Below are 144,179 nucleotides of genomic sequence, written 5' to 3' on the forward strand. Positions count from 1 at the left end.
TTTCCTTTGGATATACATCCATAGGGATTGCTGGATCATATTCTAGTTCTATTTTTAATCCTCCATAATACTCTCCATAATGGCTGGAGCAATTCCCACCAACAGTGCACAAGGGTTTCCTTTTCTCCACACCCTCACCAACACTTGTTATCTCTTGTCTTTTTGATAATAGCCATCCAAACAGGTGTGAGGTGATATCCCACTGTGATTTTGATCTGCATTTTCTAATGATTAGTGATGTTGAGCACCTTTTCACATGCCTGTTGGCCATTTGTAAATCATCACATTGTACACTTTAAATATATACAATTTTTATTTGTCAATTATGCATCAATAAAGCTAAAAAAATATTATTTGGGCATTTACTATTTCCTAGGCAGTATTCTAGGTATCAGAAATACAGTAGCATACAAAACACACAAAAATATTTTCCCTCCTGGAACTTTTGTACCTGTTGGTAGGATTGACAATAAACATATGTAAATAAATATATAGTATGTTAGATGGGGGGAAGTGTTTGTAGATAAATAAAACAAGGAAAGGGGATAGGGAATACAGTGTATTCTCTCTCAAGACAAAGGAGCCCACTGTGGGGAGCAGAGTGGGGAGTGGGAAGAGAATGGAAGGAGATAACATGGTCAGAGAGATAACAGGTGGCAGATTCTGAAGAAGAGAGATGGAGGAGGCGCTTAAGGGTCTTACATAGAGCAGTTACATGACAAACCAATTGTGATTGTTATTTTTACTATTATTCCTCCATTCTTTTTAATGGACATAACTTTCTCTTTCACTCTGGGTTGAGGCTGATCAAGTTAGGATTCAGTAGAAAGGTGAAATGGGAAGTTTAAAAAATTATCTAAGCTATTAACTTTAACATCTAGTTTTAATAAATAATTAACACAATACACCAAAATGTGAGTTCCATGCGGGCAGAAATTTTGTCTGTTCTGTTCAGTGCTGTAGCCACCGTGCCTAGACCAGTGCCTGGCGCTAGTAGGGGCTCAACAGATTTTAATAGATAAATACTCAAATAGCATTAATACATAGTAAATTTAAAGTCACTAAATTTTAAAGTTACAAAAATATGAATACTACATGCCATTTCTATTATCAATTGTTCATCAAAGTAGATGTTCCAACACTCTTCTGTGCTTCACAACATCACAATGACTATGCAGGTAATACACTTCTTGCAAACAGAAAAAATAATACTTTGCTAGCTTTCTCACATATTCCAACTCTTCTAAATATATCCCCACTAATTCCTGCCCAAGCCCACTTCCAACTCTGGTTTTGTGACATTCCATTTGGCATTCAATTGAACCAACAAAAATATAGAACAACAACAAAAAAGAACAATCTTTTGCCACAAAAGGCGTTATCACTCCTTTTATCCCTGATGACAGAAACTTACTAATATAAATGCCTGTGACTTGTATGTAAGTAGAAAGAGAGGCGGCAAGAAGCAATAGGATTCTAGAACTTGATTCAAAATTTTAAGTGTTTTTTGCTAACCAAGTAAAACCTGGGAATAAATAAATATTTATTTCTCTAAAAGTAAACAGGAAAAATGAAAAATGCTAAACAAAAATATTCATAGTCAAGGACAAACCTCCATTAGACACATCTTCTCTCAAATTTAAATTATAGATGATGCTACAGCAAACTACAGGTTCATCTTTTCCTTATCTTTGAAAAATAAGCTTAATGAATTTTATTCAAATTAGTTTTGGTAATTTAAAAGTAAAACAATTAATGATCATCATAGATGATAAAATACTAAAACTTCCTTGCTTTTCAACTTCCTTTTCCGCTTAGATGATACCTTAGAGCTGTACTCAAAGCGTTTGAACTCCGTTTTATCAATTCCCTGTTCTGTTGTAGTGAAACTTTTTTTATGTCTTTATTCAGTGTAAAATATGAAAGATGATTTTAATATTATCCTTGAATATTTTGGGTCACCTTCAGAACATACTAATGTGTTAATACTAACTTTATTATGTCTCTTAACAAGGCATGTTTGACATATTTTAGATATATCCACATTTCCACTGGAAAATGCTCCCATTGGACATAATAGACAATACAATATGGTGCCATTCTGGCCTCCAATTACCAATGTGGAAATGTTTGTCACTGCTCCAGACAACCTGGGATATACTTACGAAGTTCAATGGCCAGGTGAGTATTGAAGATATTTTTACAGTGAAAATTTCCAAAAGCAAATTTGTTACCTTTAAAGAAAAGTAATCACAGCATTCCTGAGGTTTACATTTTCTGCTTGGATTTAGAAACTTTCACTCAGATTTTTATTTGGGGATAAAGAGAGTGAATTTAACATTTGTTGAGAGCCCATTCTGACCCAGTATTGAGCTAATTATATAGCACACCAGCTCATTTAATCCTTACAACCCTCTGAAGTGAGTATTATAATCCTCATTTTTATAAATAAGGAAGGTGAGGCTTAGAGAGGGTAATTATCAAAGATGACATTTCTAGTAAATAGAGAGAATGAGTTTTGAGCTTAAACCTGTTTAATATGTCCCAATTTTTCTACTACATAATGTTGCTTGCATTTATTTATCCTAAAAAAAATTAAAGATGTGGTGAGATTCTCTGAGCTGTTTTTCTTGAGATTTTGAAATTCAAAACTTTTTTGTTTAATTTGAAATCTCTTTTTCAACAAAGGCGGTAGGGTACAGTGGAAGAGCAGACTATTTGGATTCTGAAAGACCTAGGCCCCAAAACCAACGCTACAGCCTACTAACCAGTGACCTTGGGCAACTGACTCAAATTCTGAGCCATTATTTCCTTATTTTTAGAATGGAAATAATAATAACCATCCCAGTAGGGTCCACTCCTTATGAGGAATTAAAAAGTGCCCTTCATGATGACAGGTGCTATAACAGGCAATGTGGCCAATAAAATTAAATATGAGGATTTCTGTAAAGTGCCTGGAACAGTGCCTAAATTTAGGGTATCTAGTTTTTGGTGGAAACTCTTTTACTATTTATGTTTTGCTCTCATTTTATTTTTCTAACAGGTCGGAATTTCAGTATTTCTGAGATCGTTACCATAGCAGTAGTTGCTGCGTTATTAGTGGTTGCAGTCATTTTTGTGGGCGCTTCTTGTCTGATTCATGCCAGAAGCAACAGGGATGAAGCAAATCAGCCTCTCCTCACTGATCGTTATCAACACTACGCTGCAGAATATGAAAAACTCCCGGATCCTAATCAGTCTATGGTCTAACAATAAATGGCTTATTCTCTTAGGCATTAGTATCACAAAACCACTAGGTTGAAAAATAATAGAGTGAGTTACTAACTGTATTTTCTTTCACTCTCTTACTTTCTTCCTTATGCATGCACATGTTAAAATTTAAGCTCCAGGTATTATTTTCCAGAACTGAGAAGGGTCATAGTCTTTGCAAAAGGATCTATTTTTCAGCTCTTTTTAAACCAGTAGGTTGCACCAACTCCACAGTATTTAAGCAGATAGCATGAAGATTTTTGTCACGTTTTAAAGGTCAACTATATAACAAGGTACATAATCTGCTGTGCTTTGTCTATGTGTAAAGACAAATCATGATTGCTGGTAAATCCCTGATTAAAATACATGAGTAGGCACTTCTACAATGTTAAAATGTAAATACATTTCCATCCATTGACATTGACCAACAGACATAAAGTAAGCCACATCTATTAGTTAAAATAAATTATGTGGAGTTATAAATGGGATCCCAATTAACTTCTTCAAATTGGTCTTCCCCTTTGGTCATCAGCATATATTATTTTGTCTAAGGTTCAAGGTCACCACAAAAATCACAGTCTTTGTCACACTTTGGAGAGGTAAAAGCTTCACTTTGTTTGAGAGACAGTTAGTATTGCCTACATTTGCCATTGTGTTCTCCTCTCTCTCAATTCACTGAGAAAGGAACTACCCTTGCATACATTTCACCTCTCAATTCTTCTTCTCACATCTTAGAGGTCCATAAAGGTGAGAATATGCAGCCCAGTACTCCACAAATAGCATTCAATTCATTGTGTTTAATTTGAATAGCATTCTCTTATCATTTAGCAGCCTTTTATGTAATTTCAAAATAAAATAATAAAATATTATTTCATTGGTCCCCTTTTTCTATGCAATTCTGCAAGAATGTCATTCTTTTTTTTCTCCCTATCTTCTAACATAAAGTATTTTTCTCTCTTTTTGACCTTATGGTATTGAAACAATATTTCCAATGAAGAATTCTATAGGCTAGTCACAGTGAACAAACATTTTAATTAATTGATGAAAATAAATAATAACAATAGTAATCATACACTATAGAAAATGGGTAGTCTGATATTCCCAACTCAATAAACAGAAACAAGATTAAAATTATATACACCCAATTGGTTACTGGGTTTCCTTACATTAAGCAATCTTAAAGCTATGTACACAAGATAAACAGATAAAATGTGTTAGTGAAAGAGAATGCATCCAGCAATAGTATTTTTTTAGCTTTCGAAGAGCATTATTCAATTATCTTGGAATATATTTTGATTTATTAAAATATTATATACTCACAGCTTTTCAGGTAAATTATTGTATACTGTAAGATTTCTTTTTATATAAACATCAATGAAACTAAGTTCCCCACTTCATATTTTTAGAGATTTACTCATCACTCATTTCATAAACATTTATTAAGCACATACTGGATTTCAGACATAGTTCAAGGTACTGTGGATTTGGGGAAGGGAAAGTCAGGAATGTAAAACTGAGAAGGTCACATTTGACGTGGGCTTCTAGGAATGCCAATGGATTTACCAAAATTAAGAGTACAGAAGGGCATTCCACACACAAGTGACAGCATGAGCAAAGTCACAGTAGTAGGTCCGTGTGGTTAGAGCATCGTTTTCGTGGAGGGAAGTAGAAAGATAAATTGGGAATAAAATCAGTGTCCTATATGCAATCCTAAGAAATGTAGAATTTATTCCACAAATAAGAGGGAATACAGGAGAGTCACAAATAAAATGTGTTTTATAAAGATAACGGTGGTGATGATATTTGTAAATAATGTTAATTAAGAATGATTTGGAATGGTTAGAGTAGAAGAGCATAGTTAATATCAAATAATTCACAGGAGAAAGGAGGAGAGCCTGTCCCAAAACATAAGCATCAACTCTAAGAAATCCTAATTCTGAGAGAAAACTACACCCATTATCTTATCAATATAACTTTGATAATTTCTCCCGAAATGTGTTGCTTTATTTTTCTTTCATTCAAGGACTTCTTCCTAGTCATTTGACAGCTCTGTAAGATCTTATGAGTCATCTTAATTAGGTGACCATTACTCTCCCTATAATATGCCATATTAGTCACTGCTAATAAAACTCATTTGTAATCTTGGAGATTTTTCACTGTTCTCAGTCCTCTAGTTCTCTTATAAAACACAGTAAATGAAGTTTGTATGCACTCACTGGAAAGCACATTCCATACCACTTAAACCCATTCTTTCCCGCTACATAAGCACCCATTGCATGCCAATGCCACAAAGCGAGCTAAGCTGTATGGTCTAAAGAGAGTGATTAAAAATGCCCGATGGGACCTTCCTATACAATCAAAAATGAAAAGCTATTACTTTTGTGTCCCTCTGAAGTTATATCTTGTGTTCATTCCTAGAAACAGATTTCAGAGATAGTGCTCACTTACGGTTCCACGTAATCTTTAAAATTGAATGCAGGGAAAAAGATTTGGGCTATTAAAACTGTTGGAAGTTTGGTTATGAGACATTTGTTCTGAACTCAGTCTATGAATATTCAATAATGTTATGTATTTTGTCTTTTGCCATTTCCTAGTCAAAATTTTTATCAGCCAAGCAACCAATGGAATATAAAATTGGGCAGAGAGACCTAATATGTAACAGAAAAAAACCAAAAATTTTAAAAATATATTAATAAACCAAGAACAGAGCCTGAAATGAAAGAGAGGAGATTTAAAAGAAAAAATGCAAAATCTGGCACTTCAAAAGCATGACTGCAAAATTACAGGGTAGAGAAAGACAGGAACTAGCAAGATTCTTTACAAAATAACCAGGAGATTTTCGTGGATTTCAAGTTAAACATAAGCCAAGAGAGGAATGTGACCAGTAAAGGGAAAAAATGCTGTGTGATTGATAGAGGGGAAAAAAATACTGTGTGAATGCTAATGTATTGTGCTTCATTAATGCAGAAACAGAAATCTGTGGTGTTCGAGTCACACTCAGACTTTATTTTTCAACTTCAAGGTCACAGTTTAAGGGGAACGTTGACAAATAGGAACATGCCTCTTTATCTTTTAAGTGATACAATGATGCAATTACTATCCCAAGAAAGAAACTTGGAAGTCACTCTTGAATTCTACCATCTCTCTCAATCCTTGCAACCAGTTAATTAATAATTTTGTTAAAACAGTTAATATCTATTGACCACTATATCTTGAGCACTGAACCCATCATCTAAGCCAGTCGTTCTCAGTTGGAGGGCAATTTACCCCCAGGAGACATCTGCTACTGGCATCTAGCAGCTAGAGGCAGGGGTGCCGCTATATATCCTGCTATGCACAAAACAGCCCCACACATTGAAAACTTATCCAGCCCAAAATGTCAATAGTGCTGAGGTTAAGAAAACCTAATCTAAGGCTACAAGGATAAACAAGTTTCATAGTGCACATTAGTATCTAATAGGAGAGAACAACAAAAACCAATGGACTCTATTAAGAATGCATTATTTTCTCACAGAATAGGAAGTTTGAAAGGTAGAGAGCCCAGGGCAGCTAAGGCAGCCCGATGATACCTTCAAAGACTCAGGCTTTTTCTAACTTTTCTCCACCACCTTTAATGTGTGGTTTTTATCCTTTTATTTATACTGTCAGGGCTGCAAAATGGCTGCTATATCTCCAGAACTTGTATCCATCCCACACCAAAATTTCTCTTTTATTCAGAAACGGATATCCTCCCCAAATTTTCCCTATATCTCATGAGAAGCTTATCACAAGGCAAGGGAGCATAGAAAATTGAAGATGTTTTTGTTGGTGGTGGGTGCTTGGTTGGTTACTATCCTGAAGGATATCAGAATAGTAAGGGATAAGAGAGAATGAATTTGGGATTGTGGCAACTTGGAGTATTGCCATAACAATTAAACAAGCAAACAATCAAGATACTTCATAATTATAACAGAATGAAAGAAACACACAGTGTGCTTTCCTTAAAAAAAATCTGGGGGGGGTTATTTAATTTAGAAGAGTGAATAGAGAAGTTAAGCCCAAGAAGTGAAAATACCTGAAACCTAGAGGATGAGAAAATTGCTGAAAAAGTTAACTGAACAGGGCTATGATAAAAGCCAAGTCCTCATTATTCACAGCAGAATGTTTGAACATGCTACCTCTAAATTGTTTTAAAAGATAAGAAATAGAAGTTTAAATATACTATTTAAAAATAAGAAGGCAAAATCAGAAGAAGCAACTTGAAAAGCTGAAAATTATGGTATCCGGGAAGTGTGATTTGTGTGTGGGGAGGATGGAGGCAGAGGATCTTTTGAATTCTTCACGAACCTTGACATTTTGAAAGGAAATTTCAAAGAAGAGAGTGACTCTTCTGGAAATCTCAGGAAATAATGATTGATTTCAAAATTTGTATCACTAAGCAGAAGTTTATTCTTAATTTTTCCCCTGTGAAACAGGAAATTTTAGACTTTTAATTTGGGGGAGATGGAAAAAAAGGACAATGAATAAAATCTGTCATAGCTTTCAAATAGAAACTGTTAGCAAAATGAGTGAGACCAGTTATTAATCAATTAGATTAAGTAAATTACCATGGAAATATACTTTTGTATTTTTTTATGTAGGTTTCAAACTACAGGCTTCTGACATGTCCTAAAATTTTCTTTCCTTCCAGTCTTCAGATTTAAACCAGAGTTTTATCAATATATCTGCTAAGAATTGAATAGAATATTACCACAAGATGGCAGCTTTGAACATATTTCAAAAAATGATTATGAACATCCAACGGCTCCAACTGAAATGAACAGTGAAGACATCTGCTATTCCTCTTCTGGTTAAAAAAATGTTTATGTGATATCTGAAGGCAATTTTTCATTTTGGTTAAAAATGGCTTGTGAGATTAGTAATCTCCACATGGGTGAAATTCCCAACCAAATAATAGTGACACAAATGTGTCTTCTTATTGACTAGAACTCTCTTGTATACATTACCCTCCTCCATCATGCTCGCTTATCATCAGGCCCTTCCGGGCCACAAAATGAAGAGTGAGTGGCACATCACCCAAATGGTTTCACGAACAATAGATGATTATGCCAGCATCAAAGACACTGATAATTTGTGACAAGGGTGAAAAGGGCTAGCCAGCTATGGGAATCCACTCCATTGAGCCACTGAGACTACACATAATGAAATTCATTGTTAACTTTGTAAATATACACCAAAACTTTCAAAGAAAAACTGGCCTAATAGAAAGCTAAAAAAGTAATAGTTCATTTTTAACTTACTTTGAAAAAATCCAACTTATAGAATAGTTGTAATAATACAATGAACTCCCACATACATTGCACCTAAATTTACCAGTTGTCAATATTTTGCAAATTTGCTTTGTCTTTCTATTTCCACATATACCTATGCACATATTATTAGTAATATTTTTCCCAAACAAGATTGAAAGTAAGTAGTGGATATCATGACCCTTTGTTGCTATTTCCATGTGTCTCCTAAGAAGAATGACATTCTCCTACATAACCACAATGCAGCTGTAAATTCAGGAAATTTAACATGGATACAATACTGTTTTCTAATATACAGTCCATACAAATTGTTCCAATTGTCCCAACAGAGTTCTTTGAGAAGTCTTTTTAAAAAAATAACCAATTTGAAAATAAACACTTTGAAGAAGAAATAAAAATAGTATGACATAAAAATATCAAAAACATAAGAAAAACTTATTTAACTCAAGTTGAGTAAAGCCAAGTAAACCCAAAGAGTAGAAAAGGGAGGGGGGACCTTCTATCAAATTTCCTAAAAAGAAAAAAAAAGAGGTCAACATCTGCTTGTGATAGGACCAACTTTGTATCCAAAAAGCCCTTGATTGACTTCACATTTCTTCCATTTATTAGCAATGCGCCATTGGGCAAGTTGCATTACTTCTCAAAGCCTCAGTTTTCTTATTTGTAAAATAAGGGTAGTTCTTAAAAAATAGGGATTTTTAGACCATTAAAAATGACATTGTACGGCAAGTACATCTCCCAATGCCTGGAATGTAGTAAGTGCTTAATAAATTTTAACTTTCATTCCTGGAATCGTGAAAACTCCAACAACCTCCTTAAAAAGTGGTTTGGCAAAAAAGAATTTATGCTCCAAAGTTAAATCTCATGGTTCATGATGCCATGTTGCACACTGGTTTCCAACTGAACGCTCTCATCCCACCGCCATCGAGGGGCATGTCACAGCTAATTATCTGTCATCACGCCCTGTTGCATAGGCAGTACCTTGCCTGCTGCTGCTGGGACCTCGGTGCTGTCTGTTGATTCATTTGCATTGCCTCCTGAGTGTCTCTGCTGTGTATGGATCACACACAATGAAGCCCAGGGGCCAACTGGCAGGCCCATCTGAATTGTGGAACATATCTAAGGCCCCTCCTCATTACTTAGTGAGTAATGTGGGGGATGTTCGCTGGTTCACACACCCTGGCAATGTAAATGGTCATCTGCTGCCTCATCTGCTTTTCCGCGTCTGGGGTGCAGGACCAGATCGGCTGAGGAACTTTGCTAGCACTTATGCAAATAGCTATGGGAGCTCCTGGGTTTGGCAACATTTCCTTCAGAAGCCTCATTTGTGTCGGCACCGTCTGCCTCTTTTGTGCTTTCAGAGCTTTGTAAGGCGACCTCAAAACAGATCTCTCCCGTCGTCGTGTTGTGTTTATACGCCTTTACCATGGAAAGACTGAAACTCTTCCTAGTCCATTTAATATGCCCTGTTCAGTGACTGTGACGTTTGTGCTTAAACTCTGAAAGAATATATATTCAAGAAAGAATCAGACTATGCATATCTCGTTTTCCAAATTAAGGGGAAATGCATTTTCTTAACGGACTACATAATTTAGATTTAAAATACATAAATAAATTCTCAAAGCATGTGTAGACATGGAACTTCGAAACGTAAACTGTTAGGCATATATGTATGATATTGCAATTTTGTTCCAACACAAACTTTAATCTTCCAAATACACCACAAAATGCATACTTTAAAAAATAAAATAAATTCCACCAGTTTTTTTTTAATTATCCTCAAATTACTAACTCCACAAAGCAACCATGGAATCATTACTAAGTCACAAGGAGAGTTGAATCTTGGCATGAATTTTTATTCCATTAATGGATGGAGTTTCTTAATTCTTCCTTCTGTCTATATTATGCTATACTTTTTACTATCAGATTCTTCTATAGAAACTAAATTCAAAGTTTGCTTAGAAAAGAAGGAAAAAGATAAAGCCTTATAAATAAGCCCCAACCATGGGAAACTTATCTACAAAAGACTGAAAACTACCGGAAATAGGTGATGCTTAAAAATGATTTCCTCTAGGTGTCAGTATAGTCCCAGAACTTAGAAACCTTAGCGTTAATGAAAAAATAAGAGCACCGTAAAATAAATATGTTTATTGCCAGTCCACACTATTTATACATTTGAAAGATTTTTCTTTTGAAAACTGAGCTAAATTTGCAACTGTGAATGTTCATCTGCAGATGACAGAATGGATTTTGTACTAGAAAGAACAAAATGTGGCCATGATATATTTCTGCAAACACATATTGTTTTCCTTATCTTTGTTGGCATTGTAAGGCTCTATCATTCATTCTTGGATATCATAACTTACTCTCTCCTTTATAGAGATATTAACGTTTTAAAAACTCAATAAACTTTATGTTAGTTAATGATTGATACTCATTACGATAATAGGGACTCACTTCAACAGCCTAGTGGCATGAAGTCTTGAATTATACCTTTATCCCCAATGGTGTAGGTTTGCTAAATTAGACTAACATAGAATTTAGAAGTAATACAACAACAAAGATTTGAATGAGTGTGTAGTTGATAAGTATTACAACATGTACTCTATTAAATAAACACTGGAGGGCCGCACGGTGGCACAGCGGTTAAGTTCGCGCATTCTGCTTCTCAGCAGCCCAGGGTTTGCCGGTTCAGATCCCAGATGCAGACATGGCACCACTTGGCAAAAGCCATGCTGTGGTAGGGGTCCCACATATAAAGCAGAGGAAGATGGGCATGGATGTTAGCTCAGGGCCAGTCTTCCTCAGCAAAAAGAGGAGGATTGGCAGTAGTTAGCTCAGGGCTAATCTTCCTCAAAAATAAATAAATAAATAAATAAACACTGGAATCCTCATTCCTTCAGCCATAGAGAATTCTTCTCTTTCTTTTCTCCAAATTAAGTTCCCTGAATAGGCTATATACCACCTGGATGCTTCCCAATGATCAGACCAGACACGTAATAGTGACATTTCTATACCTATAGATTTAGTGTATTTCAGAAATTCATTACACCCTACCTCTCCATTTTTCTCCAAACTTTATTTTGAAAAAGTCAAACCCTAGAAAATTGAAAAAGCAAAACAATGAATATTGACATACACTTCATCTATTTCATTAATAGTTAACATTCTGTAACATGTTTTATATCTCTAAACAAAAACCTTGACATTCAGTTTTAAGTGGAACATATTTCTGAGGCATAGAAGATTGTTGTTAATCAGAAACTTCAGTAGTGTAAATTACCATGACAGTCTTCCATCCAATTCTTATACAATATGAAGGGTTGGTGTATGTATGTATGTGTTTAATTGTCTACTAGTATGATTTGTAGTCCCCAAAAAGGCTGGAGAGCTGGATCAGGCAGATAATCGCACAGCAATCAGGAAACAGCAAGATAATAGGATCTTTGCCATCCCTTCCAGGGTTCCTACTACAGAACCAGGACAACCTCTGTCTCCTCTGAACACCCAAGCCACTTTCTGTCTTACCTCACCAACGTTACTCTGTCATCTGAAGAGTGAGAAAATTACGGAGAAGGATAGACAGCCTAGGTTACCAATCTATAGGATCTGGAAGAAATCACTGGAAAATTCAGAAATATGCTTCTATTGACCTCACAGACAACTTTTTCCATTTATGGAAAAATATAAAGTAGTCCCTGTCTGATCAAAGAAGACAGACACTTAAGAAAAAAGAAAGAAAGAAACTAAACTAACCTCCATGACAGAAGTGGCCCTGCCACGGTTGAAAAATTATTAGCCTGTCCTGGGCACCAAATCTTAGTCTAAGTACTCAATTTGCTCCCGTAGCCCTATGGCCAACTCTGATGATGATGTCACTCTCACAGTTGAAGGTTAAAGTCTATTTATCAAAGTTCTCCAGAAAATAAGATTAGAACACCCACCTTTTTTTGAAGCTTTATTTTGCACTTTGTCAAAACAAAAAAAAAATATTTCTATCTTTGCTTAAGTAAAAGATGTTTTCTTTTTAAGAATATTTTGGGAAATCTCTAGAGCAATTATTTTATAAGTTTAAAATACTGTTTTAGTTTCCTACTTGCCTCTGTAACAAATTACTACTAATTTGATAGCTTAAAATAACACAAATTTGTTCTCCTACAGTTCTGGGACAAGATGTCCAAAATCAGTTTTAATGGGCTAAAATCAAGGTCTAGGCGGGACTGTGCTCCCTGAGGAGGCTCTGGAGGAGAATTCTTTTCTCTACCTTCTCCAGTTTCTAGGCTTCATTCCTTGGCTCATGGTCCCTTCTTCCATCACCAAAGCCAGCAGGTTACATCTTTTCTCTCTGATTCCGCTCTGTCACAAGGCCATCTTCTCTTCTGTTTGTCAAATCTCTCTCTGCTCTCTCTTAGAAGGATATTTGTGATTGCATTTAGGGTCCACTCAGATAATCCAGGATAATCTCCCCATCTCAAGATGCTTAACTTCATCATGACTGCAAAATCCATTTTGTCATATAAGGTAACATACACAGGTCCCAGAGATTAGGACCTGGATATCTTTGGGTACCATTTTTCAGCCTACCACAAATACTTTCTTTGTGTGCCCATTTTGAGAAATTGGCTCAGTTATTACCAACAGAGAAAAATGAAGCCAGTTCCAAATTCTTCATTTTTCTTCATTAAACTGCCACAAAAAGTTTATCCTCAGCCTCTCATCTGGCAATGCGAGAATTTGCTGAATCAAGACTGTAAAACTGACTGAGAGACTCTGCTATATCCTCATAAATCTTCCATGAAATTTCCTGCTCTCCATTTATTTTCTCTCCTTTCCACTTGGAATTCTTATTTTCTGCTATGTTTCTACCCAAACTACTTCTATGAGAAACATTTCGGTTTAACCATTTAGCAGAGAATTTCAAATTCTTCCTTTTAATCCTAGTTTTGTTTTGTTTTTCCTTTTCTTTAAACTTTCATGTAATCAGGATGGCGTTACGCGTCACAGCTTTCACAAAAAAGGTAATAATGCACTTGCCCCTGTAAAACTATCTTTAAGACTTGAGAAAGAGTCTCAAGGAGGCATCCTTAGTCCATCGCTCTTTGAAGACTACAAACTCCCCTTAGGTAATCTCAACCATTCCCATCACTTCAGTTACTCTGTTTATGCTAATAACTTCCAAATTTCTATATTTGTCCTTAATCACCACCATGAGCTTCAGTTTCACATATTTAACCGCAGGCTAAACAAATCCATTTGACTTGCTCTCAAGAACTTCAAATTCTATATATCCAAAATGGAACTATTTATTTTTCCTACATAAAAATGCCACATCCTCGTTTACCCTGTGCCTCAGTTAAAAGTGCCATCATCCATGAGTCTCTTAAGCAGAAACCTGGGAGTCGTTTTGGATTCCTCCCTTCTCCTTCATCTGCCAGTTGGCTACCCATCTTTATAATTAATCCACACCATCTCTCCTCATTTGTCCTCCAAAATATTTTTCAGTTCTCTTTTCTTTCTCTAATCCTTTTACCACTGCCTAGTTGGATTTTTCCAGAACTTAACAAAGGCTTTAGATATTTTCATTTTGTGACACTTTCAGTATATTAACAAGTGAAAAAAAGGGCCAAATCAGCTATAAAACATAAAGTACATATGAAATATTTAAATTGAATAAGGCTTTCAGTACACGGAAAACCATACTATCCATGAGACAATTATAGCACTTATAAAAAATTCAGACTGCATTACAAGAAATATGGTTAATATTGGAACACAAGTTTAAAATCATTTGATAACATATTCTTTCAAACCTGCCAGTGTTTATCTGAGTCTGAATACACAACCTCATTTGGAGATGATATCAAAAATCTGTATTTGGAGTTCTTTGTGAATGTGAGTCCAATACCACATGGCCTTCCGGTTAACCTCCCTGTCATTGCCTCTCCCTCATTGATAGGACCTGAAGCTTCATCAACCACAGTCTCCTTCCCCGTCTCAAATCTATTCTCCGGCCAACAGACTGACCTACTAAATCTTTATCCTCCTGTCGCCGCTAAAACAGCCAGTAAAGTGCAGTCTCCCTGGCAAGGCACCCAATGCCTCTGTGACCAGCCTGGGATAGCTTTGAAGGCTCATCTTTTGTCTCTTCCTCCTCCCAAATTTTAAGTTCTAGGACTACAAACTGCTTGCTTTTCTGAAAAATCAATGCTTTTTCTTCTGTGCTATTTTTTCATGTTCCGTCTGGTCCACCACTTCCGCACCTGACTGCTTCTCGGGAGTCCACTCAGGGAAGCGTCATGCACTCCAGGCAGCCTCCCTCGGAAGCAGGACGGGAGGACGCGCCTCCTCCAGGGCGCAGTTTGCCCAAGGCGTGTCCTTGGCTGTTTCCATGCCTGCTGCCTCGCGATGCTGCGTGTTCTTTGAGGGCGGGACCCATGTCTTACTTATTTTTATGACCAGATACCCTGGAGATTACCTAGCTCAGGGTAAAAGCAAATAGATTGTTTATCAAACTGAACAAAACGGAGTAGAGAGAACTTGAAGGTGCTGCTTTCATATCGTCTTACCTCCACCAGGTGGCACTATTTTATTTTCAAAAGAGACCAAATCTCAAAAATAGCAAGTGCAAGGAGGGTGTATTGGCATACACCCATGCACGTGTGTGTGCGTGTGCAGAGTGGAACTCTTCTCACTGCTACCCATTTATACTAACGCAAGATACAGACAGTCGGTTTTGATTTTGCTTTGCTGGGTTTTGTTTGGTCTTTACAAAAGCAGAGTTGAAAAAAACTAAATTACTGGGCAGTTATGATCAATGTTCCTAAACAAAAAGGACCCAGTGTCTTTTCCATTCTTAACGTTATCACGCAAAATTGTTCGAGAGTAGAGATGACAAGAGTGAATGTCCACTCTTGAGATGATTTCAAGTTATTCCCAACTAGAGAGATGAGAATGGAAAGATTGGGGAATTTATAAGCAAAGAGCCCTTGCTGGGTACAATTTACCCTCCGAGGTTCACAGTCTCAAGTATAAAAACTGGATAATAATGCTTATCTTTAAATTCTGATGTAAAAGACTAAACATTAAGCAACCTATAACACATTTAACGTAGCCAGCGCAGTGAAGAAACTGAGGATGTGATGATGATGATTAGAAAAAACGAGATGGATCAGGAAACTTATAAATTTCATCCGGGCGTAAAGTTTCTTAAAAGACAAACTGAGGCATATTAAAAATTTTAAGAGTTTATCTGAGCAAAAATCAACTGGAATTGGGCCGGCCAAACCACCAAACCTGAAGTGGTAGGGGGAGCCAGAGAGGAGCCAGGGGAAAGACAGAGAGAAAGTGCAGAGGCAAAGCAAGGAAAATACTTGGGGCTATAGCATAAAGCCTGGCTGGCTGTGTGTGATTGGTTGTCCTCACTGTTTTGATTTCACAACCTTGAGGCATTTACAGGCTTAGGTTTTGGTTTCTTTACCCAGGCCGCCATGGCATTAGAGCCCTCAGTCTAACAGCCTCCTTGTTTAATTAATTTAAAAAGTTCAAAAAATTCAAACTGCTTTTTGATTCAACAGACTCCCTGGGCTGGAATCTGTTTCAACCACTTTTTTGATATTTAACAAGTCACCTAAGCCTCATTTTTCTTGGCTGTGAAATGGGCCTTGCAGTAATCCCTGCCTCATTTGATTGCTAGGGGTGATGCGGGGTCGGTGAGCCGAGGAGTCGAAAGAAAGATTTCTTAGACTCTCAAGATCTGGCAGTAGTGCTCTTTTATTTAGAGAATAGTGTGGAATAGCATGGGGACAGGACCCATGGGCAGTCAGAGCTTCTGCTGCTGCCACTTCTGCTGCCCCCGCTGGCATGGGGACAGAGCCCATGGGCAGGCAGAGCCGCTGCTGCTGCCCCCGCTGGCATGGGGACAGGACCCATGGGCAGGCAGAGCTGGTGCGTGGGGACAGGACCCACGGGCAGTCAGAGCTCCTGCTGCTGCCCCGAGTTGAGGGTTAGGGCTAATTTTATAAGGCATAGGTATATGATTCATCTCTTTACAAGACAAAGGAAAGAACATGAAAAAAAGTTAAAATGGTATCAGTGCGGGTGGGGTCTGGTCATTGGGTGATCCCATGACTTTTAGACAAGAATCAAATCGGATTAAGTGAAGGTCAGAAGCCACCACCCTAAACCAGTTACATGAGATTGCCAGACAGCAACCAACTTAAGTTCTTGCCTTCCCCATTAAGAGCTTCTAGAGATAAGACCATTCCCCCTTCTTCCTGGCACAGAGAGGGAGGCATCTTCACAGATAGAGGTTTCCCTTAGAAATGTAAATGTTTCCCAACAAAGGGGCAAAACAAATTCCACTCCTTGGAGCCTGAATCTCATCTGTAGTTTTAAAACTAACCAGCCTAAAAATCCTCATCAGGGGGACTGACTGAAAAATTAGCTGTTGGTCTAATGGTCATCGAAGAGTAAGAGTGGCAGAAGTCTAAGATGTAGCAAATTGTTTGCCCAAGGCTTTGTCCATTAGTCCCAAACATGGTCCAAACCTGACATTTCAGTTCAAAATGCAGATCCCACCAATGTGCTGGGTTAGAGAAATTATGTTTAGATCTTTCAATGGGGTTCAAAAACTGAACTTAGTATTTTGTGACCTCTCTCTCCCGTAAGAAGGTGCTCTTTCTTTTTAAGGAAGCAAAACCTTTTTGCCTGATCTGTATAGTTACATGGCAAATGCAACCTTACAGGCGCTGCCTTAAATCCTATGCTGGTGCTTCCCCTAGTTGAGAGAAAAATGTTTGATAACAACATCATTGTTAGCAATAACATTCTATTTGGGAGTTCTGCCCTTCCTAAGTAGACATTAGGTACTTCTTTCTTAAATATCAGGCGGCTATAAAAGACACAGAAGAAAACTGGCATGTTTTTTACACAAAAACATAACCACCCAGAAAATTATCCTTGTTTAATATTCCTTATTAATCGCCAGCGCCCACTTGGGTGTTGGCTAGTCTAAATATGCAGACTGCCTACGGCTTCCATGGTGGAAAACAGAAGCATGGGGAAGTGAACAGCTGAGCAATGAATAACTCTCTCAATAAGTAGTTAATTCCTAAAATTCCACAGTTAAAGTTTCATTCTTTTGACTTAAAACCTTTGACCCCTGATAAACACGTAGAAGGGCAGGTGACTCTTGAAACCTTATCAGTTATTTGCATCTAAATATGAGTGATCTTATCGGAACCGCCCCCTTAGGCAGGTGTTGAAAAGGTAAGGATGGAGGAAGCATAAACTTACCAAAACCTGGAGGTCCTGGGAGGCTCTGGGGGAACGCTAATTCCATAACTTTAAATACTCCTGACCATTTTGTGAAGTTCATATTTTTAAGATATTTATTCACATTTCATAGATAATATGAATTCAGCTCAGGAAGCCATGTAACATCAAGTGGCAGAGCTTGTATTCAGATGAAAATCTGTATCTCCCACTTATATATATCCAAAGGTCAGACCATGAGACCAAAAGTAGACCAACTTTATCAACGCCACAGTTCTGCGTCGGATGCTGTGCCTCTCATTTCATTTTGCCACAAGACTGCCAGGTTATGGACAGGTAAAGGAAAAAGAACTCTCTAAATAAGGAGCCCTTAGTAAAATGGCAACTCCAACTTTACAGCTCTTATCCAAACATCTAGATTTTTCTCCCTTGTCATTCCACACGTTAATAAGTTTAAGTTAATATACGTAAGAAATGTGAAGAATGTATTTCAAATTCTGAGTTATCTTCCGGCAGCTACAAGTGTTCACAGAAAATAGCATAACTAGAAGTTAATTATTTTATGAACTGTTCTCCACAACCAAAAATTATTTCATTTGCTATCCAGCTTTTTATCCCCCTACCCCACCCAAAGCAACTACAATTATAAGAGATCTTTTAAGGGAACCTACAATCATACTATACTGCCTTCTTTCAACAAAATTAAATATAGAAGTCGCAAATGACCCCTGTTAAGATTCCTTCTGAAATTTCACCGTCACAGCTTGACATAACTAATAGCATTTTGCAAAAGTGATGGCTCTATCGTGAAGTTTTTAGCATTTCTGTCACTGTCTTGTCTGACAGGTGGTAAAACACATTTCTACCAGTAAAAGGACAAAAGTGAATTCATCCTTATTTGTAAGTAAATGTTGGTTAGTGCAGCGCTAGGCCAGATCTCATATATCACCCTTAAAAACAAACCACTTTGTTGAAATTCAGCAATGACACGGAGCCTGTTCAGTAATCATGATCCATGGTGCGATTTTCTTATTTGTTTACAAATGTGGCTTTCTAAAGTGCTTTCTTCAGTTGACTAATCAAAGTGATTATACAAAACTTTTTCAAGTAAAGAGTTTACAGGATGTAGCAAAGCTTTCATTTATTTGTTCATTGGGTCAATTCATTCAACAAATAATGTGTTACAAGCCTACTGTGCATAAGGCACTATGAGTTTACAAATACGTGTAAGGCATGGGCCTTGGCCCCAAGAAATTTATAATATAGGAAACCAACATATGAAAAACAGCCGTGCAAAATAGTGTATGATAAGTGAGTACCAAAATAAGCTTGGTGTGCTAAGAGTCTCACCAAGCTATAGTAGGAATCAAGTGTCTACAGGAGTCAGGAGGTAATATAAATAAACGAAATGCTTCAGGAAACATGTATACTTTAAAAGGGCAGCTGCCATCCACTCTAAGCTAACTGTTATCATGAAAGCATGCAACTGCAAGATTGTCAAATCTCATTATTTTTCAAAAGAAAATCTAGATTTTTATGTGGAACTCTTCCAATATTTAATTAATATCACCTACAGATTTTTTTAAATACTGGGCAAATTTTTTTTAAATGAGATAATGCTTTTATTTTTATTTATTTATTTATTTTTTTGAGGAAGATTAGCCCTGAGCTAACATCCGTGCCCATCTTCCTCTACTTTATATGTGGGACGCCTACCACAGCATGGCTTGCCAAGGAGTGCCATGTCCACACCCAGGATCCAAACTGATGAACCCCAGGCTGTTGAAGTGGAAAGTGTGAACTTAACCACTGAGCCACTGGGCCAGCCCCATGGGCAAATTTTTTTTAAAAAAACACACACACATACACAAAAAACAAAAGAGCAAAAAAAATTAGCTTGCAAATTCTGTTTGGTTTTCAAAAGAGCAAGGAACCACATCTGACCAGCATGACCTGGAAAGGCTGCAGGCAAAAGGCAGGATTTTAGTTATGTCTTCAAGAGGAAATAAAATTTTCAAAAGACGGTGAGAAAAATAACCATTTCAAATGGAGGTAAAGGTTTGAAGAATGGAAGGCAGCTAGAAAAGGTGTTTAGGAAGCACACAGGTGGGGTTTTTTTTTTTTTTTTAAACTGTATTTTTTTTTTTAATGATTTTATTTTTTTCCCCCAAAGCCCCCCGGTACATAGTTGTATATTCTTTGTTGTGGGTCCTTCTAGTTGTGGCATGTGGGATGCCGCCTCAGCGTGGCTTGATGAGCAGTGCCATGTCCACGCCCAGGATTCGAACCAACGAAACACTGGGCTGCCTGCAGCGGAGCGCGCAAACTTAACCACTCGGCCACGGGGCCAGCCCCCACAGGTGGGATTTTTTAAATACGTCTTCAGAATTCTTCGATGTGATCATAGAGCTCTAGTGATCTTTTAAAAAGTGTTGATGGCAATATAGTAGTACTTAAAATTAAAGTTATTTCAAAAGAGCTGTTTTTTCTTATTGTTACAAATGAAATGTGTTCAATTCAGAAAATACAGATAGGTGAAGATAAGAAAATAATGTCATCCTTGTCCTGTCACCTAAATATAATAACATTTTGTTAAATAAAAATAATAGCTAACATTTACTGTACATTTACTACATTGCAAGCACTGTGCTAAACATTCTTCAAGCCGTCACATCATTTTTCAGGTAAATGTAGACTTTACACCAAAATTGATTGCAGTATATATACTGTTTTTTAATTCATTTTTACGCAAAAATATTATGGATATCATTCTATGCCAGTATCTTCTTCTACAGGGTCACCTTTAATTTTTTCTTACTATTCCATTGTGTTTGCTACTATTTATTTAACCAGTTCTCTACTGGTGGTTATTTCGGATGTTTGTAGTTGTTCCCTCTATAAAGTATCAATTTTGATGGATTCAACCAAAAGAGAAGATCCAGTTTAAACCACTGAAGAAACATTCAGTGGGCTCTTAAAGCTCACATGACTGGGTAGAATCCAGAGTGAGGGCACTGGTCAGCTGGGGTTCAGTCAGAGCTCAGGCTCCATTTCTCTAAGATTGCCTTGGCCCTGCTCTTCTCAAAAGGTCTGCTTAGTCCCTTGCTTGGTGAAAAAATGGTAGCTTCAGTACTGGGCCTCACATCCAAATGCAGCAACATCCAGAAGAACAGAAATCACCTCTTCTAGCACCCTCAGCAAATTTCCTCTTGTGTCTCATATTCCCACTCATGAACCATTTCCTGTGATGGCCGAAAGCCATCAATAGGTTAGTTTAGGCCAGTGTTTCTGAATGAATCACTGGAAACAGAAAGTGGATTTACCCTAGGACCAACTAACAAGGCTCAACTTCAGGACTGGAGTCAGGAAACATTAGCCCTGAAGCAGTAGGGGTGAGATGGATAATTGAAGGCAAACCAAACACTGTTGGGAGGGGGAAAATAGATGAGGTAAGCAACCAATGATGTTCACTACAGTAAATAACAATACAACAAGCACCTTCGGAAAGGAAATGTAGAGAGATCATGAGGTTGTTTACAAGAATTATTTCCTTAGGAGTCATTCTGAGAAGAGGAATTGCTAGAGTAAAGACTTTTTTCTAATGTGGGTTTTTTGTTTTTGATGCAATGCCAAATTGTCAACCAGAATCGCTGTGCCAATATATACTCCTTCCAGTAGTGTTTGAGTTCTAAAAAGGAAGAGTCTATTTGGCTGGCACAAAAGTATAAGTGGCTGATACTTGATGAGACTAGAAACATAGATTGAGCTGAACTATGGATACCCTTAAATGTCAGAATGAGAAATTTGAACTTCAGTACAAATTTAAATATTTTTAACTATTTTTTTATTTGACACGCTACTTTTTCTTAAAAGGGTTTTGAAAAGGCTTAGAGTAGAGGACAAATGTACAATAATATCAATTAAATATAAATGAGAGAGACTGAGAAGACAAGACACAGACTGGAAGAAAATATTTGCAAAAGACACATCTGATAAAGGACTGTTATCCAAAATACACAAAGATCTCTTAAAACAATAATAAGAAAACAAACAACCTGATTACAAAATGGGAAAAAGTGCTTAACAGACACTGCAGCAAAGAAGATATACAGCTGGCAAGTAAGCATAGGAAAAGATGTTCAATATCATATGTCATTAGGGAATTGAAAATTAAAACAATGAGATGTCACTACATACCTACTAGAATGGCCAAATTCAAAACACTGACAATACCAAATGCTGACAAGGATGTGGAGCAACAGGAATTCACATTTATTTCTGATGGGAATGCAAAATGATACAGCCACTGTGGAAAACAGTTTGGCAGTTTCTTACACAACTAAGCATACTCCTACCAAACAATCTGGCAATCACACTCCTCATTATTTACCCAAATGAACCTGCACACAGACATTATATCAGCTTTATTCATAAATGCCAAATTTTGGAAGCAAGCAAGATGTCCTTCAGTAGGTGAATGGATAAATAAATTGTGGTACATCCAGACAATGCAATATTCTTTAGTGCCAAGAAGAAATGAGCTATTAGGGCATGAAAAAGACAGGGAGGGAATTTAAATGCATATTACTAAGTGAAAGAAGCCAATCTGAAAATGCTACATACTATGTGATTCCAACTATATTACATTCTGGAAGAGGAAAAACTATGGAGACAGTAAAAAGGTTAATGGTTAATGGTTGTCAGGGGTTGGGGGGGTGGAGGGGGATAACTAGGCAGAGCACAGAGGATTTTTAGGGCAGTGAAAATACTACATATGATACTACAATGGTAGATACATGTCATTGCATATTTGTCAAACCCATAGACAGTACAACACCAAGAGTGAACCCTAAGGCAAACTATGGACTTTGGATAATGCTGTGTCAAAGTAGGTTCAACAATTATAATGTGTACCACCCTGGTGGGTTGATAATGGAAGAGGTTGCCCATGTGTGGTCGAGTGGAAAGTACACTCGACTTTGTGGTAAACTTAAAACTGCTCTAGAAAATAAAGTTTATTAATTTAGTAATTTAATTTATTTATTATATATATGGCTTTCTTGCAAAAGGGAGTGGCACACGCTTTAGAAGATTAAACCTGCAGTATTGTTGAGGACGAACTAAGAGCAATGGAAGCTGGTGGAAAGAGACAGGTAGAAAGCTATTGTAATGGCCCAGACAAGGAGTCACAAAGTTTTCAAGCAGGATAGTGTTAGCAGACTACCATAGGATACATATGGGAAATAGCAGAAACAAGAAGATTTTCCAACTGATTGCCTACTGACCTGTTTTGAGCAAGCTCCCACTGAATATTCCTAGAACCTGAAGGAAATTGGATCCAACTCCTAAGTGTCTGCTGGTGAAGAGTCACCTGGAGCTAACCTTTGTCTGCCTTTTCAGTCTCATGTCTTGTAACTTGACCTTTACATTTTTACTCAAGCATACTGAATTCTTTAGCTGTTTCTGAACAACACCATGTTCTTTCATGCCTCTATGCCCTGCGCAATACTCCTCAAGACTGAAATATGCTGCTCTGACAGAGTAGGTTAAAATGTCAGCTCTGCCATTTATCGCCCGTGTGACCTTGGGCAAGTTAACCCCTTTTTGAGTCTCACTTTCTTCACCCATAAAACTGAGGTAATAAAATAAAAGTACACATCTCACAGGATTATTGAGGTAATTAGTTGAGGTAATATAAAACACCAAGCAGAGTACCAAGAATATCCTCGTTGTGCAATATTTTTCTTTCTTCTCCCTTTCCAGTGACCCCCTCAGCACACACACAGAGTCTCCGACTCTGGAAACCTCATTTACTGTCTACCCAGTTCCTTTTTCTTTTTCTTTTTCTCCCCAAAACCCCCCAGTGCATAGTTCTGTATTTTTAGTTGTGGGTCCTTCCACTTGCGGTATGTGCGATGCTGCCTCAGCATGGCTTGATGAGTGGTGCCATGTCCGTGCCCAGGATCCGAACCAGCGAAACCCTGGGCTGCCGAAGCGGAGTGCACGAACTTAACTACTCGGCCACGGGGCCAGCTCCCTACCCAGTTCCTTTTAAAACTTGCTCTGATGTAAAGACTTGATAAAGTGATTCCTATAAAAATGTAAATAATTAATAACTCAAAAACTGTTCCCTTGAGGTATTTACCAGGTTACATAGGCTTCACTGCGAAAGAAGAAGGAGAAGGAGGAGGAGGAGGAGGAGGAGGGGGAGGAGGGGCAGGAGGGAAGGAGACGGAGGAGGAAAGGAAAAATCTATAACTGTGAAATTTAAGCATCAAGTGTTCTCTTGGGCAGGGACTCTTTCCCAGTGTTGCTTACACGCTCTCCACCAACTCCAGCCCCACTCCTCCTCCTCCCAAAGTCCCCGCCAATCAGCGAATTCTTCCTTAATACCACCAAGCTTTCAAGCTTTCCTCTCCCTGTGCTCTCCCTGCCCTGCGTGCATAGCAGAGATCAGATTGCACTGCTGTTGTTTGTAAATATTTCTTTCCCACCAGCCTGTGAACCACCTGACAGAAGCAACTTTATTTTCTAAATCTGCAACCTAGGGCCTTGCAGGGAAAACAGAAAGCTGCAGATAATGAATCAATATTTATTGAATGAATGCTATAAAAATCATAGATAGCAAAACAGCAGCAACTTTATTAATTTAGTGCAAGAGAATTCTGACTCCTTCTTTTCTGACAGCCATGTCTGTGAACGTAAATAGTGGGGGACTACATTGGAATTGTTATGGATATGTTCTGAATTCTTTCGTGGCTGTTTTCAAGAGGAGGCATGGTCTTCTTTCTTTCCCCACCCATGTTATACTCGCACTTTGACCGTGATCTTCAAACATGAAGGTGAAGGGTGGTACAGCTTGAAGAGTACTGAGCAACACCTAACTTTCCCTTTTATTTCCCTGACGAACCATTACGGCAGAGGCAGGCCTCCTTCCGCGAAATGAGCTTTGTTGTAAACTCACATGCATAGTGTGGGGAGCTGATAATGACTCCAAAAGACATGTCTATATCCTAATCCCAGAATATGTGAATGTTACCTTATTTGGAAAAAAGCTTTTTCAGATGTATTAAGTTAAAGATCTTGAGATGAGGAGACTATCCCGGATTACCTGGGTGGGCTCTAAATGCCATGACAAGTGTTCCTGTAAGAGAGTGGCAGAGGGAGATTAGACACACAGAGAAGAGAAGGCCATGTGAAGAGGGACGCAGCAATCGGAGTGAATTGGGCACAAGCCACCAGAAGGTGAGAGAGGCATGGAAAGGATTCTCCCCAGAGCCTCCAGAGGGAGGATGGCCCTGCTGACACCTAGATTTCTGACTTCTGGCCTCCTTATTTGTGAGAAAATAAGCCACCAAGTTGGTGGTAATTTGTTACAGCAGCCACGGGAAACTAATACAAATAGGAATGGAAATGAAGCAGGTAAGCCATCAACATCTGGGCAGCTTCAGAAATGGCCAGCTTCCCCAGATTTCTCTGACTTCAAGTGCCCTGCTTTTTCTCTGTCCTGTTCTCCTCTTTTTTTCAAAGGGACTTTTTTTTTTTCTTCCGCTCCCTGTAGTTTTCTGTCTCATAGTTTCCACTTACTCTTAGTTTGTGTTACCTCGTAACTTTAGCTTGCCATTATCCCTCATGTAATTGATTCTACATCATGGAATCACTCTTTTCATCTTTTCTGTGTTAATTCCTATCTCCAGCTGCTAACTCATTTCATTTTTTTCCAGTTCAAAATCCTAAAAGGGTGAAAACAATTGGCCCAGCATGTCATAGATTACTTTGGATTTGTTTACCTTCGGTCAGATCTATAGCTCCAGTCCTATCAGCTACAGCTTGGATCTCACGGTACTAACATGGCTGCCTATGGCTGGTCCTTCAACAGGAATCCCATAAATATGTAATTCACCTTAAATAAGGCTGTGAGTGTGACACTCTGTGACAGACACCCACTATGCTTATGTTCAGATAGTTAAAACAGCCTGAAGGAAAACTAATCCAGCCATCGTCATGAACACAGTGACTTTACATGACCCTTCCCTTATGACTGCAAAAGTCAAATGGAAATTTTATGACCTCATGCTATCATAACGAGTTTCTTTTCCTAGACCTTTGGGCAAGAATTTTGCATGTGTATCACTGCCGTAGTTTTGACAATAAAATAACATTACTTTGGCTAATCTATTCTGAGCACATTTGAGTTTCCTTAAAAATGAAATGGACGTGTCTGGTTGGTTTACGAACAGACTTAAGTGTGTCTACGTGGAAGGCTCAAAGTTACTGTGAAAATGGAATTGCTGAACACCTATTACCAGCTACATATTTAATCACGGCTTTACATTGTTAGGCTTTCATGAGGTCATTTTATAAAGTGAACAAGCACCAAGCCTGTCTGGGTCAGGATAGGACAAGAGGGACTAAACATTTTCCTTTCTCATGATATCCTAAGTAAAATTACACTCAGGATGCAGGAAGTTACAAAAATACTTTTGCGGGATTTCCTGAAGGTGGTTATGGGGAACCAATTTTAATTTGAAAAGCAGCAGTATTTGGCACGGGAGGACAGTAGCCACAGGATATAATGCTATACACAAAAACACGTGCACATCCAACAGCAGTAAAGAAGGGCAATGGGACAAAGACCATTGTTCCACCTTCCCAATTCCATCCAATTGCACTCAAAAGGTCATCTGAAATCCTTTACATATGGTACGTGTCAGCATCAAAGACAATGAAATAAGGATGGAAAATTTAAGATTATTTAAAGTTTAATTGCCCCAATATTTTGGTTATATTTCCAAACTAGCACACTTAATCACCAATTTTTTAATATTTAATCACATCTTTCCCTGGGTCATTTTATTTATTGCTATTTAACTTTTTAATAAATTGTGTTTCAAAAAAACTATAAGCACCACAGTGAATTACATCTTTCCCCCTGTCAGTATAAGAATGAATGGTCAGAAATTAGGTACAAATGATCAGGTTATTTTGATGAAATATTAATGGATTGCTTTCAGGAAAACGTTAATTTTTCCTTTCTATATTCTGCTAAACTAAAAGGAAATAATTCAAACTGCTTTTTGTCTTTTTCTCCTGATGTGAGTATGAGTCCTCTCTGGATCTGTGTTTACCTGTAAGTAGGTGGTCTGGTTAGGTGGTTGAACTTTGATTTGATGTAAGCACGTCAGCCGCTCCAAGTGTAGAGACGTGCTCTGTGCAGCCCTGGAACTTCAGAATCACAGCAGCTGATCTGAGCTCCCAGCCTCCTCCTTAAGGGAATAAAATTAGATGCTCAAGTCCCAAGGAGCTTCCTTGGAGATATCTTGGAACCTCCAAGGTTAAGACTAAGAATTGGAGATTCCCCTAGGACTCCTACTAGAGCTTTCCATCGCATCTGTTTTTGCATCTGAATAAACCATTCCTACCACATGATTGGCTCTGCAATGACCTCATTTTGAAGGTTAGCCCTGAACTTGTTCATCTAGAGGCATTGTCTTATGATTCAGGCTCATCCTTATAATTACAGCTTAACTCAGCATACCTGTGGTTTCACTCGTGCGCATGGCAGAACACCTGAAAGTGATGGATGTTTTAACAATACTCCATAGAACAGTTATATATGATTAAAATAAACAAACGTATTGTTTTATTCTAAATGAGTTACAACCTCATACTGCATGTGAGGTGGCAGGTGTTAAGGGATTCAAAAAACTTATGGGAGAAAAGTTCAAAGTTATCTACACATTAATTAAATATATTATTTCCCTGAGTATGAGAAAAGGCTCCTGTGGTAGAATTTTATTTCAGACTTGGAAGGCAGGTATTGCATCCAAGCATAGTTTGAGAATGACCACAACCCAATAAACGCAGTGTAACACAGGTAGCAACGTAGGCAGAAGGTGTGGCATCTGTGAGATCAACTGAGAAATTACAGAAGGGAGAGCTGTCCTTTGTCCATAATGACACTGACTTTAGGGCTATGAGCTATTTTACAAAACAGTTTCCCGCCTCAAAGTTAGGCCAAAGATCCACTACTCAACAGAGTCTAATTCTGTTTAGCTTTAGTTGAATGAGGCTGTGTCACCCTGCTTACAGCCATTACACAATGGTACCAATGCAGAAAATGTGTGGTACTTTAGGCTGATAGGAACTTTTCATTATAAAGACAAAAAGCGTCTTCAGTTGAGCTCATCTTAAGCCATAGAGCTTGGCTGGGTTTTGAAGGAAACCTTTTTTTTTTAATTATTTTTTTTTCCTGCTTTGTCTTCCCAACCCCCCCGTACATAGTTGTATATCTTAGTTGCAGGTCTTTCTAGTTGTGGGATGTGGGACGCCGCCTCAACGTGGCCTGACGAGTGGTGCCATGTCCAGGCCCAGGATCCAAACCCTGGGCCACCGCAGCAGAGCCCGCGAACTTAACCACTCAGCCACGGAGCCAGCCCCTGAAGGAAACTTGTCCACAGGATGAATCAGTTTAATAGTTCTGACAATGTTTTTCTAGAACTGGTTTTACATTATTTTTATTATTATTAATGGGAGGAAGTGCATTCCTCTCCATTAATGAACTCATTTTTAAGTGAATCTAGCCTGTCTTTCCCTCAGAGATCCTTTCAGAATCTTAACCATCCTCAGCTCATTTTTAGACCTTCTTAATGGGGCTTTTCCAGCTCTTAACAATAGAAGCAGATCATTTCACGTGTAGCCTCAGTCTTCAAAAAGACTCTTTAAAAAGGATGCTTAGAAGTACTCGAACTATTTATTTCATTGTAAAAAGACTGTAGCTCTTCCTCATGTTTAGGTATGGGCTGAATGAGGAATGTCGTGAACCAAATTTGGGATAATGTTATCTTCTCATCAGGTTATAGCTTCATGCTTCATATTCTCACAAAATCTGGGAAGAAAGAGCAGAGCCCTTCTACTTCAGGACTGACATAGGTCTGTCTTTAATTATGGCTATCACAGGGAGAATTTCCTCAACCAAGCCCGACTTTTTGGAAGGCTGTGCTTCCCCCAGATCACTGCCCTGTCTCTGGCCACCCTGGCCTCACACACACCTGGATGAGGAAAGGCCGTGTGCCACATGATCATTATTGCTGGGCTTGCAATGTTTCCTCCGAGTGTGGTCCACAGACACCCGCAGCAGAATCACTTGCGGGTGCTTGCTGAAAATATAAAGTATTGGATCTCGACCCAGCTCTACTGAATCGGTCTCCAAGGGTGGTGCCCAGTAATCTACTTTTTGCAAGGTTACCAAGTGACTCTTATAAGCATTCATTTGAGAATAAAGAGAAAAAAGTAGAATGATAGTATTACAGCCCAGAGGTACGCTAGTTATCTAAATATGGTGTCGAGTTGTCCTCAGAAGACTAACTTGATCTGAAAATAAAATTAAGTGAAGAGGGTTTTAGATTTCTTTCTGTGGATTTAGAAACTCTCTAACTCAATGAAACCCCTGGCTTTGTAGTAGATTTAAGTCCAGCAGATGGAATTCTGTTCCATCTGAGTTTTAGAACTTTTATCCTCCTATTTAAAATTGACTTCAGTTTGACTGCAGCAGAAATATATGAAAGCACTTAATGTCCAACTAGATCATTAAATCTGCTATGTAACAGCATAGCCAACAGGAACATCTGGGACCCAAGCTTCATTACACGTCAAGTTTTAAGTTTGTTGCCATTGGCATCAAGGAACTAGTTTTATGCTGCTCTAGGAGGCTACGAGAAAAATGTGAGCTGAAAGGATGCTTTAGTGGTGATACTTGATTCTGTGCATGTTTTATAGCTCTCAGTACAATTACTTGATTATTTATGGGAAGTTACACTACCTTTGCTTAGCAACCATTTTTCTTGTGTGGTCATTTTCATGTTAATATGCAGCTGGTTAAATATTTCTTTAACTACCAGGAAAAAATAAACACTTGATACAGTGAGATTATAGCCCTGATAAATTAGAGGAGAGGGAAAGGGAATGAGAAAGAATAAATGGACTGGACCTCTCATTTGACATTTGGCTTCGGAATCTGGTCTCTGACCCCATTTTTGAAAGGGCAGTGTCAAAAGGAAGCTGAGGGAGATGGAAAGAGCACTGGGCTACAAGACAAAACGTCAGTCTGTTAATTCTTCCCTCCTACTATTTGTGTGATTGGATAAATATTTTAAATCTCTGAACTACCATTTCCTTTTCTATAATAAAAAGGAATTAAACGGAAGTATCTCAAGGATTCCTTTAATTTCTAACATTCTAGTACTAAGTATAGAAAATTTTATCAAACTTAGTAAAAAGTAAAATACATCATAAGAATGAATCAAATTGAATTTTTTATCTGCAATAACATGGAGCAGTGGTTCAGAATTTTTTATGGATGGGAAGCACTTTTGTTAAAGAAAACACTATGAATCTCATGTGATGGTATTTTTTATTTTGGTTATAGATTGATTAAAAAACAACATCAAATTCAACTAGAAATCCAGGAATACACTTACTAAATTTTTATTTTATTAATCATAGCAGCAGCTACATACTCTTATAAACTAGTATCTATGGATATAAAATAAAACTGATTCAACGTAAAAACAACTCTTAGTTTATATAAAGATTCTTGGATCCCTTGCAATAACTCCAAAAATAACTCCAAAATTATTTGGGGAACTATCAAAATAGAGCATGAAGAGATAAACTTGAGCATTCCTAAATAGAAGCTAGATCTTATTCATCTAAAGGAGATATCAAAAAGTGGGGGGACCGCTTAAACATAATGGTCAGGGAAGTCGTTCTGAGGAAGTAATATTTTATGCTAAGAATTAAAAGAACAGAAAGAGCTAGGCTCACAGAGCTGGGGGAAGAGTATTTCAGAGAGAAGACATGGGCTATGAAGGTCCTGCAAGGTAGAGCCTGCTGTGCTTGCAATGGTACGAGTGGAATGGCATGACTTTAGAGAGATTAGATGAGTCCTGTAGGGCAGATTCTTACAGTTTATCACGAAGAGTGTGGATTCAGACCAAGCACAGGGAGAAAACGATGAAAGATTTTAAGCAAGGTAGTAACAGAATGCAGCTACATTTTGAGAAAAATCACTTCTGCTGCTATAATGGGCAATGGATTGGAAGGAGGAGAGAGGAAACGAAAAGACCAGTAAAGAGACTCATGCAGTAGTCCAAGTAAAAGACGATGATGGTGCAGAATAAAGGCGAAGACAGTAAAGACAGAAAGAAATGGAAGACTGTGAGAACATATTAACAGACGATGATGGGCTGAATACTTGGGGTGAAGGAAATTGGGCAACCAGAAATTAGACCTCATTTTCTGGCTTGTATTACTGGGTGGTTGCTAATTCTTTGGAGATCCGGAAGACTGTGTATGAGGGAATAAGAGGAGTGGGGGAAAATACATGAATTATACTTAAGAATTTTCTAATAAATTGTCTATGCAACTTATTACTTGGGAAATAAGTAAGAGAACAAGTAGGAAACACAAGATGCTAAAGGAGAATTTAACTGCCTGCAGTTGTTTGATTTTTTCCTGGTGAAAAGCTTTCTAATAGATCTGTAAGATTTCTATTAACTTGGACACGTCAGTCTTCAGTGAAAATCCTCTTCCCACGGTTTGTTAGCCGAACCCTCAACCTTCACCGTCCATGCTGGTCTGATCCTTATCCTTCTACTTATAGCCTATGTTCCCAGTGGGGACTTGTGTTTTGGTTTCTGTTAGCCCTGAGCCCTGAGGCAGCCTGCTGGAATGGGGAGTGGCAAGAGGCTGCTTATTAACTAGTCATGACAATATCCACCCACCCTGTGACTTCATTTCTGCTTCAATGGAAGGGAGGGTAAGTGGGTGGATGTGGCTCTACTGTTGTCTGCCTAAGAAATATGAGACAATCATTATTCTAAACTAGCATATGTTGGGAAAATGCAAGAAGTAACATTTTCCATTTTTATTATGAAAATTTTCAATATACAGCAAAATTGAAAAACATTTACAGTGAACACCTGTATAGCCACCACCTAAATTCTATCAGTAATATTTTAGCAAAGATGCTTTATAATGTATCTATCATTTATCCCTCCCTCTAGCCATCCATTAATTCATCTTAATTTTTGATGCATTTCAAAGTAAATTATGAACAGTATACTTTCCACCATGCATACTTTGGCATGTGTATCAGTAAATAGAATCAATATTTATTTAATTTTTTATTTTGTTGAAAAAATTATATATGTAATACACAATTCTGAAGTGTACACTCACATTTGACAAAGCTATATATCTGTGAAATCCAGACTCATGTCGAAATATAGAATATTACCATCATCCCAGAAATATTTCTCATACTCTTTCCCATTCAATCTCTACTTCAGGGGCTGGCCCAGTGGCGCAGTGGTTAAGTTTGCACGTTCTGCTTCTTGGTGGCCCGGGCTTTGCTGGTTCTGATTCCAGGTGTGGACATGGCACCGCTTGGCAAAAGCCATGCTGTGCTAGGCATCCCACATGTAAAGTAGAGGAAGATGGGCATGGATGTTAGCTCAGGGCCAGTCTTCCTCAGCAAAAAGAGAGGAGGAGTGGCAGTCATTAGCTCAGGGCTAATCTTCCTCAAAAAACAAACAAATACACAGTCTCTACTTCCCCCTCCCCAGAGGCAACCCCTAATCTTATTTTTTCCATTCTAGAACTTAGTAGAAATGAATTCACACAGTATGTTCTTTTTTGTGTCTGTTTTTTTTAACTCAGTATAGTATTTTTGAAATTTATCCATGTTGTTATTCATATCAGCGTTTCATTCCTTTTTATAGATGAACAGTATTCTAACGTATGGATATACCATAGTTTTTTTATCCATTCTCTTATTGATGGATACCTGAACTGTCCCAGTTTTCACTATTATAAATAGAACTGCTATGAACATTCTTAAACAAGTCTTTTTGTGGACATGTATATTCATTCTCTTGGGTAATTACCTAAGATTAGAATTGCAGAGTCACAATGTAGGGGCATGTTTAGATTTATAAGTAACTTCCAGAACTTTTCCCAAATTAGTTGTACCATTTTACACTCTAACCAGTAAGAGCTCCAATTGCTCCACACTCTTACCAACATTTGGTTTACCTATTTTTAAAATTCCAGACATCTCAGTGAGTGTATAATGGTATTTCATGGCAGTTTCACTTTGAATTTCCCTGATGACTAATGATGTTGACCATTTTTTCTTGTGTTTGTTACCATTCCTGTGACTTCTTTTTATGAATTACTTTTTCAAATCTTTTGCCTATTTTTAATTGGGTTGTTTGTGTTTTTATTGTTGAGTTGTAAGAATTCTTTACACATCTTTAATATCAGTGTTTTGTCAGATATATGTCTTGTAAATATTTTTCCTCGCCTGTGACTATTTATTTTCCTAATGATGTCTGCTAATAATCAGAGGTTTTAAATTTCAATGAAGTCTAATTTATCATTTTTTTCTTTTATGGTTATTGCTTTCCATGACACAAGTAACCTTTGTTTACCACTGAACTCAAAAGATTCCTCCATGTTTTCCTCCAAAAGCTTTATAGTTTTAGCTATAGGATCATAAGTATGTGATCCATTTTGAATTTATTTTGGGGTAAGGGGTAAGACAAAGATCAAGGTTCTTTTTTTTTTTTTTTTTAATATGGATACCCAAGGCTTGCCTGTGGTGTAGTGGTTAAGTTTGGCACACTCCCTCCAGCGGCCCAGGTTCATGGGTTCGGATTCCGGGTGCAGACCTACACCATTTGTGAGCCATGCTGTGGCAGTGACCCACATACAAAATAGAGGAAGACTAGAACAGATGTTAGCTCAGGGCTAATCTTCCTGAGCAAAAAAAAAGAAAAGGGATATCTAGTTGCTTGATACCATTTGTTGGAAAGGCTTTTCATTTCCCAAGCAAGCAATTACCTTCCCACTATGCATTGCTTGCCTTGAATTGTACTTCTGTAAAATATTTTTTTTTGCAAATTTTTATGTGCTTACTTATTTAAGAGAAACGTAAACAGGCAGTTTTTACTTTGTGTCAGTACTATAAAATCTGCCTCATCCTCCTCAGCAAAAGTAATAGACCAGTTGAATGTGGCCCATGTTGTCATTTCTCTCCATAAACAAAGACTGTTCATTACACAGAATAGGGCAACAACTCTATATAATCTGATGATTCAGAGATCCAGGAAAATGATGAGCTATCTGATTCACACGGCACTTCCTTTAGTGCTGCTTACTAGCTATGGTTTGTGGCTCATCTCCTACCACTCCCTAACAGACACCTTGCCCTCAACAATTCTGAAATACTTATTTCCAGAAAGGTCCAGGCTTTTTCACTTCCAGGAATCTGCATGTACTATTATCTTTGCCCATAATGCCCGTATCCTGATGTCAAAAGAACTCTATTAATATCAGAGGGAGCTTTCCCCCATCTCCTCGTCAATATTAAATATTCTGTCCTAGATGCTCCCATGACATGTTGGTCATAAACGTATTATATCTCTTATCCATATTCCTCTAATTATTCATCCTATATTTCTCTCTCCTCCTCATATACAGCCTTCTTAACACGAGCCTCTGGAAAGCATAAATCTAGTCTATCTTCCTTTGCACCCCAGTAAATTAAGACAGCAAACACAACAATAGTAGATTTGCTGAATGAAAGAATTTGAATTTTCTGATGTAGTTTAATTTTCAAATCTCTTCTCCCTCACTCATAAGTATATTTATATTTATATTTACAAGATACCACAGCCTGATCATTTGGTTTGGAAACTTTAATCATCTTCCTATATCGTGGGCTGGAGAGAAACAACTCCCTTGAAAGAATAACAAACAACGTTTGTACTTTCACCTAGAATATATTCTGAAGTTTTCTAATACATGGAGATTGAAAAAATGAATGTAATACAACATTTGAGGTAAATCTTCTCAAAGAAGCATATTACACGTAGCCTACTGTTTTCCAAATTAAATTTATTCTAGCACAGTATTTAAGATTCTGAAAAGAAAGTAAACTAATAAGTAGGTAGAGTCCCAACTCTGCTATTTACTAGCTGTGTGAAGGTATCAGTGAGGATAGGCTGTGTTTTACTGCATTAACAGTGATCTTGAAAATCACAGTGATCTTACTCACATTACAAGACTCACCATGGAACAGCCACAACCCTACTTCCCATTGCCATCACTCTAGGGATCACCCGGCTGGAGAAGCCTGTTTTGAATATTGCCGGTCACTGAGCCAAAGAGAGAAGAGATGTGGTAAATCATACCCGGATTCTTGAAGCTTCTTTCTGGGAATATGACTCACATGACTAATGGCCACTTCTGAGTTCATCAGAGCATGATGCGCAATCTTCAATTAGGGAAGAAATTTGGAATACAGTGTTTGGCAAAAGTAGTTCAATCGACCAAATAAATAATCTTGGGGAAAACATATATCCCATCTGTATTTCAGTTTCCTCATCTATAAAATGATAATGCAATGATAATAGTAACTACTTCATAGTTATATGGAATAATGGAGAAGATACGAAATACAGCTCAGTACCTGGCATGTAATTACTACTCAGTAAATATTTGTTTAAAAGATTAAAAAGAAAGAACCTCAGTTTCTATATCTGTCAAATAAGAAATAGACTAAAAGAGCTCCACAATCTGCGGTTTTAGCAGGGTGGTTGGAACAGCTAGAGATGACTGGGATGGCTCAATTGTGGACATATGGCTAAGGTCTTGTTTCTTTTTCATTGGGCTGAAATATGCAGGATGATGCCATCACTCATGGGTTCCATGCCTGGGCTAGGATAGCTGTAATTTCTGGGGGCTGGCCAACATCACTCTCTAGCCACACACGGTGGACTCCAGGTAACCTTATAACTTACATGGCAACTGGCTTCCCCCAGAACAAACATTACAAGAGGCCCAGAAAAGAAGATGCAAGACTTCCACTGTAGCTTCAGAGGTCCGGAATACCACTTTCAGCATATTTTCTTAGTCAAGCAGATCACTGAGGCCACCAGTCTTCTTATACCTTTACTAAAATGTTAGTTGAAGACCTAGGGTGGGCATTGCTACAGGAAAAATACTGTAATAAGTGTGTAGTGGTTTATTTCTTTATTTTGCATTTCCCTAATGGCTAATGAGGTTAAATGTCTTTTCATGTGCTTATTTGCCATCTATAAATCTTCTTTAGCAAAGTGTCTATTCAGATTGTTGACTCATTTATAAATTGGGTTGGTTGTTTTCTTATTATTTTAAGTTTTGAGAAGGTTTTAAATATATATCCTAAATATAAGTCCTTTGTCAAATATGTGATTTATAACTATTTTTTCCCAGTCTATAGTTGTCTTTCTATTCTCTTTACAAGGCTTTTGTCTTTCTATTCTCTTTACAAGGCTTTTGTAGAACAAAGTTTTTTTAAGAAGTCCAATTTACCAAGACTTTTTTTTTTTTTTGAGGAAGATTAGCCCTGAGCTAACATCTGCCACCAGCCCTCCTCTTTTTGCTGAAGAAGACTGGCCCTGAGCTAACATTTGTGTCCATCTTCCTCTACTTTTTATATGTGGGATGCTTGCCACAGCATGGCGTGACAGGCAGTGCATAGGTCTTCACCTAGGATTCAAACCGGGGAACCCCAGGCCACCAAAGTGGAACGTGCAAACTTAACTGCTGTGCCACCAGGCCGGCCCGAGATTTTTTTTTTTATAGATTGTGCTTTTGGTGTCAGATCTAAGAAAACTTTGCTTAATTCAAGGTCACAAAGATTTTTTCCTGTTTTCTTCTAAAAGTTTTGAAGTTCTATATTTTAAAGTCAAATTTATAAACTATTTTAGGTTAATTTTGTATAGGGTAATAGTCTCATAATTTAGTAGAGAGGCATAGGTCATAGTTGTGTTTTGTTTTTGTTTTTGTGTTTTTTCCAGATGGATGCTCAGTTGTCCCAATACCATTTACTGAAAAGACTATCCTTTTTCCATTGGAGTACCTTTGCACCTTTGTCAAAAACAAATTGAGTATGTTTTTGGACTCTATTCCATTAATCTATGTGTCTATCCCTTTCCTAATATCACACTCTTTTGATTAGTGTGATTAATATTACATTATCTTGATAGCATTTTAACATAACATAGTTTGAATCCTCTAACTTTTGGTCATTCTAGTTCTTTTTGCTTTTCCACATATATTTTAGGATCAGCTTATCTAAATAAGCAAAAAATCATGTTGCTATTTTGATTTGTATTGCATTAAATCTATAAATTAGTCCTGGAAGAATTGTTACCTTGATTATGTTGAGTATTCCAATCCATGAGCCTGTACGTCTCTCCACTTATTGAGGTGTTCTTTTTTTCTTCTTTTCTTAAAATCAGCGTTTTGTAGTTTTTGGCATACAAATCCTGCACATTCGTTAGATTTATACTTAAGCTATTTCCCTACTTGGAGATAGCATCAAAGGTATTTTTATTGCCATTGTTAATTATTCTTTGGCAGTATAAAGGAATATTATTGATTTTTGTATGTTGACATTGGATACTGAGAATTTGTTAAACTCATTTATTAGTTCCAGGACCTTTATTGGGGATTCTTTGGGATTTTCTATGTAGACCATCACGTCAGCTGAAAATAGGGACAATTTCAATTTTCATTTCCTATGTGTATATGTTTTTAATTTTTTTTCTTGCCCTAAAGTACTAGCTATGACTTCTGGTACAACGCTAAATAAGCACAGAGAGAGTGGACATCTCGCCTTGTTCGAAATCTTAGGAATAAATAGCTTGGCATTTCATCACTAAGTATGATGTTAACTAAAGGCTTTTTTGTAGCTGTTCTTTACTAGCTTAAGGAAGTTCCTTTCTTTTCGTAGTTTCCTCAGAGTTTTTTTTTTTTTTTCCATGAATATATGTTAAATTTTGTCAAATGCCGTTTCTACATGAATAGTGATAAACATGTGGTTTATCTTTCTGGTCTATTAATACGGTGGATTACATAAACTGTTTTTCAAACTTTAAACTAGCCTTGCATTCCAGGATAAATCTCCCTTGGCTTTATATATTATTCTTTTTATATGTGGCTAGATTTGAATTGCTAATATTTTGTTGGGGACTTTTGTGGTTATGTTCACGAGGGAAATTGGTCTCTAGTGTTCTTTTCTTGAACTGTCTTTTAGCATCAGGGTAATTCTGCCCTCATAAAATGAGTTTGGAAATATTCTCTTTTCTTTAATTTCCTAGAAGATATTGTATAGAATTGTGCTATTCCTTCTTCAAAAGTTTGGTAGAATGTACCATTGAAATCATCTGGGACTAGAGATCTCTTTTTTGGAAAATTTTAAGCTAAAAATTCAATGTTTCTAACAGACATAGGTCTTTTCATGTTATCTACTTCTTCTTCGATGAGTTTTACTATTTTTGTGGCTTTCAAGGAGTTGATCCACTTCATCTACACTGTTGAATGTATATGCATAGAGTTGTGGAGCTGTTCTTCAAGTTCCTCATTAGTATTTTAATGCCTGTAAAGATATATCCTCTTTCATTGCCGAGAGTGATAATTCTGTCTTTTCTCTTTTTTTACTTGGTCATTCCAGCAAGAAGTTTATCAACTTTATTGATCTTTTCTATGAAACAGCTTTTAATTTCATTGATTTTTTTTCTCTATTTTGTTCTGTTTTCTATTATTTCTGACCTTATCTTCATTATTTAATTCTTTCTGCTTTCTTTGGGTTATTATTGCTCTTCTTTTTCTAGTTTCTTTAGGTAGAAACTTAAATTGTTGATTTGAGACTTTTCTCCTTTTTAATATAAGCGTTTAATGCTGTAAACTTCCCTTCAGAGCACTGATACAGCTTCATTCCATACATTTTCATGTACTGTATTTATATTTTAGTTCAGGTCAAAATATTTTCTAATTTCGCTTGAGGCTTCATCTTTGAACTCATGGATTATTTAGAAGAATGTTTTCATTTGGGGATTTTCCAGATATCTTTCGTTTATTGATTTCTAGTTTAATTACACTGCTGTCAGAGAATATACTTTTTATGAATTCAACTCTTACATCTGTTAAGGTTTGTTTTATGATACAGGCTTTGGTCTATCTTGATGAATGTGTCATGGACACTCAAAAAGAACGTATATTCTACTGCTGTTGGGTGGAGAGTCCTATGAATATCAGGTAGACCCAACTGGCTGATGGTGTTGTTCAGTTCTTCTTTATACTTGCTGACTTACTGTGAACTTGTTTCATCAAGTACTAAGAGAAAAGTATTGAAGTCTTCACAGCCATAATTGGGGATCTGTCCATTTCTTATTTCAGTTCTGTGACTTTTTGGTTCACATATTTTGACGTTTTCTTAAGACCATACACATTTAGAATCATTAGGTCTTGGTGAGATGAACCTTTTATCATTAAGTAATACCCTTCTTTATTCTTGGCAGTTTTCCTTGCTCTGAAGCCTATTTTGTTTATATGAATATATCCCCTCCAGCTTTCTTTTTTAGTTGTTGCTTGAATTGCATCTTTCTTCATCCTTTTGCTTTTAACCTATATAACCTGCTTAAAAGCAATGGAGAATGTTAACTTGTTACAGTTGTTTTTGCTGTTGCTGTTTCAGTAGACTGGTTATCTTCTCCAAACATTTTGAGTCACTTTCTGTGGACTGTGGTTCCAGTATCAGTTCACTATCCAAAGCCTTTGCCATGCTATTTACTTCTTTCCTGTGTGCCCACCACTGGGTGGCCAGTCTGGGGCCTGGGCTGTCGTCTACCCCGCAGTTCAGTTCTCAAAGCATTTGATATGTTGCTTAGCATCAGATCCACCCTCGGCTCAGGGGTGAGCCCAAGAGTTCATATGCATTTTTTAGGATCATTTTCTCAGGTTGTCTCCTCCATCCAATGTCTCTAGCACTCGCCAGCTCTGAGGCCCTCCTTGCTGGTCTTCTGCCTAGTGAGTCAAGGCTTGAGTTTCCCTGCTCTACTGCCTACTTCCCATGACTCAGTCAGCCTCTGGGGCCTGGTTCTTTCAAAGACGAGAAGAGTCATTGATAAGCTTCAGAGGGTATGAGTCTGCTGAAATTTTAGGCTAATTTTTGTATAAATATTCATATATACCTTTCTTTCTTTCTTTTTTGGATGAGTGTTCCCTTAGAATCATCAACTTCATGTCATTAGTGACCAGAGTATTAAGAATCTTTGCTCAGAGGCAACGCAGAATGGAAGAAGAAGCACAAAGAGACTACTTATTTTCCTGGCTCCAAATGTCCATGTGGCTTTTAACAAGTGACTTTTCTAGGCTTTCATTTTCTCTTCTGAAAGTCCTGAAAATCTCTGATTCTGTGGTTCTGGAATTTTACCTATTTTCAGTCTTCTCTTTCCAAATTAGGTCCTACCACCCATCCTTTCAACTCACTTTTGCCAATACTCCCAACTTCTTTGCTCATTTTTTTAATGTAATTCTACCAAACTAGCAAAACATCAAATTAACCATCCTTGTTCTTCATTCAAATTTTTTACTGATGCTGTTAGATAAAGTCACCCAAACTTTTATATCCATGCTTCCTGGTCTCCCACTCAACTCCACTCTCATTACCTCTTGAGGATTTATTAAATGTTTCCCTAGTCAGCTCCCTTTCCTTTTCTCCTACAGAAAAGTCCAACACAATAGACTGGACTTTTCTCTTCTGGCCCAGTGACTATTATCTACCTATTATCTATCCATCTCCTGGCAATAGTGACTATTGCCTATGTCTTAATCTCACTTTCTCACATCAAGTTCAGCACCCAACTGGATAGGCTCTTGCCTTTTTGTAAGCAGTGAAGTATGTTATTCTTTGTGCACTCTATAACTGAAGAACCCACCATCTGAATACCAGAACTGGTCCCAAATCAAAACGGAGATGAGGCTTCAGTTGCCTTTGTGCTCTCCTCTGCTTGCAGTTCCTTCTCCTGTCCTCTCAGCACTTAGCTCAAGCTATGGCCCTGGCCAGAATGCCCAGGCAGGCCTGCTCTCTTGTGTAAGATGGGAAATTATTAGGATAAACAAAGTCATACTAAACTGCTGGAGTCAAACCCCGTCAGGGAGCCTTTGCATTTAAATTAGCTTGTCAAGACAGGTTACTCCTTTCTCCTAATTCTAGATTTTCTAGCATGGTGATGCCTGAAAAAAGGGGCTAGTATGAGGCAGAGGCACCCCCAAAACAAAATATAAACCTTTTTGCTAATGTAGAGTATTGAAAGCGAGAAGCCTATTTTGTCTTGCTTGATTGGGGGCGGGGGTCTGTATGAGTGTAGGAGAAAGGTAATTTGTATGCTTTCTTGTCCACAACATTCTAAGCTTCAAAACACTTATAAAACCAGATGAGAAATAAGGGACACAAATTTATTAAATTTCCTTAAAATGCATCTCTGATTTACCTACTCAAACTGAATCCATAAGAACTCTTCGTAAGCTGTGTGTGGTGATAATATAATAATGATCTGCAACGATTTGTAAAACATTTCTGATTCTTCAGTCATATTAATAGTCTTACAAGTACAGGGGAAAACTCCATTTCATCCACAAATAGCTATTATAACTGATTACATATGAGTCCTCTACATTCTTACTTAAACTGTAGAAAACTATTCACAGTGTTTTCCGTAGAACACGAGTCTCACCAGAGTTTCTGAGGAAAAGGGAATCCATGGCTGTATGAGTTTAGGAAAAGCTATAAACTATATCCCCTCTTGGAGATTTAAAATGTATTTGACCACATAAAAGGCTCAGAGTGGCTCTGCAGTAAAGAATTCGAACTTGTTTTCGTCAAAACCTTCCCCAGATTGATTAGACTACTGAACTCGTCTTTTCACATAACGCCCGTTAACGTTGTGAGCCAGTATACTACAGCGTATTTTGGGAAACGTTCTAATAGACTCTTGTCAGTTGGGAGGGATATATTCTGAAGCTTTTATAAATCCCCAAATTCATAAATACCACTGTAGCATATCACTTCTATCATAAAATACGCAAATGTTGACCCTTATTGAAACAGGAACTGAAACAGTTTGTTGAATTGTTTTTCCTGCTCCCACGAGGAGTACATCGCAGATTCATTCATTTCATAAATCCCAACTACCTTCCACGGAATTAGGCATTAAAACCTGCATTTACCCCAAACTTCTTTGGTTAAAAACACTACTTTTCTTAACTTCTTTACTTTTTCTTCATTTCTATCACAAGGATTAGCAGAGGATAATTTGGGGGACAATTTCTGTCTCTGACACTCTCTCTCTCCCTTCTCCCTCCATACACACACATACATACAAACACTTTTTGTGTTTTTGTCTTATTTTGTATTCTGCGAAATAATAGAGTAAATTGTGGCCCAAGGCACTACATGCACAGAAGCAGAAAAATATGCAAATATATATAATCAGCCTCACCTTTGAACCCATAGTGACCTACACATAACACAGGAATTTGGGGGAACTGTTGGGTGTCATATTTGAGATGGTTTTGGAGTCAAACAGAAATGGGTGGACTCTAGGTGCCCTTCAGCAAGTTAGCTTATCTTTCTGGGATGTGCTGTCCTCATTTGTTAAATGGGATTATAATAGTTTTGAAGACTAAATGAGATAAGGTATGGAAATGCCTGGTACCTACGAAGTAATCCAAAGGGAGCAGTAATCATCTAAGGAACAGTCTCACAGAAGAAATGTCATTAAAATCAAAGTCTTTAAAAATCACGTTTGGGGCTGGCCCTGTGGCGGAGTGGTTAAGTTCGCCTGCTTCACTGCAGGCGGCCCAGTGTTTTTCGCTGGTTTGAATCCTGGGCGCGGACATGGCACTGCTCATCAAACCACACTGAGGCAGCATCCCACATGCCACAACTAGAGGGATCCACAATGAAGAATATACAATTATGTACTGGGGGGCTTTGGGGAGAAAAAGGAAAAAAACTAAAATCTTAAAAAAAAAAAAATCACGTTTGCCCATGTGTACAGAAATCAAGGTTCAGAGCATGCTTGATTTTATCAACACCTTTGCAAGCTAGTTCAGATTTATGCTACATTACAGATTCAATGAACATCTATTGGGACCCTCTTGTCTAGCTCTAAATAGAGAGGATGAGATTCTCTGATCCAAATTCTGCACCAGTCTACTTTTCTGAGTAGAGGCCCCTAGGACATAATTTTACATACTTCTCCATACCTTGTACTTCTTCGGGAATTAATCATCTTTTACTTTGCAAAAATACTTGGATGGCAACTTTCTACCTGTTCCTATATAGGTCAGCACCCAAGAAGTATTTTTGAGTAAAGAAATGAATATGAGATGACATTACTGATAGTATGAAGAGCAGGAATTTATACCAATGACTGACATGGAAAGAAAAAAATCCCACCCATATACCCATTTTCCTAAATATGCTATTCTTTTTTTCTTTTCTTGTCCTCTACTTGACCTCTCAAATACTCTCTATATGACCTGAAATAAAAGAAAGTGTGAATAAAACATAAGGGTAGAAACCCTTCATGTTTAATCTTCCTTAGTTCAACTTCCCTATCTTGTGGCAGTGAAATGGGACAGAATCTCTCTGATGCAGTGTGTCACAAATGGCAGAAATACGACACTTACCACTGTCATCTCTCTCTGTCTTGTGCGCGCACACACACACACACACAGATGGAAACCCATAGCACAGTAAATAGTGTTTTGTGTGAGTGAAACCAAACAAAACACAAACAATGGCTGGATTTCTATGACAATAGAGTCCATGTCATGGTTTCTGGGAACCTTTCGCAGCTATCTTTAATCTTAAGTATTTGGTCTGCTTCCTTATATCATGTCAGCAGTTCTGTGGGCCTCAAAACGTGTGCCTTGGCCATTTAAAGGCATTTCACTCCTTCTCTGTGCTCCTAAGTGTCTAGAAATAAGGCTGCAGCGTGAGCCTTGCTCAGGGCTGAGCCACTTCCCAAACCTCACTCAGAGAGAACCTGGAAGATCTTCTCATGGTCCTATAGGCGGTGGAAACACCAGTAGTGAGAACTGCACTAGTCATCCTTCTTTAAATTAATTCCCACAAATGTCCTAATTTTGGAGCCAGGCAGTGGGTTTTATGTGCTATTATCTTTTCTTTCATGTAGAAAAAAAAATCTCATTTTTTTCTGAAATAAGAGGTCACTTTTCTTAAACAAAATTGTTAGGTAAGATCAATTTAACTCTCCAAACAATCCTGTGATGTAGGTATTATTAGCTTTATTTTTTTATTATTATTCTTTTTTTGGAGGAAGATTAGCCCTGAGCTAACATCTGCCGCCAATCCTCCTCTTTTTGCTGAGGAAGACTGGCCCTGAGCTCACATCTGTGCCCATCTTCCTCTACTGTATATGTGGGATGCCTACTACAGCATGGCTTGCCAAGCAGTGCCATGTCCACACCCAGGATCCGAACCGGCGAACGCCAGACTGCCGAAGCGGGTGAACTTAACTGCTGTGCCACGAGGCCAGCCCCTAGCTTTATTTTATGAGTGATAAAAATTGGATTCAGAGATGTTAAGCAACTTGTACCAAACCCACAATTTGCAAACAAGAGGGCCTAGATTAAAACATAGTTACTTTGAAATCCTATTCAATTCCTTCCAATTTGGACCTTCCTATGCCTTTTACTGCATTCATGAGTGTGGTTCATAAAATAGTGTTTCAGGAACATCTTTGCCTAAGAAATATTTAATGAGGGCAAAGAGTACAACTAAGAATAGAGCTATTGTTGTCGCCTCCACTAGGTCTGTGTGTGTATATGAGAAGGTAAAAAATTTCAGTGTACACTTGTGAAAGCTGATAGATGCATTTAAAAAGAAAAGAACAATCTTCTCTCACAGACATGTCCAGAGAATCTTAATGGAAAATGGGAAGATGTGAGTGTTTTGATCCCAAATCACATTGGTGATTCTTCTAACATTACGGAAAGATACTCGACAGATTATTGAATCCATTTGTGTATTGGTTTTCCTGACTATAAAGTCAAAATTTTACAGTTTGGGTGAGTTATAAAAAGAATGAGTAACGTGATCGTGATAAACTTAAATCCACAATGTTATTGCCTGTATTGTTTAATGCTTACACACAATCAGCTGACCATCCTTTATTGCCTAGGTCAGTTCCATGTGCTCTAGGAGATAAAAACAAATGTGTGATACAAGCACCATCCTGGAGGGGCCTACCAGGAGGTTGGTGAAACAGAATTCACAGACGTAAAAGAAGTAGAATGCACTAGAAGACAATATTGAATCAAATAGTATGAATCATCTTGCCCCCATTTAGCAACTATTGTTAATCATACTTTTTCCCAAAACCAACTAAAACCCCATTTACTCTGTGAAGCCCTCCCTGAATTTTCTAGCTCTTAGTTTCTTCCCTTGATTACATTTTATTTGAGTCATATTTTTGTCAATTATCATATACATATTTGAATTTTAAAATTTGTTAACATATAACCTGCTTCCCCAACTAGATCATAAGTCTGTTGATCAGGAACCATATATGATTCTTTCTTGTATCTTCCAAGCCAGATGCTTTGCTTTGCACGTGGACGTACTACTGATTTTTTCCCCTGATTATCATAAAAATGATGACAATTCTTAGTGAAGTATGAGTTCAGGGAATGGGGCAACCACAAAGGCAACACTTCTATGAAGTTGCTATGTTGCAGGCACACTGGATGCACTTGGCTGTGAGTTCCTCAAGGACAAGGATTATGTCTTTTCACATTTCTCCCTTGTTTTTGTCCTTGTATGATGCCTGACACATGGCAGAAATGGCAATGTTTGACAAAGGAAGGAAAGTAGAAAGGGGAGGAGAGTGGAAAGGAGGGAAGAACAATTCTGGGTGTTGAAGAATGGATTTCAATATGAGAAAAAGCAGGGAATTCTAGACAAGAAGAACATTATCTACAAGGCAGAGTGGGTGAAATTGCAGTGTGTGAGTGTGTATGTGTGTGTGAAACTATGGAGAAACTATTCTAACCACAACAAGAAATTTACTGTATGATGGCATGGAACAACATGTTGAATAGGGAAGATACTTTTCGTGCTGTGGAGTCATATTGTAAAAGTTGGAACGAATAAATTTAGAATTGGAGCTAGAAGCAATGTAGCCATTACAGGTTCTTAAGATGACAAAAAGCATTTTTAAGAAAGCTACTTAGAGGGCCCGGCCCCGTGGTGCAGCGGTTAAGTTCACACGCTCCACTTCAGTGGCCCGGGGTTCGCCTGTTTGGATCCTGGGTGCGGACATACGTACAACTTATCAAGCTATGCTGTGGCAGGTGTCCCACATATAAAGTAGAGGAAGATGGGCATGGATGTTAGCTCAGGGCTAGTCTCCCTCAAGGAAAAATAAAAGAAAGCTACTTAGAAAGAACATCATACAAGGTAGATGAGAAAGGAAACATTAAAGGAGGAAAATCAGTTTAGATCCAATTGTGATAATGTAATCAGGGGGTGGTGAACCTAAACTATGGCAGGGTCACCAAAATAGAGAATCTCCTTATTGAGACAATCAGTGGGGTTTGATAATTAACTTGTTGTAAGATTAAAAGAGATAGAAACATAGTGAATATTCCTAAACTTCTAAATGGTGAGAGAGGTTGAGCTCACAAATTGTGGGGCCATAAATTAAAATAAGGACATACAGAAAATAGCTGGTTCAAGGAAAACGACAATTTAATTTTGGACATATGATTTTATGTAGCTTGAGGTAGTAGAAAGAACTTTATATTAAAGACAAAATAAGCAAAGCCTCTAATTCTGTGCAGAGTATGGAGAAGGCACTTAAGATGCTGAATTATTATTTTCATTAAGTCACTTAACATCTCTAGGTATTTATGTTTCCTAAAATATTAAAGGGGCACATAAATTCCTGCCATAATTACCACATTGTGATAATAAATAAGATGGTGATCATTAGAATCCCTGGTGTGGTCGAATCTTACATAAGCTATAAATCAGAGATCAGAGGCAGAGGTATAAATTTTACTCTGATCCATAACGAGCTGGGTTATCTGCCCTTTCTAGGATCTTACAGAGGAGTGCTACTCTCCCATGTCCACTTTCAAAGGGATAAAAGGCAACAAAATTGTAGAGAACACAGGATTTATTTTCTGAAAAAACAAATCCTTGAATTGGCTGGGCCTTCTTCTGTCAACCAAGTACCTCTATTTTCCTAACTATAAAATAAGAAGAAGACACCGCCTACCCAAGCTTCAGCAAACACAAAAACAGGAACTCTGAGTAGGTAGAAGAAGGAGAAAGTGGTGCTGGGTGATAAGGATATATGGCTTTCTGAATTATGGCAGATCTACAAAGAGCTAGAACCAAGTAGAAGGAAGGGACCTGATTACAGGGGATTTTGATTAAAAGGGGAGAAAGCATTCAATAATGATTAAGCACATGGACTCTGGAATCAGGCAGAAGAGTGTTTATCTTGAGATAAAACACAGCTCCTAGCTGTGTGGCCATGGGAAAATTGCTGAAGTTAGCTAAGCCACAGATTGCAACATGGGCACAATGAGAGCAGCTACTCCTAGAGCTGTAAAGATACAACGAAATATAGAGTACTCAATAAATACTAGCTAACATTGTTAAAAGGAAACAGGGTTATATCTCCTCTAATGAGCATGAAGACACCACTAATTTCTAACCTTAAATATAAGAACAAAAATAAAGACAGAGAAGATGGAAGAGAGAGAGGAGACAGCAGCAAGGATAGGTAAAGAAGAAATGGGATAAAAATGAGGGAGAAAAGTGACAGGAAAAAGTTGAAAAGAACAAAGGTAAAAGGAAACGGGGACTTATCATTTGAAACTACCATCTATAGTTCCTTTGTCATTGAAATAAAAGCAGAACCACTAAAATATAATTCTGGATGAAACTGGAAACAAATGTCAATGAAACATTCATTGGAAAGCTTAGGTGGAGAGCAGAAGGATAAAGGAGGAAAAGCCTTGGTGTTGGACATATGGGATTGATTAAAAGGCAGAGTGGAGGGCTGGCCAGGGGCACAGTGGTTAAGTTTGGTGTACTCCACTTCAGCAGCCCAGGGTTTATGGGTTCAGATCCTGGGAGCACACCTGCACCACTTGTCAGCCGTGCTGTGGTGGTGACCCACATACAAAATAGAGGAAGATTGGCACCGATGTTAGCTAAGGGCTAATCTTCCTCAAGCAAAAAAGAAAGATCAAGGTTGGCAATAGATGTTAGCTCAGGGTAAATCTTCCTCACCAAAAAAAAAAAAAAGACAGAGTGAAGGATGAGTTCATCTAATTCTTTCCTGGGTCTTCTTTTCCCATATTTCTGTAGCTATATAAAAATGCTTGTTTAAATAATGTGCATTGCAAACCTTCTTAGTTAAATATGGTTTGGCCTTTAGATGCTACTTTAAACAAAGTACACTTACATAATTAGGAATGGTTCTATAACACAAAGCAAAGATATTATATTACACCAGGAAACTTAAGTTCTATAAAACAGAGGCTACATTCCAGCAAACTACCAAATCTTTCTTTTATAATCCCTATTCATACATAAGTCAGAATGATGTAATGCCAGGTTATATATCAACTAAGCCATTCTTTTAATGAATCTCTGACCCAAATGCCTGAGGAATCTGTCTGGAGCTGATGGCATGCTGAAGAAATGAATAAACTCTGTGGTCTATCTATTATAGATTACTACAGTTCTCATACAAGAACCAAAAATAATTCAATTTAAGATGCTCACATTACGCTTAGGAAATGAATATTAATAAATGATGCAAGTTCATTGAGTTAGGACTTCATCCACTTTTCTTATGAGTTGAGAAATCCTTCACACGGACTGAGATTTACAGATTTAGTGACCACGGACTTCTACAAACTTTTAATGTGTAAGCCATGTACATTCAGGGTTGGCCACGGGGAAAATTGCATGGGACCTGCAGTTACAGTGGATGACCCATCACCTCTCAACCCTCTCCTCCTCCCACACACAGATACACAAACCCAGGGACTCATCCACCTCTCCCTCCCCACACAGGGCTGCCAACCAAGTCTCTCCACTCTAGTTTTGGCTTTGACCCCTTCTCATAATATTATCTTGTATCTCAATTCCCCCCACTCAGTTATTTGCTACCCAACATGGCATAACACAAACCAGGCCACAGGGTTCCTAAACACCCATGGATTGAATTCCTTTTTAGTTAACCTATTGATATTGAAAGTTAAAGTTAAAAAAAAGTTTAGGGACCAGCCTGGTGGCATAGTGGTTAAGTTCTCACACTCCCCTTTGGTAGCCTGGGGTTCACAGGTTTGGATCCCAGGCACGGACATACACACTACTCATCAAGTCAGGCTGTGGCAGCATCACACATGCAAAACAGAGGATGTTGGCTCAGCAACAATCTTCCTCAAGCAAAAAAAGAGGAAGATTGGCAACAGATGTTAGCTCAGGGCCAATCTTCCTCACCAGAAAAAAACAAAAATAAGTTTAATGTTAGTGCTGTGGGGAAGATAATTTTTCTAGATCGTTTATTAAAAATATAGAGAACTCATTATGTCACATGTAGTTTGCTTTTGACTATTTTATTGCACATTGTCTCAGGCAATAATCCTGACGAGTTTCTAGAGTTATCTTTTGCTCACTACTGACAGGAGTCATTCCAAAATCACACACTGTGCTAGAGAAGGCAGCCTACTTCACTGTGAGAGAGGTATAACAAAACTCTGCCATGAGATGGCCAGAGCACAATAATATTATTGGCACCATATAAAGCTAGGGCTTTAATATTCAGTATTAACCAAGGCTGCTTAGAAAATTCCTTATAACTAAGATAAACAGTTCTTGGGTAAATGACATTTTCCCTTGTTAAAACACTCAGGATTCCCCTTTAAAAATATTCCACTTGGGGCCGGCCTGATGGTGTGGTAGTTAAGTTCATGAGCTCCACTTTGGCAGCCTGGGGTTCATGGGTTTGGATCTCGGGCGTGGACCTAGCACTGCTCACCAAGCCACACTGTGGTGGCGTCCTACATAAAATAGAGGCAGATTGGCACAGATGTTAGCTCACAGACAATCTTCCTCAAAAAAAAAAGAACTCCACTTAATTTCTTTCTTTAGGGTTAAACAAAAACTGCACTTGTTATAAAAGCTATGCATAAACATGCAAGAGAAAATGGAAAGCACTAAAAAGAAATTTTAAAAGCAATATTCTGAGTTCTTTTTATAATTAAAGTTAATAAAAGTAGGAAAGCACAAAGATTAGATTAAAACCTCCCATAATCTCACCACACAATGATAGTTTCTTCATTATTTGATAAATCTGTATATATATTATATATGACTTTAGGTAACTATTATACACTTCTATGCATATGTGTGTATGTATGTGTATATGCATAGAGAGAGAAATACATATATATATATATATATTTAAACATGTTGCTGACACCTGCATTTTTTATCCTTTTCTTTTTCAATTAACAACATACTGGCAATATTTCCCATGTCATTAAGTATTCTTCTATCACCTCCTTTTTATTGGTTGCAGCGTGGTCCAAGCTACGGCTATATATAAGTTAACTAATTCCTTATTGCCAGACTTCCGTAGCAGTTTTTGCTTGCTTGGTTGTTTTTCTTTGGGATTTTTACATTGAACATACTTATAAATAAACCTCTGCACATATTGCTAATTACCTTTTTAGAGATAAATTCTTAGCAAATGAATTGCTGAGTCTAATGATAGGCCTAATTTCAAAAGTTGATCACTGGCCTCTAAAAATGTTACAATTTACATGTACACCAACAGTATACTTAATTCACCCAGATATGGTCACAACTCAGGTGTTTGGAAATTTGAGGTAGGTTAATGAATAAGTAAATAAATGCTTTACTTTCTGTTTTTCCTGCAAAGGAGTTGTTAACAAGCTACTTGCAAGTAACCAAAATTTGTCTTTCCAGAATTCCCTTATTTCCCTAAGTCGTCTCCAGCACAAAACCAAAACGGAGAAAGAGAGAGAGAGAAAGAAACTAAGAATGAGAGGTGTTTCTGCTGCAAATTTCTACACAGCTGTCAAACAAGATTGGTTACTAACGTAGCAGAGTGATCATATTTGTTGGCCGGAAACTGCGTGGTTTTTACCTGTCAGAACCTGCTCTCGCTCTCTCTGTCCACCGCTCCCCCCCAGCCCCCAGCCCCGTTTCTTTCCTGCCTCGTCCCCCTCTTTGTTTTTGTTTTTTCTTTTTTTTCTGCTTTATGTCCCCAAATCGCCCCTGGTACATAGTTGTATATCTTAGTTGCAGGTCCTTCTAGTTGTGGCATATGGGTCGCTGCCTCAACGTGGCCTGACGAGCGGTGCCATGTGTGCGCCCAGGACCCAAACCCTGGGCCGCCACAGCGGAGCACACGAACTCAACCACTCGGCCACGGGGCAGCCCCCCTCTCTTTGTTTTTAATTTAAGACAATTTCTTGCACTGATATCTCAGATATTTATGATCACATCTTTTCAACTGACCCCCTAAGAATCAGCATTGATTCATAAACTCAATCCAAATATGAAGTGTTTCTGATAAAGCACAATGAAATTTAAACACAATTTAGCAACGTTCTTAAAACATTGGAGTGTTTGAACTACCAAACTCTAGCCTAAGGTTATAAGCCAAAGTTTGTTATGGAATTGAGGGTCAGCCACCGAAAAATCAGCTACAACACATGGAGTGGGTATAGGAAGATCACAAAAAGAGGATAGGGCGAGCAATTGCACTCAGCTGTCTTTCATCTTCTGGAAGGGCAGGATGCCTCGGGCTTTTTATTTTCCCCTAAGAATTTGCCATGCTCTTGGCAATGGCCAAATCAGACTGGCAAAGAAAAGTTTCCCTGATCAAAAGGTCGTAAACCCTTCTGCCCAGCCCTGATTGTTGCACAAGCTTTCCGATAGCACCCTTTCATGATCGCTGTGCTCCCCCAGCTCCATCATTTCTTTCAGGGTCATCACCTTGTGAACCAAAGAATTAATTCCCACATCTGTTCAGATCTTGGCTCCACCAAGTGCAGGATTCAGTCTCAAATACTGGCTTGTGCTGGAGGAGAGAGTGATAAATGAATGGAATTGGCCTTCTAGAAGATCCTAAGTTCCCTTAAATGATTTATTGTAAATGAATCTTCCATGAATGCACTTACCTTCTGGGTTTTTTTAAATCTATTTTATTTTTTATCTCTACCTCACTTAAAATATGAATTCCCCAAAAACATCAGAAGCAGTAACTCAGTATTGGCTTCTTAAAAATATATGATCAGCAGTGCAACCCCCAATAGTTCTGAGAGAGCGCTAACGCCCATTTGTAGCTAAGGGAAACAACATGAGTTTGGGAGTAAAATATAGCTTGGGGCAAATCCCAGCTTCCCCACTTGATGCCAGTGGAACGCAGGGCAAGTGGTTTCACCTCTTGGAGATTCAAATTAATCTTATGAGAGCAGGGTTCATAACATTCGGTTCTCTGGGTTGTTAGAAGAGTAAATGATACAAAACATGTAAAGAGTCTGTCATAAAACAATGTTTAATACATAACAGCTCGCCTTATAGCCAGCATTTGTTCAGTTTCCCCCACTCTATTTTGTCCCTGTGATTTGTGCTGCTCTGATTTAAAAGTGCTCTCTCCTTCAAAAAAGGTTCTTGCTGATTCATCAAATGGATATAATAACCAGTAACTATCTGCTTTAATATTTTGAGGACATAATTACAGCATTTATCTGTTATAGAAGGTGCATATACTCAATATGTCTCATTATGGTCACAAAAGTATTCTCATTGAATCATACTTACTTCTCAAAGAAAATCACATTCTCTCTCTCCCTCCCTCTCTCTCTCTCTCTCTCTCTCTCCATGCAGCAAGGTTAGTTAGTAGCTTAAGAAGGCTAACTTTCAACTCTAGAGTAACACTCTTAAGTTGTAACACGAAGATCTGCAATTCTAACATGGGGAATTCTTGAGTTTTAATCCCAAATAATGCTAATCCATGTGTGTCTTTATGTAGAATCATTGTGATCTTTTTAAAATTAAAAAATGCATTTTATTCCTCATTCTCTTCCTCCCAAGACTTCTGAAAGGCAGTTTTATCTTTCCTTCTATAACACTGACCATAAGGAGAAGTTAGAAGCCTAAAATATGGACAGGAATGGCGATAGTCCTAAGACATTGCCCAGAAATGGGCACTGATCACGAAGCCATGACACTCAGGGGGGAATTCTTCGGCATGTGCCACATCTATAGGTCAAAACCCTTGTGGGCAAAGTTGTCGCCAAACTTCTTAGACACCATCCTCTCTGTTCGTGTTCATCATTGCTTTTCCCTACCCTCACTGTGCTTCTAGTTCAATATGCTTAGCATGTGTGTTGTATTAAATCAATACTTCAAATAAAATCTGTCAAGTCTTTTTCAAATCAAACTCATAAGATCGCCTCTAATCTAGGACATAGAAATAGGATATTTCTTTAGGCCTTTTATGTTTATTTTAATGTTTATACTATATATTGTTAGAACTCACCTCAAATTCAATTTTAGAAATCATCACGTATTTGTTGAAAGATATCAAAGCTGGACTATATGAATTATTTCCATGATTCTGCTACTGGATTGCAGGATAAGGATGTTTCTGTCATCAAAGTTTCCTAGCCTATAAAAGCTTGTTAAAAAGAAAAAAGCTAACAGCTATTATTAACTAACTCATAGGTGATTATAAGTAAAGGCTAAACTAATATTATTTTTAATAAATTTTTCCTGATTAGGAAAATCTCTTATCTATTTCTTCTCTGTAGCTTTAAGCCTACAAGCTGCCTCCCTACCTCACTGCCAAATATTAAAAAGTACCAAACAAAAAGAAGATTCCAGTCCTCTTGTATTATTCACGGTCTCGTGTCTGCAGTGCCCCGCTAAGACCAAACATCATTCCACAGTGTTATGAGTTGAATTATGTCAGCCAAAAAGATACGTTGAGATCCTAACCCTATGGTACCTCAGAATGTGGCCTTATTTGGGAATGAGGTAGTTGCAATTTTAATTTGCTAAGTTAAGATATACTGGAGTAGGGTGGGCTCTTAATCCATTATGACTGGTGTCCTTACAAGATGAGAGAAATTTGGACACAAACACAGAAGGAAGATATCCACATGACAATGGAGGCAGAGTTTGGAGGATTGCTGCCACAAGCCAAGGAACCCCTGGGGCTACTAGAAGCTAGAAGAGGCAAAGAAGGCTCTTTGCCTCAAGGCTTAGGAGGGAGCCTGGCCCTGTCAACATTTTGCTCCTGAACTTCTAGTCTCCAGAACTGTAAGACAATAAACTTCTGTTGGAAGGCACTCGGTCTGTGGTACTTTGTTATGGCAACCCCAGGAAACTAACACACGCAGTTTTATGAGCTCGCTAGACTTCCTGCTGCTGACTTCAGGACTCATTTCCCCGAATATCACTTTGCCTAACCCTTAGACTTAAAACTGTACCGCTTTTCCTGGCTTTAAGTTTTTATTTCCTTTCTTAACCATAATTAATGATCATCCTCCAATTCTTTATGAAACAGAGGTGTGCTGGAGCCAGCCCATACCAGTTTGCAGGAGTCAATTGTTAAATTTTTAGGAATTTTGCAAGACAATTGCTAAACACAGCCATTATTTTTAAAACTACATTGTATAAGATTTAAACTAGTTAAATTACACTAAAACAAAGGTAATAAATCAAAACTCATCACTTCCTAATTATTTGACTACACTTTACATTTTATCTATGCTCTTGAGGTTATTTATGTCTAATATGTCTATATGGTGGAAATGATATATGGTGCTGTGCTATATGATCTTGCCCATCTTTTCCCAACTCATGCTGGTGGCTTGAAGTCAGCCATCATGGGAGTATTTACACCATGAAAACTGTCAAAAGCTACAAATCAGTTATTTTTATATTTTCAGACAGCTAGTTGTAAACATTTACCAGCATGCCACTGACATAACCTATAAATCCATTCCATAAGCCAAATTAGGATGGCTATGGAGGAGCAGACCAAGATTGTCATCACTGAAGAGATCTCTTTTCTAGGCCCTGCACTGAACCTTTCAGCAGGAATTCAGAGCTTAGGAAAGCAAGAAAAAGCAAATAAGGGACTATTCCAAATAATGAAGGCAGAGAGATTTGACAGGGATTGTGAAGAGGGGATAAGGCAGCCTTAGATGCTGGTGACCTACTTTTAGTATTGTCTGCTAAATCTCTCAGGGAAGCCTTTAGCTCTGATTATAAATATTAATTAGATTCCAATCAGAGCATTACTTAAAGGATCTTGTGCTCCTAGGAAGAGACATTTTCAGATAGATAGACAGACATAGAGATATAGTGATATAAATGGCTATGCATATATACATAAATAACATGCATAAATTGTTCAAGTTGGAAATAAACTAGATAACTTTACTTGGTAAAACAGATCCAAGCCAGCTACAAAATTATAGATGAATTACATGAGTCTATAAACAGGCAGGATTAAATCTTCACAGCTTTAGGGGCCGGCCCCATGGCCTAGTGGTTAAGTTTGGTGCTCTCCATTTCAGTGGCCTGGGTTCGGTTCCTGAGTGTGGACCTACACCACTCATCAGTGGCCATGCTGTGGTAGTGACCCACATACAAAATAGAGGAAGACTGCCACAGATGTTAGCTCAGGGTGACTCTTCCTCAGCAAAAAAAAAAAAAATCCTTCACAGCTTGAGCAGATATGTAATTCCACTGTGTATGGAGAGGATCAACATTCTTTAGTTTTGCTGTGACATCTTCCTTAAGCCAATCGTCAGCTGAACAAAAATATTTATAGGAACAGCACCTTTGTGCATTTAAAACAAAGATTCAAAGAACGTGATACCAATTAAGTACTTCCTAAAATTCTTAAGGGCAATTTGAGGCTGTTAGCTGCTTGATATTCTCCCACACTGTGGGGAGTGGAGTCCCAGGTTAGACTCTGCCTGAGTCCTTGAACTCTGTGCCGGCAGGAGTTGTGAATGCTGCAAACTTTCAATCAGCACGAGAGAGAAGGTGGAAGGCCTTTTTTCTTGTAACCACAATGCCGGGAGCAGCTTAAGGAGTGGCATTACTCACACCGTCCGAAGTCCTGCTGAGTCTACTTTTGCTTTAAGTATGTGTCTCTTAACAGGAAGTGTTCTAAGCTTGGAATGTGTGGAGCCTGCATCACATCTCTGTTTTTGTGACTGAGGCATTCTTTTAAAACCTGTCATCTGAGTCCAAAAAGGTTCCTATTTAATTAGCTACTAGGGCTTTTTAAAATGATAAATAAGAAGCTCCCTTTCTTTCTTTGTGAACACAATCCAACTGGGGAAGAAACTCAGTCTCTTAAAGTTCTCCATAGTTTGACACCCATTCTTAGATTCCTTAGGCCTTCTAAACAGAAAAAAGGGCCCGTCCAGCTCATACATAACACAGACAGAAAAGAAAGCATATCACAAAGCAATATGGATCTAAAAAATTATATCACCAACACAAATAATATACTATTTCTTTAATTTTACTTTTCAATATATTAGGCTTGGGGAAACACTCTGAGTTTAGGTTGTTGCTGGCAGATGTTAGTAATTAAGGAAAGAAGAAGTGGTTGGAAGGGGACGGGAAAGGTAGGAACAGGAAGGGAGAGCTGCTAAGAGTGAGGGCGCAGTGAAATATACAAAGGTTGCTCTGAAGAGGTTTTCTCTATTTCTTTCTCAATTCTCCCTATTGCCCTCTTCTACTTGTTGAGGACCTCACAAGTTTACATTTGTTTTATACCACACTGGCACAAAGTATTACTTTACATATAGATTATATTTTTACCTTCAGAGAAATTTTCCCTGCAGACATTTAAAATGCAAAAAAAGATTTCTAGTTTTGAGTTACTGTCTTCAGGTATCAAATACTAATTTTTCTGCCTCACAGCAAAGGAGGTGTTCCTTTCCTGTACAGTACGTTGATGATAATTTGACAACACACTTTTTCATTGACCAAGTTCAAGTTAGATACGTAAGCTGCTCTTCTCAGCCAGCCCTGTGCTGAACTTTGTAATGGTTTTATTTATTTATTTATTTATTTATTTATTTATTTGAGGAAGATTAGCCCTGAGCTAACTACTGCCAGTTCTCCTCTTTTTTGCTGAGGAAGCCTGGCCCTGAGCTAACGTCTGTGCCCATCTTCCTCTACTTTATATGTGGGACGCCTACCACAGCATGGCATGCCAAGTGGTGCCATGTCCACACTGGGGACCGGAACCAGCGAATCCCAGGCCGCCCAGGCAGAACGTGCGCACTTAACCTACTGCACCACCGGGCCGGCCCCTGTAATGGTTTATAATAAAAAACTGTTCTTGACTGAAATACAAGGCTTCCGTAATTACGCGTCACAGGGCAAATCTTAACCAATGAGCTTGTGGTTTTCCAAATTTAGGACAAAGCACGTCATTTGATTAGCGAGTTGAGATTTAGTCTTGTTCTCCTTTGATTCCATAAATGCTTGTTCCGCCTTTAAAATGAGCCACTTAACTTACAACTATTTTCTCCATTTCTTTTAAGAGAGAAATAATATACAAATATCTGGTATGTTGACAAGAGAACTTCAGCAGTCTTCTCCCTGATGTGAAATATTTCAACCCGAAGGCCTGTGCTTCCTGTCTATAGATGGCCTAGGTGAGGCCATGCTAAACAGACTCAGATGCACCTGCCTGTGTGCCCACAAGTGTAAAACCTGAGTGATGTCTCGGGAATGGAGCTCAGGAAGGACCAAGAACACAAGTACTTCTCTGTCCCCAAAATAGAAGGGCCCATATATTGAAGAATTCTAATGGAAGCCCCAAATTAGACTTTACTGGGTAGAAAATAGTATCCTCTACTTGAGGATTATTAACACAAAGTCACTGTTGAATCAAACCTATAATCCACATAGCTCATAGTAACTTACTTGGCAGAAGTATCTCATCAATAGATTGCACGCTTTGAGTTTCTTCTAAATAGTTGAAAAATACAGAGAAATTATCACAGAGGATGACTTTTTCACTAGCTATGCTCAATATTTTTTCCTCCATAATTAAAGTATCTCAGCAACTTCCCCCCTTTCAAATCCATCTCAGTAGTCATATGAATTATTCTGGCTATTTAATTCTTCACTTCTTGCGGTGACACACTGTAACATTTGGTAAGACAATTAATTTTGGTTGTACATTCTCACTGAATTATTGGTGAAATAGTGTCGCTCATTTTATTAGTATAAAATTATCAGGAAAGGCTTCTAAAGCTAGATTTCTGCAGACTAGGAAAATGCAGGGATGGGAAATGACACTGCATTTAAAGTCATTCTTCTGCCTCTAATTTTTGTTAAGTGTTGTACAGGTTGTAGCTACCAAGCAATTTCGCCGGGAAACCTGAAAATCTAATACCCTGTATTAGGTACTCCCCACTAAAGCAGGACGCTGAACCTGCTACTAGCAGCGGGGTTGGGAAAATTTCTGCTGCTCTTCTTGCCTGTGATATACGGTACAAGGGTTGGCCCTGATTTGGTCCACCTGCCAGCGGAGTTTAAAGTTTCCGAGGCTCGGAAGAACACAATGACTTGGATCAAACAGCCCAAATGGGAAGAAGGGTATTTCTGCTGCATCAAGGAAGCCGTTAAACTGCTGCTAAGCTAACTGTCTCTTTTTTATGCGTCCATGCACACGACTGACCTCTATCACTGACCAGAGATTATTTCTGACAATCCAGGATATTCCGAAAGCTTGGAGACATATGGCTGGAAAATGAAACGACCCTGGAGTGTGGCCACATCATTATTTTGTGTCGCGCGGTACCAGATGGGCAGCCAGTGAACGGTGCAGGGATGTGAATGGACAGTTTTGTAATGTGAATTTTTCCCCCGTAAGACTAAAACAGACTTGATTTCCCCCTCTTTTCTTTTGGTCTGTAGTACTTGCATTTTCCCCCTCTGCAATATCAGTTAACTCAACTTTGCGGTGGGGTGGCTAAAAATGAAGAGGATGAAGCCATCTCTATAATCTTAGGAAGTGTCGGAGGAGCCGCAGCGCCCGGGAAACTGCGGCTGCGACCCGCCGCGTCCTGCGCGGATTTCAGGGTTGATACAACGCAGACGGTTATGGAGCGGACGGTGCGCTGGGTCCGCCGTGGATAGAGACCCGGGCGCCGGGAGGGGTCCGCTCATCTCGCGGCAGCCTTGGAGGCCGCTGCTGCCTCTCATCCTCTGCCTTTTATTAACATTGTCCTCTTTCTTCAAAAGTCATGGAAGACGGCCCGCTGCCAGACCTCAGAGACATCGAGCTGAAGCTGGGGCGCAAAGTACCCGAGAGCCTAGTGCGCTCGCTCCGTGGGGAGGAGCCGGTTCCCCTGGAAAGGGACAGGGACCCCTGCGGGGGGAGCGGCGGCGGCGGTGGCGGCGGCTGCAGTAGCAGCAGCAGCAGCTGCAGCTTCCCTCCCTCCTTGTCGTCCTCCTCTTCGTCCTCCCCAACCTCTGGCTCCCCGCGACGTAGCCACTCCAGCGCCCTGGAGAGGCTGGAAACCAAGCTTCACCTCCTCAGGCAAGAGATGGTGAGTGTGGTGCGCCAGTTGTGGGAGAAGGGGTCCGGGTCGAAAGAGGGGGCGGTGGGAAGTTGGGACTGGGGAAAGAGGGCGGCCGGGGCTGCAGAGCTGAGGGCTGGGCGCGTGGGAAATGCGGGGTGGAGGAGCGCGCAGCGGGCGCGCGTCTGGAGGCAGCCGCGGCGAGGCTTGTTTACCCCGGACTTTGCTCGTCCCGGGTCTGCTGACAGCAGAGCCTGCTCAGCTCTGTGTACTTTCTGATAGCACCCACTGGGTGCTTCGGCCTCCGACCATTTAGCTGCCAGTCCGCAGCCTCCCGGGCACTAGCCTGCGGAGGGTTTGCAGTTCCTGCACCCATCTGGGGCCTGCTGTGCGCCGTTCACACTTTCGGTTCAAGGGTGGCTCCGTCCGTTGCTCTTACTGCAAAAATACTTCCTGGTTTGCCGAGAGGTGGCGCGGCGGGGTCCCTGCAGCGCTCCTTCCTCAGGAGCCCCCTCCTCTTCCACCACTGCCGCCCCCGCCCCTTGGTGCAGCAGCTGGTCCAAGGCCACCGTTGAGCTGGTTTTCCACAGCTGGTTCAGAAAACAATGGCCCACTCGTCCTTGATGGCCTTTTGAATAGCTTGTTTCACTGTTTTGATCCGAGAGAGCAGGTGATCCCCAGGCCCAGGGATTTGCTAATGACCACTTCCTACCCTTCCCCCTCAATCCTTAATCTGCAATTGTTTTCGGTGCTGTTTGTAAACGTTAGCCTAAGAATAGGACAATGGGGCTAGTACCAGGTCTGAGAATACTTGCTATTCCGGATGTACTCAGACGGAGACACATTTACCTACCATGAGCTCTTGGCAAGTCACTTCGCCTCTGTGGACCTCAGTTTATTTGTACAATGAACTGGTTGGAGGAAATGATTCCTTCCTAAATCCTTTGAAGAAAATGACCACAAAACAACAACATTTTCTACCAGTCTGGAGAGGAGCAAAGTTGCAACAGAGGGTCTCAGTCACCCAGAGGATGGTGAGAAGAATTTTCTGTGTAAACAACCCTGTCTACTGGGGCTTTGCATTAAAAAGAAGTAACCAGAGGTGTTGCCCTAGGTTCTCTCTTTCTGCAGTTGGAACACTCCCGGGGGGAATAAATTCCACAGCAGAAAGTAATCTTGGCAAATATATTTGTGCAAAAAGCCAGTCTCCAGAGATCATGGCCTATGTTTAGGATTTTCACCACACTGTCTACACAAAGGCTGTAGGATTTCTCTCTGAAAACCTCTCTCAAGATCTTTAAAGCTGCTCCACCTAAGGACTTTAGGTTTTATGTCTCAAGTATCCATTTTCTTCCCTCTTGGAATGTTCCAGATGTTGAAAGCGAATATATATATATACAGGCACCTATATATGTATAGGTGTTTTTGTGTGCATATATATTCATATACAACATATAATGCAAATGATTTTATGATATTCATATTTCACTTTCTAAATACACACAGGTTATGCATCCTAGTTATTGGACAAGTATTTATTAAGCATTTACTATACCTGGTAATTAACTGGATGCTGGGAATACAAAATAAAAGTCAAGGAGCCTAGTCAGGGCTATCAGATCTCTTGCACTCATTTGCCACTTATTATTTGTAGGATATCAAGCCAAGTGTGTTGATGAACTCTGTAGCATAAAAATAATCTGGTTATTTTCAACTAGACTTGCCTATTTTTCTTAATGAAAATGTCATAGAGTTAATAAAAATCTGTTTCCCCAAACCAGATTTTGCTATGTATAGTAGTTATGGTATATTAATAAATACATTTTTTAAAAGCAAACAGAAAGAGCAACAACAGCAGCGGCGACTGCTAAGTTGATCATTCCTTGTATTTTCACTGTGAAGCGTCAGCATCTGTGGACCTAGGAGAACTTATGCCAGAACAGGTGTTTTGGGTTCAACTTTGTAGTCAACGAAAGGTCTCCACTGAGCAAATGATGACATTGGCTCTGGGAGTTTGGAGGGGAGGGACTGAAAACAGGTATATTCCCTTGCCAGTGAGACAGTTTTCCCCCATTTTACATAAGTCTTGTGGGTGCTAAAAAGCCCAGCTTCAGCATAATTGCAAAGCAACAGATTTGTTTTTATGTAGACTTGGCAGTTTTGTTATAAACACCAAACAGATGCAGTTCTGCAGTTCTTCCTGTCTCCTCCTCGCATCCCCATACAGAGAAGTTGGGCTATGATGTCTTAGTGGTGATTTTTATGTTCTTTTCCATCCTCTATTAGGAGCAGAGTTAACCTCCTTGCTATTATTCATGATCCCCACATGTCATGCTTATTATTTTGAGTTATTCACACATTTTTCTTCTGGATGGTCTGGAATTATCAGGCTTGGGTCCTGCCTTCAGAATTCCCTCCTAAGAAACACCTTAGCCATGCACAAGCCTTTCTAGAGACTTCCAGGAATTGAGCCTCCCTTCTTTTCCTATTAGAATGGATGTGTGTATACATTGACACAATATAGCACAGCCTTGCAGGGAAGTAATCATCTCAATGCTTAAAGTTCTTTACACATACGAGATGTTATCATTGTTTCTCTCATCTCCTTTTATGCTTTTATGAATAATTTCCTTAACTCTTATCTGTAAATGTTACAACCTATGCTCTTAGAGGTCTGAGATGCAGTTGTAAAGGAAGCAAGTTGAAAGAGGTTGAAGAGGGGGGAGAAAGTGTTTCTGTGACCAAACTTCTTAATGTTGAAACCCTTATTGACATAAATAGCATCATACATATAATAACGGGTGTTGGAAGGAAAATATTGGAAAAGAAAATCCGCAGGCATATATTTGGTACAATAGGTCAATTCAAGGTAACCATCAGGATGTTTTGGGGGGAGGGAGCAAATTTTCCCAATGTGTATTTTTATTTTGAATTTAGAGATGAGGAAATTTGACAATACAATAAGCAAATGCAGAGATATGCATAGGAAATTCATAATGCAATTGGAAAAAGAGGCCAGACCTCTTGGATGAAGTTTGCCCAATACCACTTGCTCACTACTTTTCAGTTCACAGTGTTTTAATATCTGTCACATCGTTTGAGCCTAAGGGCATGCTGGGAAAGAGGAAGTCATCCACATTTTACCAATAAGATCATTATGGTTTAGAGGTGGTTGAGAAAGCACGCCAAGGTCACACAGCTAATTCATGAACAGAATCACAACTTGACCTCATATCATCTGACTCCATGTACTGTGCTTTCCCCCCCATTCCGGTCTGCATCCCAATAATTTCTCTTCAAAATACAGTATAGTTTTTATAAATCTGTGATATTTCGGCACTCCCTAGGGTACTAAGGGACCAACAAAAAGAAGCCCTCAGGATGCACATCAGGGGTTCATTCAGATATGGGTTCATTTAATAATCAGCAAATATTTATTGAGTGCCTACTGTGTACCAGGGCTGCCTTGACAGCTTGGGAACGTAGAACAAAATGCCTACTTTAAAAAGTCAGTCTTCAGAGGTCCTGCCCTATGTTTGAGGTTTTCATCCTACTGTCTATGCAAAGACTCCTTCTGCAGAATTTTCTTAAGAATGGGACTTTAAGCATTACTTATCAAATATTATTCAGAGTTTTACTCAATCTCTGTCAATACCTGTGTTCTACCACTTATCGCACTTTTCTTTTACAAGATGTTCAAAGGGTTTTAGTGCTTTCTCAATACGTCCATATCATACCTCTAGTTTGCGAGTGAAACTTATTTTCATCAGTTTACTCTGTAAGAAATTTGAAATGCATAAGATTATAAGGGCAATGACTAAAGAATCGAAACCTGGAATTAGAAGGAGTCTAAAGCACTGCTTCCCCCCCCCCCCCGCCCCCACCCAGGTTTACCTTCCTAGATAATCCCTGTTCAGAAAATCAAAGTATAGTTTGGAATGAAGCTTATACTACCTGTCCATGCCACATTCTGGATTTTAGTCAATTCTGTATTAAGTTGGGATGGTTAATTCAGTGCCATTATGAGAACTAGTTTGAAAATATTGTGACCTGATTTCCATATTTTTGGAAATTATTTGCATAGCAGCTGTGTAATAGTAAGGTATAAACAATCTTGTTAGTTACTTATCTTTTCTTACCATTACAGCATTCAAATAACCCACCCAGTTCCTTAACTCTTGCTTTAATAATGTTGTCTAGGCAATACCCAGGACTAGACACACACACACAGACTTACAGACACATCCATGATGCTAGAAGAACAGAAATCAAAATGTCAAAATTTCTGAGAATGGTAGATTTATACTTGGTTTTTACTAATCCTTAGTCTTAGTGATCTTTTTCCTTGTTTTTCTCCCTATGTTAAATGGCTTGCTAATTTTGTAATAAAAAGAAAAATTATCTTATATTCCTTCAAAAAGATAATTTCATTAAATTAACTTCACCATTGCTTGGAACATGCTATAAAGCAGGCTAGGAGATTTCTATCATTTCTCCTATCATTTAGTTATTCTTAACAAAATAGTTTCAATAGTATTTTTACTATTTTACCATTTAGTTATTTTTGAAGTTGGACCAAAATTTAAGGAAAACCCTTAGGTATATAATTGAGAAGCTATAAAGTAGAAGGCACGTTCTTTGATGAGTTCACAAGGTAGCTGAAAAGATAAAATGGGGATATAATTTGGCCAGAGGAAGATTACAAACCAACACGTCAGCAAGGCGCATGATGCCACAGCAGAGCTCAGACATGAGTGCTGAGACCAACAGATAAGGCTGAGGAGATTTCTCCCAGCAAATGTGCCTCGTACCAGGAATTAAAAGTGCTGATAGCTATGCTAATTAAGGACTTAATATTAGGGATAAAGACATCAAGGAGATGAGAAAATCTGATTCCTAACAGTGGCTTCTTCTGTCATTTTGCACATGGAATGTTATTATACTTATTTAATCTAATAAATGAATCTTGTCGAAACATGTTTCCTGACACAGTGGCTCAAAATTGACAACAGTGCAGACAAAGGTAGTAATGTTAACTTTGCTAGAAATACATAGAATTTAGAGGATTTATACATAACTTGAAAACAGTGACATTTCTAAAAACTGATGAGCCCCGCCCTGTCCCTAGGAATGTATGTTGAATGATTGGTGCACACATGAGGAATATAATCTGACAAAAAAGAATTATCTTCCATTCCATTCAAGTTTCACAACCATACTGCCGTGATCTTGAGGGACCAGAAATTTTATGAAAATTTTTGAACTGATTATGTTCACTTCTGTGACAGCATAAAAACATATATTTTACTTTCCATTTTATAGTGATGAGTCACAATTAAAAGACTTTTTCGCACATTAAAACTTCAGTTTTTTAAGATACTACTTCTGAAACTGGAATTCATAGCTGGAGTCTCTAGGGTCGCTGAGAATTTGTTCCTTTTTTTGGTTTTTCTTTGAAGGGCGTTCCTTGTTGGTTTTCTTTAAAGCTTGTCCATTCACTGCCCAAGGGGTAGACCTCTGGTTTGGTGGGCCCTTCGTGGGTTTGGAATCAGATAAGCTGGGATTCCAGTCAAATCTAAAGCAAGTCAGTGCACAAACCAACAGGCCTCACAGGCTGCCAAGGCCCTACACCCTAATCCTGCAGGGACTTTCAGCTCATCGTCCCTCGAGGGAGGGCCTGTTTAGCTCTCAGTGGCCCTCATTCTAGTCTTGGCTCTTGCACTCACTGGTATGTGGCATTGAGCAAGTCATATGACCACTCTAGGACTCAGCTTTCTTGTTAACAAAGGGATAAATCATCTCTGTTAAGACATTGTAAGAATTCAGTGAAATAATATAAGATAATCAATGATTACATAGACATTCAAAAACAGTAAGGATCATGACAGTAATAGGTATTATGTCAATTGCATGCCTGTTCTGTCAATGTTACACAAGTAGCCTTGGGTGGGCAGTGTGGCTTTGGGACTGATGAAAGTATAAGCGCCTCCTCCACAAGACTATCATAGCACCTCCCATGTCATCAGCTCTTCCATAGAGACCATGCTTCTACACAAAAGCAAAAAAGAAATATGCATAGCCTTTCCCCAGCTTCAGTGCGAGCAGAGTACAGTAGCATAGATTAAGGAATTGTATATGGGGCTGGTCTGGTGGCGCAGTGGTTAAGTGTGCACGTCCGCTTCAGCGGCCTGGGCTTCGCCAGTTCGGATCCCGGGTGCAGACATGGCACCACTTGGCATGCCATGCTGTGGTAGGCGTCCCGCATATAAAGTAGAGGAAGATGGGCATGGATGTTAGCTCAGGGCCAGTCTTGCTCAGTAAAACGAGGAGGATTGGCAGCAGTTAGTTCAGGGCTAATCTTCCTCAAAAAAAAGAGAAAAAAGAATTGTACAACCTAATTTCCGGTAGCCTAGGAAGTCTAAGAAACAGAGACTGGTATATATTTACTTATAGTGAGAGCTTTCTATGTGCAAGGCACTGTATTAAACATTTTATATGTATTATCCCACTGAAACCTTACAATAATCTTAACTAAACATAATTTTCACAACTCTCTTATAGATAAAGCATTGAGGTTTATTGTTAATGCTCAAGACTACTGAGATAGTAAGGGGATGAGCTAGGCTGAGGTCACAATCTGAACTTTAAACCATGACTGTGCTATTACATGTCATGTTTGAGAGTACCTCAATGCTCATGTTGACACCCAGGATTAAATGGATATATCTGCTCTTCTTCCAAATTTCAAAACATTAAACATCTTAAACCGTATGCTTATTTACCATAAGCCCTCCTAGGAGGAACAAGAATTAAAGACAGTCTCTGTCTTAGAAAGACTCAAGATTTGGATGAACATATTCAAAAATCGCCTGGTGTCCAGCAATTATACCCTTTCTTTTTTTTCCACTATCACCAAGATCTTCACAAATACTTCTTCCTGTGCCACAAAAGCTGCTAGTGAAGAATTCCCTGCCCTGACCGGTTCCAGGCTCAGAGCTCAGTGGTGGAGCTCAATTATGTTCACGACTTAGAGTTTTAGTAGCTTACCCTTGGTAGCATTTTAGTTCCCTGAGAGATTCTGTTCAGGATAAAGCTTGGACCTTAGATAACTCACTAGAAGGAACTAGAAACTGAGAATCCTGACACCTCCCATGACTTCTTAAATGTATGTTTGCAACACATTGATCCAAACTGTGCTCTGTGTAAACTATATTTATAGAATTCACAAGGAAAAAAGAAGGTTATGTTTTCAAACATACATTTCAAAAGTCTCAGTCTTAGACTTCAAAATGAAACCTAAGTAATTCATCTATTTAAAAAGGGGCTACATATTATACTGGGTCTTTATATATGGCTATTATTATGTTCATTTTACAGATAAGGCAACTATGGCTTACAAGGGTTAAGGAATTTGACTAAGTCACTGTCAGTAGTTTCCCAGCCATTCATTCAAACAAGAACCACTGTGAGCTGGCTATGTGCTGGATCCAAATCACTCCCCAACCATGCTTTTTCTAAGCACCATGAAGTGTGCCCATTTGTTATTAATGAACATTTTTATAGTAATATCATCACACATCTACCGATGGCTCTTTTGGTATTCCTTTAAAAATATTGTTCCATTTTAAAAATTAAATGTATGCTTTCTCATCATAAAACTTCCAGAAATACAGACATATTGCAAACAGAAAAACAAAAGTTCCCCCATCACCCACCCCTGATACTACACCTCCCCCATATTACTCTAGACCCCAAAGGAAACCGCTGCTGACAGTTTGGTGTGAATCCCCTCAGGTCTTTTTCTGTGTCTTTGCCTGCATATATATGCACATATATCCTACATAATTTTGGTGTGTTTGGATTTCATTTTCCTTATTTTATGTAACAATATTTTACCGTGTTACCTGAGATTTACTGGATGATGACAACAAGCCAGTTAGTCCTGCAAACCATTCCCATGGATTATGTCATTTCATTCTCATGCTTCACCCACTTATGAGGTAGGCACTATGGGGTGTTAGGTACTGTAGACAGATTCCTGATAGAGCTCTAGAAATGTTTATCTAGTCCATTTTATCTTATTCTGTCACTTCTCTTACATGAAACTCAACTAGTCACTAATTAAAAAGCAGAGGTAATTACTTTGCTTTTTTGATGTGATTATCCAAATATTTAATAGTTCTTTTTTTTCCTGCTGTTTCTCCCCAAATCCTCCAAGTACACAATTGTATATCTTAGTTATGGGTCCTTCCAGCTGTGGCATGTGGGACTCCGCCTCAGCATGGCCTGATGAGCAGTGCCATGTCCTCGCCTAGGATCCGAACAAGCGAAGCCCTGGGCTGCCAAAGCAGAGCGTGCAAACTTAACCACTTGGCCACAGGGCTGGCCCCTAATAGTTCTTTTAGAAAGTAAATTCCATCCATAGAAATATGAACTAATCAGAACACCTCATTCTTCAATTGAAGAAATAACTAAGTCTTCAAATTGGAATGTAATTCTCAATGACTGACCATTTTAACCTAACCTTCTTGTTGAGTTTTCTTCTGGTAGTAATAATATTAATAAAACCTCTCAAACTTGGACCAAAAGGCTAACACGACACAAGGTGATCCATGCCACATGGAGAAGGCAGAATGGCCACCCAAGACTTGTGCGCCTTCAGTCCTCATGGCGCAAAAACATCTTAGGTTTGTTCAGACTTTGGAACACTTATGATGACAAAACAGATTCTGTTACTAGAGATCATACATAATCAGAACATTTGACTCTTCAATTGCAGAAATAATTAGTATCCTTCAAATTGGGTCTTACAAGAAAGGGATGTGTAAAACTAGAACTATAATATATTACTGAGGGATAAGCACTGTCTCTGAAGGTCCATGTCATGTGGAGAGCTGGAAAACTGGTGAAGCAAGGGATTAGGGTGAGAGCGAGGCAGGAATTTGATGGCGTCCTGGCACTGTTGGACCCAGGGCTTCATTTGGCCGCTTCACGGCAGCCATTTCCCTTAACTGTCTTGGTTGGGTCAGCCAGCCTCCACTGCAGTTCAGCCTATATTCTGACACATTTTATTCTTGACAATGTTAATCCCAGAAATCAGAAGTTGGTCATATTGAATGATCTCTGATGTCTTATAATTGATTTCAGACTTTTAGAGGCTAACCATTTCCCTGATTTCTAAGTTCTAGGGGTATATCACATTCACCTGCATGCCCCCCTCTACTATCAGCATCACGTTGCTTTTGTAGAATAATTTTTAAAAAACATTTGCTGGATAATCTGTCTTATTTTTATGTAAACCAGAAATGATCAGGATTATCTATTTGTAATTAAAATTGTGAAATGTTCTTTTTCTCTCTGTATTTTAAATTAGGATATCTGAAGTGAGCCAGATTTAAATCTTTAACTTTTCATATATTTATTGAGCAGAATAAAATTGGTGCTATATTAATAGCCACCTCAGTGAACTCATAAAAAAGGTTTTAACACCACCGTCCAAAACAGTGAGATAGGTCTGTTATAACTCAGTGATTGCTAGCCCAGGCTATTATCTAACAGTTTCCCTGATTTTTTTTAATTTTTCAAAAGACGTTTAACTAAACTTGTCTACACTGATATGTTGTTTTAGTGCCAACCAAAGGTTGAGACCAAAATTGAGATGGAAAGCCCCTCCTTATGGCCATAAGTCCAACTTTCAAAGCTACTCAATTCACAGGACTGCTTGTAGTTCCTTTACTGAGAATTTAAACATACATAGTTACTGTTGGCTTTTTATTAGTGTGAAGCGTACTTTGTTTCCAAGTTTTCTCTTAATTTCATAACATTTTACAAGCATTATTATTAAAATGATACATGCTGTTACTAAAACATGCAAACAGTATAAAAGGATCTAAAGTGGAAAATGAAAGTTCCCCACTTCCCTTTTCCCAATTTCCACTCCCTAGAGATAACTGCTATGAATATTTTATGTATCCTCCTAGAAATTTTCTGAATATTTGCAAGCACACCTTTAGTTTCTTATATAATTTTAGCTATAATTATAGACATGTATTTGTGAAAGTATTTGTGGATGTATATAGGTGTGTATAATTTTAAAGTTGAAACTCTTAGGAGCTCACGTTGCAGCTATTTTTCTAGCTTCAGCAAATTATATATTGCTTTCAAAGCACAACTTACAGTGCTGCCACTTTGGATGGATTATTGGCAAAGGACAGCGGTCAGAGAGAGCCCTTCTATTTGTATAAAAAATATTGCAGGGGCTGGCCCGGTGGCCGAATGGTTAAGTTCGCGCACTCTGCTACAGGCGGCCCAGTGTTTCCTTGGTTCGAATCCTGGGTGCGGACATGGCACTGCTCATCAAACCACACTGAGGCAGCGTCCCACATACCACAACTAGAAGGACCCACAACGAAGAATATACAACTATGTCCCCGGGGGGCTTTGGGGAGAAAAAGGAAAAAAAAATCTTAAAAAAAAAATACATTGCAGTTGATGAGGCAAAAACAGACTCAATAATCTCTAGAAGTGGAAAAGAGAACCAGAGAACCCTAGGGTGGGGAGAAACTTCAGAGGTCATTTAGACCAATTTCCCACTGGCATCCTCATCAATTGGCCAGTCATCTTTTGCTTGAACTTCTTGAGTGATGGGGACTTCACTGGCTCCCAAGCCAGACCTTTCCTTTTCAGACACCTCTATTCATAATATTGGTTAACTGGCAATTCCAGTGGTTCATCAAAAGACAAACTATAATCATTCACCCTGGGGGAAAGAAAATGCTCCAGCATGTGTGCCTACAAGCTATGGATTTATAACTGAAGATGGAAGTTATATCAGGTATAAAATACAATGAAAGCTCAATGAGTTTCTCCTAGTTTATATGTATATGACTAAAATAAAAGACTTTCTTGCTTTTTGTGCAAAATGGGAAAAGCATGGCAATGCCGTGTATTGGCAAGGATGGAGAGAAGTGGGCCCTTTCCTGTACTGTTGCTCGAAGTGCATGTTCAAAGCATCTTCAGAGGTAAACTTGACACTGTATTAAAAAAGATACTCCTTGATATAGCAATTCTGGTGCCAGTAATACTTAGGATAAACATAGAAATTTATCCTAAGGAAATAATAATGAATTTGTACAAAAATATAGTTTAAGTGTGTACCTTTGGTATTATATATGATTGCAAAAAATTAGAATAATCTAAATGACTAATAATGTAGGTTATGTGCATATGATAGAAATTTGTGCAGCTATTAAAATTATGCTGTAAAATTACTTATGGAAGAGAGAACATGGTGATGGATATTTACATGCTTAGAACAAAAGGCTGGAATAAAATACTATATAATGTTAACAGTGGTATCATTGGATGGTGGGGTTATGGGTGACTCTTTTTGTTTTTCTGTTGAGCTCTTTTGTTTTATCCAGTTTCTCTGCACTGAGTACATATTGTATTTTTATAAGAAAAAAATACATAGATATTTAAGAAATAAAAGTAAAAGAATAGGGACTGTAGAATAAGGTAGAGCTGAACTCAAGGAATCATGGTCCTGCCTTTTACCAGCTATATGTCTGTAAGCACATAATAGTTTAATATGTGTAAAGTAGCTGGGATTCTGCCTGTTAAATAATAAGCACTCATTAAGCATCTTTTTATTTTTTTGTCCTTCCCATTTGATGAATGGCCTAACTCTTTCATCCTTATAGGAAAAGATGAGACTGGATTTTTTTCCTCCTGTTTATCTTTCTCTTTCTTTCTTCTATTCTATTTCGGAGTTGCTAAATTTGGCATTGCGCATCCCTGCACAGAAGCAACTCCTGGCATGATTAGTGCCCAAGTAAGAACTGGCCACTTCAACTCTGGAATGTCCTCTCTGTAGAAAAAGGTGAATTAAAGGCCAACTGGCCCCTCAGGATTTTAGTCGTAGTGGCTGATGCTAATTATGAACAAGTTCACCACAAAAAGGGAATGGAGCTGACAACTCCTCTCAGAAATATTTACGAAGCATTCCACAGTCTCTTTACATGAGCCTTATGCTTCTTGACAGAAACTGAGTGAGTAGAAAATATTAGGATTCGGATAGATGTTCATATAGGTTTTTAGAGAGAAAGTCACTGCTCAGAATGCAGAAAAGGATAAAAAATAACTGACTCAGACAAAGCCCTTTTTAGGATTTCATGGGCAAGGATCTGAAACCATCCTCTAGTCTTCTACCATTTTAAAAGGTGATGATAAAATTGTATTGCAAAGAAATAATACGCAAGGAGCCACCAAGTATAACTTCATTTAAACACTTAGATCAGTGATTTTAGTTACACTATAACTTAACAATTTAATGGTGGATTAAATATTATTCATTGATAAAAATCTTTCTGCAATCGAAGCACATTATTATTTAAAATATATATATACATTTAAAATATATATATATTTTTTTTTTTTTGGAGGAAGACTAGCCCTGAGCTAACATCTGCCAATCTTCCTCTTTTTGCTGAGGAAGGCTGGCCCTGAGCTAACATCCGTGCCCATCTTCCTCCACTTTATATGTGGGATGCCTGCCACAGCATGGCTTGCCAAGCGGTGCCATGTCCGCACCTGGGATCCAAACTGGCGAACCCCAGGCCGCTGAAGCGGAACGTGCAAACTTAACCGCTGGGCCACCAGGCCGACCCCTATATTTAAAATATACTTATAAGTCTCTGAGGCTAAAGATTTCCACAGGGTGAAAGTCTGAGAAAATTCTATGTACATAACTTTATTTGTCACTTTCCTATTGTGCCAAATTTTAGGCTATTTCAACTCAGTTAATAATGTTGCTCACTGTTGTTTTCTCCCTCAAAGTAAACACCTTGAGGATAGGGGCTAGCACTAAGTAATGCTTGTATTCCCCTAATGCCCCACCAGTTATTTAGGGACTCAGCCACTGTTTACTGTGTAAATTAACGTACATCTTAGTCCTGCTTCTAACTTTTATGTTTGGAGTATGTTAGCAACATTCTCTTTTTGGACTGGAATATAGAGCCCCAGTCCCCCCTTTGCCTCCCACAAGCCGATCACCTGGAATTCAGGTTCTTAGTTAAAGAAAGAGTAGAACACCTTTGTAGTATCTGTTACTGTGACACTTGACTTAAAAAAAAAAAAGAAAGAAAGAAAAAAAGGAACTTTTCTGCCTGCTTTGAAGTCATAAAGCAGGATTTCTTCTTGGTGGCAGGACCCACTCTATCCTCAGATATTGTCAGCCTTGGGAACCACTGTTCTCAGGGGTACTGGCAGAACATAGAAACGAAAGAGTTGCTTTTCTTCTCTGATAGTGTACAAAGAAAATGCACATTTTAGTTTTTGCCATCCCTTTTTCTACTCTGGAATGAGGTTTTGAAATTTTAGAGTGAAAAGAAAGAATTTAGAAGGAAAAACGAGACATTTTTTATAGAGTTTTTTTTTTTGAGGAAGATTAGCCCTGAGCTAACATCTGCCATCAATCCTCCTCCTCCTCTTTTTGCTGAGGAAAATTGGCCATGAGCTAACATTGTGCCCATCTTCCTCTACTTTATATGTGGGACACCTGCCACAGCATGGCTTGACAAGTGGGGTGTAGGTCCACGCCCAGGATCCAAACTGGTGGACCCCGGGCAGCCGAAGCAGAATGTGAGAATGTAACTGCTGTGCCACTGGGACAGCCCCTATTTATAGTATTTTTATAGCATACATATGATAAATCGTCCAGTGAATGTGGTTTTGGTTGAAAATAAATAATCATTTCTTTTGGCAGCCTAATTTAGTACTTAGGTAGTGTTAATGGTAGGGCATCAATTCTCTGACTATCCTTGGCACGGCCCCTAGTATAGACTCGGGGACTTATGAGTGCAATGTGACTTGGGCACAAGCCCAGATGAGTAAGTTGGATGGACAGAATGAGAAAAGCTAGATTTCTTGAGTATTCATTATACGATATTAGAATTGGAAGGAGTTTCAAGGAATCAACCCATTTTTCTGTTTTTAATTTGGAACTAGATTCAAAAGATGAAAAATGCTACCAAATATTCTACTATTGCTACTAAACAAGCAACTGCGCGTGTTTCCTTCTGGATTTTTTTGTCCCTACATGAACTTTTAAAAATACTTTCCTGGACTGGCCCAGTGGTGTAATGGTTAAGTTCGCATGCTCTGCTTCGGCGGCCTGGGGTTCACAGGTTTGGATCTTGGGCGTGGATCTACACACCGCTTGTCAAGCCATGCTGTGGTGGCATCCCACATACAAAATGGAGGAGGACTGGCACAAATGTTAGCTCAGGAAAATCTTCCCCAAGCAAAAACAGGAAGATTGGCAATGGCTATTAGCTCAGGGCCAATCTTCCTCATCAAAAACAAACAAACAATAAAACCCCTTTCCCAAAGGTGTTAGTTTTACCACCTTCCAAGAAGCTACACTACATGGGCTTTTGCTGTTTTTAATCTCCATCTTTATTTGTATCATCCATAAGGGGAGGTCCACATATGTTGCAAAATTTTAAAAAACCTTTATTTTGGGGGCCAGCCCAGTGGCGTGATGCTTGGGTTCGCACACTGCACTTTGGCAGCCTGGGGTTTGCAAGTTTGGATCCCAGGCACGGACCTGCACACTGCTCATCAAGCCATGCAGTGGTGGCATCCCACATACAAAATGAACGCAGATTGGCACAGATGTTAGGTCAGGGACAATCTCCCTCAGGCAAAAAGAGGGAGATTGGCAACAGATGTTAGCTCAGGTCCAATCCTCCTCTCACACACCAAAAAATGAAACAAAAAACCCTTCATTTTAAAATAATTTTAGACTTTACATAAAACTACAAAAATAGTACGAAAAATCACTATATATCTCTCATCCAGGTTCTCCTACACGGTAACATTTTACATTTACCTTCTCATTCTCTCTGCCTCCCCCACCCCTCTTTTGCTCTGTCTCTCTTTCTCTGCACACACACATTTACTTATCCTTAAAACTTCTTCAAGTTAAAAGTTGCAGACATGGTATTACTTTATCTCTAAATACTTTAATGAGCATTTCTCAAAATCAAGAACAGTTATTGGGCATAAATGTTGTCCTTCCTTCCTCCCATCTACACTGCAGTCATAATTAATGACTTACATCACTTTTTCCTGCCGAGTTCAGACCTGCCCTAGGAATATCTTTCAACAGAGCACTACAAGTGGCCACCTTACCTCCATCAGAAACCTACCCGAGGCCGGCATTCCCACAGATAATACCAGTGGGTCCATGTGAAGCAGAGTAAAGGCAATAAGAACACGCCCTCAATTTCTCCCCTTCTGTGGACTTAGTGCCAGAAATTCTATACTCCCCAAATCATCTTTTCAGCCAGAGCTTGTGATCCGTATATGAAATAGTAACTGGAAGATTTTGGACCATAGGTAGTATTCAGTAAAGATATTTTGAATGTTGGATACACTAACGACACCATCGCCTTCTACTATTTAAACTGTATGGGAGCAAGGATTCTGAGAGCCAGTTTTGTTGAGTGAGGAAAAAGAGAGAAAGGACACAGGAAAAGGAAAGAATCTTTTAGAATCTTTGTCTAAGAAAAGATTTCTCCTGTAAGTCCTTATTTCACACTGTATAACATAGTTTACAAAGCATTTGCACATATGCTGTTTTCTTTCCTCAGTCCTGGGGTTATGAGGTTACGATGATTAGACAATGAATATACCATTTGCAGCATATGTTTCAATACACTGCAGCATGCACTTTCTAGAATATAGTATTTGTTTAATAAAGGTGACGATTAATACTAGCCTTCTGCCTGATATTATACTTGCTTGGCCAAGGAAGTAACAAATCAAGCTATACCATGACTATCACCATGTGCGATATTAAATTTAGTTTTTGGGGTTTATATTATTTAAAGTAATTAAATAATTGAAGTTCACTCTTGAAAAATAGCCACTTGTCTTTCTTCTAATCTGGCTATGTTCAGTTTGCCAGGAACTATGGCTCTGACAACTCTGATGAAATGAAATAGAATTTTAACTTTTATAATCTGCTTAACTTTGACTTTATTTCTTTATTTTTAAAATTTGTTTTTGTGTTTGTTTTGTGATGAATACTTATTCCAACTATTCCTTATTTGGAAGTTTTTAAAAATTAGTTTGGAAATGCCAGAATAAATACATGAAAAGAAAATCAGGATAATGAAGAGATTTATGGTCTCCATATGTGTGTTTTTGTCAGTGGGGAAAATGAACTAGAATATGACAAGGATTATTTTCATAGACATTGGACTCTGAGGGTGAACCCAGATTACATGTTTTTTTAATAGGGACCAAACTTATTTAAGGACTTAGAAATGGATCTTGAAATGTTCCCCACTCTGTCCACCACTCTGTCTCTCCCTCTGACCACCATCCTTAGTAGCCTGGAAAACTATCAAAATACCACCCTGTCTGCCAACATTTGTGCTGCCTCAAGGTAATCTGGTACCATAGGGAAATGAAATCTAGGTTCTCCACACCAGTATGCTTAATGTAAAATGGAACTGTTTCTTAGGTAACCATATTGGTATGATTTCTATGGGTTATCATTTAATCAAGTTGATTTTTATCAACAAAGATATTTGTTGTCCATGACCTTGATCTGTACTGGAGTAGAGTTAGACTGATGAGCATTCTGTATGTCCTGCTAAACATTATTTGGACTTGCTTGGTTACTCAATGGCAGTAATTTTTAATTGCCCACCTTTCCAACCACATTACAATTTGCATTTATAAGTGGGATTAAGAGACTGATTTCATAGAAAATGGGAAACTTATTCAGCGAAGCAATTGACTACCTCCATTCTGTTGAAGTTGAAATCTTAAATGGATTCATATATGACAAGATCAGAAATTTTGAGATCTTAATGGTTGTCATGTATTATGCTGATGTATACTATCTCTTTAAGGTTAAAAAGACACAGTGAAAAAGCTTCTTCAAACAATATTCCTTCCAGTCATGATACAAAGAATCTTTTTAGTGAACCATAACTTTACTTAGCAACAGACATGGAAAATCAACATGCTGTGAAGAACAGTGCCGGCACAAATGGAACTGCCCATTTTGATTTAATTAATAAACGAAATGAGTTCAGAATATGGCCATTAGCAGTCGATGAATAAATAAGGCTGAACTCTCAACTGGATGCTACTTTGTGTTTTGGATACTTTTAAATAATCATAGCACAACCATCTTGCCCTGTCGGCATTAACAAGCAAGTGGGTTGAAATGATTATTGTTAGAGCCTGTAATACTGTCAAAGCCACTAATCATTCATTAAGTATCCTAGGAGCACTATCAAATGCTCACATTGCTGAGCTGGAAATGGAGATGTGGAGACTGAGTGATTTACAGTAGATTAAGACAAGGCCAGACTTCCCACTTTCCAAACTGGTTGTTCAAAGTGCCATGGAGCGGCCAATATAAACAGAGGAAATGCGTTTCCATTTACACTTTAATTCCAAAAGTCCAGACATCATTACTGGGAATGCTCAGTAATTTCAAAACGTTAGCTGTTGTTTTATTTTTGTTTGCTTTCAGTCTTAAGATAAATTGATTCTCTTTGGATTTCACTCAAAATTCTTTAAAAAGAAATGCACTTTTACTTTTTTATTTTTTCACATTGAGTTGATTTCGTGTCAATAGGATCAGATAACTTGAGGAAACTTATCCTCTACATGAAAATAGCCCAGTGGCCTTTGTAAGCAGAATTTCGTGCTCCTCAAGTGCCCTAAATCCTCTGAGAACAAATAAATTAAGTACATACTAAGAACTTCAGGTTGATTCACACACTTAGAAATGAGTCTAACAAGAATCTATTTGCCATCTCTTAATCTTACACATGAAATCAATTTTGCCCCAGCCACAAATTTTGGTTGTTCCAGTTAAACACTGATGATGCATATCTGTAGTAAGTATACATATTTCCAATTCCTTACTATTTCTTAGGCCTTAGAGACAGATGGAAACTCTCAGTGGCACACTATTTAACTACGAAAATATTCACCCTGGACATTGTTCCCCATCTCTGTTTCTAAAAATGTTTCCATAATAGGAATCAAGTAAATACAACACATATTTTTAAGCATGTACTATATCGCACTCCTGTATAAGTCCCAGAAGAAATACAAATGAAGTTGAAGACCTGGATTTCATGTCACTTGCAAATCAATCAAATAGGTGAGGCATGTGGCAACTACTAAAACAATGGTAATATTTAATCTCCACGGTATTGAAAATTCCAGTCTAATCCCAAAGGTCCATGATCTGTAATAAAATGTAATTGTTTTTCAATCTCTTGTGTTGTTGTCTTTGCTGAGGAAGATTCACCCTGAGCTAACATCTGTGCCAATCTTTCTCTGTTTTGTGTGTGGGTCCCCAGCACAGCATGGCTGCTGCTGAGTGGTGTAGGTCCACTCTGGGAACTGAACCTGGGCCACCAAAGCTGCCCCCAAAAATGTAATTTTTATAAGAAACAAATTATATCATAGCCATTTAATACTTTGCCTAGGAACTGATCATTTACATCTTAATGTACAACTCCAGCCCTACCTCCGTTCCTCAGATATGCTGTCTGTACTCTTGTCTCTTGACATTTGTACATGCTGTTCTTTTTGCCTGGATCTTTCTTCCTCTCACCCTAATTCCTCACACCTCATCCAGTTAATTCTGGCTTCTGATGCTTCAAGTCTTACCACTGATAACATTGCATTTTGCTTTTATTTTCTGTTTTTTACTTGTTTATGTCCCTCATTAGACTGTAAGTTCTCTCACTGCTAGAACCATAACCAATTATTTCATCTCTACAACTTAAACAGAGAGTAAGAGCTCAGTATTGGAGGAATAAATTAATAAAGCTATCTATAGAGGGACCTTGAAAGAGAGGAGGGTAACGTAGGTAGAGGTAATAATTGAGCAAATTTGGGGGAAGTGTAAGCAGTGATTGCCTAGGAAATTATAATGAGAATGATTGAGATAGATGGGAAGGTTATGTTGAAATTAGTGAAAATAAGATTGAAAAGGTAAAATAATCCCAATTGATGACAATACTAAGCTAAGAAGTTTCAATATGATTTGATAGGCAGTAAGGACCAATTGTAGTTATTTTAGAGACGTTACATAATGAAACCTGTGTTATATATATATCTTTTTTTTCCTGCTTTATCTCCCCAAGTCCCCTTGGCACATAGTTGGATATCTTAGTTGTGGGTCCTTCTAGTTGTGGCATGTGGGATGCCTCCTCAACATGGCCTGACGAGGGGTGCCGTGTCCGCACCCAGGATCCAAACCCATGAAACCCTGGGCTGCTGCAGCAGAGCGCATGAATTTAACCACTCGGCCACAGGGCCGGCCCCTGTGTTATATTTTTTAATACTTTATTTTTTTCTTACAATTCTCTTCTTGAGGACTAAACATGTGTTTTATATTATGGGATCCTTAAAGTATGTTGTACTTTTGAAACACTCATAAACAAGAAACTACACTGTTGATTACTGAGGAATGAAAGTATGCAATAAAATAAAAACTGACAACAATATTTTTGGAACAAGGAAAGAGACGATTATACTTGTACAAGATATAAATATTTCAAAAATGTTTGTTTTCTTCCTATCAGATAAAATTCCATAATTACAAATTTTATGACTACACAATATGCCCTCAATAAATTTCACTTGCCTTTATTAGTATGTTAACGTTTTCTAAACAAAAAAGTTAAGTATGTTTTGATCATCCAAATGACATTTATCCATGAATAGCTATTTATATAATTCTCTGTATTTATGATTGTTTGATTTATTTTGTAATTAATTTTTCTGATTAAAATGTAATATGCATTCCTGATACATAATTTTTAAAGTACATAAAATATTAGGAAGGGAGAGAGGGCCCAAAAAACCATGATTACATTACTCTGAGTCTGTTATAACATTTTTGTCTTATTTTATTCAAATATTTTTCTTCTGTAATTTTCCCTTTGCATTGTTGAAGTTATACCTTATATCTTCTTGTAGAGCTTATTTTTTTGCTTGACCTTGAACTGTAAACCTTTTCCTCTATAATTTTCCTAAATCTAATTTGTATTGCCTGAAAAATATTCCACTGGATGTGCATTTCCCTAATATTGGATAGTTAACTTGTTTCTTAATTTTGTTATGATGATGTCACATTTCAGGTTATTTCCTGAATAGTTCCTGGGCAGGGAGAATAAATGTCGGTTTTTTTGCAACATGCTTTTCCAACTCTTGATTTCTTTTTCTTTTGTCAGACTAAATATCAAGCAGTTTGTTTTTGTAAAGGGGTGCATAAATGCTGTGTTTGCTGAGCTCTTGCATAGGGCAAAGGAAGCAGGTCAGCACATGGGCTTCAGAGCCAGATAGATCTAGGTTCTGAATGCTGGCTCCATCACTTTCTAGTTGTGTGATATTGGCAAGTTACAGATCCTCTCTGAGTTGTAATTTGAAGATAATAATAATTCCTACCAGTTAGAGATTTTATGAAGACTAGGCAAAATATATATATAATACTTAGCATAGCGCCTGGAACTAGTAGCTAGACTATTAAAGTCTAGCTATTATTGTTTATGCTGTTATTATTGTTGTTGAAATTCTTCTCTGTCACTATGGAAGTTAACTTGGGTTAGTTAAAAATTTCTGTGTGAGATTACAAAAACAGTAAGAAAAGAATCATAACAGCAAATACATTATCAAGAACGAAAACTTCCACTCCCTTTAAAAAGGATTGCTTTAGGACGCCTCCTATTTCTGCCGTCAACCATCAGAGGGCTTTACTTATGGGAACTATGCTTATTTCCCAGAATTCAGTACACCACCTCCAGTTGCTCCTTCCCCTACTTCTGAGCAGTGAATTCTGATCCTTGCAAAACCAGCCTAGAAAGATGCTATTGCTGTTACTGAAAGTCGTGATGGGAATCAACCTTTGATTAACTGATAAAAGCAAAAAATACAGAGTTTTAGGAGGGACCAATGCTGAGTTTTTATTGATTGCATGAATTACATCTCTGAATAGGAGATAGATAGTGGGGAAGAAAAATAGGCTTTATTTTTAGAGAAGCCTAGGTACAACACAGATTATATTTTTTAAGCTGCATCCCGCAGGATTTTAATCAGTAGAAAAGAATCTCAAATTCTACTGATAATTTAATTGAAAGTGCAAGCTTTTATTGTGGTAACTTTGTCTTTTTTCTGTATTATAATTTAGGATAAGCTTTTAAGTTTTGTTTTAACTTCAGAAAATTCTTTAAGGATTTTGAGTAGGAATTATATTTTCTTTAATAGAGAGATATCAAATCAACCCAAATAGAGCCTTTATTTGGAAAATTCACACACAAAGGAAAACATTTGATTTGGCATCATCTTTGCTAATTATATGGCAAAATCTTATCTAAAATCCAGCTATTATTTAGTATCACATGTGTGAATATAAACACTTTGGTTTCTTTTTTATCATCTGAGTTTATGAATTGTATTTATGGAACCAACTCCAAATGGATAATGGAATATTCCTTAAAAATGAACAGTAAATTCAGGTGCCAGTTCATTGGGCAAGCATCCCATGTTAGGGTATCTCTGTAGTGTTTTATGGGTATTGAGTCAAAGTTTTATCATAAGCATCATTCTTGTCTCTAATTTATTTTCAAAAAGCATGTGTAATTATAATATAAGATGGTAAATGCTTCATAGATGAAATTTTCAGTGTAATGTTAGGATAAGGCATCATCTGAGCAAAAATAATAAAACTTGGTATTATGATGAAGCTGGGTGTCTGGACATGTCCTGATGAATTCATCATGTGCCATCTGCTCCAAGAATTCTTGCCACCAGCAACCATGCTTTGCCAGTGGGCGTTGTAGGTTCCTACCTATATTTGCTTGACTCTATTATGGATTTTTCTACATGGTTATGGACAGAACCATGACACGAAACATACTAGCAAACTACAAGTCCTATATTTTAATAGGACACTTAAAAACTATCAAAAAACTAGGACCCAATCAAGTCTGCATTGTCTTGATTGTTTCCTTTTCCATGCTTTTCACCTTATGTGAGAAGAATTGAGAAAAGTGAGCCATCCTATTCCCAGTAGCTCTTTTTAAATGTGGTGACCCATCTGTTGCCATATGCCAGGCATCTGCTTTTATCACCCTCATTTGTGGTCCTTCAAAGCTAGAATTGATGAATTAACATTGAATTTATGCTAATTTTCACTGCAAGAGAACAGCTATTTGCAAACCATTTAATCTGCCAGCAGGGATTTTCAGATGTAAGGCTATACAAGAGGATAAGAATAGAAATCAGCAATGTATTTTTATTCCCAGCTACCCTTTCTGAAGAGATGAATAACTTTTAGGTAACTGTAATACCTCTGTGGTTCCATTTCTTTAACAGCATAACGTGAAGAGTGATTCTTGGTTATAAAATATTTACTGAATTTATATCAAAGTAAATATGACATCAAACATTATAGGGTAGAATTGCTCATAAATGCTCATGCAGGTCAGCACCTCTTTAATCCAAGTTGTGGAAATGTTTCTTTCTTTAAAACAGATGATTCATTTTTATCCAATCCTAAACTGTCATCAGAAAGTGTTAATGGAATAGTAAAGGCTAATACCACACCGATCAGACCATAATATAATAATTCTCAATTCTTTAGTATTGTGGATACATCAGTGAGTTTGCATGAGAAGATCACAATGTCAGTCCTGTTTCTACCACAAACTGTTGATACAATTTTGGGAAGGCATCTGTCTCTTGAGTCTGCATATGTCTTATAAAATGAGGAAGCCTGACTCGATTATTAACTATGGTTTCTATGAGCACCAGCAATATGAGGTGCTTAGGCATGTCTTTAGGGTATATTTTTTGTTGTTCTATGGAATTAATCACACATGCATTCATCAATCTAGTTTCTCAACGAATGCATGTAATTCTGAAGTGCAATAGATACGATATCAATATTAGATATTTAGATTGAAATAGCATTGTCTTTAAAACTGAAAATAAAAGTGACTTACCTAATGTGTATTGTGCAGATTTTCTATGCTGAAGCCAACATATAAATAATCTTTTTGACCAAGGGAACAACCAGATTTTTATTGGAAATAAATTCAGTCTGTTTCATTGATCTGCTTAATTACACTGAATTTCAGTATCCTCAAATTAGAAGGCATTCTTGGTTTAATTTAGGTCATTTTAAAAGTAAAACAGATAACTAATTTTTTTTATTCTGTATGGTAAAAAAACATAGGATTTACCATCTTAATCATTTTTAAGTGTAAAGCACAGTGTTGGTAACTATATGTACCTTGTTGTGCTCTAGAACTTTTTCATCTTGCAAAACTGAAACTCTATACTCATTGAACAACTCCCCTTTTCCCCCCTCCCCTCAGCCCCTGGCAACCACCATTCTACTTTCTGCTTCTAAGAGTTTGACTACTTTAAGTACCCCACGTAAGTGGAATTATGCAGTATTTGTATTTTTGTGCCTTGCGTGTTTTACTTAGGATAACGTCCTCAAGATTTATCCATGTTGTAGCAAATGACAGAATTTCCTTCTTTTTTTAAGGCTAAATAATATTCCATTGTATGTATATACCACATTCTTTATCCATTCATCCCTTGATGGACATGTAGGTTGCTTCCACCTCTTGGCTATTGTGAATAATGATGCAATGAACATGATTTTTCTTCGAGATTCTGTTTTCAATTCTTATGGGTATATACCCAGAAGTGGCATTGCTGGGTCATATGGTAACTCTATTTTTAATTTTTTAAGGAACCTCCATACTGTTTTCCATAGTGGCTGCACCATTTTACATTCCTACTAATAGCACACAAGGGTTACAGTTTCTCCACATCCTCATCAACAGTTGCTATTTTGTGCTTCTTTCAAATAGTGGCCATCCTAACAAGTGTGAGGTGATATTTCATTGTGGTTTTGATTAACATTTCCCTGAGGATTAATGACGTTGGGCATCTTTTCCTATGCCTGTTTGCCATTTGTATATTTTCTTTGGAAAAACGTCTGTTCAAATCCTTTATCCATTTTAAATCCGATTATTTGCTTTTTTGTTGTTAAGTTGGAGGAGTTCTTTATGGATATTACCCATTTTCAGATATCTAGTTTGCAAATATTTACTCCCACCCCATAGGTTTCCTTTTCATTCTGTTGATTGTTTCCTTTGCTGTGCGGAAGTTTCAAAGTTTGATGTGGCCCCATTTGTCTATTTTCTGCTTTTGTTGCCTGAGCTTTTGGTGTCATATCCCAAAATACACTGCCAAATCCAAAGCCATGAAGCTTTTCCCCTAGGTTTTCTTCTAGGAGTTTTATACTTGCAGGTCTTACATTTAAGTCTTTAATCTGTTTTGAGTTAATTTTTGTGTATAGTATAAGGTAAGAGTCCAGCTTCATTATTTTCATGCACATATCCTGTTTTACCAACAGCTTTGTTGAAGAGTTTATCCTTCCTGCAATGTGTAGCCTTGGTACCCTTGTCAAAGATAATTTGACCTATATGTAAGGGTTTATTTCTGGGCTCTCTATTCAATTCTGTTTGACTATATACCTGTCTTTATGCCAGTACCATACTATTTTGACTAGTGTAGCTTTGTAATATGTTTTGAAATCAGGAAAAGTGAGGACTTCAGCTTTGTTTTCCTTCCCAAGATTGTTTTGGCTCTTGGGGCCCTTTGAGATTCCCTAGGAATTTAAACATTTTTTTTCTATTTTTGCAAAAAATGCCATTAAAATTTTGATAGGGATTACATTGGATCTGTAGATTGCTTCGGGTCTGTATGGACATTTTAACCTTATTAAGTCTTTCAATCCATAAACACAGAATGTCTTTCCATTTATGTTTCCTCTTTCATTTCTTTTAGCAACACTTTTTAGTTTTCAGTGTACAAGTCTTTCACCTCCTTGGTTAAGTTTATTCCTAAGTATTTTATTCTTTTTGATGCTATTATTAATGGAGTTGTTTTCTTAATTTCCTTTTCAGATTGTTCATTGTTATTGTATAGAAATGAAACATTTTTGCATGTTTATTTTATATATTGTAACTTTGCTGAATTTTCTTATTAGTTCTAACAGGGCTTTTTTTGTGGAATATTTAGAGCTTTCTTCATGTGTGTTATCTGTGATCAGACATAGTTCTTCATTTACAGTTTAGATGCCTTTTCTTTCTTTTTCTTATCTAATTGCTCTGGCCGGTACTTCCTGTACTGTGTTGAATAGAAGTGGCGAGACAAGGCATCCTTGCCTTCTTGATCTTAAAGACAAAGTTTTCAGATTTTCACCACTAAGTATGATGTTAGCTGTGGGTTTTTCATGTATAGTCTTTCTTATATCAAGGTAATTTCTTTCTATTCCTAGTTTGTGTTTTTATCATGAAGGGGTGTTGAATTTTGTCAAATGCTTTTTCTGCATCAGTCCAGTGGATTTTGTTCTTCAGTCTGTTAATGTGGTGTATTTAATTGATTTTCCTATATTGAATCATGCTTGCATTCCAGGAATAAATCCTACTTGGTTATTGTGTATAATCCCTTTAATTTACTTTTGAATTCTATCTGCCAGTATATTACTGAGGATTTTTCCGTCAGTATTAATCAGCACTATTGGTCTATAGTTTTCTTATAGTAACTTTGATTTTGGTGTTAGAGTAATGCCACCTCATAAAATGACTTTGGAAGTGTTCCCTCCTCATCATTTTTTTTTTTTTATAGAGTTTAAGAAAGATTACTGTAAATTCCTCTTTGAATGTTTGGTAGAATTCTCCAGTGAAGCCATCTAGTCCTGGGATTTTCTTTGTAGAAAGGTTTCTGATTACAGAATCAGTCACCCTATTAGTTATAGGTGTAAGGGAGGAAAAATGTTTTCCTTGACCCTCTTAGGATCCCTGGCTTGGTCTGAAAATTAAGCTGAGAAAGACATATTAACAAGAGAAAAAGCATACAAATTTATTTAATATAAGTTTTGCATGACACAGGAGCCTGCATAAGGACATGAAGACCTTAAGAATGGTTAAAATTGATTATTTTCATGTTAGGTTTGATGAAGAGTAGACAGTCAGGGAGAAATATGATAGGTCAGTGGGGGAAACTTAGCAAGGCCTGTTTGTTCAGATTCTTTTCAGCAGCATCTTGTCTTTGGAGATAAGGATGTTTCTTTCCTCTGGGGCTGGGGAGGGCACCTGTCATGTAAGAGTTTTATGACCTGTTTCAGGAGAAGAGTAGGGGAAGGAAGGTGGTCAGAGTGACCTTCTTGCTTCTGCTGTTTTCTCATACTCTTTCAGCTTAAAATATTCAATATACCGACATACTATTTTTGGGGGGTAGCCTGTCCTGAGTGTCATCATAGGTGTGTTTAGACTTCTTATCTCTTTATGATTCAGTCTTGGTAGGTTTTATGTTTCTAGAAATTTACTCATTTCATCTAGGCTATCCAATTTGTTGGCATATAATTATCCATAGTAGTCTCATAATCCTTTTTATTTCTGTGGCATCCGTTTTCACATCTCCTCCTTCATTTCTGATTTTTGTTATTTAAGCCTTCTCTCCTTTTTTTCTTAGTCTAATTAAGGGTGTGTCAGTTTTGTTGATCTTTTCAAAAAACCAACTTGTAATTTCATTGCTTTTTTTTCTATTCTCTATTTTGTTTATTTCTGTTCTCTTTTTTTATTTCCTTCTTTCTGCTAATTTTGGATTTAGTTTGCTCTTCCTTTTCTAGTTCCTTAAGATGTAAAGTTAGGTTGTTGATTTGAGATTTTTTTGCCCTAATGTAGGTGTTTACTGCTATAAATTTTAGGAGTTAACTAAGTTTTGTTGAGCACCATTGGGCCAGGCTCTATGCTATATGTATACCTTATTTCATGTGGTTCTTCCAACCATGCTAACATAGTAATCGAGTTAGGTAATGTATATAATTTTATGGATTAGAACATTGGTGTAGAGAAAATATTAAGTAACATGTCCAACTGACCAAAGTCCAAGACGTAATTAGTGGAGGAATTGCATTTTATCCCTGGTCTTTCAAGATCAAAACCCATGTTCTTTCTAGGGTACCAATGTGTCTGGGATATCATTTTCCTACACTGTTTGCATTTGGAACTTCCTAAGGATATAGCAAAGAAATGCCCAAACATACTGAATCCAAAAGGAAAAAATAAAACACTAAATAAAAAACTATTGTTCCTTAATTGATTTAGAGAAAATGCTTAGGTGAACTCTTCCTGTAAAGTGATATGATCAGTGTGTGAGAAAAAAAATCTCTTCAGATCATCTGACTGTCTGATATCTTTGTAATTTTCACGATGGAAAATAATTAGTATCTGGAGGGTAGTCTGTCTTGACAAGCTCATGTAGAAACTGAAACTTCTTGTCTTAACTTTGACTAGGCATAGTTAATTGTGATACTTAACATGTAAAAGCAACTGAAAAATATTTAGGGCTTTTACATAACGATAAGTATCAAGCTCTTCTCCTTGGCACAAAAATATTTTCCCAGTGAGCTGCATAAGCTGAAAATATGATTGCCTAATTATAATAATCATATTGCAGTTGCACACAGCACCTTTCATCCAGGAACGTCTAACCACTTCACAAGCTATAACTGATTGAGTCTAGCAGCACCTCTTTGAAGTTACATCAGAATATAATTTTGAAGGTGGTTAAGTATATTAAAGATGGCTAAAGGTGTTAAAAAACTTGCTCATGGTGAAGAGAATTAGGAGTAACTGGAAGTGCAGTCATCTCTCAGTGTCTGCCAGGGATTGGTTCCAAGACCCCCGGAAGCCAAAATCCACGGATGCTTAAGTTCCGTATATAAAATGTTGTAATATTTGCATATAACCTATGCGTATGCTTTTATATACTTTAAATCATCTCCAGATTATTTCTAATACAATGTCGATGGTATGTAAAAAGTTGTTATACTGTATTGTTTAGGGAATGATGAGAAGAAAAGAAGTCTGTACACATTTATCACAGACCCAACCATTGTAGGCCTTTCAATCTGAGGTTGGTTGAATCCACAGACATGGAACCCGCAGATACAGAAGGCCACCTGTATATCTTAGGACTTTGTATCCTTGTTCCTTATAATAGAGCACCAGGACATTTTATTTTTTTCTAAAGGAAAACAAGGGAATCTTAAATCATCATTCATTTTGGGAAATTTTTACTACATTAACTTCATTAAACTGCTATAAGGATACAATTTAATAAGCAAATCTTGCTTTAAGAACATTTTTAAATTCACTCATAAAAAACATAAAGTGTGTTTAGCAATTAAGTTAGGAACAATTAATGTTACTGCATTTGAAAGGCATGTGACAAACTTCCTTTATGTCCTTTACAAAAAAGGCAGTATAAACACAGACTTCAGAGAAGTATGTCCCCAAAATGGGAGAAGTCAAAACCCAAGAGGAAGAAAATATTTGTCGTGAGAACTTTAAGAACAATAAGACTGGGTTTATGGGGAGGAAATGGGTGATCAGAATAAGAATTTGGAGTCAAGACCTCTGGGCCTTTCTATGTCATATACTTGAAAAGCACTTCCCCCTGTCTTTGCTTCTGATTGAAAAATGGAAAACAGCTTTGCTTCACATATGCAAATGGACTCTTTTTGAATTCTCAGCCTGATTCCTCCTAAGAGTGAATCTATCACTTTGGATTCAGGTTACTTACAGTTTAGCAAAATTAGTCCTGGAATGGGGGCCAGCCCCGTGGCTGAGTGGTTAAGTTTGTGCCATCCACTTCGGCAGCCTGAGGTTCACCAGTTTGGATCCTGGGAGCAGACCTGCGCACCACTCATCAAGTCATGCTGTGGCAGCATCCCACATGGAAGAACTAGAATGACCTACAACTAGGATATACAACTATGTACTGGGGCTTTGGGGAGAAAAAAAGAGGAAGAGTGACAACAGATGTTAGTTCAGGGCCAATCTTCCTCACCAAAAACAGAAAAGAAAAGAAAAGAAAAATTAGTCCTGAAAAAGAAAAATTAGCACCCATTCCAGAAAGAGATGTACATGACAAAGTTGGTGTCAATCTAAGCTGTAGTCCTTATCTAACTTCCTTTCACAGCAAAATTACTTTTTCTTTAATATCCTTTGTTGTTGCAATTAGCCCATATTTGCCCCTGCTAAAGAACAGGCCTGAGATGCTAATGAAACCCCCTTATGCTCCTTTGAAGGCAGCTCAAAGTCAGTAACCTACAGCCCAGCAGTGAGGAATAATCTGATGGAGAGCTTCTGTTTAAGACAATGTGGTTAGCTTTTATTTGGAATGGACTGTCACAGCATTTTCAGAGAAAGCCTTGCTCAACACTCCAGGGTTTCCATGCTGTGTCTCTAAAGTACCTCTCCACCTTCACCTTCCTCCACATTCTAGATCCTCGGCCCCTCTGGTGGCTTGCCTCTTCCTGAGCGTGAAATGAACTTTTACATCTATAGGCCTTTACCTATTTTCCTTATTCCACGATAAAATTATAATGTGCTTCTTAGGATAGGCCACACATACCCATTTCTCTCTGTCCAAAACTATCTTATTCTTCACTATTCAAGTGACATATATCTTCTTTTCCCAAAGAAAATTAATCCATATTTATTCTCTGCTACATTGCCACATATATATGGACCTGTATTTTCCTCTCCCATCCGTTTCTTCTTTCATCATGTTTCTTGATTTGCCATGCACTAATAATCTTAGTTAGGATAGGATTAATGGATAGGATAGACCCACAGCACTAGAGGAATTCATGCTTACCACTTCTTTGTCATTTGTCTCTGTATTTGATTGTCACCAGTATGCTTATTTCTCCCATATCTTGAAAAATTCTATCTCGAAAAACCCCCTTGTTCACATGTAAACTCCTTCTACCAATGCAGTCATCTCCCAGAATCAAACTCCGAAGTAATTCCAACATGCTCTGTCGGACTCATGGAGGAACCTTCACCTTTCTTTGCAAACTGTACACTGATCATACTCTGTTCATGTGCAGTCTCGGAGATTCAAGACACTGTAGGGCTGGAAGGAATTTTGAAAATGATCTCTAATATTCTTATCTAACAGACGGGAAAATAGAGGCATGGGAAGATTGGGTGACTTGTTACAAGTCACAGGTTAAGTTACTAATGGAACTAAGACTGGAATCAAAATTTCAGGTTTCCTTTCCATTCTCACTCTACTACACCATCGATAGGTAGTTAGGTCACAGGGCATCACTGGTGTAAATAAATAAAAAATCAGCCATCACCTCTGTTTTAAATTTTTTGTATACTATTTCTTCTGGAAATCAATTAAATCATATTCAATGGAGGGCAAACTCTCACACATCTAGGTGAAATCACCATCTACATTAATTAGAGTGAAATTCCAGGAGAATACTAAATGGGGAAAATGAACCTAATATTTTAGGCAATATTATTTCAATAACTGTAACTAATTTCATTTAAAATAAACACAATAATTTTTCAGAACAGTATCATGCCAAGGGACAGTTTAAACACTTTAATTTCTAAAAGACTTTAGTGTTTTAGAAGCACGTGAGTTGAGTCATGGATAATCTGTGGTGCCGGAGATGTCATGCAGCTATTTGTGGGAAATAAAATGTAAGCAGCTCAGTGACATTATGAGCACTGAGTCATCACAATGCTTGGTATATGCTGAATCACAGATAATCAGAGAGACAAATCCATTAGAAATAAAGAGCAAAGCCATTCCTTCCTCATGGACCTCACCTTGGTTCACATTGAAAAGACAAAATTTATTTAGTCTTATTTGAAGTATTAATTCATGGTATGAATGTTCTCTTATGCAATAAGGGTAACTTTTTTCTAATAAATAGGAAATAAGCAGTGATTAAATAAAGGTAAAAAGGAGTTAAAGATCTAGGGACAAAGAATTAACGAAACTTTCATCACAGCAGAGTCCCACTTTTAAGTTCCTTGGTCTCATTTGCATTATCTGGGCTGTTCCGGGCCCATCTGCATTTGCACCAGTTCTAACAAGATTTCTGTCTGTGGCTCTATTATTTGATTCTATCAAAGTACATTTTCCAAAAAACATGACTCATACAAATTTAAAACAAGCGTATGCTAAAGATTTATTTAACTCTTTAATGGGGTGAACTGTCAGGATGGAAAAGGTGGATAAGGAAGAAACAGAGGAGCAGAGGTCACATAGTCCCTTAGGAAAGGTATACTGAGTGAAATTCACCAGGGAGTGTCTTGTTTTTTTTCGCTTTTTTAAATACCTGTAAGATTGAGACCCTGGCAACCCAATGCCTAAATCCAGCTAGCCTGTTTTCGTAAATACTCTTATTGGAACCCAGGCAGGCCCAGTCATTTACTGTGGCTGCTGTGGTTGCTGTCTAGCAGGCTTCATCTAAGGTAATTGCCCAGGGCCCCTTGCAGTGACCTCGAAGAATAGTTGGGTGTAAAAGACATTTTAAAATTTTTCCCCCTGAATTTAGGGTCTTAGCTTGGGAAGGCAGAATTAAAAGGGTTACAGTATTATTAGAGTAGATCTACTTATTTGATTAAAACACTATCATATGTGCCTGGAAACAATAGTTATAGTTTGGAGTGAGAATGCAACACAATTTTAAGTAACCTTTTTTTTGGTAATCAAGGATGGCGAAGTCAGCACAAAGTGCAGAAAGTTATCAGGTTAGATAAGGAATCTCTGCTATCTGGGCACTTTACACAGAAGAATAACCTTTTACTATCTCTTGTTAACAACAATCTAAATTTTTCTATACCAATTTTTCATTCCAACAAAGGAAAAAAAAAACTAGTTCTAGTTTTGCATTAATATATTTAGCAGTAATTTATTCACAAGCTCCTTCAAAAATTTATCTCCTAGTTAATCCCTCAAAACAGCAAATTTTACCAACATTTTTACACATTTTATTGCTTTTTTTTTCAGAATCAATCTTTGGAGATATTATAATTCAAAGCAAATAAAGTTTCTTTTTTTTGTATCTTTACTCAGTTTTCAATATCAAGTCAGTTCTATCCATAACTGTCTTCTTTCACATTCTGGAACAATTTTAATTGAGAACAAAAATACTCTCCTCTTTGATAAACAAAACACATTTTACTTATAGTTCTTTGCCATGATTATTCCTAGTGTAGTCTCAACCATGTATATAAGCCGTAATTTTTAATCAAATTTACTAATCTTTCAGAGAGACACTGAAAAGAGAGTAATTATTGTCTGTCACATCCAAGCATTTTAGCAAACCAGCAAAGCTTACACAACTATAAGATCTCCACAGCCAAATACACACCTTTCACACCTTTGTAGATGGCAAAATTACTATGTTCATTAAAATGACCCAAAGATGCAGCCACTTTATTACTATTAAAGAGATCCATAACACTGGTGATCAGTGTTTCAATATTCTATCTTCCTTAGAAGTTGAAGATTTTTATTTATTAACTTGACTTAATATGTCTAAGTTCTAAAATTAATAAATATCTTACAAATTATGTTTAAGCTGCCACAGTACAGAACATAATTAGTTGAGTTAAAAAAATTAAGAATTATAATTCAGTGTAGTTGAATACATAATTGTATATTTTCTTAAATATTAAATATATGGAAGAAACATTAGCTTATATCATCAGTAAATCAGTATAAAAAATTTATGAAGTTAATATTAACTAGTCTTTTCATTAGAAAATAAATCCAAATCTTAAAAAATAAAATTAAATTTTATGTTTATTCTCTATCCTGGAAAAAAGCAATGAAAAGATACATAGCTATTCATAACCTAAAACTACCAAACCAATATATGTCTAAAGATTCCCTTTTATTCTTCTATAGAAATGCTTCTGAGCTAGCATTGACTGTGAAGAATGGCTTTTTTTTTTTTTCCTTAAAAAAGTCAGTACATTCAGTGTATGAGAGTTCAGTTTATTTTCTTGAAATTCTGGGATTGTTAAATTTTTACAAGTATTTTTACAAGTAGCCTCTATTATTAGAAAAGTTTCCTTTTCCTTAAAAGACTTTATAATTTAATTTATTAAGACATTCGAAGTAGGAAAATATTTCATTTTCTTATCAATGAGCAGTAAAAGTTTTTTCTCAATTAAATGCACAACCACCAACAGGACATGCAAGTTGAATTCTACCATCTCAGGCACAGAGCATTAGAAAACACAGAACACACATTCTCGAAGGGTTATTCTCTTACTCAGTGGAAATAGAATATTTTCCACCTGGATTTGAGCACACTAAAGGAGAAACAATACAGACCAACTAACCATATTCTGTGTCATCTCTCACCCAATAGAGAATAGGTTTCCATCATTCTAATAGAGATCACCAAGTGATCATATCATGAAACCAGATTGCCAACTACTGCTACCCCAAATGGGGAGTAACTCATAGGGTATGTGAATTTGACTGGCCTAGTGATTCAGTACCCACAAGCCCCCAGAGTTGGCTGTTTTACACACGTTTCATACATGAAGGTTCAGTATTCAGCTGTGGAAATGGACATGACCTAAACAATGAGTTAAACAAAACATGTAACTATTGGCCAAGAATCTGAAACAATGATGTAGGGGAGGAAGACATTTCCTCTGCCCACTGTGGGTTCTTCTGGCCGGAGAATGAATTAAATTCACATGAGACAGAATAACAGGAGAAAATCAAACAAAGCTTTATCACATGTATACATGGGAGAGGCTCAGGCAGCCTGAGCAACTTGCCAAAATGGCTGAATCCCCCACCTTAAATATCCTCCTCACCTAAAGACAAAGGAGGATGTTGGCAGTGGGGGGAGTCAGTTACAGGAGGTTACCAGACAAGCACAGTAAACAGGAATAAGATTATAATGCAGATTTAAGTCCTTGCCTTCTGCATTGATAAGAATTTCTAGAGATAAGGTCATCCCCCATTCTTCCTGGTACAGAGAGGGAGACACCTTTACAGATGGAGATTTCCCTTACAGATGTAAATGTCTCTTAACAAAGGGTAAGTAAATCTACTTTTCAGTTGCTTTCCTGTCTGCAGTTTATTAAAAGTAACCAGCCCCAAACAATCCCCGTGCCAAAGAGACATATCTTGAGGTGGCCAATTCCAGGCCCCCACAACGACAAAGCAGACAAACCAGAACAAAAAGCACTGGATCAGAAGAAGAAAATTGAGAGTCAGAAAAGGTAAAGTTCGCTTGCTATTTGTGATCCACTCTGGAAGCCATTCCTTGGGCAACTTGGTTTAACTAGTTCTAGCAGGTGAGCACACTGGGCATCTTGAGGGCAACCTCCAAATTGATCAAAGCATAATTTTCAAGAAGCTGAAAACATGACTCTCATACAAACAAAGGGAGCACATGTTCAAGATTTGTTAACTCATTTAATGAGGGAACCAGCAAGATGGCATAGCTGGTTCAAAAGAGAATTAGAGGGATGCTTTGTATATTTTCTCAGGAAAGACATACGAAATCATTTTAAGTTAGAGGCAAAATTGTTTAATGTCCAGCAGGACAATACAACCATAACCTTTGAGATTATTGTTTTTTAACTGGACAGAAGTCATTTTCATGTCTTCCAGATACAAATCTGCAAGTCAACTTATAACTTCATAAGTCTGGGCCAAATTACTAGTAAAGAGCAGGTCACACGAAAGTATATCCCCATAGATAATTAATTAGTGCTTTGATGGGCCTCTCAGGCTATGCTTCAGCATATCATTGAAGAGACATTCAAACTATTTACACATCTTTAAGCTCACTGATCCTTTCCTTGGCTGTGTCCAGTCTACTGATGTATTTATCAAAGGCATTCTTCATTTATATGACAGTGTTTTGATGTACAGCATTTTCTTTTGATTCTTTCTTCAAATCTGCATATCTCTGCTCGTGACCCACCTGTTCTTGCATGTTGTCCATTTTTCATTAGATTCTTTAGCACATTCATCATAGTTATTTTAAATTCCCAGTCTAATAATTCCAAAATCTGTGCCCTATCTGAGCCTGGTTCTGATGCTTGCTTTGTTTCTTCAGACTTTGGTTTTGCTCTTTAGCGTGACTTGTCATTCTTTGTTGAAAGCTGGATATGATGTAAACGGAACTAGGATAGATAAGCCTCTAGCATGAGGTTTTGTATTTATCTGACTAGGACTTAGATTACGTTTACTGTTTGCTGTAGCTGTAGGTGTCAGAGACTAAAATTTCCTGTAGTATCCTTGTTTTTGTCTATTCTGTTATCTTTGGGCTTTCCTAGAGACTCCTTAAACAGAGTCTGAGGCCTGTAGTACTTTTAGGTGTAATCCCCTGTTATTACACAGGAGCCCCATTGGCGTGGTGCTAAGGTACAGAGAAAGAGAAGCGTTCAATAGTCCATGAACAGGTCTCAGTCTTTTATTGAGCCTGAGTTGTGTATTTCCCTTCCTCCCCAGTTTGGTTAGGCGCTGGTGAAATAGTTTCCCTTGATGGCAAGCCTTGTTAGTAGAACAGAGAGCTCTGGGAGATTTGACAATGGTTACTTTTCTATCCTCCTAGAAGCACAGGGGATGGTGAGAACCCAGTAGGGCTCCTGGAGGTAAAACTCATGAAAGTGTGGGAGTTCCCTTGAAACTGGGCCCTCTTAGAGTTTTTAACTCTCAAGCTAGTTCAGCAATTCATCAGTTACAGTTTAAAGTGTTCCTGCTTATACTGGCTCCAGCTGGAGCCTTCTGCTTCTGGGCTTCCGTTCTTGGTAAGCTGTGATTCTCTGTATCTACCTGTTTGTCTCTCAGGGGCAGCCGTTTGCCCTGTCACCTCAATTTTCTGAGGTCTCTAAGAAGAGATGCTGATTTTCTGTCTGTTCAGCTCTTTTCTTGTTGTGAACGTAGGAGTAATAACTTCCAAGCCTTTTACATGTCAACCTGGAACCATAATTAGAATAATAATTAGCTTCATCACAGATTTGTTGTGATGATGACGTTAAATTTATTAGATAAATTAATATTTAAGACATGGCACATAGGAAGTATTTGGATAAATGGCAGATACGTTTATTAATATTCCTAAAGCTGTTTTTTTAAAAAATGAGAAAATCACTAGACAAGAAAGTTAATGTATTAGCAGTGAGTGTTGGAATAGAGCAGGTGTTCCTCATTGGCCACTCTCCAGGGTGTGAGATCACTGCTCCTACTCGTGTCATCTAGAGAGCCCCACCCGAAGTTTCCCAAGTGAAAAGATTTAGTCACTGTTTAGGCATCATACGAAAAACAAAACAAAACTGATCTTTGGCATCATGAAGTGAAACATTTCAAATTTTGCTAAATTACCAAGATTTGGTAAAAATGAATGATTGCAACAAAATCCCAGTGCTTCAGTTACATTTCCTATGCAAAAGGACGGTTCTACAGAAATCCCTTTCTAAAGAAAATGGGTTAACATTTTTGTTAACAAACAAAATCTGGCTCATAGGAGGCACTCAATAAATGCAACTTTTATCCCTATCCTAATCTGCTCCCCACTTTCCCCTACGGAGGCCAAATTAAAGCAAATTCTTCAAATTACATGAAGAATTCTGAGAAGCAATAGTCCAATTTAGTAAATTTGCCAATATTGAAAATCCAATGATGTCAGTATAATCTTAGTGTATTTTTTTTTTAAATTTTTTTTATTTTTTTCCTTTTTCTCCCCAAAGCCCCCCGGTACATAGTTGTGTATTCTTCGTTGTGGGTCCTTCTAGTTGTGGCATGTGGGACGCTGCCTCAGCGTGGTTTGATGAGCAGTGCCATGTCCGCGCCCAGGATTCGAACCAACGAAAAACTGGGCCGCCTGCAGCGGAGCGCGCGAACTTAACCACTCGGCCACGGGGCCAGCCCCAATCTTAGTGTATTCTAAACTTAAAATTACATCTGAATGTTAACTGTTTAGTTTATTATCTTATCATTATATACCCTACATTTTATGACCCTCAAATCATAGGGAGTATTATTTATAAGTGACCTCCATTGAAAGCATCTTGTGTGTTACTAGATACCAGAAATAGCATCTGCCATTTCTCCTTCAGGGTAATAAACTACCTTTTTTAGGGAGAAGAGAGGTGGTCCTGTGGGAGATGCTGATGGGCCCCTCAATGAAGACGTTGACTTCCCTTGAACATTTTTGTCCCCATCAAGAAATCTTTTAAAAAAGTGAAAAATAGAGTAAGTAGTTAAACTATGAAACAATGTATCAGAGCAGCATTTCATAGACACAGTGGTCCAGCATCCATCACCCAATATTATCCATAAGTAGAAAGATCTCTAGGCCTTTGCTACTCAAAGTGTAGTCCATATACTAACAGCATTGATGTATTAGTTATTCATGCTGCATAACAAATACTCTAATACTTAGCAAGGTGAACAACAAACGTGTTATCTCCCAGCTTCCATGAGTCAGAAGTCCGGGCACAGATTAACTGAGTGACTCTGGCTTAGGGTCTCTTTACAAGTATGCAATCAAAATGTCAGTTGGGGCTGCAGTCACCTGAAGACTGGATTTAGCAAGGATCAGCTTCCAAGCTCACTCATGTGGCCAGTAGCAGTTGGCAGGCCTAGCTCCTTGCTAGCTGTTATCCAGAGGTATCAGTTCCTTTTCATGTAGATCTCATAATAGGCGGATGGCTCTCCTCAGAGCAAGTAAGAGACTGTACCTAAGACAGAAACCAGTCTTTTCGTACCCTTCTCTCAGAATGACATCCCGTCATTTTTGCCATATTCCATTCCTTAGAAATAGGTCAATAGGCCCAGTCCACACTTAAGGACAGGAAACTACACAAGGGTGTAGACGACCAGTAGAAAGGGGTGATTGGGAGATGTTTCAGAGGCTGCCTACCTTTACTCACAGCAGCTGGGAATTTGTTAGAAATGCTGGATCACAGAATTAGTGAAGAGAATCTGAATTCTAACAAGATCCCAAGGTGATCCGGATGGATAGTAATGCTGAGAAGCGCTGCTCGAGGGAGCAAGGCCCCTGCACTTGATTCTGGTGCAGAGGCTACTCCCTCACTTCATTCACTCACTAGTTAAGGCTGCTTTCTAAGAAGTGCAAAGATCAGTTTTCCTTGCAACTCAGTTCTCCACTACTCAATGACAAAAACAACTTAGAATTACTGAAGTACCATTGGGATGCAAATTGAAGATTAGAAATAGAATGGGGGACTGGGAGAAAAGGGGGCAGAAGGACTGTGAGAAAGAGGCCTAATACCAACATTAAGAAGTTACTGAGAGAGGCAATTAAGCATTTGGGTGGGGGAGGGATGTCTGGAACCATATGAAGAAAGGGCTACAGTGCTATTTCCTCAAGAGCCCTAAGTGCACTGCTGAATAACTCTGCATTAGGAAGGCTCTAACGGTGGCCCCTTCCTACTTGATTTTGCTTGGTTCTACTTGCTTCTGTTTACCAAGACAGAGAAGACTGCAGCATATTTTAGAAATCTGTCCATCAAAAATTATAATATAAAAATGCAAATGCTTAAGTGAGTTTCAGCTATCTCAATTATTCCCTTTCTAAGAATGTTTCATGTCTCAATGAGGCTTAAAGAATAATCTATATTCAATATTTGAAGTCTTGCCATAAAAAAACACTAATAACTTTGGTATAAATATTTTACATTTTGCTCAAATTCTACTTAGCGGAACAGATAAAATTATATTGAGCTTTTAACCCTGTATAGAAAAATAAATGCCCTAAGGGAGAAAATGAAAGTCTCTAATCTACTTGTTACCAAATGCAGTAGATTAGGTAAAGCCTTTATTCTGTCTCTTCAATGGGATACTGGAGCCAACTCTTACTGGGGTGTGTGAGCTGTTTCTTAAATGTTTAGGAGTTTTATGAACTAGTTTTTAATTATAGTCATTATTAACACTTAAAGTATGTATATAAACCTACAAATCTTAAAGTATGTATATAAACCTACAAATTATGTTATATGAAAAACAAAGGTAATAAATACTCATCAATTTGTAATTATTTTACTATTAATTATTTTCTTGAGGTCATTTAAAATATTTATTGTACCCACAGGGTGAAAATACTATGTAATGCTATGCTACTGAGCATCTCTTATCAACCCTATGTTTAGTGACATCACACTGGTAGCCTGAAATTGGCCATGATAAGAATATTTACAGCACACAAATTGGAAAACACTATAAATCAGAATTTGACTTTTATTTTATTGATTGTCTTAAGATCGTGATGGGGAAAATGTTAATACTGCAGCTTAAACTTAGAAGTTTGTCATATCCTTAGCTATTACATTATCAATAGCACAAGAAAAATTGGGAAATATTCTTCACGTATTTAAAAACTATTATCCAATTCAGCAAAGTTGCTCACATCACTGACAAACCTGTAAAGTTCAGACATAACTAGTGCTGAGGCTGAAACAGGTTTCAGATTAATGAATATAATTTGTGCTAGGGTGAAAAATAGTTTAACGGTAGATCATGTATCAGATGTAATGAAAGAAAATTACTGAGAAAAGAGTGGATTGGGATCAATTCTATTTGTTAATTGTGGTTGAACTGCAACCACTGGTTGCTGTACATAAAAGACTTCAGCAGAAATGAACAAAAGCATTCCGAGATTCAATTAGTTATGTGGAATTTACAATAAAAGGTACTGTATGTTTTAGTATTATTTGTAAAGTGTGCTACACGTCTTTTATATCGGCACAATTTCTGTTACATGTATGTGTGTGTGTATAGTTTTCCCAGGGAGCCAGCTGTTAAAACATTTACCAGCACACCTCGCTGCCTCCTCCTCCGCTCCCAGTGTAAACAGGCCCACTACATATCACAGGGGAGACCATTACCATGTCCTGTGTCCTAGTCTTCCATGCAAAAGTACTATTTTAAGTTCCAAGTTAGAAAAATGCACATGCAGAAAGAACGTTCATTATAAATTAGTGGAAACACTTCTTGTCGGGTCTGTGTTCTGTGTGTGAGCTTCTCGGCTACAAATGTGGGGAGTCCATGTGTTTGTTACACCATTACAAGTGAATTTCAGCTCAGGTGATTTGCAAACTCCTGCATTAGCCAAAATTGCATTTTGCACATACGTATTGAAAGTACTCAGGAAAACACTTTTCACTGTATTAGGATATGGGAAAGGAACTGACATCACAGGCACCCAAGTATCCACTGGACCTAGAACCTGGCGGAATAAGACTGAAAAGCTCCCTGTATTACTTTGGTAAGCGGAGGACTGACTAGCAGAAACTCTACAGATCTCTTGAGCAGGCCTGGTGGCAGGAATTTATGTTTAAGATTCAGGGAGTCACATGTACCCCCTCCAAATAAACCAGATGCGGCTTTCCAGTTTATCAAAACAACATCAGTCCGTCAGCTGTGCTGATGACAGTGTTTTTATGTACGTAATTTAGTCCTTGGGGAAATTATTCTTCTATAAGGTTTTGGGAAAAGAGTGAACTCTTTTAGCTATTGCTCAGTTCCACATATAAACACCACAAATGGAGGAAGACAGAGCTGACTGCTATAAAATGGAATCCTCTGTTGCCCAATTAGAAGCAAATTTTATTATAAATTTTGAACTGGCCAAGAAAGTGGAGAAAAGCGTTGGCAGAACAGCGCCCACTTGTAGAAGGCCACAGGCTTTTCTCCCGAAGCATTCCACACCGAAAGCAGCGGTGGACCTATTCTACAGTGTCTTCTCAGACTGGAAAGAGACCTTACTATCCTTATGGATCCTCTGAGAAAACAGAGGAGTGCTTGAGAAATACAGCTATTAATAAAACTGCTGGAAATTTTAAGGATGGGTAGGCAGCATATCTTCTGCGATCATCGAATTAAGGCTGTTGTGAATTTGGAGAGGGAGCAAATTTGGACGTGAGAAGCTTCTGTAAAGGGAACACGCAGATAAACTGCTGGAAAACAGTATTCCAAGCACCTTTACAACAGCTCTTTAATTTAGTACATACTGATGCTTTTGCAAATTTTTTTTTTGTATATTTGGAAATAAATATGGCTAGAAAAGAAGCCTTCCACCAATTACTAATCTGAAGAAAATGCTGCTTGGCTTCCTCCAATTAGAAACTAGGATTAGGGCATCACATTAAAAGGCAAATCTACTCTGTCTTCCTTTCTTCATGTATGTGATTAAGGACTTGCTTTTAAAGTAGTCTTTCTCCCTTCTAATTGGTATTACAGTTTCCTGGACATCTGGGATTTAGGTCATGGATACTACTGTGGATGTTACAGTAGGAATGCATAACTAGGGGGTGGCTTGCTTTTATCTGATTAGTCAATTCTTATATACAAAAGGACCAAAATAGTGAAAGACAGCTTTATGAGAGATATGAGTACAAGCCTGCAGTATGACAAGGTAGAGTGGACAATCTCCCTGCTGCTCATGTGCACCCTTCCGTTAACATGTAGTCATATTAAAGATGATATGTATGTTTAGGTTGGAGCAGATCACAGATATGATTTTTATTTAAACCTAAATAGCAAGGGTTAAAATTACTATTACCTTACAGTTTCTGATAAGGTGATTAAAATTCACATAGAGCTCAGACTTTTGACTTTAGCTATGAGTTTTGCTAGCTAAATCTTTTGCTGGAGATATTGAGCAGCAAAATTGATCCGTCTCTCTAAAGCTTGCATAATTGTCTCACAGCAGCAACAATTTAGTAATCAAAAGGCCGCAGGAATGACAAAGACTCAGAAACCATTGTCAGAATGGAGGGAAACCCTGAGATGACCTGATCTACAGAATCTTCTTATCAAATAGCATCTTAAATGAAACCTCGACACAAATTGCAGACACAAGTGATAGGTGGGTTCCTCAGTTGAATTAAATCTTCCTTTTGTAAAGTAAAGACTGCTTTACTGCCTCCACTGAGGCCTGTGGCTGCCTGGAGCTCAGAAGAAAACCCTCTGATTTTTTTTCAGGTATACGGAAGCTGAGGCCCTGAGCTGAGCCTCTTTGCCCAAAGTCACATAGGTAGACAGACCAGTGGGGGGCCAGAACCCTGTGCTGTGTTGCTCACCCAGCAGCACAAAAGAAGTCAGCTTGTTTGGCAACTCCCTGATTCATTGAAAATTTGACTCCATTCCTGCTTTCTTGGATTCCACTGAGCCAATTCATAACCTTTGTATTCTTCCAGTATTAAAATGAGAGATCTGGAAAAGTTTATTATTAAGAATATTTTCTTTTTCAAGATCCCTCATTTCAAGTTCCACCATATACCAGTTCATCGCTCGTTGAACATGACGTGAAATTTCAGCGTTCATTCAGTCTAGAGTACAAGGACCTTTATACTGCAGTCCTGAAGCACAAGAGACTCAAAAATGAAGATGAAACACATTGCAATAACTGTAAGGGCCAGAGTCGGGGAGAGGGAAGAGGAAAGGACATCCACGTCTCTTTGGATCGATCAGGGCAAACCTGGTTTATTTTTTGGTGAACGTCCTATTTGTTTATTTGCTCCCTTTGTTCAACTCATTGCACCAAGTGTTTACAGAACACCTGAGCTGTGCTGGTACCAGTTATCACCTCAGGACAAACAGAGTAATGTTTGGAGTGTGAATCACACCTTGAAGTCCACTTCCTTCCCGAGATACTATCTCGTGATCTATACACTGAAGCTAGGAATAACCTTGTACCAGTTACTCAGTGTTTGCATCCTGTGAATGAATAGGAATGGGATTGCCTGCTGAGAATGCTTCAGAACTGAAGCTGCCTCTTTCCTTCCTCTTAAGTCACATGTCACTGACCCAAGGGGAGGGGTGTTCCTGACAGATGGTCCAGTCTGAAGCAGTCGTTCAGTACTTGACTAAATACTTTTTGAGCACCTACTGTGTACCAAGCACTCATGCGGGTCTTGGGCACAGAGTGGTGAACAGGACAGACCCAGTTCCCTGTACTCTGGTGATTACACGCTCATGAGGCAACTGAAAACAAGTAAACAAATAATAAGCAGAATGATTTCAACTAGTCATAAATATTACGAAGGGAACAAAAACAACATAGAAATGTAGCGTAAAACTAGGCATGGGTATTGGAAACGTGACTGATCAGAAATGGGCTCTCCAAGGAGAAGGACACAAAATCAGACCCTGCCAGGGCCTCCCAATTCTCAATATCCTCAGAGTAAAGTCATGGGACCGTCTAAGACCTCAAGTGAAAGAAGTGCACAGTTTCCTGCAGTGGGCAAGTCTACTCTCTTGTTCGTCATTACCAGACTTCTAAGGACTGACAGGAATAACAGTGAAGAAAGGTGGGGCAGCTACTGGAGACAGAAGCAACATTGTGATTTCGTTCGGTAGTGGATTGCTCATACTTTCCAGGTTCATGAGTAGCTCTGTAACCGCACCTTGGTTCTACGAGAAAACAGTGTGGAGCAGCCTGGAGCTCCAGGTAATGGACAGGCAGCCGTGTGAACCGGCTGGCCCAGCGCTCCCACAGTGGGAAGCTGTTTACTCTCTCACGGGACAACACAGAGTTAGACACAGTTAAATCCGTAATCATTATCTGCCGGATCAACACGTTCTAACTGACTTGCTTTCCTCATTTTTTTTTCCCCAACAGAGTGGTTCAATGGCCTGTGAATGTTTGCCTTCAGAAGACAAGGATTTTCTTATTTAAATAAATCATTTCATGGTGAAAGGAATCCTTTGTTACTTCATAGTCTGCTTCCTACTTATTCATATTGCTCAATAAAATTGAAAAATCTGTATTTGATGCAGCCACTGAGTAGCTCAGACAAAAACTGCTGAAAAAAATTTATCCTAAGTGTTTTAACCCCCAAGTGACACAGTTGCTGGGAATGTAAATTATTATTGTCTCAAGAGCTGAACTTTCACAGATCCTAAAATTATGACTATTTCTAAAAAAATAAATCAGTGCTTAGGACACATCTTAAGAGATGGAAGAAATGTAAGACATGCCTTCTTTCTTTAAGGAACTTAAAGCTTAGTTGAAGAAACAGCTAAAAGACACAGTAATAGGTAGCAATGTAAGATGGTACGAAATTAAGCTATCCTGTCGAGATGCAAACTAAAAGGACTGTGGAGGTTAAGCGGGTCAGCAGAGGAGACTGGAATCAGTAAGTACTGCTTGATGAAAGAAGGAGGACTTCAAGAATGGGAGGATTTGAGAGGAAGAGAGTAAAGTATTTCAAGGGAGGGGAATAAGAGGCAACACACCCAGAGCTGGGCATGGGCTGGAACACTTTCACGGGACAGGGTGGGGATGTGAACAAAGGCAGCTGTGGGTCATTTCAGGAGCTCTTGGGAATGGTCACGTTTGTACTGCACCATGCCTTCAATGGGTACAGCAAGTTTTATCAGCTACAGATGCCTAACCGAAGAATTTGAGACTTTGGCTCATATTGATTTTCTACACTCCTCAGTGGACCTACGCAAATTGTTGGTAATTTGTAAATATTTGCTGTGTTACTTGTAACTTAAATAGTATCTTGATGCCTCATGGGGTGTGTGAGTGAATTTGAGCATAAAGACTGCCAGAAAGCCTCCTTCTCCAACATAACGTCATTGCAAGGTCACTGAGACCGCACCACAATAGAAAAGTATCTCAAGACTTACTAAGTTCGCATCTCTCTGTCTGAACACCATCAGAGAGAAATGATTTTCATTGTTAGCCTCTATGCAATTTATTTTCAGTGCTTTTCTCATGGAAGATAAGGAAGTCACCCAAGTCACTTTATTTAATATTCTAGCAAACTGAATTTTTAAATTGTACTTTATGCTATATATATATATATATATATATATATATATACACACATGTGTATTTTTTAAAACCTGTAATCTCACATCTTTGAAGTCATTGGTAGAAATTCCATCTCTCCTAATGTTTGTTGATCACATTCAGTCAATCCAAAGTTTGCCTTCAGTTATGGATTAACTCCTAACCAGGAAATATTTTTGCAATATGAATACATACGTTTGAAGATAATAGGCTCCTTTCTCCCTTATGGCTTGAGTCACTCACGACTGAGTGCCTTTGATAATTCTAGAAACCCACAAATCTGAATTCGCCCTGGATCTTAAAAAAAGAATTAGCAAGGCCACCCTCTTGGGTTAAAGACCCCAAATGAATGAACAGGAATCCCATCCAAACCATAATGAATGTGACTAGGACCTCTAGTGGCCAAACATGTCCCTGCCTCCCAGTCCAGGCACTGGACTCTTTAGAGGAGCCACATCCCTTCAGTTCCAACAAGAACAGGGCCGGGCCAATCGTGAGTTCTTACAACCTCCCTCTCCCTACCTTCCCCAGAACCACCACACCCTTGACATAGCAAATGTTTCCATTGAACTGTAGGGACTCCAAAGAAATTCTGCTTTGTGGCTGTGAAGACAGATTTCTCTGAAGTAACTTAGAACTATCAGAAGGCACTTGGGGGAGTTCTAGAACCTTCTCAGAGTCTCATATCCCAATTTTGATTGGAGCCACCCTGACATATCTGAAGCAAATAATTAGATTTACAGAAAATATCTGTATACTTCATCTTGTAAAATGGATGAGCCCCTTTTGGATTCAGGGAATATTAAAGCAATTTAGGTTTCTTAAAAATAAAAGCATGGGCTGGCTCCATGGCATAGTGGTTGGTTTCACATGCTCTGTTTTGGCAGCCCTCAGTTTGTGGGTTCGGATCCCAGGCATGGACCTGCACACCATTCATCAAGCCATGCTGTGGTAGAATCCCACATACAAAATGGAGGAAGATTGCCACACATGTTAGCTGAGGGACCATCTTCCTCAAGCAAAATGAAGAAGATTGGCAACAGATGTTAGCTCAGGGCCAATCACCCTCACCACAAATAAATAAATAAATAACAAAAATAAAAGCATTGTTCGGTATTGTTTATGTCAATATAGTCATAAAGAGTGCAGACCTTTTTGGTCTCTTTTCTGAAGATTTCGGTCTCTTTATCTGTAAAATTGGGATAAAGATAATATGTGTGTTACAGGGTTGCTACTATAATGAATGTTGAACTTCTATAATGATTCCTGGCACATTATTGCTCAAAAATAGGGAGCTGCTACAATGATGACGATGCTGATGCCTTAATTTCTACACATTCCTCTTCTCCCCGCTTCTCAGTATCCACACACATATTCCAAAGTAAACATGGATAAACTATTAATCTGGCCAGAGAGAGAATAAGTTTCTTAGCAGGGAACCTGACATTCAATATGATAGTCCCAGCCAGCTTGGTTAGAGTCAGGAATACAGTGGGAGTTTTATTACCAGTTTTGGAGCCTGATACATCTGGCAGGAAATGAGTTCTTTGATTATGACTCCTCCTACCATTGGTCAGCAGTTATCAAAAAATATCCTGAGATCAAGTGAATTATATTTTATTCTGTGAATTTAAAATTATGGATTACAGAAGATAGAGTCCAAATGAATTTGGGGTCTTTCAAGAATGCAGAATAACTGGCCTGTCTTTCCTTTCTCCCCCTTCTCCATAGGTTACCCTCAGAGCCACAGACGTGAGGCTCATGCGCCAGTTGCTCGTTATCAACGAGAGCATTGAGTCCATCAAGTGGATGATTGAAGAGAAAGCCACCATCACCAGCCGAGGCAGCAGTCTCAGTGGCAGCCTGTGCAGTTTATTGGAGAGTCAGAGCACCTCCTTACGTGGCAGCTACAATAGCCTACACGATGGCAGTGATGGGCTGGACGGCATCTCCGTGGGGAGCTATCTGGACACACTGGCAGATGATGTCCCGGGCCATCAGACCCCCTCAGACTTGGACCGACTCAGTGACAGCTCCATAATAGAGGACTCACAGGCACTGCACAAGCGTCCCAAATTGGATTCTGAATACTACTGCTTTGGCTAATGACCCAGTTTTTTGCATGGGACTGGTGTGCAATTAACTTGTATTTATCCTTCTTCTCTGCTGCTATATTTTTGGTGTGATTTTTTTTTTATGACAACCTTTTTAAAAGAAGCTTATTTTGAAACTGCTCAATGGTATTTCTGTTGCTTCTAATATTTCTCATCTGGACTGATTTATCTTTCTTTCTTACATCTCTGTTTTTATTTATTACAATGATTTTTCTCCCTTATTTTACAGTGGCACAAATAAAGTAGGGGGAAAAGACTAAGCAATAATAATGTTTTTGCTTTTGTTTTCAGAGCAAGGGGTCAGGGATTACAAGAAAAACTTTGCTAAATTTTACAATAAACCAAAGTCTGATAACAATTTTGTTGCTTATATTCTTAAATGATTCAAAGTTTCTTCTTCCAGAACATGTTGAGGTTTATTACTGGTTGTATATTACGTTGAACAAAATGCTTGGGACAAAGTTAGGGATTATTTCTAGCCCACAGATTCCTAGTGTAAAATCAACAATACTGTTAGTCACATAATTCATATGACAATCATTTGGAAGCCCCAACTATCTGCAATCTATTCACTTCAACTTTGTGTTCATATTGTAGATCAGCATTTTGTCATCAGTGATTCTGACTCAAACTGTAGACTAAGTTATGTGATAAGATCTCTGAGTCTCCCAAATTTCAAAGAGTCATTGAGATTAGGTATGAAGGTGATTAGAGGTTAAGGCGTCCTAAATGAAATTGTATTTTGAGATTTTGTTGACATTTACTTGTGTGCATTTTGCAATTCTGATAGGATGCATAAAAACATAGATGCATACATATGAATAGACAGATAATGGGAAGCAGAATTACTACTTATTTATGAAATTTAATATAATATCCTTTCATCCTGAGATAAATAATCTCTTAGTTTTCTGAAATGACATCTGAAAATATAACTCATGTAGTGAACATTTAGTTTTGATGTGATATTATTAATCCTCCACATTTCTTTTACCTTGATGATTCCCAGTGAGTGAAGCCAGTGAGATTTCAAACTATTCTTTGTAATGAAATGTTTCAGCACTAAATATTTTATGAGTCAAAAAGTTTTCCTATTCATAACAAAAATATCCATACTCAAGAAATAGTTTCCCCAAAATTTCCATTGTTATTATATACCTATTACACACTTGTCAAATGTATTGTTTGTTTCTAAGACATATATCATTCAATTTCCAATTAAAATCTACAAGGTCTATATTTTACACTAGTCCTTTTTCATAAATTGCTTGACATAGTCATTACCACCACATGAATTTCATGATGTGGGGATTGTCTCCCTTCTGTGTTTCAGGAAACTGAGGCACATAGAAGGTAGGTAACTGGGTCAAATCTCCCAGTAAGTGGCAAAGCTGGGATCTGAACTTGGGTCTGTCTTATTCTTAACAACACCACTCAGTACCTTTGCTACCTAATGAAATTAAATAATAAAGTGTAGATGAGAAAGCAAATATAAGCCCATGACAAAAAAAATGTGACTATTTTCCTTCCAATAAGTGGGACCTGCATTTTCCAATACTGAGCTTTCCCAGCCCTTTCCTAAAATCATATGTCCGGAGTCAGGATTGTGCTTTTATAGGGGAATCCGGGAGTTGGCCACATGCTAACCATTCCTCATATATTTCTGCCTTTCTGCTTACTTTTACCTTCAACTTAGTAAAGGCTGTTTGGTTGGCTATTTTGTTTGGTTTTAATCTAGAATTAAACCAAGCAATTTTTAGCATAGATTGTTTATCAGATTGAAATCCAAGAGCATGCATTATGACCTAGCAGGGAAAACATCCTTAGAACCAAGATTGATGAATTTCAGAGGGTAATGAAATATGTAACCATATGTCTGTAACATTGCAAGGAGAAGGACCCCAAGAAGAGGGAAGTGGGCAGACAGCAGGAGTATAAGAGACATCAAGGGCAAATTCTAACTCCTTCAAAACCCAACGTGTGTCTAGAACAAGCCAGCACTTGATAGATGATTTCTGTCCTCAGGTCACAGTTTCAGACTGTGATTCAACCTGGCAAATTTCTTTTTTACATCCTTTTTCCAATCAGCTTCCCTTGCAATTTGTCTATCCCATGCCCTCTATCAATTTCCCCTCTGTAGAAAGAAAATGAAAAAGCCTAAGAGCATCATGAGAGAAGTGTGTGGAATAGTATTCATTTATACATTTCATTTTAAGAGACCTGTAACGAACATTGGCAGAATACTTGAGGAGACATTTTTTGGCTCTACAAGTTTCAATATTTTACGTGCTTTACAGTTATGCTTTTGTATTTTTTTTTTTTGTGAAAGATACCAAATATAGAGTCTGTGATTTAGATATATGGAGTCACATATAAGCCAACAATGTTTTGATAGTCGATTTTACTAAGAGGATGGGAATATGTAAACAACACTAATTACTAACATATTCATTGGTCTCAAGAGAATGAATGCATTTTCAACTAAAGAATCCCCATAACTAATCTCTGACCTGGAGCTTTTCATATTTGATCTCTGTGAGCATCATGAGGAAACAGGGTAAAAAGTTAAAGCAAAAGTGCCTTTCAAACTATTCTAACTGCCCTGAGTTGTATTCTCCCAGAGAAACAGAATTTTCCTCAATTACATTAATCTCTCCATTTTTATGGGTTTGTCTATCTTATACGTGGAAGGAGAGAATTGGAGGTAAGGAATTTAGACAATTTAAAGCTAGTACATTTTGGGGGTTTTGCAAATAAAGCAATTCTAGATGACCAAACTAGAAGTCGTAACTAAACTTCAAAGAAACCCCAATATTTATACTACCAGTCCCCCCAAATTGCATAGCATCAAGTTTTAAGTATTCATCATTGTTTAGAAATGCAGTAAGGATTCTTTGCTGTTGAGTGGATTATAAAGGCACTTGGAGCTCCATGAATAACTTCAATCAGGCATTTGTATCCTCAACTCTCTCAAAACACAATCACCTAGATAATGCCAAAATAAATGGTTATTTTGAGGTCCTCATCTAACTGACATTTCAGCAGCAGTTGACAAATTCGATCATTCCTTTCTTCAAAGACTGTCTTCATTTGACTTCCAGGACATCACTCTCTCTTGGATACCCACGTTACCCACTGCCTGCTGTTAGCCTACTCTTGCTGGTTTCTCTTCGTATTCCTGACACCTAAATAAAAGAGCACCTCTCAATTCTGGCACCACTTCTCTTCTAAAATGGCTCCCCTGAGGATTTCATGCCATTTCACAGCTTTAAATATTACCTACGTGCTGAGATTCCTGAAAGTATATCTCTAGCCCCAATCTCTCGCCTAAACTCTAGTCTCTCATGTCCATCTGACCCCACCGCATCTCTACTTGATGCCTGATAAGCATCTCCTTCTAAACATATCCAAAACTGAAATTTTGCTCTTGTTCTGTAATCTTCCCCAGTTCTGTAAACAGTGCCTCCACTCATCAAATGCTAAGCCTAAATCCTTGAAGTCATTCTTAATTGCTCTCTTTCTCTCACACCACATCCAATTTGTCACGCAAATCATGAGCTCTACCTAAAAATATATCCAGAATGAGCTATAAATTCTCACACTACCACTGCTACCACTCTAATCCAAGTCAGCATCACTTTTCCCAGGACTACTGCAATAGCCCTGTCTTGTCTCCTTGCTTCCACCTTCCCTTTCCTGCATTTAGTATTCAAGAGAGCAACCAGAGTAATTTTTTAAGATGCAGATCAGAATTTTTCCAGGCTCTGTTCCAGTCCCATAATGTACTTCCATCTCCCTCTGAGTATAATCCAAATCTTTACCATGGACTCCAAAGTCCTATGCAATCTGTCACCTTTCTACCTATCTGACCTCATCTTATACCATTCTCCCCTGCTCTCTCATTGTGAGCCTCATTTGCATCCTTACTCTTCCTTAAAAATCTCAAAATCCATGCATGTTTCTACCTCAGAATCTTATTTCTTTTTTCTGAAATGTTCTTCTCCTAAATAAGTCTTGATTCCCCTGTTCGTTTTGGTCTCCAATCCAATGGCACCTTACCTGAGAGGACTTCTTACATAGCACCTGCCACAAGTCTGTCCTTACCCTGGTTTATTTTTCTTCATATCATCACCTACTACATAATTTTTGTTTGTATTCTCTGCTTCCTCACACTGGAATGTAAGGTCCATGAGAACAAGAACTGTGTTTTTTCACTCCCCTATCTCCCAGCACCTAGAAGAGTATATGTCACATAGCAGATATCATGCATTTTTTTTTTTTTTTTTTTTTTTTTTTTTTACCAAAGGAATTATTAAACATTTGCTGAGTGCTTTCTAGGTGCCAGGCAATGACCATGCTAGGATCTGGTGAGGGAAAAAGTAAGAAGATATGAACCCTGCTTCTAAGGGACTCATTTGTATGGCATGTTTCTCTGGTAGGAAAAATAATGCCCCACCCTCCTAAAGATGTCCATGTCCTAATCCCTGGAACCTGGAATGCCTTACATGGCGAAAGGGACTTTGTAGATGTGATTAAGGATTTTGAGATTGGAAGATGACCCTGGATTATCTGGGTAGGTCCAATGTAATTATAAGGGTCCTCATAAGAGAGAGGCAGTAGCATCAGAGAGAGAGAGGTGAGAATAGGTGATACTGCTGGATCTGAGAGCAGAAGAAAGAGCCATCAGTAAAGAAATGCAAGAAGCTTTTAGAAGCTGAAAAAGGCAAAAGGATAGATATCTTCTAGAGCCCTATTAACACTTTTGATTTTAGCCAAGTAAGACCCATTTTGGATTTCTGATGTCCAGAATTGTTAGATAATAAATTAGTGTTGTTTTAAGCTACTAAGTTTATAGCAATTTGTTAAAGCAGCAATAGAAAACTAATACAGATTTTGGTAAATGGAAGTGGGATGCTACTGTAACAAATACCTAAAAATGTGGAAGTAACTTTGGAATTGAGTAAAGGGTAGGTACTGAGGAGGATGATAGAAAAAGCCTAGATTGCTCTGAACAGACTGTTAGTAAAAATGTGGATTTTAATGACTCTGTTAGTAAAGACTCAGAAGGAAGTGAGAAGCACGGTAAAAAAACCTATCTTGTCTTAGAGAATACTTAAATCATCATACGCTGACTATTGGTAGAAAGGATAGTAAAAGCACTCTTGGTAAGGGGCTCAGGAGAAAATGAGAAACATGTTATAGGAAACTGGAAGAAAGAGAATTCTTGTTATATAGTGGCAAAAAGTTTAGCAGAACTGTGTCCTACAGTTATATGAAAAGCAGAACTTGTAAGTGATGAACTTGAATATTTGTCTGAGGAGATTCTCAGGCAAAGTGTTGAAGAGGTGACTTGATTTCTTCTTGCTGCTTATAGTAAAATGCAAGAGGAAAGAGATAAGGAAGAGGGAAGAACTTAATCAAAAAGAAACCAGGACTTGTTGAAATAGGTGATTCTTAGCTATCCAGATTGCAAAAGACACTAAAATTAGGAGATTCACTGTCAAGAAAGAGGGTTCTGGAGAGAAAGCCAAGAGTGTGGCTGGACAACTTTTTTATAATTCTTCAGAAAGGTCAAAAGATCAGAGTATTCAGTCAGAGAGAGGTCTCTTTGAAGAGATCAGGCATACACTCATGGCTGCCCCTCAATCACATCAGTGGAAGCCAAAAATAGAGATGAGATTATCTAAGAAAAGGCCTGTGAAGGGGCTTCTTGTCTAATGGAGTGAATCCTGTGACATACACAGGAGACTCATAAGATTCTTGATAATTTTATACCAGTAGAAACTTTGCCAGCTTGGACTGAAAGGGATAGAGAGGTCAAAATGAAAAAATGCTACAGGACCCTCAAAATTCCATAGGCAGGAAACAAGCTGATAAAACTACTTAGCTGCAAACACATGCTACCCCTGAAGAAAAAGGGAGGATGACTCTAGAGGTGGAGACTCAACCCCAGAGGGAAGAGTGCTAAGCCCAGAGGACAGAGCTGAAAACCACAGAGGTTTATTCCAGGCCTTGAAATGTTGATGTCTTGGCTGCATTTTAAAATTTTGGGGGATTGGTAACCCTTTTGTTTATTTCCCTTTTCTCCCTTTGAATTGAAATGTCTATAACTGTTAGCCTATACCTGTCCCACCATTGTATTTTGGGAGTGAATAACTTGTCTCTTGAGATTCACAGGTTTGCACATGGAGAGGAATTGTGCTTCAGGATGGATTATACCCAGAGCCTCACCCACACCTGATTTAGACAGAGAAATATGGGACTTCTGAAGTGATGAGATTTAAATGTGATTTTGGACTTAAAGTTGATGCTGTATTGAGTTGAGACATTTGGGAATGTTGGAATGAGGTGAATGTAATTTTCCTATGAGATGGACATGCATTTTGGGGGACCAGAGACTGAACTTTGGTATCCAGTGTAATGACCCTCTTCATCTTCAAAACCTGCGAATATGTTCCCTTATTAATACAATGCCTCTCTCTACCTAAGTCTTTCTCTGCTTTGGTTCTGTTTTTTTCACTACCAGAGAAGAAAGTAGATACCTGGACAAGAAGGAGTTCTAGGCTAAATTATAAGAGAGAAGGTACATTAGGATTTGGCCAGCTGCCCACAATTTTCACAAATCATGTTTTAAGGCAATTCATGTAGAACCAAACTCCAATTCCTTCTGACTTTATGAGTAAACATGATGAATACAATGAATATGCCTGGGCTCCTAATACCTAAAGTGACACCACTAGCAGCCTCCATGCCTCCACTCTGCGACGAAGCCCTGAAAGTCATATCTTCCTGAGAAGCACACAGTACACTTAGGAAGCTAAGCTGAACCCATCACACGGACCGATCAGTTGTGTGCTCTGCAATCTCCTCCCCAGCACACTGGTTTACAGGGAGGTCAGCCATCTTTTAAAAGTGGGTATTTAAATCTCCACAAGATAATAAATTTTCATGTGCTTATTTCTTCAGTGATTCTTATGACTCAGTCAGAGTTATCCTTCATCCTGACAGTTTACCATTTGATGGCCATTTGTTTGAAGAGCCATTGAGCTGCAAGTACATTTTCTGTACTAGCAAAATAGATATCATGAAAGTCCTTATAATTATTAGTTTCAGTAAAATGCATTTGTACCCAGTAATACTGCCTCCTTTTCTCCGTCTTTTAAATACTGCCTGAACAACAGCCAAAAAAATCAAAAATTTTCTAAAATATTTTCAGTTATTTATGTTGAAAAGACATATTTCTTGTCCATATGGAGCTTATAATCTAAGGAGGAATGAAGACAGCCAATAACAATACAGTATGATAGTTGCTGAATAAGAACTTTGGTCTAATGTAGAAAGAAGTATTGTTGAATTAATGTAAAATCAGTAACATATCCTTGGGAAATATCAAAAGCCTATATTATGGAGATTTATTTTATTCATTATTTCACTAGTAAGAGACATAGTATAACTAAATTATCTCTGCATAAATCTTACTCTCTGCTATTAAATTGTGTTTTAATTCTGGACCATTTTCCAAAAGAACTATTTAAGACAATGCTAATCACTTGGTGGTTTAGAATTTGTCAATAGATTCCTTGCTAACATAACACTTGTTACCTGTTCCAAGGGATGGATTTATTTAACAGAATCAGGATACATACAAATGGGAAAGAAAATACCTATTTTCTTGATTAATATCAGATACTGAATAAGAGAAACTGCATCACATGGAATTGAGAAGACTATTCTCCTGGGGGAGTTTGATGACCTTGGGTACAGCAGCAAATCCATGCTATTTCCATCCTAGGTATATCTCTAAAGAAATTACTCAAGTTCATTCAAATAGTAATGATCAGATCTAAGGTTTTAACTTAAGCTTTGCAGACTCCAAAACTTCTTACAGCATGCAAATTATAGCATGAAAATATTATACTGAATTCAAAGTGTCTTTTCTTAGTCTGAGATGTACCAGAACAAGATTTGTCTGCATACAGCTATATTCATAGCCAACATGTTTTTGTCATGGTCCGCTATCACACTATCTACTTAGTCCAGAATACTTAAATCCAGCTTTGCAAAGCAGAGAAGAATTTCTCAGGGTAAGTGTGGAAATAAGATAGAGGTATGATGGAAGGAGAGAGAAACATACAGAATTGGATCTGCACAGAGTTTTGATTCCTTGCACAGCAGGATATAGTTTCTATTTGGATTTTATTGACTGGTGCATCAATCTTACACTATTTCCATGTGACTGCAGTTTTCATTATTTAGGAGAGCATTCCCATTAAATGTACTCTTTCACGTCTTCTCACCTATCATACTAGATTATTGTGCAGCACACTTCACTTAAGGCCTGGTGGAGACAAACCAGAGCCTGTGCTGGCATCATATCACATCTACCTGTGTTTATGAGTGCTAAATTCCAAACATCGCCCAAAGTTGGCATTCTTTCACGTTGTTAACATGGTGCACGGGGCCTGTTTGTCCAATGTGGGAGGAAGAATTGTCAGAGCCTGAGTTATTTCATTCTTTACTAATGAGGGATCATGTACCAATAGGAAAATGCTGCATTCTTGATGTTTTTAGGTTATTCTCAGAGTTATTTACTACAATTATCTTTACATCAGCCAAATCCATCTATAAATCAAACATTGTTTTAGCTACTAACTCTACATTTTTTTCCTCTCATGCAAAGGAATCTATGTGAGGAGTCAGAAGATCTCTTGCTCCTTTATCCTGATGCATTCCAGTTTCTTGTCACTTTGCCTTCCCCTCAAAGCATTATCTTTGTGGTTTATTTAATTGAAGATTCTTTGCAAACTTATTAGCCATGACTCTCTCAAACAATCTGAAAATTTTGTCCATCATAAAAAATGGACTTAGGTGACTATATTCTGCTGGACTCTCAAAGATCTGATTTTCTTAAATTCAGAGATTATGCGGTGTTAGGTCTTGAAGGGCTGCTGGAGGACATGTAGAATAATCCATCATTCTGCAAATAAGAAAAATGAGGCATTCTTGGGCAACTTGTACCATATGACAGACAGTGTGGCCAAGTTGTCTTTTTAAATTATGTTCCAGCAAATGATATGATCCACACTTGCTGCAAAGAATGAATGGCTCAAGGCTTTTTGAGGCAAAAAAAAAAAATTCAAAAAAATAATGAATTCCATTTAAAATATAAGTAATGTAATATAAAAAGATAAAAGAAAGTCCTTGAAGGAGTACATTGGCATAGTCATTAACAGACAGTTAAGGAGTGGTATAAAGTGTAAAAGCACTGGTTTCCAAGTGTTTCTGTTCTGCTGATTGCTAGATGCATGAACTTGAAATACCTAATTTTACTTTTTAGTGTCTCGGTTTTCTCGCTTGTAAAATGGGCATAAAGAAATCTGTCTCATAGAATTGCTGGATTATTAATATTTGGAAAATACTTGGAATACTATTGAGCACATGGGAAAGCTTAATAAATTATGTTACTATCGTTGGAATAAATAATTAAGCAAAGGAATCTGTTTATATCTAAGAAGACCCATCATAGGGCATATAATTTAGGCATATACACTGTTGTATGACCAATCCAATAATCATTTTTAACCAACTTCTGTATTGATGACCTCCTCGATAGAGGCTGCAGAAGTTAAACGGTTACATTTGTAGCAACGCTTGAAACTAGCCATGGCTATGGGACGAAATTTTGGCCAATAAGCTGTAAGCAGAAATCTGACAAGGGTTTCTGGAAAAACTTTTGCTTACTCTGAGCTGTTTATATAAACCATTCCTGAACTCATAATATTTTGAACTTCTCGCATCTTTATTTCCTATGCCAGTTGTAAAACTTTTGTAAGAAAAGGCATTAAAAGTGCAACTTGTGTTTTAGGACTGTTAACACGCAGTGCCAGCAGTGTATTAAACAAACTAAACACAGTTGTTTTTCTTCTGTCCTTGGGGTCACCATAATACAGCTAATAAATCTGGGGATTTTTTTAAAAGCACAACAAGTTTTTGCCTTTTATAGTGCATGCTTTAGAGTAATAACCAAGTCTTCAGAATGATGAGAAAATGCTAAATTCAGGTTTTGTTTTCTCAAACTTAATTTCTGGAAACCAACTAAGGTGCATAGAGAATTCTTTAGGACATCAAGACTCTCTAAAATATTGTTAATTTGCTGTCTCAAATTTCACTTGGAGCTGTGTTTAAAAAAATGGAAAAGAAATATTTATATAATGTGTCACTTTCTTCTTTTAGGTCCCTTATAGATACAATACCAGATAAATGATGACGTAATTTGGTAGATTTATTACAGAATGAAAAGCAAAGCCAATATAAATAAGAGTAGAGTTAAAAATGTAGCCGTACCTAACCTACTTTTCCTACTAGGTTTGTCAAATCAACCAGTGAGAAAATAATAGGCGTCAAATGATGGCTGGTGATACCATTTATAGTCACATATACCATTTATCATAGAGATCATTTTAATTCAACAGAAGTTTATCAAATGATTGATCCAAATCTATCATGACTGCATCTTCTTCAAATTTTTACTATCCATAGAACTTTGGAACATTAAAATTCTTGTGGATTTTCACTGGTATAGTTCCAGGCTTAAATATTTGCCACCAGTCAGGGTGAAAGTCCTCATCAAATTGATGACTAGAGGCTCTCATTTCAGTTAATCAGAGGCACAATGTAAATATCCCCACATGAAACACTGGCAGATCTATGCAAGATTCCAGTCAAAATCTCATGCAGTGCATTTTAAGATGGCTGACTAATTAAGAAATGTTAAAACTCTGAGGCTCTTGAAGAACTTGCAAAGTTCTTGGGTCAAGAGACCCAAGACATTGGGTCTATTGAATGCTGTTTTAGAAAAATGAAAATATCACTGTAAAAAAACGTCTTTCTTCTTTCTATTTGAGGTTCCTATGTTTGATGAGGAATATATATGAACCCACAGGCTTTGAAGGCCTTAAGAATTCAATTTCAAGGCTTTGCTCAGGAATTGGGAACAAAAAAACAGCATGTAGTTTTCACCACGAGATTGTCTCTTAAGAGTTCTACAGGGAAATCTGAATTACTAATTGCTGGGGTCATCACAATTTGGTAACTGGGAAACGCTTGGTTTTGTTTTAAGCTAAACAGTTCACTTTTAAATAAATACTGTGATCCACTCTTTCTTTTAGTGATGCAAATACTTCCACATTCTTGCAGAGGCTTGTGTTCCTAATTATGAAAGTCTACCTTATTTCATATTTCACATAGATTCATTTTGAAGAAATAACTATAAAACATATTTTTTACGTAAAATTACCCTTCAGTCATAGTTTTTCTATAGTTCTATACTCTAACATACTCCCCTTAAGAGCTTTCTATTGCAGAATAATTTCCCTACCTTAGCATTCAAACCTGCCGCTTTATCTGCCCAATATTAGCTTCGCAATGTAAGAGTGCTATCCCTTCACAACAGGAGGAGCAAAAAGACTAGAAATGTCATAAAGATCTAATGGATGAACCAGATAATAAAATCTTTACTAAAGGTTCTCTTTTCTTTCTTTTTTTTTTGAGGAAGATTAGGCCTAAGCTAACTGCTGCCAATCCTCCTCTTTTTGCTGAGGAAGACTGGCCCTGAGCTAACATCCATGCCCATCTTCCTCTACTTTATATACGGGACACCTACCACAGCATGGTGTGCCAAGCGGTGCCATGTCCGCACCCGGGACCTGAACCCGTGAACCCCGGGCTGCCAAAGCAGAATGTGCACACTTAATCGCTGCGCCACTAGGCCAGCCCTTACTAAAGGTTTTCTTAATAATAAAAGTCAATAGTAAAGCCAATGATAAAAAATTGCAAAGCCACAAATCATGTTGAACAGCCAAGGTCCAGAGGCCAAGGAGATAATTAGAGAGAGGCCACAGTAGAGAGTAAATCAGGATTCAAAGCTAAAAGCGTGCAACCTTAACAAAGGAAACCAGTGAAATAGATTTGGGTGCAAATGAAGAAAAGGGGTAAACTCTCATCTATTATCCAAAACATCAGGCAGTTCTAAAGACCAGCAAAAGCATGGCTCAAGAACGAGTCAAGCTAGATAAATGTCCCCTGTTCTCACCTTGAACACTGATCTGTCTATTCTCTGAATATGCCTTGAGAATACTATATCCATGTCTTTGCTTTTCCTTCTCCATGCTCAAGAATGCCTTTCCCTAGCTCTCTCTCTGTCCAAATCTGTTCATCTTTGAAGGTCTGTATTCTCCAGGTAGCAGCCAGCTTTTCTATAAACCTGTAATCCTCATTGACCATACCACGTGCTTTTGTACTTAAGAATTTGCTATAATGTGAGTAGATGTGTATATGAGTGTATGCAATTTGAGGGTGGAACCATAAATTTTTAGCTCCTCATTGCCTAGAATGTTATACATTTCATAATATTCATTCTCAGTATATGTTCAACAGATATTTCTAGAAGTAAATTTAATTGAATTTATTTTCAAGCCCCATCAAATAAAAGTAATTTCACAGCCATTAAAATCAACAGAAAAAAGTACTCATACCATGAACATATTACCATTACTTAAATTATCTTTAATATATGGTAAAAAAGAAATTTAAGAAGAGAAATAAAAAGTAGCAAATATCAAAGAAAGAAAGAATGGGAAGTTATATAATACTGTGGTTAAAAAAGCCAAAACTGCCAAATTAAAAATTTTAAATTAATAAAGTTAATAAAATGAATGAATTGATCACTATTTTAAAAAATATATTGTTTTGTTATATGTCAGAATCTTTTGAGAGATGTGCCAGGAGAGACCATTCACAATAAGAAAAAACATATAAAGCATGTAACAATAATTTTTGGGTTTTTGTAAAGATTGGCCCTGAGCTAACGTCTGATGCCAATCTTTTTTTCTTCTTTTCCCCAAAGCCCCCCAGTACATAGTTGTATATTCTAGTTGTAGGTCCTTCTAGTTCTTCTGTGTGGGATGCTGCCTCAGCATGGCTTGATGAACAGTGCTAGGTCTGTGCCTAGGATCTGAACTCGCGAAACCCTGGGCTGCAGAAGCAGAGTGCGTCAACTTAAGCACTCAGCCACAGGGCTAGCCCCTGTAACAATAATTTTAATGAAAAATGATTTGAGCTATCTGCAAAAAAACAAAACTATGAACTTTTCGCAAATATATAATATAAAACTTGGAAAAATGGAAAGATCTTGCAAATGCATAAATTTTTTCCAATTAATTTATGTTTATGGAACTAAACAAGAAGGTAATATAGATTGCTGTAGGAGAAAAAAACAAACAAAAACAATCAGATCTAAATTTCATCTAGTGGGAAGACTGGGCAAAAATATAAAATATTATATTCAGTAAATAAAGAATAAATGGAAAAATCCCTACCAGATAATAAACCTTTTTAGAGATATAATAATTAAAACAATATGTTGCTGGTATAAAAAAGAGCTCTCCTGGAATGGAATAGATAAAATTATACATAAAGATTTAATATTTATAAGAGAAGGATCTGAAAACAATAGGGAAAATAGTTTTTTTAATCTATGACACTGAGATAACATGTTAGGAATTTGAAGACAAAAATCTGTTTTAGACCTACAACTCACACTATAAACCAAAATAAATATCATGTGTATCAGGGTATTAGTTTTTAAAATAACCATAAGGGAGCAAGAGAACAAAACGTTTTAAATTTTAAACATATTGGGATCAAAATCTGATATTAAAACAATGAAAATTTTAATATGTAAAAGTTAAAACTCTGAAATTTAGAAAAAGATAAGTAGTTGGGAAAAATAATTGCAGCAAAATGGAATAACAAAAAGAAGATAATTAGAAAGAAAACATCAACATCCCAATAAATAAACGACATGAAAATTGCAAAAAAGAGGAGCTCAATTAAGAAAATAATATAGGAAAGTAACCTTTGTACTAATTAAATAATGACCAAAAATAAAGTTCCAATTTGCTTATTAAATTCCCCAAATTTTCAAAAATATATTGGTACACATAAATTGCTGATGTACAAGTAAATGTGTACTATTTTTTACAATTTGAAAGTATCTGAATTTGGAACTTTTGAAAGCAAAAGCTAGGGGAAATAATCCAAAGGAAAGAGAAAGCCCTAAGTACAAAGATGTTTACTGACATTAGTTAAACTAGTGAGGTAGAAATAACCTGAATATCTAGCAATATGGAAAACGTTAACACTATATATACTGGAATTGCTATTGTTAATACAGCCATTAATAACAATAATTATGAAGTTTACCCAGTAAAATAAAAATATTTTTTATGAAATATAAAATGACAGTCATACTTTTTATGAAGAACAACTATGGCTGTATAAAGAAATATGTGAAATTTATCATACTCACTATTGTGGTGTTTTTTCCATTTGTATTACAAAACAGTACAGTTAGATTTTTTAAACACAACTTTAAAAGACTTACCAAATTATCCTTTCACTAGGTTGTACCAATTAATCAATATTCATTAAAAAGTCCATTCTTCAGCACCTTTACCATCTCTAGATATTGCATTACTTTTTAAACGATACTGGTTTAGTTTAAAAATCATTTCCCATTGTTATTTTATTTATTTTTTCTGAGGAAGATTGGCCCTGAGCTAACATCTGTTGCCAATCTTCCTCTTTTTTTTTTTTAATTGAGGAAGATTAATCCTGAGCTAACATCTGTGTCAATCTTCCTCCATTTTATATGTGGGTCACCACCACAGCATGGCTGATGATTGGGGTAGGTTCACTCCTGGGATCTGAACCCACGAACCTGGGTCGCTGTAGCAGAGTACACCAAACTTAACCACTATGCCACAGGGTCTGCCCCCTATTGTTATTTTTTATTCTATTTCTTTAATATTTAGTTAGGTTGAACATCTGTTCATCCTAATTGACTATTCACTTTTCTTCTATGACTAGACTTTTTATTGTTTGTCCATTTTTATTGATTTTTTTTATAGTTAAGTAGATGATTTTCTATATTAAAGGCAAAAATAACATGTATTATATTTTTTTTTATTTTTTTTTAAAGATTTTATTTTTTCCTTTTTCTCCCCAAAGCCCCCTGGTACATAGTTGTATATTCTTCGTTGTGGGTCCTTCTAGTTGTGGCATGTGGGACGCCGCCTCAGCGTGGTCTGATGAGCAGTGCCATGTCCGCGCCCAGGATTCGAACCAACGAAACACTGGGCCGCCTGCAGTGGAGTGCGTGAACTTAACCACTCGGCCACGGGGCCAGCCCCCATGTATTATATTTTTTAAAAGGCTATTTTAAGTGTGATGACTCTTATGTTCTTAGCGTCATATGTTGATACATTGATCATTGGTTTATGTATAGAAATGTATATCTCTATTGTTTTATAGTTTATAAAGCATTTTCACATACATTGTTTAATTTTATCTTTACAGACTAGATTTTAAGCATTAAGTTTTAGGTTGTTTATTATTGGAAATGTCAAATTTACCTTATTATAATTATGAGGTTCCTATGCTCTAGTGAGAGGTTCTTAGACTTCTTATAGTCAACAGCACTGGGTTTCAATCTGAAGATTCCACTTATGAGCTATATGCAAAACTGTTTTCTCATGCATTAAACTCAAAATTTATCTTTGAAGGCTGTATGAGAAGTAAATTAGACAGTATTATTGAACTGTAACATCCTCCACAAATGTTAGGGAACATACCTCCTGCTTTACTTATAATATGGTTCTGTAGTATTCCATAAAAGGCAGCTATATAAGGAAGCTCTTATCAATTATTTATTATTGTTTAGTGATTATGATATTTATTCACGATTTATTTGAAAGTCCTTTAAATGAAATATTCTATAAAGCAAGACTACCTTGAAAATACCATAGTTCCAGAAAAACTAGATAAGATGACCGGCTATTACTGAAACCTAACATTGATGTGTTTTGGTTTCACACTCTGAGATTGTCACAAAAGGATATGTGATCTCTATCCTTGAAAAAACTTTTAAAAAACTAGTCAAATCTATCAGCACTAAGAACTGTTTTTCTATCAGCACTAAGAATGTTCAATCTGTTTAACTTAGTGCCAAATACACTGTAGATGCTCAATAAGTATGTATTATATAATTAATACCAGAAAAATATCACACTAATTAGTCATTTTCCAGAAAGCCTTTTAATGTTGTTTAGTTAGTTTCAAAACAAGTGTATAATTTGATTTTTATAATGTGATTTTGTAATAATGCTTTGTACTTCTCAGACTGGCACGATTACCTTCCTGATTTGCACATTATTCATGTGTAGCTCTGCTTGGTTTCATAATTAAACTCTGAGTAACATGGCTCTCACTGAAATTGCAGTCAGTTAAGAGTGTCTATATCCAACTGTTTATGCATGCTTTCTTTCCTCTCTCAACTTAACTTACCAACTTAACTGCCATTTTAGTTTCTAGTTTAGACTCAGATTTAGTCTGAATCAAATTCTCACAAAAGAACTGAAAACCTCATTTTAACCCCGAAAGCCTAGCAGAATTCCTAGAATTTATGGACAGAAAAATATGTTTACATACAGATAAAAGGAACTATAGGAAGCTAATCTGTGTGGCTTTATGAATTAAAACGTTACACTATTTTAAGATTTCAACAAAACATAGAACATGCAACTAATCTATTCTGGATCTACATTTACATGTTTAGAAGAATAGCAAAATAATGTGGGAAGGTGAGAAACAGTTTTTATGAAGACAAATCTAATTTTTCAAGTGGTCATTCACTCAACAAATACATTTACGATGTGCTCTAACTGAAGTGGATGCTCTGTTAGAGGTGAAGTTAAAAGGAAAAAGCCATGATTTGATTTTAAATAGTTCACAGTCACATGAAGAACAATGACAAAGTACAATAAACACTATAATGAATGTGGCAGAAATCATAGTACTAAAAAACACAGATATTTGTCTTTTTCTCTACCTTTTGAAGAGTATATTTATAAGCAAACCCTGATTACATGGGTACTGTTTTTCTAAGAACAGTCATGGCTGGAGCTGAAAAATTGGTGAGCCCAAAGAGGCATTCACTAGCTTTGGAGTTAAGATGCAAGTACCTGGGGAAAATATTTAAGAATTGGTAAGAAGTTTGGAGAATTGGTGACAATGATGGAAGGGAGACATTAGAAAAGAATAGTCAAATTGCAATGCAATAGAGAATTACAAAGACTAAGAGATGAAGAAGTTGTTAGAAAGAGTGGATCATTAACTGGTAAAGAAAGAGGAAATCTACTCAGACTGTTAGGAAGTATGGTTGGGTTGTATGTGGTGAAATTCCTCCTCTGTGATATCGAAAGTCCTTCTGTAAAAATGAAGGTTGCCCTTCAATGCTTTTTTTAGAAGGACTTGTGTGCTTCTCCAGATGCATCTACATTTGAGATTGGGCTTGAGCTTAGTTGAGTAGTTCAAAACGGCCCACAACATTTGGTTGGAAGTTATGTTTGAAGTGTTATGAGAAAAGAGTTGCTAATTCGGAAAATAGGTGAGTGGTACTAGGAAAAGACTTCACAAATGTAGTCTTTGAACAAAACCTTAAAGATGTCAAGAAGAGAAAACATATGTAAGAGAAGGCTGACGAGTTTCCAGTTTAAAAGTAAAGGATAAAACTGGGGAAATTAGACATTATGAGATGATATGCAACAGGAAGTGAATACTATCATCTAAATTTTAGTACCTACAAAAGCAGGAACCACTGTATTTTAATCAAACCTCTAGATTTAACTGCCAAGTTATAGGAAATACATGAAGGATTAAAGAGCAAGTTAAAGCACATGAAAATACAATAACCCCAAACCAGGGAGTAGACATTCTACAGGACAAAAAACAGATTTCTCCAAACAAGGGAAGGAGAGAGAATTTTACCAAAAAATGCATAAAGATGCACAACAGCCAAATATAATATGTGGAGCTAAAGTAAAACAAATCAACTGGAAAAAGCTTTCTTTGAGGCAATTAAGGAAATTTGAATATATCATTACCATTAGGAATTCTCTTAAGTATAAACACAGATACAATTTTCAAATTGCTTATCAGAGATGCATACTGAAGTACTAATGGATGACATGACATGATGACTACAATTTACTTTAAAATACTCCAGTTAAAGATGTAGGAGGCAGAGAACAGATGAAAAAAAATAGCTATTGTTGATCTTTTTTTCTGAAATTGGGTGATGGGTACATGGGTGCTCATATACTTTTTACTTTTGTATAGCTTTTAAATTTTTCGTAGTAAAGAGTGAAAAATAAAGATGGAGTAAATGTTTGCCTGCTCCTTGTTAGCTCTCTGAAATCACAGTTCTAGAATTTCCATCTGGTTCTTTTCTATTTTCTATTTCTCTGCTAATATTTTCTATCTTTTTACTCACTGTGAACATACTATCCTTTATATCCTTGAACATCGAAGGAATAGCTGCTTTAAAATTCTTGTTTGGAAATTCCAACATCTGGGTTATCTCAGAGCTGGTCCCCATTATTTTGTTTCTTCTCTTGAGAATGGGTCACATTTTCTAGTTCTTTGTATGTCAGGTAAATTTGAATTTTATGCTGGGCTTTGTCAATGTTATCTTGTAAAGAGTCTAGATTCTGTTATATTCTTCTGAAGAATCTATTATTTTTAGGAAATAATTAATTTGGTTGGACTCAAAAAGTGAACTTTGTCCTCTGAGCTGCTCAAATCTCATGTCGGCCTTTGATCCTTACCTGGATTTTGTCCTGTGCCTGGTTCAGACAAAGACTTGAGTAAAGTTTTATGCAGCATTTGGGACTCCTCCTGTCTGACTTTCTCCTTTCTAGGATTCTCTCTCCCTCACTATTTAGTGACTTTGGTTGCCTTCAACTCTGTATTCTGGTTATCTAGGCCTGAAAGCTGGCAGGGTTCTTATTAGAATTTTAGCCACTTCATAAATAATCAACTTCAGCTTGCTTTCAGGCTAAAAGTCATAAAAATGGCAAAATCTCCATATGCCATTTCCGTCTTCCAAAGGTCAACTTATTACTAAAATCTGTCCATTTTATTTTCTCTCCAGGGCTTCACACCAGTAAAAAAAATTTCCAGCTATTGTTGTTATCCATGGGAGGGTTGAGTTTCCTTGTAGCTTTACATGGCATACTACACACACACACACACACACACACACACACAATTACTTAAGGCTGAGATTAAGTAGTGAGGGTATAAGAATATTTAAGAAGTATAAGAATAACATTAGAAGAACTGAGAAAACACAATAAATGGAAAGATCATTGTAGTGGTGAAGAATGGGTGTGGGGAGAAAGGAAATACTACAGGTGTTCTCATTTGTTACAGATATAATATTAGTGCTAAGAATAATAAGACAGTCAGTATTCTAGGGTTGCTAACACATGGATTGGTGGGTGGGGACGTTGTAGAGTAGCTGAAGATGAATGAGATAGGTTAGCATCAGATTGTGATGAGCTTCATGTGACATGCTAAGGTGTTTGAACTTTTTCCTATAGAGAGAAAAGAAAGGAATTCTCATGGGCAATGGGAAAAGCTATTCATATAACAACTAGAATTCATTGGGAGATTTGCAGAAGCCAAAAAAATTATGTAATATATTTCCCTAAAATAGAAATAGAGTCTTATGGTGATCATTTCACAATGTACATAAATATTGAATCATTATGGTGTATACCTGAAACTAACATAATGTATGTCATTTACACTTCAATAAAAAGAGTGAAATTTATATCCAAAGTAAATTTGTAAATTTTTGTATACAAACCAAGAGTTGTTGCTTCATGGTCCATGTTTATTTTTTTAAGCAAAGAGAAATAATGCACCCCTAACACAATGGACCGATCAATAGAGAACCTGAGAATAAACTGTCATTTATTAGAAAGAAACTTTGTTCATTTTAAAAATAAAACTAAATGTTACTGAGATATTACAAGTATGACTGTCTCAAGGTAGTTTTGGATTTACTATAGCAACAGTGCAATACACACATCCTCCCACAAAATAAACAGCCATTCCACAAATGGCTAGGAATGAAAAAAAAAGAGAGATTAATATTGCCCTTACTAACCTTTCCTTAAAACAAGCATTAGCATGTAAATTTAAAAACATGAGTAATAAAATAGAATGGTTTACCTCTAAAAGGAAATACAGTTTTTAAAAATGGGTTGTGAATACACAGAATATATTCCCTGGAGGACATGGTAAAATTGACATATGGTAACTCTAGACTTGTTACAACATGTATTGCTGCTAACCCTTCTCTCTGCACTTTCTCTATGGAGCATGGATCAGTTTTAAGTTCTGTCCTCTATAAAGCCATAATAGTAATGATTTTAATAGCTACCACTACTGAACACTAATTATGTATTAGAAACTACGTGAGGTATATGACATTTTATTTAATTCTTGACATGCCTTTACAACTTAGATATCACTGTCTCATTTTACAGATGAGGAAATTATCAGGGGACAGGGGAAAGTATATCAATGTGTAACAAAGATTACACAGCCAGTAGGCAACAGAGCTGGGAACAGTATCAGCTCAGTTTAGCACGAAATCTTCTATGTCCTTTACATTACACTGTGCCATCCAAGGTATAACACTACTCTAATATTGCCTGCATCAATAGCTGGAAGTTGCCACCACTAACACGAGTTCAGCATCTGTGTACCAGGTTTGTCATTGTCATCCAAAGCGGCACGTTGCCTTCAACCATCCATCCTGCTACTTTGCTAGCTGTATAAGCAACTGAGAAAATAAAACTTATATGTGATTGGCCTTCCCATTAGTGCGTTACTGCAGCAAAGCAGATAAAATTGATGTATACTTTAGGTATTAAAAAGAGATGGGTGTTTAAATAACCATATGCATAGAAATGTCTATTCTGCAGTGTCAGTATTCTGATGAGAAGCATCACCCCTTAATTTATCTGCTTTGTAAATCAGAAATTTGGGGTTATAGCCTTTCTTAAAGCAAGGCATCTTTCAAGCCAAAGTCAATTCTCAGTAATATTGTGGCTTAAATAAAGTTGGTTTTATTGCACGCCTAATTGCCTTCAGAAGCACCAATTGGCATTCTACATTTAGTAATCAAGCACCCTAATTGCAGTTTCTACTGCAGGGTTTCATGGGATCTGTATTCCAATCCCAAGGACTCAGGCTTTAGAGCAGAGATTCTTCTGTTTTTCAAAGAAACAAATATAATGCCTATTTTTGAGATGTAATTTACATACAAAAAACTTCACCCTTTTTAAGTGCACAGTTTAAGTTTTAACCAATGTATACACTTACATAACTACCATCACAATCAAAACACAGATCATTTCCATTGCCCCTAAAAGTTTCTTCATGTCCCTGTGCAGTCAATTCCCACTGCCACCGCCATCACTGGCAAGCACTTACTTGCTTTCTATCATAATGGATTAGTTGGCACTTTCTTGAATTTTATATAAACAATCAAAGAATATATACGTTTTTATGCCAGACTTCTTTCACACAGTAAAATGGTTTTGAGATTCATCCATACTGTTGTGTATATAGTATTTCATTCCTGTTTACTGCTCAGTAGTATTCCATTGTATGGATGTACCACAATTTGTGTATCTATTCATCTATTAATGGACATTTAGGCTGTCTTCAGCATTTAACTATTAAGAATAAAGCTACTATAAATGTTCAAATACAAGTCTTTGTGAGAATATCTGTTTTAATTTTTCCTAGATAAATATGTAGATATGGAATTACTTGGTCATAGAGTAAAGCATATGCTTAACTTTATAAGAAACTGTCAAATTTTTTTAAATTCATATATCTACTTTTTTGAAGTACCTGTTCAAATCTTTTGCCTATTTTTATTGTGTAGGTTTTCTTATTACTATTCAGTTGTAAAAATTCCATATAGTCTATATACAAATCTTTGTTTAGATATATGTCATTTACTTTGCTCCCCCCACATTATATGGATTAACCTTTCATTGGCATAATAGTATCTTTCAAAGAGCAAAAGTTGGTACTTCAGAAAAAGCCAAAGTTATCAATTTGTCTGCTTTTTTGGCTTGGCTTTTTTGAGTCTTATCTATGAATTTGGGCATTTTTTTGCCTGCATCAATATTGTAAAGATTTTCTTCTACTTTTATAGTTTTAGATTTTCATTTAGGCCTATGGTCAATTTTGAGCTATCTCACACATGGTGTGAGGTAACATAAGGTTGATTGTTTTTACATGAGAGTATCCAAATTTTAGCACCATTTGTTGAATAATCTTCCTTTATCCATTGAATTACATTTGCAGCTATCGAATATCAACCATGCATCTATGTCTATTTCAGGATCTCTGTTCTGTTTCATTGATCTATAATGTCTATCCTTTCACCAATACCTCACTATGTTGAATAACTGGCTTTAATGTAAGCCTTGAAATCAGGTAGTGTAAATTCTCCTACTTCACTTTTTCCCAAATTGTTTGGCTCTTTAGATTCTTCATATTTCTTTATAAACTTTAGCATCAATGTGTCACTTTCTTGAAAAAAAAAAAGCCTAATGAAATTTTGACAGTCATAACATGCTCTCTCTCTCCATTTATTAAGGTTTTAGTTCCTTTTAGCAGGTCTTGTACATATTTTGTTAAATTCATCTTTAAGTATTTAATGTTTTGGGTGTTACTGTAAATGTAAAGGTGTTTTTTACTTTCCTTTCCAATTGTTCATTGAAGGTATATAAAACATACGATTAATATTTGTATATTGATCTTGAATCCTACGACTTTGCTCAAATCATGTATTAGTGTTAGTAACATTTACATAGCTTTCTTAGTATTTTTCTCATACAAAATTATCTTGTCAGTGAATAAAGATAGTTTATGTCTTCCTTTTCAATGTATATTTGTTTCTTTTTCTCGTTTTACTACAATGACTAAGATCTGCAGGACAATGCTGAAGAGAAGGAGTGAGAGCCAATATTCCTGCCCTTTAGCTGAAATTAAAGAGCATTCAGTCTTTCACATTAATTATGATGTTGTCTTGTGTTGTTCATGAATTCCCTTTGAGAGAGTTCTTTTCTGGAGTGGAAGGAGTTAAAGCAGGTAGCCTGTGGTCCATTTGTTCCCTTTCCATAAGTAACGCTCCTATCAGCTTGAAGATGGATTAAACTTTCATTGTCATAAGGGTCTTTCAAAGAACAAAAGTTGGTAATTTTGAAAAGGCCCAATTTATCAATTTGTCTGCTTGTTTGATTTGGCTTTTTGTGTTTTACCAATGAATTTTCTTTTTTGGCCAAATCAATATTGTAAAGATTTTCATCTAGAAGTTTTATGGTTTTAGCTTTTTCATTAAAGTCTATGATCATTTTGAGTTATTTTATGTATAGCGTGAGTGAAGGGACAAGATCAGTTTCTTCGAACAGGCGACATACTTGAAGGAGAATGATAGGGAGACGCTATATAATCACTTTGTCAACAAGATAAATGGACTTCCAGGTAGAGAGACTAAGACACTTTCTAGGAGAAGTGTACTTATATATAAAATGTCCTTAACACAATATCTCTGGTTAATCAGTGCTTATAGTAAATAAACACTGAATCTATAAAATTATGGGGTATGGTTACCCAGAGAATGTCACTAAGCAATAACTCTTTATATGAAGATGTCGTACAATACAAATGTTCCCCCCAGATGAGGTAATAAGCCATGTACTTCACTTACAAACTTTCTCCACTCTGGGGCCAGAAAGCATGTGAGGAGCTGCCCTAATGCCCCAGACCTCTTTCTGCTTCACGTGAGCCTCCTGACTGCCTGAATCCTTGAAACTTGCTACTGCTAAGAGCTATGGTTTGAGTACATCTGATTTTACAATCTGACCCTTTGGATTGCGTACCTGTTTTTAGTGTGATGAAAGAATATTGAATTTTTTCAAGTCATTTTCTTTACCTATTGAGATCATCAAATGGATTTTCTTGTATATTTTCTTAATATGTCAAAATAGATTTTTTTTAATATTAAATACATTCTTGGGAGAGAATCCGCTGGTCATGATACATTATCCTTTTAATATATTGTTGGCTAAAATTTATTAATATTTTATTAAAGACTTTTGTGTCTGCATTCATGAGGGTATTGATTTGCTATTGATAATTACAGTACAATATTATTTTCTATATTCGTTAAATTGTGCATTAGATCAATATGGCTTATTTACTACTTGTTGCAAGTTTGTAGCCTTAGACAACATTAGTTTTATTCAGTTTACTTTTAATTTAATTTGCTCTTTTTTAAAGTTTCCTAACATGAAAATTTAGATTATTGATTGTAGACATTTCTGCTTTAGCTTTATCACACACATTTTGTTATACATTTTGTTGCAATTCATTAAATATATTTTCTAATTTCTCTTATGGTTTCTTTTTGACCCATGAGTTATTTAGAAGTGAGCTGTTTAATTTCTAAAAATTAAGGACTTTTCTGGTTATCTTATTATTGTTGATTTCTAATTAATTCAGCTATGGTCAAGGAACTATTAAGACTTCTTTTATTGCCAAGAGGTGGTCTATCTTGGTGAATTTTACATGTGTACTTGAAAAGAATGTGCATTCTATAGTGATTAGATATAGTGTTCTATAAATGAAAATTGTGTTAAGGTAGTTTGATAGTATCATTCAAATTTTCTCTATAGTTTTGATTTTTTTTAATCTAGATTTTGTATTGATTACTGATGGAGGTGGAATAAAACCTCCAACCAAAACTGTGGAGTTGTCTATTTCTTCTTTTAATTCTGTTAGTTTTTGCTTCATGTAATTTGAAGCACTCTAATTAGGTACATGTATATTTTTAACTCTCATCTTCCTGTTGATCCTTTTATCATTACAAAGTGTCCCTCTTTGTATCTGCGAATACCCCTTTTTTTGTACATCTATTTTTTCTGATATTAATATAGCCCTTTAGCTTTATTGTACCTACTTCTTGTTTGATATGTTTGTCATTCCTTTCACATAAATTGTGTATTTGTGTTTAAAGTATATCTCTTGTAGACAGTATATTGCTTTTCATAGATACCAAGTTGCTGCGTGCTATTTTTTTTCCATTCTTACCATCTCTGCCTTCTAATTGGAGTGCTTAGTTGATTTACACTTGTAGTAGTTATTCATATGGTTGTTTCAGATCTGACACTTTGTTATTTATTTATGTTTTGTTTACCTTTAGCTACTTTCCTGTTTTATATTAATCAACTTTTTCTATGTTCCATTTTAATTCTTTTTTTGGCTTTATATCTGTGTCTCTTTGCTCAGGGGATCAAAATATGTATCTTTAATATTGCAATATTTAATGACCTCAGGTAGTGATACAAACCTTACAAAGTATATTTCTTTTTATTCCATCCATCGCTTTCTACTATTATCACATATCACACATACATACGTTATAAATCTAATGATATAGTGTTATGAACTTGCTTTAAAAAGGCATGTCTTTTAGAGGAATTAATATATATAAAACCAATATATATAAAGCCTAGATATTTACCATTTCCAGTGTTCTTTATTCCTTTTTGTCAATCCAAGTTCCAGCTCATGTCATCTCCCTTCAGCTTAAAGAAATTCTTTGGTTTTTATGTAGTTCAGGTTGCTGGTGAAGAATTTTCTCAGATTTTGTTTAGTTAAAAAGTTTTATTTTGCATTAATTTTTGAGGGATTATTTTGCCAGATATAAAATTCTTGGGTTATAGGTTTTTCCTTCTAGCACTCAGAATATAATCTTTCAGTGCCCTATGGCTTCAATTATTTCCAATGAGAAATCAGATATTAATTTTAATGTGCTGCCTTTTTTCCCTCTGTTTTCAAGATTTTCTCATTATCTTTGACTTTCAGCAGTTTGATGCTGTGTGTATATGAATGGTTTCCTTTGTATTAAACTGATTTGGGTTTGTTGAGATTCTTGAATCTGTAAGTTATTTCCAACCATATATGAACATTTTTAACTATTATTCAAAGAATTTTTGCCCTTTTCTTTCCCCTCTCCTACTACAGCCCCAAATACGTGTCTATTGGACTGTTTGATATTGTTACACAGGCCTCCACGTGTGCATTCATCTCCCATCAATCATTTATCTCTCTGTACTTTGAATTTAGTCATTCCCATCAATATATTTTCATGGGCACTGTTTCATTCAACTGGTTATCTAATTTGATTTTGATCAAATTTTTGATTGATGTTTATTTGATCCCATCTAGTAAATTCTTAATTTCAGATATTGTACTTTTCAGCTCTAAGATTTGCATTTTTCAGAGTTTTCATTTTTTCCATTGAGATTTTCTACCTTTTCATTCATTAAGATCACTTCTTTAAAATTCTCTCAACATATTTTAATTCCTTGTGTATATTTTTAGCAGCTGTTTTGAAATTTTCTTCTGCTAATTATAGTACCACACCTACTCTGAGTCAATTTCTAACTATTGCTTTTTAATTTTCCTGAGTTTGTATCATAGCCTTCTCTTTATTTGTATGTCTAATGATGTTTAGTCGAAAACTGGACATTAGAAATAATACTTTGTGGCAACTGTGGATTCTCTTGCATCCTTTTGAGTATTGCTCACTTTTTTTTGTTCCAGTAGGTAGTTACCTTGCCTAGACTCAAATTGCAAGCTGATTCTCTTCTGATGTTACAGTAGCTGACAGATCTGCTGCAATTTCTGTGCTTTCCTTTTTTAACTTATTTCCCTGGTGGTCTCTCCCGGGTCTGTGTAATTTAGCACTCAGCCAAGGGTTTGGGAAGAATTTAGACTAGATTTGGGGACTCATTTTCTCTGTGGATCCTTTTCCAGGAAGTCTCTCCAATATTTTCAGCTTCTCAGTCAGCCTTAGCCTCTGTCTTTGGACATATAAAATTATTAAGACTTCTGCTTTCTGCCACTTGACCTGCAGAAAGCTCTTGATTAAATGAGTAGAAAACTCAACAAAAGCATCACTTGGTGCAGCAATCTCTTTCAGGGTTAGGTTCCTCTCTGGTCCCTGCCTTTTTTTCTGTCTCTTTGATTCTCATCTACACTACATAGGCTGTCAGTCAGCTAGAGTTTTGTGCAGAGATCATTCTCCAATTTGGGGTTTCCCCTCTTAGTTCTCTTGCTTCCAGGATTCCCTCCTAATTTTCTAGCTGATCTTTCAGTATTGACCTCTGTTGTTTGTTACTGTGAACCAAGACAGTAAGACTGAAGTTTTCTTCCACTGTAGCAATGGGAATAGGAGAGTCCTCTTGGGCAAGAAAGTCAAATGCTCACAATTATTACTCCTTCCAGTATCAGATTTTTAAGGGTACACATTCTTCCAGCTTCTGTCGGATGTTAGAGTCTTTCTAATGCTTTGAAATAGTCATATTTAATATTTCGTCCAGATTTTATAATTGTTACATGTGGGAGGGTCCACATGTTTCGATCACCACTACCAAAAGTTGTCCAGACTAGAGTTTTAATATGAGACCTAAGACGGTTCAGGTGTTGGCTTGGAGAGGAGTAGATTTAGGAATACTTTTTAACGGATGCAAAATTGTGTGTGAACGCATTATTGTGAAGAGAGGAACCATTACTTTCTTCAGATTCTCAACGAGGTTTGTGACACAGAGAAAGATTAAGGACAAATGGCTCACCAAGATTTAGACCTTAGATGTGCTTTTAAATTTTGTTATAATTATGCTACTAAAGTAGCTTTCATTTTAGTTATTCCATTATAGATAATTCAAGTGGATTTAAAAGTATTTTTAATTGATAAATTTCATTAAAAGTTTAAATCAAAGAAAAAAAGCATAATTGCTCCCAATGTAGCAATCTCTCTTATTTTTGATGATCTGAATGTCAGACGTATATGTTTTTATTCATCTCTGTTCCAAGTATGGGTATGAAAAAAACCACAGCTCTTGGCATTCTGCATCCCAGCCTCCTCCTGTGCTCCAGGAAATGGACAGCGTTCTGCATAAAAAGATGTGAGAACATTCTTTATGCCCTTCATGACATAGCAGTAAAGAAATCTAAGCTTTGCAAGCTGACTTTTGGTGTTGAATGCATTATGTTTAATCTGATTCACCAAAATGGAATGGAGTAGATTTAGTGTTTCCCTCAAAGATTCATGTCAATCTCTCTTAAACAAGACTATTCCATTCCATTATAAAACTTGATAGAATTGGCCCAGGTTTAAAACTAGCCATATAGAAAGCTCAAATTGAATCCATATTATTTTGTTACTGGATTTTAAAGAGTTTATCTAATTAAAAATAGGTAAACAAATGTCTTGGTTCTTTATTTTCAAACTGTCTGGACCTATGCCATGAATTGTGAAGTTAGAGCTGTATTTTCTATCATATTGTGGCTGATGACTTTTACTCATTTACTTATTTGATCATTTTCAACACCTATTCTGAAAACCTAGACACTTCTCAACCTAGTGTAGCATTTGAACAATAAGAGAAAAGGAGCGATGACCAAATATACTGTGATAATTATATCATATGTGCTGTATTAACAGCAAGCACAGGGACTATGGGATAACATGAAAGAGATATTTAAGAATATTAGGGATAACATCTTAGTGGGGAGATGACCCAAAAATGATTCTTATATGATTACAAATGGGTGACAAGGCATTTATTCTTCCATAATTAGGAATGGGTGATAGGACTGGTCAGAATGAATTTGAGCAGGATGATATGTCAATTTTAGTGAAATGGGAGGCATTCAACATGTTTAGGTACCATATTGAGGTAAAGGTGGTGGGAAATGAGGCTGAAGAGTTTGGCTGGGACAAGATTATGAAAAGCCTTATAGCCTAATGTGGGTTTGTGACCACTAAGAATTGAGCTATGGAAATAATAATAAAATAGTAAAACAATTTTAAAGTCTCATCTTCCATGCAATTCAAGATTGGCTTATGTAAGGAAGAAAAGAGGACCGTGCAATCTTGAGCTGAAAATGCCACTGCTAACAATTCATGGGCAATATTAAAGAGAGCACTTGAACAATCAAATAGTTAACCCATGTTTAACATGTGACTCTGGTGGGTTTTGTCACCCACCAAGTGACTTTAAATATATGTAATATTCTTACTTCATCCTCCCCAATGCCTTTATTTCTTGTCCTCAGGTAAGATTTATTTTATGGAAAAGAAGTGTTCAAAGCCAGAAGAGAATCTAGATGTTGCATGGAGAAGAGAGGAGAAAGTTAAACAAATCATTCATACACTCTACTGGGATCAGTGTCAAGATAAAGACTCCTGCTTTCACAACAACCTAGAAACCCTGTCTGCCACCCTATGAGCCCTTCGCCTTCCAGGAATTTCAGGAGGCCCCTGTTGAAATAAACAAGCCACATTCTTCATAGAAAGAGCAATGCTGGTTGTCTGAGAAGTCCAGATATAAGACTGGATGTCTCATTTGTTAGAAAGAATCCCTTTCGAGAAGACTAAAGCTGAAAATGGGGAACTTGTGTTTTTCACGTTAACTTATGAGTCTAAGAAGGTAGTATGCGTGATGTTATGGTTAAAATATACAAAAAAGCATATTTCCAATTTTAAAAAAGAAGGCATTTAAACTTGTATTACTAAAAAGTGTTGATACAGACACACACACATACTTTTGTCCCTTTGTTATAACAAGCCAAAGTCAGAGTTACAGACTGATACAGAAAGTAGGGCATGTTGTAATTGGGAGGCACAAACATAAGATAAATGGACTCTTCCTGTGTGAATCCTATAGAACACTCAGGGGCAGAACTGCTGAACTCGCCCAGTTTGCCTTATTAGGAGTGCACTCGGCACTTCATTTTACAATCGTTGTCTCATTGCTCCTTTCCACAAATATCCCAATTGCACAGATTCATGATACTTGCAATTGTTTAATTTTGGGGAATAAGCAGTGCCATTCATCATCTTTTCTCTTCGCATTTCTAACCATTGGTTCCAGTCAGCGAGGGAAGTAGACAAGAAGTACAGTCACCGTCAGCCTGAGAAGCCTGGTATATGATGAAAAAAGCTCTGGGAAGAATGTGATCACTTGGTATAAAGGACAAGAAACAGTCCACCTTAACATTACTCTTAAAGCGTTTGTCCTCTTCTCTTTCTTTATGTATATTTTCACGTGTGTGAGTGTATGTGTACCAATCTTCAGCAAAAATTCTGGTTTGGAGACATTAGTGAAGTAAAGTGTATTTAATTAACAGACAATTACCAGACATATTTATTCTAATATATTTCTTTCTCACCCAGATGATTAAACTACTGGAAAGCTACTATTTATAATTAATCTAATTTCTTACCTTCCAACAAAAAGCTGACTGTGAAAAAAACCCTGAGGACAGACTACTGAAATTTTAGTCAGAAGTAGAGAATATGCAGTTCCTAGCAACCAAGAAGAAGAAAGGTTATCTCTTTCTTGACTTACACAAGAGAGAACACATGGGTAAATGGTTATAATGTGAAGATATTTGATCCAAAAGTCAACTAATACGTTGGGTCTCCCTTCCAAAAACAATTTTCTACCAAAGGCCAGCAGTCAATATAAACGTGTGCAATAACCTTGGCAAGTCATTTGTCTCTTTGAAATCAAGAATCTTTAAATATTCATACTCTTTGACCTGAGAATTCCAATAGGGGAATGTTTTCTGTAGGGAGAAAATATATTCCCAGAAGTATTCATTAGAATGTTACTTACAATAAAAAGAAATCTGGAATAACCAAAAGCCCTAAAATAGAGTAACAATTATGTACATTTTGCTACAAACACAAGCTAGAATACGCTACTAAAATTGAAAATTTTTTTTTGATATTTTAAAATATGGGACAAATATTAGCTCATATAGTCAAATAAAAATTTATAGTTAAATAAAGAACTCACCCACGTGTACACCAGGATACCTACACAAGAATGTTCATAATGGCCCTAAACTGGAAACAGCCCAAATGTCCATGAAAAATACAATGAATAAATAAATGGTAGAATATTTAGACAAGGGAATCCTATACAAACTGTAAATGAACTCCAGCTACAAGCAAAAAAAAGATTAAACTTAATACAATGTTGACCAAAAGAAGTACAAAATACACGTACTAAGATGCAATTATATAAAGTTAAGCAACAATGTTACTTAGAGAGGTATGCATACTCAGCAAAATCTCAAATAAATAAGTAAAAGGAAGGACATGATTATTACAAGGTCAAGACAGTGATTACCTCCAAACAAGAACAAAGAGGATATGATTAAGGAGGTAAATCACATAACATGCCTCAAAGATGTTAATAGTGTCTTGTCTCTTCACTTGGGTGCTGGTTTCATAGATGATTCCTTTTAGATTGTTTTCTGTACTTTTTTTTTTTTTTGAGGAAGATTGGCCCTGAGCTAGCCTCTATTGCCAATCTTCCTCTTTTTGCTTGAGGAAGATTGTTGCTGAGCTAACGTCTATGCCAATCTTCCTCCATTTTCTGTGGGATGCCATCACAGCGTGGCTTGATGAGTGGTGCTAGGTCAGTGCCTGGGATCTGAACCTGTGAACTCTGGGCAGCTGATGTGGAGTACACAAACTTCACCACTACCCCACCTGGCTGGCCCCTATTTTCTGTACTTTTATACCTCATGTGATATGTTTTACAATAATAAGTGTTTTAAAAAGGAATTCAGAATACCTAATTTTTTTTTCCGACTCTGAAAGATTAGCAGAAAATAAACATTGAACTGGACTTAAAGAACAGCTAGAATTAACACAAGTAAAGATGAGAAGATAGGCAATGGCATGGCCAAAAGGAAAGATGTGCAGGGCTGGCCCCGTGGCCGAGTGGTTAAGTTCGCGCGCTCCGCTGCAGGCGGCCCAGTGTTTCGTTGGTTTGAATCCTGGGCACGGACACGGTACTGCTCATCAAACCATGCTGAGGCAGCATCCCACATGCCACAACTAGAAGGACCCACAACGAAGAATATACAACTATGTACTGGGGGGCTTTGGGGAGAAAAAGGAAAAAATAAAATATTTAAAAAAAAACAAAAAGGAAAGATGTAGGGTAACAAAACAGACAAGTTTGGCTGTATTGATGAGGATATGAAGAAAAATAAAGGGAAATTAAGTGGGAACATTACAGGCAAAAGAAGCCCCTGAACATTAAACAAATTGGTTAAAACAATAGGAGTAAGGTAATGTTATTTCACCTGAGTAACAGATGTGGATTATTCCTCAGCTTTCCCTACGTCCCACCTGCGAAATCAGTTTCATGCCAATACCCTGAACTATTGGGATGTAGAACAGGCAGGATTGAACACATTTTAGCAACTTACTCCTTCAAGGACTGAGAGACGTTTAATCTATCCACTTTCCTCCACCGTGGAGTTTTAAATCCACCAGCTCCTGTTTATCCTGGTCTCTAAGACTGAAGTTCTGCTTTGGTTCCTGTATAAGGTTGTTTTGTCAGTTCCTATTCCAGAGAAAGCCCTGAAGACGTTGAGCTTTTCAGGTTAGAACTGTGTTCATCCGCCTACTAGGGACACCTTTACTGCACGTGGAATTCGCGTTGAATACGGTTTGCCCTTCCACAGTCTGTGTGCTCATCTCCCTGACAGCCCCTGTTAAGCAGACCTGCTCTCCAGTTAAAGTGTGCCTAGTGCTTCCTCCTGAAGAAGACAGGCTGTAAGAAGTGTGGACAAGTTCTGTGATTTATTTGCATCTCTATTTCCAACTTCAAGAATAGAAACGACACTGTTCAACAAATAATAATGGGGATGAAAAGCAATCGCTACACATGTAAAGAATGAATGTTATCATATTTCTTTCCTATTTTTATGCTAAAAATATTAACATCGTTATTCCCAGAAGTGATGGAAAAAGTGAGTAAATATGTGTTACAATGATCAAGTACAGAGTAATTTTTTAAACAAAAAAAAAATCCGTTTCCATTTTTCAGGAGAAATGAAATCATACTTGTCTAGACATTTAACAAAAATTATCTCTGAAATAGATCATTGCAACATAACTCCTTGATAAGATACGAGAAAAATCCAAGGGTAATTTCTAATGGCCTATAATGTTCTTCTATTCATTAGTTGTGATGACTTATGGATAGCATTTTCCTTTCCCTTAAGAATGAAGAGCCTCCACAACACACATAAAAAATAAAACCATGAGTATATTTTTTAAAATCTTGGGTGTTTATATTTTAGCTAAATAAACAGTTTCTTGATTTAAAAAAGAGAACCAAGAGTCTTTTGTTTTCAGATACTTTGTTTTTTGCATAATATTTTCCCAATAAAACAATCATAAAAGAGGGTGGTGCAAAGCAATTAAAACAGCTTTGGTTATAAATTTCCCTCCAGAGACTATGATTTATCATGTTACATCTGTTTTCACAAATAACAATTGCAATAACATTGCGTTACTGAATTTTCTTCTACATAAATATTCGTTCCAACCGAGCTCATCCTGAGTTACTCCCACTAAAGCTGCTATTGATGCGTGCTGCTTCGGAACTGCAGTTTTTTGAAATGTCTCTGTTCTCTAGTTCCTTGGCTGTTGCATGAGCCGGTGTACAATCCAAGGGATTTCTGAGCTCTCAATTACTGTGTTTCATGTGCCATGTATTACTCAAGTATAATATTTTCCCTCTGGCTGCTTTCTGCGCAAAATTGTAAATCAATTCCAATTTCTAAATGGGAATATGAAAGAATATCTACGTGTACTTACTTATGCATTACTATTAGTCAAGACTCTTTGACTGTAAATAATTGGCAGTTACTCAAGGTAGCTCAAGAAGACAAAAAAGAAAAAGGAATTCAGATAGTCCTCAGAGGACAGGAAAGCCATCAGGAACCTTGGTGAAATTCCCTCAGTTGTTTTTTTTAATGTCTTCTCTGTGAAAACTGGCTTTCTCTGCTTCAAAGTGCACAGAATAGAATATGGCTGCCCCATGCTCCTGAGCTGTCAAGCTAAAGTTCCAAACAGACGTAGAATTCAATTTATTGTTTCTTGGTCTCTATTCTCAATTTTCAAGAGAAGGAAAGAGGTTTCCCCCATCCCATCACAGTATTAAATGCTGGTCATTACAATGGGTGAAAACAAGCACAGCTGCTGGAAGGCAACCCCTTTAGATAAGAGTGGGAATGGTTTTGTGAGAAGGTCAAATACTTTAAATGTGTCTACTGCAAGCTGTCTTATCCCAAACTCGCCTCTTTGTTTCTTGAAATACATACCTGCCCTCTTAGCACTACCTTCGGCCTCAATTCAAATTGAGGCCTAGACTCTGAGAAGAGGCCTAGGAACCTAAACAGGTATATTTTATAATAATTAGTCCCCTTAAGAGAAACACAAAAGGCTGTCTGATCTGCTCCGGATTCAGCTCCCTCAGGTAACTTTGGCATCGCCAACATGCAGCTCTTCAAGGCTGCTGCTTCGATCCTCATACAAAGGCTCACTGAGCAGGTAGACAGTTTGAAGCAAATGCCAGGAATGCATGTTACAAGGAAGCCGTGGTGTGAGTATTAGGGAAAACAATGTGCAATTCATTCCTCTTACTAAGGAGGCATTTCCCCTTCAGGAAAATTCTTTCACCAACGTATGATAACGAAGGGCTTCAGTCAGATCTTCTTGACAAACTGGACATGTTGTTGGACAGGTGCCACCAACTTAGAAATAAACACAAGGCTTTTTCAGCAAAGCTTTCTCACGAAGCAACCTGGAGCGAGAACACACAATTCCAACAGTCCCAGATTATCTGATGTGAAACTTCAGAGGATTTCCTTATGAGACCAAAAAGACAAGAAGGATTTGGGCAAGAAAAGAAAACCAAGACTTACACAGGAGAACAAACTGCGAGATAATTTAATTAATGGCAAGAGATATTGACAAGACATACACTGCAGAAAATGGAAATTACAAAGATTATCCTCTTAACCTTTTTCTCTGGTTTTTATAAAATCTATAACTCAGAGGGCAGAAGATTCGGAAAGATGAAGTCATGTCATCAGTACAGGACAGGACTCCTATTGAAAAGCCCGGTTTTGTACGTATTACTCAAAAATACTGGTGCATATTTTAAAAAGCAAACGTATTTTGATGGGGTTAAAAGTCTTATGTCATATGAGCAACAGGATAAATTTAAGAAAACCATCTTCTTTGCTATGATTCCAAAATTACAGCAAAATACAAAATATAGCAAAGTATTCTCTTTCTTGTAAAACCATTTAGGAGATGGGAAATGGATGGCAGTGGACAAAACTGAAAGTCAGAAATATCTGAAACTTTACCAATGGGAAAAAAAAAGATCACAGTACTATAATACTGTAAAAAGAGAGAGAATAGGGCCAGCCTAGTGGCCTCGTGGTTGAGTTTAGCGTGCTCCACTTTGGCGTCCTGGGTTCAGTTCCCTGGCGTGGATCTACACCACTCGTCTGTCGGTGGCCATGTTGTGGCGGCAGCTCACATACAAAAAAAGGAAGATTGGTAACAGAGGTTACCTCAGGGTGGATCTTCCTCAGCAAAAAGAGGAATACTGGCAACAGAGGTTAGCTCGGGGCAAATCTTCCTCAGGAAAAAAAAGAGAAAGAGAGAATAAAGGAAATGAAAGAAGGAAGGAAGGCAGGCGGGCAAGAAGGAAGGAAAGAGCAATGAGAATCGTGCGTTATTGCTTTGAGAAGTCCCACAACAAATATCCATTTGGCTGCTTCTCCCTTCACTCTGTCTCATTTTATAAGATTTTACGGCTTTAATCACTTTAGGGAAGGAAATGCAATAAAAGAGCAGTGTGATTTTCTGAATTCACAGACCCCCATATTTCCTATGAGATCCCTGTCAGGACTTTGGAATACAGATCATGACTACTTTATGAAAAGTATCCACTAAAGCGAGCTCAGTTATTACTCTGATTATTATAACCAGTAAGTACATTGTGCCAGACAGTATCAAGGTCTGAACCCACAAAATGAACAGTGTTCAATATGTGCTTTGTCAGGCATACAGAATCAGATTAGGATGCCTGATTCAGATTACATTTTACTCATGTCTTTCACCCTAAAATTCTGTCACTGTAACCGCTGAGCTACAAGATACTGATTTTACAGCTCATAGGATTTTCAGCTTCACATTAAAGACTGTTTAAATGTCCAGCATAAGGAAGCTAACTTCTTCCCCCACCCTAACCCCCAACAACCCCACTCCAGGACAGCATAGAGGAGAAACGACTCAGCTCCATGCTGGCACAAAGAATTAATTCTCAGTGAAATGATGGTAAAATGAGATGTTCGGAGAAGAACATTTTATCTTTCTTCTATGTGGTGTTATTACCGCTGGGAGATCACATTAGACCCAATCTTCCCAAACTCTGAAAAACATTCTGCACAGAAACTGTATTGTTTTCCTACCTGACCTGAATTTTTTAAAACTAGAATCCCTGTTTTCTGTTATATGACTATTTCACTTGCAAATAAACTGTTCCATTTTCCTCATGTGCAAATTATTATGCAGATGGGCAATGCTGAGAAATGCTTTTTGGAAGACTATTGGTATTTGCAGCAACTGGTTCCTGCACTGGATTAGGAATTCTTTGTGAGGGAGGGTTATGTCTCATTTATATTTGTATCTCCAGCTTCTAGCACAACACTTGACACACTGCAAGAACTCGACAAATACTGAAAGAACAGACTCCAAACGAAGCATGAATCACATGGAAAGAGGGGACTCTCCACTGCTCTCCCATTAGACAGCACACCATTTAGGAAGATAAAATCCAGTTTGAATTGAGTTTGGATTTTTCTGTTTTAGCCACAGACCAAGATCACAAGAAAACAGCACACTTAGAAGGGTACCTAATGCCAAAATCCTGAGAGTTAGGCCTGGGTCAAATACGAAGAAAGTACTAATAAGGCATTCAAACTAAGCTTGATTACTGTGACAAAATATTTATACGAGAAGGGAAATAGCCCAACTGTCTAAAAATTGGGGAATATTTCAATAGATCAGGGCACATCAATGAAACAATGAAATAAAATATTATATGTATTGCACATCCATGAAAATGTTCATTTTAAAGAGTCTTTGAGAGCATGATGTATCAAATTACTTCATGCCACACTTCAGACCCTATTCGCCTACTAACTTTGCCTTTTTCTAATTCTAGCTCTGCTGTGGTGACCAGCTCTGCCTAAATTCTCACTGATCCACAGAGGCTCCAGCTGACGCCATTTGTTTCATGTCTAATACAGAGCCTCTTGCCTTCTGTCCCAAGGCTTCCCTGTTGACACTGACACCATAAGACCTGCTCACATTCACACACATGCCAGGGAGTCAATATCCTGCAGGGCAGACTGTGGACCCGGGGGAGAGAGTAGCTGGTGGATAAATTCCTTCCCTTTTCTCCCTCATGATCGACAATCCCATGATATAGTTCATAAGCCTTCTTGGAGAATGTTTCTATGAGACCAAAGTGGAAAATTTATATTAGTTCTTCCTTCTTCACTTCCCTTTTTCCTTACAACTGCTCCCTGGAATTACAATCCTTAATGAAATACTAGCACGCAAGACTTTGCCTCAAGCTCTGCACCCTTCAAAAGATAAGAGCTGAGGCACCAATAGGATATCAGAATCAGTGACCTGGAAGAGTACAGGAGAGGGGTGAAAAAGACAATAAATTGGAGTGCATTTATACCACATAACGCTGATACATTAAAATGTCAAAAATCCAACCTGAAATGAAGCTACTTCATGCAAATTTTCTTAAAAATGGGATGAAATTATAGTATTTTCTTTGTCCCAGGCACTGTTGTAGACTCTGGGAGTTTGGTGGTAAACAAGAAAGACCATGGTGCTAGTCCTGAGAGAGCCTACGGCCTAGTGAGCTGACTTACACAAGGAACTGCCTTATTAAAACTGTAATAAGTGCTCTGAAGAAAATATAATGAGTTATGAAAATTTATATATTGGAAATC

At 37.4% G+C, this 144,179-nt stretch overlaps 2 protein-coding genes across 3 annotated transcripts in view; both read left to right on the forward strand.

Moving 5' to 3' along the window:
* TYRP1 (tyrosinase related protein 1) overlaps positions 1-4,118 on the forward strand; it is an 18,025-nt gene extending 13,907 nt beyond the window's left edge. For both annotated transcript variants that reach the window (XM_046664771.1, XM_046664770.1), the window contains exons 7-8: positions 2,035-2,181; positions 3,044-4,118. In XM_046664771.1, the coding sequence (XP_046520727.1) occupies positions 2,035-2,181; positions 3,044-3,249 (353 nt within the window). In that variant the 3' untranslated portion in view covers positions 3,250-4,118. The remainder of the gene's footprint in view (positions 1-2,034; positions 2,182-3,043) is intronic.
* A 54,274-nt stretch (positions 4,119-58,392) lies between these two features.
* LURAP1L (leucine rich adaptor protein 1 like) lies at positions 58,393-106,605 on the forward strand. The gene is made up of 3 exons (XM_046664933.1): positions 58,393-58,962; positions 59,092-59,399; positions 105,865-106,605. The coding sequence occupies exons 2-3, from the start codon at positions 59,094-59,096 to the stop codon at positions 106,237-106,239; spliced, it is 681 nt and encodes a 226-aa protein (XP_046520889.1). The 5' UTR covers positions 58,393-58,962; positions 59,092-59,093; the 3' UTR covers positions 106,240-106,605.
* Positions 106,606-144,179: the final 37,574 nt, after the last annotated feature.

Source organism: Equus quagga, chromosome 6, assembly GCF_021613505.1.
Source record: "Equus quagga isolate Etosha38 chromosome 6, UCLA_HA_Equagga_1.0, whole genome shotgun sequence".
NCBI lineage: Eukaryota > Metazoa > Chordata > Mammalia > Perissodactyla > Equidae > Equus > Equus quagga.

Bases quoted from the DNA above. Each gene is read 5' to 3' on its own strand.
- LURAP1L (XM_046664933.1), top strand. From the start codon at position 59,094: ATGGAAGACGGCCCGCTGCCAGACCTCAGAGACATCGAGCTGAAGCTG. The intron at 59,400-105,864 runs GTGAGTGTGGTG...CCTTCTCCATAG, and splicing joins ACCTCCTCAGGCAAGAGATG to GTTACCCTCAGAGCCACAGA.